Genomic DNA, 116,389 nt, shown 5'->3' with positions numbered 1-116,389 from the left:
CCTACTTGCGTGTATGGGTGTGTGTGTGTGTGTGTGTGTGTGTACTTTTTAGACAGGGTGTTGGGTACCCAAGGCTGACCTGGAATTCACTGTGGAGCCCAGGCTGCCTTGGCACTCACATCCACCCTACCTCAGCCTCCCAGGTCTGACCGCAGGGCTGGGTCACCACACCACCTCCTCACGTTTAAGGGTTCCCTTGCATTAGCACATGAAAAGAAAGCACGTCCTTCAGCAGCAGTAAAGACAGGGAAAGCCGAAAGCCCCCCGCTGAGAATTTAGTTCTTAATAGCCTGGTTTTTCCTTTTGTATAACTCTATGTGACTAAGGTCCATGATGGCTTTGGTTGTGGGTCTTTGCTTGTGTCTGTGTTTGTGCACGTGTGTACCTGGGCTCACAGAGGCCTTAGAGGGCACTGACTGTGCTTTAGCTGGAGTTACAGACTGTCGGGAGCTGTTCTGTGGGTGCTGAAGACTGAACTCTGGTCCTCTGGAAGAGCAGCCAATGCTCTTAGCCACTGAGCCGTCTCTACCCTCTGCCTCTGTCTCTTGAGTGTTGAGATTCAAAGAGACTTTTTGTGTAACAGTTTTATTCAACATTTAGTGATCAGTCTTTCTTTCAGTATTAGTGATGGAATCCAGGGCCTCGTGTGCCAGCTCACACTCTTAGCCAAAAGAAAGGATCCAAATTGAGCATGGGGACATGCCTGTAATCCTAGAATTTGGGCCGCTGAGCGCGGAAGCTCTTGAGTTTGAAGCCGGCTTGGGTTACATACTGAGTAATTATTCACATACTCCTATGTGAATAATTCTTCCTCTGCTCCTCTTCCCCCTCCTCCTCCACTTCCTTCTTCTTCCTCTTCCCTCTTTCATCCTTTCTTCCTTCTCCTCCTCCTTGCCCTAGCCGACTTGGAACTCACTATATATACTAGGCTGGTCTTGAACTCACAGAGCTCTGTCCGCCTCTACCTCTTGAATGCTGTGATTAAAGTTAGTTGCCACTATTCTCAGTCTTTAAAAAAATCTCACGTTGCCCACAGCTATACTGTAACCATGTAGTTGAGGATACACCTGACCATGGCCTCTTTCGCAGGTGGCTGTGTTATATAGACCCGGTCATGTGCACGTGGTGTGTGTAGGTACACAGGTATGTGGGGACCCAAGGTCAACCTCAAGTGACATTCCTTAGGTGTCATTCTCATTTTTTTGAGAAAAGTTCTCTGACAGAGGCTCCCAGGTTAGGCTAGGCTGAATGGCCAACGGCGCCAGGGACTAGCCTGTCTTCCTCTGAGAGCTGAGATTACAAACCAGGCTGGGCAGGTAAGTCAGTGTGAATTTGAGGCCAGCCTAGTCTACATGAGTTCCAGAGCAGCCAGAGCTACGTAGAGAGTCCCTATCTCAAAACAAAACCCCCATAAGCCAGGCCTTTCTAAGCTTTCCTAGTAAGAGCTCTTTTACCAACTGAGCCACTCCCCCACCCTACCCCACCCCTAAATAAACATCTGTTTCACTATGTATGTCACTGGTTAGGTTGACACTTGTGATTTCTTCTGTCCTATATGTAATTTTCTGAGGGCACAGAGACATCCACTAAGGAAACACTGGGACACTGCAGGCCACCCTGTTCCCAGCCTCTGGCCCTTTCTGGTCTCCATTTATCATGGACTGGCTGCTGTTTTGTTTTTAAGTCCCAGTCTTGAAGGGCAACAGGGTATCACATGCCTGTAATTTCAGCACTACAGTGGCGGAGGTCAGAAAGGGGGACTTTGAGGCCAATCTGGTCTACATAGCCTGACAAACTAGCAAAAGTCCCAATCTGCAAAGGACAGGATTTCAGTGCCACAGCAAATGGCCTTTGTTATTAAAGACTGTTTTGTGGCGCCACCTGCGGTCAATAATGCACATGACAAGTCCTTAAAAGCTCGAGTGACCTCCACACCATTCTATTACAGAGTAGCTCTTGAGGTATTGAGGACACAGTAAACTTTATTTACTTACTAACTTATTTGTTTTTTGATTGATTGATTGTCAGGGGATTGAGTCTTGATAGTCAAACTGTCCACAAGCTACACGCCTGGCGCTACTTTTTTTTTTTTTTTTTTTTGGTTTTTTGAGACAGGGTTTCTCTGTAGCTTTGGAGCCTGTCCTGGAACTAGCTCTTGTAGACCAGGCTGGCCTCGAACTCCCAGAGATCCGCCTGCCTCTGCCTCCTGAGTGCTGGGATTAAAGGCGTGCGCCACCACTGCCCGGCTGCTAAATACTTTTAAAATTAATGTCAGGGCCTAGAGAGATGGCTCAGAGGCTAAGAGCACTTATAACTTTTCCAGAGGACCTAGTCTTCACATGACTGCTCATAACCTTCTATAACTCCAGGTCCAGCGGGCGGACACCCTCTTCTGACCTCAGCAGGTACCAGGAATACACATGGTGCACAGACATATTGATGAACCAGCCTGCCTCCATGTTAGGCTCAAAAGCTATCTTATTGTAAAGACAAACTAAAGTTTATTCCTGTTTATGATTAAACCTCTGTTTCTAAGGGATTGGTCTATGCCTACCTGTAACCTTAACTACAAATGGTTCTGAACTGCCTATCCCAGGAAACAGCAACCATGTCTTTGTTTCAAAAAGTTGTTATGACTACCTGTTGTTATGATGACCTGGTAGCCACCTTGCAATCGAGCCTTTGTTTCAGGAGGTCATTAGGACTAATGTGTAAACTTATCTTCTGCTCCTGTAACCCTTCCTATTTGGCTGCCCTTACCCCTTACCCTTGTCTTCCTGGTGTCCAGTGCTGACCTCTCGAATTCCAACTCCGCCTTAGGGGTTCATGAATAAAAAGGTTTACTTTCATTAATTGCTTGCCTTCATTTGGCCACAATGGTTTTGATCGGTGCTCTTTCTTACATCTTTGGGATTAACAATATATCTGGCAAAACACTCATATACATTTTCTTCTTTGATTTTTCTTTTCTTTCTTTTGTTTTTCAAGACAGGGTTTTTCTGTAGCTTTGGAGCCTGCCCTGGAATTGGCTCTGTAGAATGCCAGGCTAGCCTCGAACTCACAGAGATCCTCCTGTCTCTGCCTCCTGTAGCGATATTTTGTTTGTGTTTTAACAAATGAAGCTTGCCTGAAGATCAGAGAGGCTAGGCAGTGGTGGCACACACCTTTAATCCCAGGAATTGGGAAACAGAGGCAGATGGAACTCTGTTAGTCCAAGATACCCTGGGCTACATAAGACTGAATCTGTCTAAAAGAAAAACAGAGCTCACCCAAAGGTGGTCTCAGCATTTGGGATCCCATGCCTTTAATTCCAGCACTAGGGAGGTGGAGACAGGAGTGATATGGCTGGGTGGAGAGAGGAATATAAGGTGAGAGGAGACAGCTCTGAGCTGTCTGAGGTTTAGTGGAGACAATTACAGTCTGAGGATGGGATTGTCCCTTTGGTCTGAGCACTGGTAGAGATAAAAGGTCTCTCTAGTGGCTGGTTGCTCTGCTTCTCTGATTGTTCTGCTATCACCAGATATCTGACTCTAGGTTGTAGTGATAAGAGCGGGCGGGCTACCCAGCCACCCGCACGGCTAGCTTTATACCTAAAATAATTACACAGAAACTGTATTCTTTTAAACACTGCCTGGCCCATTAGTTCCAGCCTCTTATTGGCTAGCTCTTACATATTGATCTAACCCATTTCTAATAATCTGTGTAGCCCATGAGATGGTTTACCAGGGAAGATCTTAACCTGCAGCTGTGTCAGGTGGGAGAATCATGGCGACTGCCTGACTCGGCTTCTTTCTCCCAGCATTCTGTTCTGTTTACTCCGCCTACCTAATTTTCTGTCCTATCAGGTCAAGCAATTTTCTTTATTAGTTAACCAATGAAAGCAACAGATAAGATACAAGACCCACCTCCATCACTAGGTTGTATTTATTAAGAAAAATTACTACATTCTCCCAAGTGCCTTTTTTAGTTTTTTGTTTTGTTTTGTTTTAGTTTTTTGAGACAGGGTTTCTCGTGTAGCCCTGGCTGTCCTAGAACTCACTTTGTAGACCAGGCTGGCCTCAAACTCACAGACATCTGCCTGCCTCTGACTCCCCAGTGCTGAGGTTAAAGCTGTGTGCCACCACTGGCCTGGATAGTCTTGTCTTTTCTTTTCTTGTTTTCTTTTCTTTTCCTTTCTTTTCTTTTCTTTTCCTTTCTTTCTTTCTTTCTTTCTTTCTTTTTTGAGCAGCTTTAAAGTATGTGATTCAGGCTCTAGTGTCCAACTCTGTCAGACCTTCCTGTCCATCAGCCCCAGGCTCCTTTCATGGTGCCTTCCCACACAGCTAGCATGAGCAGGAACACAGCTACAAAGTGCCCTGGGCAGGAAAGGAGGAGACTACTTTTGTTTCCTTTTTAAGTCTTCAGTGTTGAGGGGCAGAACCCAGAGCCTCCTAAGTGGAAGGAACGCACCCTTCAACTAAACTACACTCTTGCACCCTTGGCTCCTAGCCTTAGGGTTTTTACCTTGCCGTTGAGGGGTTTCTCATGTTTAGACTGAGGGGTCAGACAGCAAATGGCAGGAGCTGCAGGGAGGAAACCTCCTGCACAGGAAGCGAAAGAGAGGGAGATGAGCCAAATCCTACAACCACCACCATCCCCCCCCACCCACTCCCTGCCGAAGGCACACCCCCAGGTGACCCAAGGATCTCCCATTAGAATCTACCTCCTAAGGTTCCACCCAAGCTCACAGTCGGATTTTTCTAACAAGGGTCTTTGTGTGCCATTCAACATCCAAACTGCATCAGGGCAGGAGAAGCCTTCCTGTCTTATGACCACGTTTCAGGCACATCTTTAGTTTAAAGGTGGTTCGGGGCCTCAGGGCCATGCTACAAACCTGCATGTCGTCCTTCCTCCGACTCCAGTGTTTGTAGAGTGATTAGCTAGCAAAGCTTCTGAAGGCACTCTAGCAGGCCCGAACATGGCAGACATGGCCCTGGCAGGCCTTGCCCTTCCTGGATTCCCTCTGCCTTGCTAAAAACCGCTAGATTTCATTCCTAAAGCCAGCCATCAGGTCTGTTCCCTTATTCGACCATCCATTTCCTCCTGAGGCTGACTACCAAGGTCCAGCTGTCAAAATGTTAAAGTCCAGCAATCAAAAGCCCTGATTAACCTGTCCAATCAAAATTAAACACCTCATCCTAACACTGGGTTCCCCTTTTACTTTTATAAGCTGTCATTTGCCTATGGCCCACATCTGTCTCCTCTCTACCCAGAGGCAGCCCCTTGTCCCTCCAGGACAAATACCCCTTGTCCTCTATCTCCTGTCTTTGTCTCATATTCCCTGCCCTTTGTCATCTCCTTTGTGCGGAGAACTTGGTCTTGGGTGTCTTGTATTGATACCAGTCCCTTCAGCTTGGGAGCAGGAAGACAGGGGAGGAAGGATGGTTTGAGGAGGAAACGAGGGTTACAGGCAAAGAAAGTCGGAAATTTGGTGATTTTAACATTGAGGGTTGGCTAGATGGCTCAGCAGGTAAGGGTATTGCCACCAAGCCTAACAACCCGAGTTGGATTCCTAGATCCAGTGCCCAAAAGTTGTCCTCTGACTGTCACACGCACAAAAGAAAGAAAATGTCGCCAGGCAGTGGTGGCGCACGTCTTTAATCCCAGCATTTGGGAGGCAGAGGCAGGAGGATCTCTAAGAGTTCGAGGACAGCCTGGGCTACAAGAGCTAGTTCCAGGACCAACTGCAAAGCTACAGAGAAACCTTGTAAAATAAATAAATAGATAAATAAATAAATAAATTTTTAAAGGGGCTGGAGAGATGGCTCAGTGGTTAAGAGCATTGCCTGCTCTTCCAAAGGTCCTGAGTTCAATTCCCGGCAACCACATGGTGGCTCACAACCATCTGTAATGAAGTCTGGTGCCCTCTTCTGGCCTGCAGACATACACGCAGACAGAATATTGTACACATAATAAATAAATATTAAAAATAAATAAATAAATAAATTTTTAAAATGTCAAGAAAAATTTAAACAGTTAAATGTTGTTTGATTTTGTTTTTGGTCTGATCTCCATTATCCTTAGCCAGGTATATAGGTATTACTAGATTGTCCCAGTTACTTCTTCTGTTGCAGTAATAAGGCAACACCCTAATAAAAGCATTTTAGGGGGAAAGGACTTATTTTGGCTCATGGTTTGTGGCTACAGTCTGCCATGGTGGGGCATGTGGAGGCAGAAACCTGAGCAGCTGTTCACACTGCATCCACAGACACTAGCAATCAGCTCCCCAGTTAGGGGTGTCCTCCCATCTGGGTTAGCCTAGTCTATAGTCCCTCGTAGGCATGCCTAGCGGCTAACCTACTCTAGATTGTGCCTTGCTGGCAGGGCTAGGAGCTCTTCTCTTTGGTGACTCTAGTAAATACTACAAAGAGATTCATAAAACTGATAGAAATAATTTTTGAAAAGTTATACAAGTCCACTCCTACCTCCTTCTCCTTCTACTTAACCACTTCTGAGCTTCTATCTTGTCGATACCTGAAGCATGGTTAATAAAAGCTCAGGGTCAGAAATTACGGTTCAACCTGAAGATCCGAAAAGCAAAACAGTCACTGGCTCTTACCTTGACCTCAGTCAGAAATGGTCATCCCGCCTCCCCGAATCTCAGAAGGAAACTGCGAGTCTGAGAGCTGTTTCCTCCCGTTTTATTTATAATTTTACTTATAATCCCCTCTAGGGCTGGGATTAAAGGCATGCATGCCCAGTTTCTATGGCAACTAGTGTGGCTACTGGGATTAAAGGTACCATAGTCTGCTCTGTAAGGCTAACAGTGGGACCATTTTACTCTCAGATCTTCAGGCAGTCTTTCTTTATTAAAATACAGCTGAAATGTCACTAGATACCTTCTCAGTGTTTGTGCAAAACTGGAAATGTGGGGGCTGGAGAAATGGCTCAGTGGTTAAGAGCACATGCTGCTCTTCCAGAGGACCTGGGTTCAATTCCCAGCACCCACATGGCAGCTCACAACTGTCTGTAACTCCAGGATCTGACACCCTCTCACAAATATACATGCAGGAAAAACACCAATGCATATGAAATAAATAAACATGAAAAGTTAAAAAAAAAATCTCGTGCCTGTTGGGACCAGTTTACAATTTAAAAAAAATGTAAATGTGTCTGTAGCTTCCCAGCCTGCGCTGTGGCTTGCGTGTCCCTGAGCATATTTCCGCCATCAGCAGATAGAGCCCTGCTAGGCAGATATGCTAGCTCGTATCTGTATTTCCAGCATTGGGCAGACTCGGGCAAGAGCTCATGAATGAATTCACTGCTTAGACCATAAAGGGAGATCCTGCCTTGAAATAAACAATAATAATTTTTTAAAAAAAGATAGTTGTTCCTACACCGTTAGGCTCCATACTGATCTAGTGAGGGAGTTGCTGCTGCACACTTTCCAGTTTGGTTTTTTCCTTCCCTTTTTATTCAGTTTATTTATGTATTTATTCACTGTGGTTGTCTGAGACTGTCCTCTGAAGATGTAACGCAAGATGACCGTGAATTACTGCCCTCCCCTCCCCACTCAGGTGCTGAGAGACGAATCACAGATTGGGCAGCGCTCAGGATCAGTCCAGGGCTTTGGGTATGCTAGGTGAGTTACTCTTTTTAAAGATAGAAGGGAGGGGGAGGCCGTTCCCTCGAGGGGCGGGTGACCCGAGGACTTGGCCAGTCACCTTGGCGGGTGGGAGACCCTGGGCGGGTGACAGGCAGACAGAGAGATAAATCATGCAGAGAGAGTTTGGGTATAGAATTTATTTAGTGGGTTATGGAGGGAAAAGGAAAGGGGGAAAGGGAAAGAAGAGAGAGGGGGAGAGAGATGGGAGGGGAGAGAGTAGAAGTTACCTCTTCAGGAGAGACGTGGGAAGAGAGGCGGAGATCTGCTTGCCTCAGCGGAAGAGGTGGGCTGGGAGTGGGCGGGGCTTGTCTATTAAAGGGACAGGGTACCCAGGTGACAGCCCAGGCGTGCAGATCCTCACAGCGAGCCCTCTGCCAACTGAGCTACATCCCTGCGCCTCCCTTGTATTTTCTAAATTTTCTAACGGATGCAGAGAAATCATACATATCTATGGATACAGAGTCCCCAGGGCTAACATCCATCTCTTCAGACATTCGTCATTTCTTGTGAACAGACTGTCAGTTTGTATGTTAACAACGTTCTGTGCCGTGGACACCCACGCCCTCACTCAATAACCTTCAACTTCACCTCGTTTTTTATTCTCTTCCAAGATAGGGTTTCACTATATAACAGCTCTGGATGTCCTGAAACTCGCTTTATAGACCAGGTTGGCCTCAAACTCACAGAGATCTGCCTGCCTCTGTCTCCCGAGTGCGCCACCACCCTCGGCTACACCTCGCTCTTGATATCTCCTTCAATCCCGAATTCTGTCCTAGCTATGACAGTCACTCTTTGGATATCTGCCTTTATAGACAGTCTATGGATGTGCTGCTAACCAGGACAGCCACTAGCGCATATGTGATTATTATTTTTATTTATTTATTTTGTTTTTTCAAGACAGGGTTTCTCTGTAGCTTTGGAGCCTGTCCTGGAACTAGCTCTTGTAGACCAGGCTGGCCTTGAACTCACAGAGATCTGCCTGCCTCCAACTCTCGAGTGCTGGGATTAAAGGTGTGCACCATGAGGTGTCGCTTGTCCAGTGTCCTCTAGGCTGTCAGTACTTGAGAGGCAGGGAAGATCGCTTTCCTCTGGGTATCTGTAGTTCTTAGCTACCACGGGGCTGAGGGCATCATTTGTGTTCAGAGCCTGGTATCAGAAGGCAGAGGCAGGAGGATTAGCAATCCAAAGCCAGTCTTATATGAGGGGTCACCCTTAATCACTTGGGGAGCAGAGTGGGCCTGACACAGGTTAAACACTGTCTGGAGGAGTGCAGGAGTCAGGAGGTGGTTGGGGAGAAGGCTCAGTGGTTACGGTTGCTTGCTGATCAATTATGAGGACGAGAGTTCAAGTGAACACCCAACTACTATGCTGGATGGTTTACAAATTCCTATAACGCCAGTTCTTGAGATTCGATGCCCTGTTCTGGCCTCTGAGGGCATGACCCTGCTCCACACATATGGACAAAGACTCATGCACAGTAACATAAGGTAAATCTTTAGAAACAAAACCAGGGCTGGTGAAATGGCTCAGTGGATACAGGTTTCCTGCCGTAAGGACACGGAGCCAGACAGTATGAGTTCCATCCCTAAGGCACAGTTGGTGGAAGGAGAGTAATGATTCCTGGACGTTGTATTCTGGATTCCGTGTATACAGTAATAATAAAAAAAAACCCTATAATAAAAAAAAAACTTTTAAAAGTATGTATATGAGGGTTTGGCTGCATGTATACCTGTGTACCGTGTGCCTGCAGTGCCCAAGACGGCCAGAAGAGGGCATCTGGAACTCATGGAACTGGGGTTACAGGGTTGTAAGCCACCATGCTAGGAACTCGGCAACAAGTGCGGCTAAGTGCTGAGCCATCTTTCCAGCTGCAGGTTGTTTCTCTTTTCTGAATTCTACAGCCCAGGCAATTCATTATACAATCAAAACTGACCTCAAACTCGTGGCAACCCATCTGCTTGGGCCCTGGAATACCGAGGTTACGGGAGAGAGTCACTACAGGCGCCTACTCACTTCTACTTCTATAAAGATAGAGTTTTTACCTCCGGGGCTGGAGTCTTGGCTCAGCGGCTAAGAGCACTGACTGTTCGGACCAGGGTTCAATTTCCTGCACCTACATGGCAGCTCACAACTGTCCCTAACTACAATTCTAGAGGACCTGACTGATACCCTTGCATAGGTGAAACACCAATCTTCATAAAAAAATGAATAAATAATTTTTTTTCAAAAAATTTTACCTCCAAACACTGTCCGGTTGTGAAGTATGGGAGGTTAGCTCTTCAACACACAGGAAAGGGATACAATTTAACCATTAGGACCCGCTGTTCCCAAGGTAGTTTGCCCAGAGTTTTTTAATTTTATTTATTTTCAGTGCTAGGGATGGTATCTACATTCTTGAGCAAGGTAGGCATACCCAAGCCCACAGATCTATATCCCCTCTGCCTAATGTGCCCCCGCCACACACATACGTGTGTGTGTGTGTGTGTGTGTGTGTGTGTGTGTGTGGTGATGGAACCCAGGGCTTTGAGTGTGCTAGGCAAGTACTCTATCACCAAGATAAACCTCCAGCTTGTCTTTGAGGAAGAGATAAAGAGATAATAAAATTAACGGAGGGAGTCACACAGTAGTGGTACACTCTTTTAATCCCAGTACTTGGGACCAGGGAGAAGAGGCAGGCAGATCTCCATGAATTTGAGGCCAGCCTGTTCTACGAGAGCTAGTTCCAGGACAGTCAGAGCTGTTACACAGAGAAACCCTGTCTCAAAAAACGAACAAACAGACCAACCACCATTACCCCTGAGCCATCTTGCCAGCCCTTGTTTTTGAGAAACTGAGGCACAGGGAAAACTTTCCAGACTCATGTTGTGACTTAGCGACAGCGGAAGTGCAGACTTCAGGTAGTAACGACACCTGTGAAAAGCCTGGGGCTTTCAGATGTTGGTGGTTCCCAAAGATCCAGTCATTGAACTCTTTTAACTACAAATAACTTCTTTTCCAGTGTGTGTGTGTGAGAGAGAGAGAGAGAGAGAGACAGAGAGACATAGAGAGACAGAGAATCTAGAGGCATCAGAGCTCCCAGGAGCTGTAGTTATAGGTAACTGGGAACTGCCTGTCTGCTGAGCCACGTAAAGAAATCTTAGGGGCTGAAAAGGTGGTTCAGTAAGTGTGATGCTGGTCTTGGTTGTCAACTTGATTACAACTAAATTAACTAAATTCTCCAAATGGGCCTCTTCTGTGAGGGATTTTTGCTTAATTTGAATTGGGAGGATCCACTTTTTTTCCTCCTTGAGCTCACTCCACAGACCAGACCAGGCTAACCTTGAACTCACAGAGGTCAGCCTTCTTCCGGAACACTGGGATTAAAGGTGTGTGCCACCTCCGCCCTGGCAGGAAGACCCTCTTCTAATCTGAATCTTTTTTTGTTTGTTTGAGAAAGGGTGTCTCTGTGTAGCTCTGGCTGCCTGGAACTAGCTCTGTAGGCAAGCTAGGCTGGCCTCAAACTCACAGAGATCCAACTGCCTCTGCCTCCCAAGTACACTGTCCAGCTTTAACCTGAATCTTTGAGAAAGGAAGAAGCCCCTCTAATCTGGGCCACGCCTTCTGCTGGAAGCCTTTATAAGAATCTAAGAAGGAAGTTCTTGTTCTCTGCTTGCTTCTGTTTCCCTAGCAAGTCCATTCCTTCACTGGCAGAAGATACTACTTCTTTGGGGTTCTGATGTATCCCAAAGACCAGCAGAGACATTCCGCGTTGCAGACTGAACAACATCGGGTTAGCTGAAGCACAGCCGGTAAGTCATTTTAACAAATCTCTCCCTTCTCTCCCTCCCTCCCTCTCTCTCTCTCTCTCTCTCTCTCTCTCTCTCTCTCTCTCTCTCATGTGTGTGTATTTATTTCCAGAAGTAAGTCCTTAAAAAACAAAACAACAACAACGACCCAAACCTTCTGGAGTCAACCTGTGTACCCGTACCCTACTATGAGAATCCGGCCTGGTTGGCAGTGATGGCACACACCTTTAATCCCAGCACTCAGGAAGCAGAGGCAGGGATCTCTGAGTTTGATGCCAGCTTGGTCTATAGAGTGTGTTCTAGGATAGACAGGCTGTTACAAGAGAAACCTTGTCTCAAAATATCCAAGGGATGGGGGTGGGGGGGGCAGAGTGAGAATCTGCCCTTTCCATACAGTAAATCATGGATATCTGGTTTATTTAAAATATCACAGTGTAGGGACTGAAGTGTAGTTTAGTGTTGGAGCATATGTGAGATCCTGGGTTTGAGCCTCAGTACCAAACAAAGAAACAAACAAAACACTAAAGAAACTACTACGAATCTTAAACATTGCTGTTACTAGGAGCTGACCGATTCTATCACATACATGTGAGTGAATGTGTTCAATAAAGGATCCTTATAAATATTTTGATTTTGACCCAAGTAGGTTAAAGAAACAAAGTTTATTACAGGAATCGAAATAATACCAAGCAGCATATGGTAGCACTAATTAATATGGCTTTAAAGTTTGCCATGGGCCTCATCAACACAAACACCCTCCCCACATCAAAACCAGCTTTGACCACAAACCACCTTGCTTTCGGCCTCCACCCACTTGCTGGACCGGAGCGGACTGGAGCTCCAGTAAATGAGGGAGGTCATGGGCCACGTGATGTAATTGGAGGGGCTCAGGGAAGGAAGGGAGCAGCCTGAACCCACCTGGGCTGGGCAGACGACCGGCCTCTGTCAAGCCCCCACTGGGGGGATGGGAAGATGACTCCGTAGTTATCTGGTACTCCTGTAGAGGACCTGGAGTTGGGCTCCTGGCACCCACATCAGACAGCTCCCAGCACGTCACTTGTAATTCCAGCTCCAGGAAAATAAAAAGAGTCATTGCCAGCCACCAGCCCCTCAGAATGGTGCCCTTGGTTAGTTTTCTTCAGCAGAAAGTGTTCTGAGATGGTCCTGATGTGCTAAGAAAGTGGAATTCCCGAAGACCTAGAACACTCTAGAAGCCTGTTAGGTTACGAACCAGGAAGTGAGAAGACACACTTTCCAGCTTGGCTGGAAATGGTTTTGAAGAGAAGCAGGGAAGCAGTGTGATCTCCAAGCATCCTTCACTGTCTGTGAAGGATGTTCGGTCTGTATCCCGCATTGCCCTGGCCAGAGCCCCCTCCCATATGATCCTATTTCCCTGTAGTTCAAATTATTTATTACATTTTATTTTTGAGACAGTTTTGCAGTATAGTCTAGGCTGGGCTTGAACGCTTGATCTTCCTGCTTTAACCTACTCAGGCCCTTACCACCAGGTCACCATGCCACAGCTGGCCAGAGCTCTTTCTTCGTGATGTGGTCAGCTGTCCAGCTGTGACAGCTTCTCTTTCAGCTTAAAGGACAGAGCACACTTGAATTTACCTTTATTTTTTGATCCTGAGATTCTCTGTTTAGTCTCAGGGTGACTGCCCGTGTTTAGGGCAGAACGGGAGTCTCCACATGACAATCAAGACTGTTATCAGAGGGTCTAATGATAGCACCAAGAAAGTCACACCTAGGTCTAAGTGGCCTTTGTGATGGCCAGCCACATCTTCAGCGCAGCCTGTATGTGCCCCACAGTCGGGCACTCACTCCCCTTACACTTTTGTCCATGCTAGTCTTAAGCTGCATCCTCCCTCGAGCTAGGATTTCAGGTGGGCACCACCAAACCCCACTACTTCCGCTCTTAATTTCTCACATCAAGCCTTTCTGGAAAACCACTTGGCAAACTCCCGTGTCCTTCAAGAATTAGATGGAGGTCACCCCACAGACCCCCGTAGCAAAAGACCTGTACTGTAATTCCAGCTATTCCCGTGGCTGAGGCAGGAGAATTGACCAGTTGAAGGTCAGCCTGAGTAACTCCATAGACCAGTCTCGAAAACCAGAACGAATTAAGGTGGGGATGGGGGTGGGCACAGCGCGGTGGCAGAGCATTTGCCCAGCATACACAGAACCCTGAGCAAACGTCACACTGAGAAATGTCACCCTGTGCCTTGAATTTCATTGTTTCCATTCTTGAATTCGTGTTGGACGTTGCATTATTGAATTACTGCCTTGCTCCGACAGTGAACTTCTTGAGGGCAGGGGCCTCTTTCTGCACTTAGTTTGGTGCCAGAGTCAACAGCCACTCCACAAAGGATTGTTGAGCTGAGAGGTAGGACAGTTTGTACTTCACGTTCACAGATACACTGCCTTGTGCTGAGGCCCTTTTCATGTGAATGGGAATGACCAAGCTTTGATATGACTCATTAGTTAATAAGCATACCAGAATTTATATATCCAAATGAGGACTGCTTCCTTCAAAGTCTTCACTTTGTAAGGCTGGATGCTACTTAGTCCCGTGATGCCAGCATTTCCGCAGACTCTTTAGATCACCTCTCTTGGGTACACTCCATCCAACATTTCTCCTGCTACTCACCCTTCATTTAGCAGACACTTCTCGTCTTCTGTTGTTAGTACTGGGCAAAAGATAAGATAAATCCGGCCATTTACTGCCTTCAAGAGTTTGTTTGGCCAAGGAGAGCAGACTGGGAGAACCACAGCACTGAAAACTAAGTGATAATGCTCCAGAGATAGCTTGATTCTTGGAAATAAGCAAGTCTTTTCTTTGGTTTTAAGTTTCCCGAAGCAACAAGGTGGGTGCTGGAGCTATGTAGTAACTGTAATTGGTTTAAGCCAAATTGGTTACGCTGCCCGAGCCCACGTGTTTCTCCTAAGTTGATCTGGCACGTTTCTACAACACCCAGACTTGGCGACACAGTCCTGTATCTAGGGTCCCCAGCCAAGTTCCAGATCTCTGTGAACCCCTGCCGGGACCCTATATCCTTATTATTCTCTGTAGCATCCGGTGGACTAATTCACAGGATAAAAAGTCACAAGAGTTACAACCGAGCCCATGATGGGTCTCCCTTTTCTTTCCTGCTTTCTAAGGTGACAGTTCTGCAGATCCCAAGGGACACTGAGAGAACTGAAAGGGCCAATACTGGGGAGGGCTGGAGAGGGAAAGCGGTGGCGGATCTGGGAGCAGCGCCGGGAGTTCCTGCTTCCTGCTCCCGGAGCGAGAGTCCTCGGTAGCAGCCTGGGGGAAGGAACAGCCCTTCCTGCTCGCGTCCGCGTCCTTCCAGGAGCGCAGCGAGGCGCGCCCCACCCCGGCGGAGGGGACGGTTTTCAGCTGGAAGTGGTGGAGAGTGGAAGACAGCTAGGACTCAACGCCACCCGGGAGTGTGTGGAGCTGGATGAGAGCGGGAAATTGGCAGACCAGAGTCTAGGCGGGTGGACGCGACGGGAGGCGCCGAAGGATCCGCGTGGGGTCCCGGGGTGTCTCGGCCGTGCCCGGTCCCGTGGCCGCCCGCAGTCCCCCGGGCTCCGCCCCGCCGCGCTGCCCGGCCCCTCTTCGGCCAGGTCTCCTCCCCGATGTGCGGGTGGCAGCGCCACTCCCTCCGCTCCCTTCCCAGCCGCGCGCGTCTCATTCCAGCGCCCATTCCGTGCATTCCTGCCGGGCTCCTCTGCAAACTCCAGCCCCGGAGGTGGGGACCGCCGCAGCTCCGCGCTCCGGCCCCTGCAGCCGTCGCTGCTGCTGGAAGACTTGGCGCCCCGTGCGGACCTGCTGCAACCAGCCGAGCGCTCCTACCCTGCCTCCCGCACCCTGGGACCGGTAAGACTGCCAGCTTCGGACGATTTCGGCGTCCCCGAGTGGTCCCGGGAAGCACTAGAGGACCAGCGGGGCACGTGCGGGCGGCAGAGCCCAGGGGCTGGGCAGAGCAGGGTAGCCTGGCTGAAGTATCAGAATATCAGAAACAGAACCCTTTTCTACTTTTTGGCCTGGAGAAGCAAGCCCCGGAGGGAAGTGTGTTGCTTGGACCTTTTGCAGAGGTCCCCCAGGGTTTGAGACACTGTCTCCCCATGCTGAGGATTGATGAACGTGAGCTCCCCAAAATCCAAGGCACTGTACCCTAGCAGGCAGCCCAGGGGGGCGCCGCGGTGCACATGTCAGGGGGCTCCAGGCACACCCACACTCTGATTCTGTGAGTGAGTTCAAGCGAGATCTCTCTGTGCCAGCATCCCTAAATTTTGGGTGTACCCGAGGGAGGGAGATCTGTACGCTATGACTCACTTTGTTTCCAGTAGGTGTATTTGTGCTGAACGTGACAGTGTGTACATTGTACTATAGTCCACCTTGAAGAGGGTGCTGTCTGAAATCCTGAGTGTCCGAGTGGGTATGTGATGATGCCTCCTCTCCAAGACTGTCCTCACTCTGAGGATGTTCTGGCTCTGGATTTCTTCCTGCAGAACCGGCGCAGGAGACAGCGTCTCCAAGTTCTTTGTGTGCAGGGAGAAATTGACAGTAGTCGTTGGAGGTTTCTGCCCACCCCCACTCCCCACTCCATCCTGGCTGGGTTGGGCAGAACTGGCAGGAAGCTGCCTACACCTGCCCCCCTTCCAGGCAGCTGTCTTTCTGAGGGAGAGTGGATCCTGTTCTGCCGGAACAGTTTAGAGAGCTGCTGGAAGGCGAGCGAAGCTGACCGATCTTTGCCTTTAGGGGATAGGGTGGGTTTTGGGGAAAGGGAGAGACCTTTTTAGATTGTTTTCTTTTGGGACAGAAGCCTAGTCTAGCATGGCCTGGTACTTCTACCCTAGTTGCTACCCTAGCATAAACTGACTTTCTTTTTTTTTTTTTTTTTTTTTTTTTTAAATATTTATTTATTATGTATACAATATTCTGTTTGTGTGTATGTCTGCAGGCCAGAAGAGGGCACCAGACCTCATTACAGATGGTTGTGAGCCACCATGTGGTTGCCGGGAATTGAACTCAGGACCTTTGGAAGGGGAGGCAATGCTCTTAACCACTGAGCCATCTCTCCAGCCCCCATAAACTGACTTTCATCCTTCAGCCTCAAAACAAACAAACAACCCCCTCAAAAAACCCAAGGGGGGGGGCAACAACAAAAAAAAACTTTTTTTTTGAGACAGACTTAAAAGACCAATCTGGCCTTGAGCTGGGATTACAGGCCTGAGTCACCAGGCTTAGTTGACCGCGTTGGGCACTGGGATGTTGGTAGTGTTTCTAAGTTGGCCTCAAGGACAAAAGAGTGTCCATGTTTACCGCCCGAACTACATATCAGGGTTCGCTTCTCCTTGGGGTCTCGAAGGGAAAATCTCTTATTCATTAATAGACTATTAGGCTTGCTTATTCCTTAATAATCAGTGCCTTGGTCTGTAACCATGCTGGATTCAAACTGCCTCAGTTTCCAGAGTTGGATTGCTCCCTCTTTCTTCACAGCTTGCTAGACTACCTTGTTCCTGTGGGGCTGCGGGAATGCTTTGGTGACAGTTCGGAAGGTGAGGGCTGCCTGGGGTTTGCTGGCTGCCTCCAGGATATTGACAGGAGCATGGTGTGAGTGTCACAGACTTGGCACCAGAGGTCTCCCTCATTAACACAACAGAGAGATGGCAGCTAGGGTTTCTTGGAAGGAAGGAACAGAAGTCTGTGTCAGGAGTGGGGGCTCTTGTATTTATCCTTCCTTCTATCACGCTAATGTAGATTAGATCGTCTGCTGGGAAATACCTCATACTCCTAACAGCTCAGGCCATGTGTACTGCTGATTTACAAAAGCAGCTCTTGTCAGGTAAAAAATGGACAGGCTTGGGGTTAGACAGACCAGGCATGTATCCTGAGGCTCACTATGTATAATAAGGCTTTTGGGCTCAGTTTCCTGATGAGTAACATGTGGGGGGGAGTGAGGAGGGAATGGGGGGTGAGGAGGGGTGGCAGGATGAGGGGGAGTGGAGGTGCGGAGAGGTGGCGGGGTGGTGGTACATCCCAAACACCTGGTAGTACATCCCAAGGCCCTCGGAAATGGAGTATTTTTTCCCCCAGCTTGCTTTGGCAAGAACCCCTCTTCCCTTTGCCATGTTGAGGGATGGATCCAGGGTCCGATAACACATGAAGCTAGAGGATTTTGAGCAACCGTTTCTCTGAGCCCCCCTTGGGAAACCTCATCACTGTTCACCGTGTTTGTTTTGCCAACATGAACTGAGTGTTTGCTGTGGGTCCCGTGCCATGGAGAGGCCATCCTTTGCCAGCGGGTAGCATCATTCTCCAGCTAAAGGTCTGAGTATTGTTCTGCCAGGTGTGCTGTGTGTGTGTGTAGTATGTGTGCTTGTATTGTGTCTGTATATATGTATGCGTGTGTATGTGTGTATGTATGTATGTGTATGTATATGTATGTATGCATGTGTGTATTGTGTATATGTGTATGTATTGTGCATGCATGTATGTATTGTGTATGTGTATATGTATGCGTGTGCATGTATGTATGTGTATGTATGTGTGCATGTACGTGTGTATGCATGTATTGTGTATGTATATATGTATGTGTGTACGTATGCATGTATGGGTATGTATGTGTGTATGTGTGTGTACGTATGTGTGTATGTGTGTGGAGTATTATGTGTGTGTATGTATGTATGTATGTGTGTGTGTATGTATATATCCATCCGTCTATCCATCTGTCTGATTATCTATGCATCCATCCACTCTGTCATTTGAGTTTTGGTCCTAAGGATGGACCCAGGGCCTGGGCTTTGCTAAGCACACTGTTCTGCCACTAAGCTTCTACCCCCACTCTATCTTTCCAGATCCAAGGATGCAAATGTCACAGCCTCCTTTGGCCTGTATTCTGCAGTCTTGTGCCTGTGACTGTCACAAAGCAATAACTATTGCCAAACTTGTGTCTCCTCTTTCTCAGGGGAAGTAGAAGGCATTGCCCCTGACTTCTTGTAGTTGAGGCTGGTCTGGTGGAAGTTGGGAATTCGGGGCTCCTGAGAGCGGCTTTCCCTCTTTGCCTCCTTGACCCTTGGTTGGCAGAAGTGGGAACAAGGGCTTTGTTTAAAGCTCTGAAATTGGAGCTGAACAGCTGCTTCCCAGAACCCTGAGGGCGGGGGTGTCGCCAGGACCAGGGGCCCAGGTGGAGGCTGGGGTAGGGCAGGCTGCCTCACTGGGGGTTGGGAGCCCACATCTCCAGTGTTGCTTTGACCTCTTGTGGAATGGTAGCTTTCTCCGTGTCATTTTTTTAAAGCTGTGTTTTGGGGAGAGTCTAGTCACACCTGTGTGGTTGTTCCTGGAGCCCTCAGCTGGTGGGACAGGATCTGTGGGAAATTTCCCGCCAGAACTTCCGGCCAAGATCTGTGCCCATCTGTTTGCTTGCAACGCAGGCCAGCTTCCAGAAAGGTTGGAAGATGGGCCTGTTGCTCCGTGGTTTGGGCCAGCTTCTAGGCTAGGGTGGGCAGGCAGGCCCCCATGGGTGGGGTCCCAGCTTCCTTTGACCCAAACTCAATGGGAACAATAGACCTCAGAGGAGTCACCAGGGGCAGGAAATGGGAGCTGTGCTAAGGCCAGGGTGACCCTCCTGGGGGATGGGATTGCATATCCGGTTGAGTGTTAGGGCCAGTGCAGAGGGCACTGGGGAGGGGCTGATGACACATAGTAGGGTGGGCCCTGGGGTGGGGCTCTCTGCCTAAGGGGGCTGTTGACTCAGAGCGAAACCTGAGCAGAAGGACCCATTATCTGGCTGAGTGCTCTGTTCTGTGTCCCACTAGCAAAGATCTCGTGTCTGGCAGCCTTCTGCCAGGTTCCTGCCAGGCTCACGGGGCCAGAATCGTGCCTACCCCTTCCCCTAGAGCCCCCAGGATGGCTTCGTGAGTTGCCTTGGCCAGGATGAAAGACTAGTGTTGTTTCTTCCTGGCTGCCGTCCAACCTGGCTGCCCTCCGCCTTGGCACTGAACCCCAAGTAATAGTTGATGGGAGGGTGACAGTGGGCAGAGCTTTGGGTAAAGAGAGAGGAGCCTTGGGTCACTTAGACAACCGTGCAGAGATTTCTTCAGTCACAGAGCAAGACAGGCAGGGGGAGATTCCTGCCTGAGGCAGGTGGCGGAATGTTCTGGGAGGCTGGACATTTATCTTGCCATCATCTATGGAAGGGTGGGACTGAGTCTGGCTGTGAAGCCAAGGGGCCCCGTGGCTTTAGAAGGGAGAGTCAGTCAGCCCATGGAATTTTTTTCTTTGTGTGAAGTCAGGTTGCCAGATCCTCACAGGTCATGGTTTGGGGTTGAGAGCAGCCTCAGGAGTGGCCCTAGGACCACTGCCAGGACCCATCCAAGAGGGGTGTGGTGGAGAGAACATATGCTAGCCTGGTTATTTCTCCAAGGAACAAGACAAGGGTTCTGGAAATGGCAGAGTGCCGGGTTCCTTGTTCATCCCTTGCCCAGTTCTAGATCAAGGTCTATTCTATTTATTAATTAGTTGATTTGTTTTGCTTGCTATACTGAAACTAGATCCCGGGACCTCATGCGTGCCAGGCAAGTGCGTCAGAGTTTTACACAAAATCTCTGTGGAGAAATGGAGTTTGAGGTGACTAGCTTGGATGCACCCTGTGTAATCTTTGGATGAAGAAATATTCATTTTCTTTCCTTTTTTGTTTGTGATGCTGGGTCTAGAACTCAGGGCCTTGTGCATGTTGGGGCAAGCACTGAACAACACTCCAACTCTTTAGGAAGGGTTTTCAGCTTTGTGGATTTCCTGGGAGCAGGGGAAGTGGCTGGTGTGGGGTGTGTCTGGGTGAAGGACTGTCCTGGGAGCTTTGTACAGCGCTCACCCTCCACCTCCCGTGAGGCACAGGAGCTTCCTAAGGGGAGAGCCCACAGCTCTCCCTAGCTTTGTTCTCCGTCAGCCCTGTGGGTGCTGAGGATAGTGAGCAAGCCCTGGATGGCAGAACCAGGCCTCTATCATCTCAACTGATAGAATGTTCTAGGAGGTTGGAGGCTAAGCAAAAAGAAAATGTGATTTATATTTGCCTAGAAAACAGTTTCCTCTAGTTCTAGGGGTTGAACTCTGGGATGTGGACAGGCTGGGCAAACGAGCACTTTCCCCTGAGCCACATCCCCTGCCCTTTCATTTTTGGTTTTTCGGGACATTTCTCTGTAGCTTTGAAGCCTGTCCTGGAACTAGCTCTTTTAGACCAGGCTGGACATGAATTCAGAAATTCGCATGCCTCTGCCTCCCCTTGGGATTAAGGGCGTGTGTCATCACTGACCAGCCTCCCCAGCCTTTTCAAGTTTTGTCGTATTGTTTTATTGTTCTCTGAGGTGTGTACCTCAAGCTGGCTTCAAGTTTATTTTGTCCCTGACAAGGACCTTGAACCGCTGGCCCCTGCAGGCCTCTACCTCCCTTGTGTTTGTTACAGCCATGTGCTGCTACACCTGGCTAGGTGGCACTGCAGGTAGAACCCAGGGCTTTGAGCGTGGCAGGCAAGCATTCTGGCAAGTAAGCTACATCCCCAACTCTTATTGGATGGAGACCGAGGCTCAGGTAGCCCAGGCTGACCTCACTCAGCCTTCATATATGTCTCTGGGTGAACTTACATTCCTTATCTCCCTGCCGCTGCCTCCCAAGTATTTTAGAACTGTGTTGAGCACTCCAGTGTCCAGCTCTTCTGTTGTTTTCAGACAGGGTCACACACTGGAGCCCATGTGGTCTTGAACTCAGGGCAGTTCTCCTGCCTCAGCCTCCTGACTATTGAGATTAGAAGGTGTGAGCCACCACAACTGGCTTTAATTTTGTTGTTGTTGTTTTTTACTTGTGAAAATTAATATAGACTCATAGTAGAAAACCTGGAAGAAAATTGAGAGGGGAAAAAAACCCAAAATCGTCAGTAATATCACAACTTAGGGATGAGGCAGTGGAGTTATGAGGTCTTGACTCAGTTCTATGACACTCTGGCCACATCAAGAGCCATATCTGGCATTTAAAGGTGGAGACTATCTATTCTATGAGAACTGTGTTTGCCAGGTGTAGCCCAGTGGAAGAGCGTTTGCCTAGCTAGCACGATACGGCACTGGGGGACCACTGAAAGAAAAAAGTGCAAAATTAAATTTGCCATTTTTGTCTCTCTGTCTGTCTCTCTGTCTCTGTCTCTCTCTCTCTCTCTCTGTGTGTGTGTGTGTGTGTGTGTGTGTGTGCATTTTTTGTGGGTTTATTTAAGCACAAATAAAGTGTCTATTTATTTTATGTCGATTCTGACCACTGTGTGATTTGGTGCTGGCATTGGTGACTGATGGCTAGTTCTGCTGCTCTTTCCCTGACAGCTTTGAGGATCTTGGAGAACACATTGTGAACGATTCTTTTAGACCAGGCTGGAAATCCTACCTGTCTCAGCACAGTAGGATTGAGGTACATTGGGAATACTTCCCCTCCGTGGCTTTGTGGTCCAGGAAGCTCCTGAAGCTGCTGGGCAGACAGTGTGGGCTTGTCAACGCTGGGCATCAGGATCTGGCCCTCAGTTCTTCTCTGCACTACGTTGGTTGTTTACACCTTTTGATTCCTACCAGTTATACTTAGTTTACTGGCTCGTGCCAGGTGAACAGCTTAGTTCCTTTCTGTGTGTATTAGAGGTCAAAGGGCAAGATAAGTTAGCCAGAAAGGCGGGGCTTTTGTGTTTCTCTTAAGTTTTTAAAAATTTTTTTGTATGTGTGGTTTGCCTGCATGTGTGTCTGTTCACCATGTGTGTGTAATGCTCGCAAAGGCCAAAAGAGGCTGTTGGATCCCCTGGGACTAGAGCTATATAAATGGTTGTGAGCCACCTGATGTGGGTGCTGGGAATCGAACCCGGGTCTCAGCATCTTTGGAAGAGCAGTCAGTGCTCTTAGCCGCTGAGCTGTCGTCACTCCAGGCTCTGGCTCTTCTGAGTCAAAGTCTCATGGAGGCAGGCCCTGAACTCATTATTGGTGGCCTGGAACTTTGGATCCCCACTTCTCTGCCTCTGAAGTGCTGGATGGAATTCTAGGTATTTGCCACCATGCAAGCCAACCCAGTGTTTGAATGTCTTCACTGAGGCTGATGGGGAATTGGAAGCTGTGGTCCTGAAGACAAGCCACTCCTCTCTGTGGCCAGCAGAGGTGGCCCATCAGGTGTGTAACTTCCTAATGGAAGTTACAACCCTTGGAGCCCCACCTTAGACTCTGTAGGTGTTGTGGAGAGGTCTCTAGACTCTCTTCCTGTGTGAGAATTTGGATGGCTGACCTGCGTACCTCTGTTCAGCCCTTCTGCGGTACCCTGAGAGGCCCCACTAGTGATTTTGAGATACTCTCCCACCAGACATCCCTATTAGGGGGAGGGAGAGCTGCTTCCCAAAATGGAGGTGAGATTGGGAGAGGGGAGTGTTCAGGCTGGGGGGGGGGGCACGTGCATGAGAGCAGGAGGGTGTGGCATCTTTGTGTTGGAATTAAGCTACATCTTGTGGGGTAGGTGACCCCAGAATGGAGTACTAGTCCAGATGCCAGAGGGGAACTATCCGACAGAAATAATATCTAAGTAAGAAGACTGTGGAACGGCTCAATGGTAGAACATTCGGTTATTGTGCTCGAGGCTCTGGTTCCCTCTTGAGGCTGAGGCAGGAGGACTTGAAGTATGAGGACAGCTTAGGCTATACAGTAAGGTTCCGTATCAAAAAAGCCAAGGGCCAGGGTAGTGAGTCAGTGACAGAATGCTTGCCTAGCATGAGAAAACCTTGGAGTTTGGCCAGGTACGATGGCTGCACAGGTAAAGGTGCTTGTTGTTACCTGAGCTAAGTCCTTGGGTACCACATAGGAAAAGGAGAGAACCCACTCCCCCAAATTGTTCTTGACTTCCACACTCCTGCAAGTGGCATGTGTGCAGCCTCCCCCCCCCCCCAGCAAACATAGAAAATAAAATGAAATGTTCTGTTGTGGTGTTGTACATCTTTAGTCCCAGTGCTCAGGGCAGAGGCAGGGAGGTCTCTGTGAAGCCAATGTGTCTCTATATGGAGTTCCAGGCCTCCCAAGGGCTTTATAGTGAGACTTTGTCTCAGAGTGAACAAACATGGGGCTGGAGAGATGGCGTAGCTGTTCTCGCAAAGGATCCAGGCTCAGTTCCCAGATCCCATGTCAGTTGGGAAGCCCACACTCTATCTAACTCCAGTTCCAGGGGATCCAGCATCCTCTGCTGACCTCTGCAGGCACCAAGCACACCTGTATAACTACACAGACATATACACAGGCAAGACATTTGTAAAAAACAAAAAGCTCTGTGCTACATTTTTAGTATCCCCTAACATTTTGTAATATGTTTTGACTTACTGTAATATTACATTTAACCTGTATTGGATAGGGAGAGGTCAGCCAGTGATAGAGAACTTGCCTTGCATATGAAAGGCCCTGAGTTCAGTCCCTAGTACTGGGAGAAAAAGTAAAAGGATGAAAGACCTAGTTGGCATTATTCGTAGAGTATTGAAAAGTCACATGTAATGGGGCATCTCAATTCAGATTAGCCACATCTCATCTGATTGCTACCTGCTGCCTGGGGCTAGCATAGCTTTCCAGACAGCCTGCTTGAGTCTGATCCTATGTCCTGTCCACCCAGGAAGCTAGCTCTCTGTCTCTCTCTCTCTCTGTCTCTCTTCTCTCTGTCTCTCTCTCTCTCTCTCTGAGACAGGGCCTCTCTATATAGCCCTGACTGTCCTCCCACTAGTTCTGTAGACCAGGCTGGCCAAGGACTCATAGAGATCCACCTGCCGGGTTCTGGGATTAAAGGTATAAAGGCATGCACCACTACCACCTGGACAGAAAGGTTTCTCTAGGGCAGGTTATTTAACTGTATGGTGTGCCTCAGTTTCCCCTATGCAGAATGAAGGCAAAAGTGTTAATAGAGACCCATATTCAGTAGCACAAACCTGTAATTCCAGCATTCTGGATTGAGGCTGAGGCAGGAGAATCTCAGAGTTCAAGGCGGCCACAGTTAATGAGACTGTCTCAGCCAAAGAAAGAAGAAAGTCGGCAGCGATTTCACAGTGTTGGTGTGAAGATTAAATGACAACATTTAAAGGCTTTGGTCCTTGCCCAGCTCCTCCAAGCACTGTGTAAGTGTTTGTCAAATAACTGACTTACAGATGGTCCTTAAAAACTAGACTAGTTGGAATTTTTAAGGAGAGGCTGGCGATATGTTTAGAAAATCCGATTGTGGAGTGGCCTGAGGAGTCCTGGTGGGCCGGGCCTGTGCCCCTGTGGGTCTGCTTTGTGAAACTGACTTCAGATGAGGGACACCATCGCCTGTGGCTGCAAATGAGAAATGACAGTTCTGCGTCTCCAGTCCCCCAGCAGGTGGATCTCAAGGGTCTGCCTGCCAGGCCTGGGAACTCTGCGGGCTGGTAGGCAGGAAATGAGCAGAGATCCTCAGAAATGTCCCTCAGTAAACTTGTGACCTTGTGTGGTGACAGAGGGTGGAGTGTGAGCAGGTGAGGGGCTGACTCCAGACACTGGGTAGCTTCCTGTGTCCCTAGAAAACACTGCAGGCTCCCCTCTTCAGACTGCAGCCCTTAACCGACCCACAGCACCCACAAAACACCTACTGTGTGCTTAGTTTGGGGCAACTGTGAATGGAAGGCCTGGTAGCTGGCTGATACTCTGCCCGCAGTGATGGTCTTCAAGATGAAGGAAGAGTTAAGGCCCAAATGACTTGTTCTGATGGGGTTAGGAGGAGCCATGGAAGGCTTCTTGGAGTGGATGAGGGAGAAGCTTTAAGAATAGGTAGGGCTGTGACAGTGTGTGCTGGAGAGGGGGACACAGGAGGAGGAAGCATCTGTGTAGGCTGACCTGTCATTGTATGAGGGTTGTTATCACGGGGTTGTAAAAGAGGTAGATTTGAGCAGCACACACCAGGCAGAATGTAGGCGCGTGTGTGTGCACGTGTGTGTGTGTGTTGCTGGGGATTGACCTCTGCACAGCTAGGCAGGCAGGTTACCACTGAGCTCTGTCCACACTTCACATTATATTTATATCAACAAAACATGCTCTTTATGGCGTATGGGTTATGGTTTTTGTCAAATGCATGGAGTTGTATGTTCACACCACGATTAAGGCACAGGAAGGTTTAGGCTCCCCACATTTCTTCATTTACTGTCATTTCCCCTCCCCTATGCTCATCTCTTGGCAACGCTGATCTGTTCTCTGGTCCTGTGACTTTTGCCATTTCTAGAAAGTCATGTAAACCAAATCATACAGTGTGTAGCTTTTGGTGTCTGGCTTCTTTAACCCGCCATAATACCTTTGATAGCTATCCAAGCTGCTATGTCTGCTTCCCTTCAATTTGCTCCATGTTAGTACTAAGTAATGTTCCATTACTGTAAATGGATGGATCACAGCGTGTTTGCTCATCTTGGGTTTTCCAGCTAGTTGTGAATAAAATGCATTTTCTGTTTCTGTGTGAACATGGGCTTTCCATTTTTCTTGCATTAACACTTAGGAATGGGATGGCGGGGTCCTTTGTAACAGATAGATCCGCTGAATGTCGTGAGACGCTGCCATATGAGTCTGGTGAGATGGCTCCGTGGTTGAGAGTACTGGCTGCTTTTCCCAGAGGACCTGGATTCAGTTCCCAGCACCCCTATGGTGGCTCACAAGCATCTGTAGCTCCAGATCCTGGGATCTGGTGCCCTCTTCTGGCTTCCATGGTGACCAGGCATGTATGTAGTATTCATATATAAATGCAGGCAAGCCCTAATACACTCTATCTAAATCTGCCGTACTCTTTCTAGTATGCACCATTTTGCATTGCCACATAGGAGCATATGAGTGTATTTCATGTTCATTCTCATGGCTTGGTGGGTCAGGGTGGTGCTGGAATTCATTCTACGTGTGTGTGTGTGTGTGTGTGTGTGTGTGTGTGTGTGTGTGATTGAGTTTATGTCTGTACCACTTGTGTGTCTGCTGCCCACGGGGGCAAAAAGTTGCAGAAGATCCTCTGGAACTGGAATTACAGGTGGTTGTGAGCCACCTTGTGGTGCAAGAGCAGCTGGTTCTTTTACCTGCTGAGCGTCTCTGCAGCCCTGGTTTGCATTTCCCGTGGTTACTGATGTTGAATAGCCCGTTCCCTTGTAACTCTGGTGAGGATCTACCCAGTGTCTCCCCGTCTTTTCTCTTGTTTTGAGCATTCTTTAATTGTCTACTATCAGGCCTTTTGCCAGGTATATTCTTTTGTTGTTGATGGGTTTTGTTTTTTATTTTTGTTTTTATTGTTTTGTTTTGAGACAGAGTCTTTCTGTGTAGCCTAGCTCTGGCTGTCTTGGAACTCTCTACATAGACCTGGCTGACCTTGAATTCACAGATCCGTCTGCCTCTGCTTCTCAAGTGCTGGGATTAAAGGTGTGCAATAATGTATCTGGCTTTCCAGGTATATTCTTCATTCGTTTTCGGGAAGTTTTTATGACTTTCTGGAGGATGTGTGCATGTGGAGGCCAGTGAACAACTTGTGGGAGCTGGTTCTCTTCTTCCACTATGTGGTCCTGGGTACTGAAGTCAGGTCGTGAGGCTTAGTGGCAAGTGCCGTGTGTGTGTGTGTGTGTGTGTGTGTGTGTGTGTGTGTGTGTGTGGGCAGTTCTTGAGTTAGGGTCTCACCCTGTAGCTCAGGCTGCTCTAGAACTAAGAGGTTCTCCTTGTCCAGTTTCCCAAGTGCTGGGATTGCACGTGTGAGCCTCCATGTAAAGAAAAAGATCCCCGGAGGAAGGTGAGTGGTGGAAGTGAGATGATCATGGCCTCTCTTCAAGGGCCAAGGTGGGACCCAGGCTGAGGAATGGGGAACCCAGAGAGTGGTCTGTGGAGAAGAGGGAGAACAGTGTGTGCCGTGCCGCCCCGCCGCAAGGTTTGCTCCTGGCTTAGCACCTGCTGTAGAACCCACCTCAGAGTAAGAGGCTCAGGCGCGCATTCTCTCTGGCTGGTCCTCCTTTGCGCATGGTGGGTCAGGTTAAGCTGTCTCCACCCAGGAAAAACAAAAACAAGAGCTATTTCCCCAGCCTGCACCTCAGCCATTTACATGGCCTTGTTTCCAAACTGGATGACCATGTGTTCTGGAATTGGAGGTGGGGTGACTGGCAGGCCTTCAGGGGTGGTGGGTGTGTGGCTGAGCCAGAGGGACTCCGGAATGAGTTTTCTGGGTCAGGGAGGTTCCTCCGCTTAGGTGACCTCAGTCTAGTGTGTCATCCTCATCCCTATCTCTATAGAGACATTCCTATGGGAAATGATTGAGGCTAAGTGGATGCTGCCTCCCACCTCTTCCCAGAGCTGGGTCTGTACCTTGCCTTCCGGTGTACTGGGAGCATGACTTTGTCCACACGGTAGAATATTCCTTCTCCAGGGAGGATGAAGACCTTGAACTTAGTGAAGAGCGGAACGCCAGTTACCGGATTGGGTTAACCTCGGGTTTTGGATGGACAAGGGTAGCCCTGTATCCCTGGGAGAGTACTTGAGGGCCAGCCCAGCCCTAAGGGGAAATAAACCCTGGGTTGTGCTCTATCTGCTCCAGGGGACCACCACCTGATGGGATTACCACGGTCAGCCCCAGGGCCTCTCTGGCAAAGACTCCATAGGGAGCTCCCCTGTATTGAGCTGAAGTTTTCGGGGACAGGTCCACTTTAGATAAAGTCTGTTTTTCTGTCTCAGGACTGGCAACACTTGCTTCAGTGTGGAAGCCTGAAGAAAGGTTCCTAGGAGAGAACGCAAGATTAAGTCTTCCTTGTTCCAAAAAACATCTTTTAAAATTACATGTTTATGTATTTGTGTGCGTGTGTGATGGAAGGAGAAAGTGGGAGAGAGGATGCCACAGCACACATGTGGAGGGAAAGGAGCGGGCTGTTTTCAGGGTCTGTTCTCTCCTTCCATTCTCTGAACCCTGGAGAGCAAACTCACATTGTTAGGATTGGCAGCAGGTGCCTTTACCCACTGAACCAGTTAGATTTTTTTTTTTTCCTTCTTCACTATGTAGCTGTGGTTGGCCTGGACCTTACTATGTAAACCAGGCTGGCCTTAAACTAACGGAGATCCCCCTGCCTCTGTCTCCCGAGTGCTGGGAATAAAGGCCTGTGCCACCACGCTCAGTAAGTAGACTTACAAAGAGCAGTTTGGGGACTGGAGAGATGACTCAGTGCACGTTGCTTTTGCAGAGGACTTGAGTTCATTTCCAGGTACTCCTGCCATGTAGCTCACAATCTTCTTCACTGCAGCCCCAGGGGCTCTGACACCCTCTGAGGCCACCGGCACTCAGGTGCACTTATTCACACCCAGACAAATAAACACACAAATGAAATCTTAAATACGTATCGGTTTGGAGTTTATAGAAGAATCGAGGAAGAAGTATAGAGTTCCTTGAGGTAGTCCTCTCCCTCCGTTTCTTTGATTAGTAATATCTCAGGTTAGTTTAGTGCCTGTGTTATAATGAGTGGTGTTAGCAGTCTGTCAGCCTGAGCTCACCGAAGGGCTCACGCCGGGCTCTGATACCCGCAGAGTGGTAGGTACTCACCGTGGCAGGATCGCTCCCTAAAATATCCTCATCTTCTCTTCCAACCACAGATAACCTCTGACCTCTCTGTTAACGCAGGGAGTTTTTTCTTTCTCTCTTCCTCGCTCTTTCTAAGGAGTGGGTACCAGAAACAAGGATGCCGTGTCCTGCTCTGTGATGTTGAACTTTATTCCCTTGAGACGGGGTCTTTCTGAACCTGGTGATAGGCTAGCAAGCCGGAGAGACCTGCCTGCCTTCACCTCCCTCTGTCCCCAGGAGGTGCAGGTGTGTGGCTATCCACAGGTGTTGGGATCCAAACTCAAGATCTGTGTTTGCACAGCAGGTGTTGTCACCCACAGAACTGCCTCCAGTCCCCGAGTTTTGTCCTTTCTGGAAAGATAATTGAGATCACAGAGATTCACCTCAGACTCTTCCTTCACTTGGCGCTATGAACACCTTTCCACGGCTTGATAGCAAATGCCTTTTTCATCGCTGAATAATATTCCACCCCCCCCCTTTTTTTTGCACATGGGACCCCTGAAATTTAAAGAGGCCAAGTGTCTGCTTCTAGAGGTTCCATCTGCAACAAACCTGAACTTGAGCCTAATGCTTTTTTCTTCCACTATCTGTTCCCAGGGGTGGAAAACCGTGTTTCATCATTGCTTCATTACTAACTGTGGGGCCCCAGAGAGAGGGTGGAGGGGTGTGGAAGCCAGTTGCTGTGACCCACTTCCTGGAGGTGTTAGGGACAGGTCTGCAGACACCCACGGCTCAGCTGTTTGGAAAGGCTAGCTGGGGTCAGGCTCCCCAACTTCCAAAGAGCAGGGGATGGATGCTGACCTGAGCGGCCTGTCCTCACTTACCCAGCCTCAGGTTGAGCCTGGAGCCCCATTGTCTCCAGGACCCTTATCTCCCTCCATTTCTCTGGGCCTGGGAGCTTCCCTTCCCACCTCTCCCCCGTGAGACTCCTCCTTGACTTCCTTCCCAGAGCGCCTCCCCACCCACTGGCTTATCTCCCTTTCGTTCCTCCTGATTCACGCACAGCCTCCCCCTCCTTGGTCCCTCCCTGCCTAACCTCGAAGGCCACAGCCCTCCTTGTGCTTGGCTACCAGGTTCTGAGGTATTTGAATTTGTTTACTTACTGGTTTGTTTTAGAGACTTGGGCGGCCCCGTGCCTCTTGAGTAGCTGGAACTACCAGCAGGCCAGTACACACGGCAAGTGTGTCAATCAAATCCTCATCAGTTGCATCCCAGTTATATTTTGGATGTACATGAAGTTCAGAGAGGGATGGACCTCTGCCCCATGGCTCCTCTGCCCTCTCAGGGTCTTTTGTTCCAATGTATCGATCTTCCCTCCAAAGCTTATGGGTGCTCACTGCTGCCTCCTAAGGTTCCCATCCTGCCAAGAGCAAGCGTGGTCATTGTCCAGGATAGCAGCAAGGCAGTGTCTGTCTCTGCACCCGGTGCTGGAAAAGGATGTGGACAGCCAGGCAAACCCTCTACTGCTGAGCTATAGCTTGGCTGTACACATCTGTTTCTTTTTAGATATAATTCTACATTGTACCTCAGACTGACCCTGAACTCAGTGTGTAGCCTGGGTTGGTTTTGAACTGGGGGCGCTCCTCCTGCCTCAGTGCCCAGAATGCTGGGATTACAGGAATAAGTCACCACACCTGGCTACAATTTTTGGTGCTAAGGTTCAAACTCAGTGTCTGGCACACACTAGGCAAGTAGGCATTCGAGGAGCTGAGCAGCCACGTAGCTGGTAAGAGATAGTTTTAAACTCTGGAGGTTTCTTTAAGTATACCAACTTCTAATCAAAGCCAGCATGAAAGCCAAGCATTCCAGTGGTAATTTTAGGCACAGGGACACCTAGGTGTGGTTTGATCATATCTCTGCAATGCTGAGATGGGCTTCAGGAAAGGCAGGTGCTGATCTACTGAGCCCCAGCCCAAGTGTTTTTTTTTTTTTTTTTTTTTTTTTTGGTTTTTTCGAGACAGGGTTTCTCTGTGGCTTTGGAGCCTGTCCTGGAACTAGCTCTGTAGACCAGGCTGGTCTCGAACTCACAGGGATCCACCTGCCTCTGCCTCCCGAGTGCTGGGATTAAAGGCGTGCGCCACCATCGCCCGGCCCCAGCCCAAGTCTTGATGTAGATATATGTGAACACACATATTCTAGAAGGGCCGCTCCTCCCCTCCAGCCTGATCTTTTGAAAACCACACTGGGGTCACAAGTTTTTTCTGACTGAGTAGCTGACCTAGCCCAGGATAGTCCATTTGCTGGATTGTCTTCTTTCCCCCACTCCTTCCTCTGTTCTCCAGGAACCCATCTACCCAAGGCTTGCAGGAAACTTTCTTGTTTGGTCAGTCTTCGTGTCCAGGTACAAACAGGTTACTTTGTGTCTGTACTTTGGACCAGGTCCCCTGCAGTGCCTTCTTCTTGGCCATCTTTTTTTTTCCTCCGGCTCTTTCTTCTTCCTCTTCTTCTTCTTCTTCTTCTTCTTCTTCTTCTTCTTCTTCTTCTTCTTCTTCTTTCTTCCTCCTCCTCTTCCTCCTCCTCCTCCTCCTTCTTCTCCTTCTCCTCCCCCTCCCCCTCCTCCCCCCCTCCCCTCCCTCCTCCTCCTTCCCCTCTTCCTTCCCCTCCTCCGGGTCTCACTCCGTAGCTCTGGTTGCTTTGAATTTTCTATGGAGACCAGGCTGACCTTGAACTCAGAAGTATCTTACCTCTGCCTTCTGGGATTAAAAGTGTGTGCCACCTTGCTTGGCTTTTAAGTTACTTTTAAATGCCCAGGGATAGAGACATGATACATGTCTGTGATGCCAACACTGGAGTGTGAAGGCTGAGGCAAAAACACCATAGTTTTGAGACCATCTTGAAGTACATATAGCAAGACTGTGACTCAAGCAAACAGTCCTTACGGTGAAATATAACAGGCCAGGCCTGGTGGGTGCAAACCTGTAATCCCAGCTACTCCAGAGACTGAGGTAGGAGGATCACAGGTTCAGTGCCAGAAAGAGCCTGCTTCAAAAAAAAAAAAAAATTGGGGAGACATGTGTGAAGCTCTGGGTTCAATCCCAGTACCTCAATTAGTCAGTCAAATATATTCAAAATATACAATTACCTTCATAGGTAAGATTTGTTACCACTCCCCCCAACTCATCTCTTTCCTTATTTGGAGACTGTATAATCCAAGATGGCCACTAGAACTTGCAACGTGCCTCAGGCTAGCCAAGAACTCTTAGGGATTTTGCTGCCTCTGCCTCTTTTCCAGGGGTGGTTTGAGAGAAGGTCTCACTGTGTGGACAAGGGTGCTTCGAGCTCACGGACTGAGATCTGCTACCCGAGTCCTGGGGCTAAAGGTGTGTGTCACCACGCCCAGTCTTCCGCTTAAGTGCTGGGGTCACATGTGTGCCCTACTGCTTGACCCTACATGGGGGTAGCTCTGACTGACCTGCAACTTGCAATTCTCCTGTGTCAGTTCCCCAAACACTGGGATTGCCGGCATGTGCTATCTTGCCCAGCTTTTCATCATAAATCCTTAAACTATTTATTTAGTGTGTGTTTGCCTACATGTATGTCTGTGCACCATGTGTGTGCAGTGCCTCCCGGAGCAGAGGATGTCAGGTCCCCTGGAACTGGAGTCACAGATATGGTTGTGAGCCTCCATGTGGGTGCTGGGAGCCAAACCTGGGACCTTTGCGACAGCAACAGCGGCTCCATGACTGAGCCACCTCTCCAGCCCCTCTTCCTAAGTTCTTTTCAGTCTGCAGTTTCATGTCCTTAAGTGTGGTCACAGTTTGTGTGACTGTCACCGCCATCCGTCTCCATCACTTTTCCTTCTTCTCAACAGGATCCCTTTATCAAATAATAACCACTGCTTCCCCTCCTCCCGGCTTGGTAATGACTCTTGACTATCTGTCTCTGAATTTGACTGTTTGAAGTACTTTTTGCAAGTGGCCAAACAAAGAAACAGAAACTGTTTGCTTGTGTCTGGATTATTCCACTTGGTAGAATCTGTCCAAGGTTCGTCCCTGTAGGGGCATGTATCAACTCTGTTTCGTTTTTCCTGACTGGATACTATTCCATCCTGTGCACGTACTGCATTTTGTTTATTTATCTGTTGATGACCACCTTTGGACTATTCTGGAGTCTTCGTGCAGGAAGCTCACCTGGCACACTGGCTGTGGTACTCTCAGGGCCTTGAGCTCAGCGGTACCCTCCCGACAATAGCTGTTTACCTATGCCCATGTTATTCTTGCCAGGTCCAGCCAAACCTTCTGTTGTGTTTGGTCTTAGGCAAGGTGTCACGACTTGGTCCAGGCCGGTCGTAAACTTGGTATCTCTTGGCTTCACGAGTACTGGGATTGCAGCCTCTTTCTGCCACACCCAGCTGGGCCACTGGTGTTTTTTTACGGTAATTAATGTCCTATAAAGCCACTGAATTAACAAACACTGAACTATTAGTCACAGGAGAAACACTGGGTTGCATTCATTCAAGCCTCTGGTCACAAGATTTTTGTCAGCCAATTAATTTATAGGCTTGTTTTGTGGGTGCCCTGTCCCAAGACACCTTGCTTAATATACATTGCTGATTCATTAACCCGGGGCCCACAGCAGCACCAGAACTCACGCCTGCAGGAAGCTCATCTAGCACACGAGTTTTCTCCCGCAGGCACATTCCAGCCTCCTGCGCTTGGGAACGGACAGTTCTTTGCTTGAGGCTGTTCAGTTTGCTATTAGTCGGGATCATTTATGGAGTATCAAGCGGAGGGTTAATTAGTGTGATGCTGAGGGTAGTAGCTCAGCCATGAAAAGTGAGAAAGAAATAGAAACAGTGAAGCAAACCGAGCCTAGAAGATAGTGTTGCATGCACAACACACATGTGCATATGCATACCTACACACAATTGTTTCCCGTTTGTGTTTTCTCATTGATTTAGATAAAGACTAGACCTCATCATATCCCCGGCCAGCTTGAACTTGGCTATGTAAACTAGGCTGGACTCAGAATTGTGGTGGTCCTTCTGCCTTTGGCCTCTGTTCCCAAGTGCCAGAGCTCCCGGTTGTTTTGTTTTTCGAGACAGGGTTTCTCTGTGGTTTTGGAGCCTGTCCTGGAACTAGCTCATGTAGACCAGGCTGGTCTCGAACTCACAGAGATCCACCTGCCTCTGCCTCCCGAGTGCTGGGATTAAAGGCGTGTGCCACCATCGCCCGGCTAATAATGATTTTTTTTACAAATAATTTGCCTGTTTTCTGGCAATTAAATATTAATACAGTTTGATTTTTTTTTTGCCATTCAACTCAGCTAGTTCACTGAAATAATCAGTTAAATAACTAAGTGCGTGTGTGTCCTATGGACGTCTGAGGACAACGTAACAGGAGTAGGTTCTTTCCCAGGGATTGAACTCGGGTCCTTATGCTTGGTGCCAAGCACTTTTACCTGCTGAGCTGGCCTGCTGACCAAGGGTCCACTCTGAATAGTTGGTGGCTAATGCCTATAATGCTGGCGTAAAGGAGGCTGAGGCAGGGATAGTGCAAATTCAAGGCTACAGAGTGAGATGATTTAATATATATGGGAGGATATGTACATGTTATAGAAATTCGCTGCCATTCTACACAAGGCCCTCGAGCTTCAGAAAATTTGGCCTCCTCCTAGAGGTACCAGAATCTACAGATGCTCTGAGATCACGGGTATTCTCGAGAAGATGACCACACATACAAACCTGAAGACTGGTTATGAGGACTGAGTGCACTTGATCTTTCTAGATGACTCTGGCCGCTCACCTTGCACACACCAGACAGAAGGGCCTTGCAGGCAGGATCATGTGTTGCTTGGGTTTGTTGCCAGTGCCTGCCATGTAGTGTATGTATGCTCCTACCACTTGTTTCTGTTTCTACGTAGCCAAGGATGACCTTGAGTTCCTTCTCCTGCCTCCTCTCCAGGCCTTTCCTCACAGAATTCTGAATAAGTCATAGGAAGGCAATGGACTGGAACACAGACCCGAGGAGGCCTGCAACTAGGAAGAGGGAGATTTCCCTGGCTTTCCCTGGCTGGGACCTGCTCTTCTCCCTCCTGGGAGTACATCCCCTCTAGTCGCTGAGCCGGATCCAGGCTGTGCTAACTGCAAGGCGGAAAGCCCAGGGCTCAGATTCCAGTCCAGCCTCAATCAGTTCTGTGGTCATTTGATGGTCACTTCCCTTCTTAGGGTTTCAATGTCCTCACCTGATTCTTGACAACTCCAGGTCCCCTCTGCAGGTCTGTTTCTTCTCACACAAAGCTTGGCGACCAGCATCTCCCTACTAGGGCTTCTTCAGAGGCTGAGGGAGCAGCAGAGCCCTTTCCCATGTCAACTAAAAACCACAGCTCTCATCTTAAAGGGAATAAGAGAGAGCTTAGTGACCATGGCTCAGGAACACAGATATAAGTTACCCCGAATTCTGTGTTCCGACGTGGAAGCAATTTCACATGTTTTCTATAATTACAGAACAAAGAAAATCACAAGTCAGGGCGTGTTTGAAGCGCATTGGTGGGTGCATCACAGAGGTGGGTACAATGAAATAGGGTTGGGGGAGCTGCTCTGTGATGGTGCTCTTAGCTTGTGGATTGGCAGACGCTAGTCTTCTGCTAAGTTAATGCTTCTAGAAGGTTTCTCTTTATTATCACAAATTGTTAGTTCAGATACGGGGGGGGGGGGGAGGGGGCGGGCAAGGCATGACTGCTCCAGAAGGCTAGAATGAGACCAAAATAATTAGTCTCTGAACCTACAAAATTCCGATCGCTCCACTAATGAATTTCCAATCAGCCCATCAGTCTCTGCAGACACAGAAACTCCTTCCAGGAGTGGTTTTTGTTCACAGCCAGACACAGCGTCTTTTTTACACTGAAAAAGACCAGGACAAGCCCACTGTGCAGAGAGAGACTTGTCTAGCCGCTTTAGTGGGCCACCCTTCTCACACCTGATTTACTTCCCTGCTGCCATGGTCAGACCTCATCCCCTTCCACTTGGTGACTTTCTGTGAGGAAGAGCCTCTGAGCCTGCAGCCTAGGCAGCCACTCACTGTCTGTGAGACCTGAGCACAGCACTGCACCATAAAGTGTCTCGGTTTCTCCAGCTGCGCGAGGGGCTGGGCCTTACTAGCTCAGAGGGGGTAAAGGGGTGAGGGAAGATGTAATCAAGTACGTAGTCCAGTCTTGGCAGCGAGTGGGTCTGGGAAATGGTTCCCTGTGGTGTCAATTTTAAGGTCATTCACTCTCAGGGCAGAGTGTGGCCCTCAGTGTCCTAGGCACCTTCTGCAGACACCAGTTCTTCAGGTTCCTCTGCCATGTGTACGGGGGACAGAGTCATGCCGGGAGACTGGGTAGTCACTCTCTAACCTGGCGCTGATCTACTCTCACCCAGACCGCCTCCTCTCTGGCCTAGAGTTATTGCTGAGCTTGAGGACCAAAGGCGGCAGGCAGAGGCCTCACCTGCCAAAGCCAAGGGTGGTGTGTTAGTTAGTGTGTGCTACAAGATGGAGTCAGGGTCGAGGACCTGAGCCTGTGTGTCACACTGGAACTCCTACCGCCTCCACCTTAGCCTGGCTTCCCTTCAGAATAGGATGAGGTGTGTTGATTGACTTCTGGTGGGAGTTTAATTAGGACAGGCCTGCTCTGAGCAGGGAATGAAGCTGGGATTCAGTAGGGGAGGAGGGGGAAGGGAAGGAAAAGGGAGGAGAAGGAGGAGGAGGAGGAGGAGGAGGAGAAGGAGGAGGAGGAGGAGGAGACCTGGGCTGTGGAGGTGGGTCTCAAACAAGCCTGAGACTTTCTCTTCTGTCTCATTTCCTCCCTCCCTTCTGAAAGTGGCGGATTGATCCCAGTGCCTTGTGTATGCTAGGTGCCAGGTAAGCATGGCATCAGCCTATTTTGGGAGAGGGGGTAGGATGGTGGTGGTGGTAGATTGGGTCTTAAAATGTAGCCTAGCCTGCCCTTGAACCTGTGACAGTCCTCCTGCCTCAGCTTTCTGAGTGCAGGTGTTACCAACCTGTATCGCTATTATGGGTAATTTTTCTTTTCCTCCACCCATCACCCCAGACAATGCTTGTCTGTGTTCTCTGGCTATCCTGGAACTCCCTTTGTAGACCAGGCTGGCCTCAAACTCACAGAGATCTGCCTACCTCTATCTCCCAAGTGTTGGGGTTAAAGGCGTGTGCCACTGACAACTGACCAATTTTTTAATTTTTATTTTTGAGACAAGGTTTCACTCTGTATCTGTGGGTGGCCTGGAACTCACTGATAGCCCCAGGCTGGCTTTGAACTTGTGATCTTCCTGCTTCTGCCTCCTTAGTGCTAGAAATTATAGGTGTGAGTCACCATGCTTTGTCTAATTTTCTTTCTTTTTGAGATGAGGTCAGAGTAGCGAAGGCTTCAAGCCTCTTCCCTATCCTCCTCCTTGAATGTATCCAGGACTATCTTGTTTTTATAAGGCCTCTGGATGAGCGGACTGTGGGCTCAGTGTATGTAGAGCCCAGTCTGATAGGAATAGCCAGGGCTAGGTCATAGCCAGGAGCCATCGGACTAGGTGGGGCCAGGCCTGTCCCAAATAGTGTCTCTCTGGCCGCAGCTGGATTAGATCAAGGCAGAGTATCTGGGGTTCAGTTTGTTATTTCTTGTCTGGGTCATCAAAGCATGCTGGGAGTTCTGCCCGCCTGGAGGAGGATTTCTGTCCTGAAGGGGATTCCCAGCTTGCCCCCACTGTGAATTACTGCAGCCACTCTGTCGCCTCGTGTGTCCTTAGGTTAGGGTGGATCTCCCGGAAGGAAGTCTTAGGTTTTCTTTTCCTTCCTAATTTCAGTCATAGGTCAGTCACTGCAAAGCAGGGGCTGTACTAGCGATTGATATCAGAGCCCACAGGCAACGAGGGTCGTGATGTGGCTGGACCTTTGACCTACACCTCCAAAGCCCATAGAGTCAGTGGCTGGAAAGGAGGCCAGAGGGAACCATTTCTGTCTCTGTGCTCTGAGTGGCCAGAGTCTCTCCTCATTTCTGTGTAACACCAGGCACGTCTTGCAAACATTATGAGTTTCAATTTCTATCACGTCCTGTTTGGCTGGGACCATGGGAGCTGGTTAGAGATTACATATTGACATCAGCCCCCAGTGTACAAAGGTCGGCATGTGATTTTTCTGCTTTGTGATGGTGTGGAAGCGAGGCACATTCAGTAGAAGCTGTTCTTTGGAACTTGAGTATTGCCGTCTTCCTGGCTAATGATAAACGCTATGTATTTGTCATGTGGGGCAGCAGCAGCGAGCCGCAGTGTCTGGCCAGCCACTTGGTCGTGGTGTGGTCAGCACGGCTTAGATTTCATGGGATATACAAAGTGATAGTGTCAAAGTATGTAGGCAGGAAGCAGAGGTGCAAGCCTTGCATGCCAGCGCTTGGGCACCAGAGGCAGGATGATCACTATGAGATGGAGGGGTCTAGGCTAGCCAGGGCTACACAGTGAAACCCTAATGTTAGTACTCTTAAGAAAAGCAAAAACAAGCATGTCCCACTGAGGGACTGGAGAGATGGCTCAGCAGTTAAGAGCGCTGGCTGCTCTTGCAGAGGACCTGGTTCAGTTCCTGACACCCACAGGGCAGCTCACAACCATCTGTTACTCTGGTTCTGGAGACCCAGCGTCCTCTTCGGACCTTCGCAGGCACCAGGCTCACATGTTGTGCGATACCATACATCTAGGATAGCACTTATAGACATAAAATAAAACATGAAAAAATGTTTAATGTCAATAACTATCAGGGAAATATAAATTAAAATCGCTTTGAGAATTCATCTCACTCCAATCAGAATGGCAATCATCAAAAAATCAGATGGCTAGCCGGGTGGTGGCGGCACAGGCCTTTAATCCCAGCACTCAGGAGACAGAGGCAGGTGGATCTCTGTGAGTTGGAGATCAGCCTGGTCTACAAGAGCTAGTTCCAGGACAGGCTCCAAAGCTACAGAGAAACCCTGTCCTGAAAAACCAAAATAAATAAAATAATCGTATGGCTGCAGATGCTGGTGAGGTTCTGGACAAGGGACCCGCTCTTCTCTGTTGGTAGAAGCAGAGATTAAGGTTTCTCAAAGCCCTGAAACTCACGGCCCTTCTGCCTTAGCTCCAGAATCTAACCTACAGGCATGCATCAGTCACCGTTCCCTTCTTCACTCGGGTGTTATTAGCTGCCTAATAAGTTTTCCAGAATGTATCCCATTGTATGTAGAAGAACATCCATGTTGTGAAATAACAGTGTTATTTGTCCTGGCCTAGAGAAAGGGAGCCTTTGGCAGAGTCAACTCATTAAGAGTAATCCCGACTGCCTAAGTTCCTACCACCAAGCCAGGAGCAGGGCAGACACTAATGTCTGGGTGACAACCGTGTTCTCCAGTGTGGGGAACGACAGGCAAGCTCAAGCGAGATCACAGCCCAGGGCTGGCCTGTCACACCAACATGTTGTGCTGTGTTATGTGCTTTGGTGGTTGGGGGAGTGAGGCGGGGCTGAGAGATCTCTGTGGTCATGTGGGAGAGGTCTCAGAGCTACAACCCCAGCTCCCAGCGGCCTGGTTTGGCTGCCTTCTCGGTCAAACTGCCCTCTGCCCACACCGCGCCCCCCCAGCAGCAGCTTCTCCATGCTCCTCTTCCGTCTCTTCTTGCGGATTTTCATTGTCTTGTTCCTAGAAGAGCACAGGGCTCTGAGCCTTAGGAAGATCCTGATACAACCCCAATTCCTGATTCTTCTGGAATTTCTTCCATGGCCAACACCTGTGGGCCTTGGGGTAGCGTGTTCTTTGGGCCTGGTTGTCCTGAGCAGGACATCTGGTGGCTATTTGGGTGGGGCCGAGAGAGCTAGAAGCCTCCAGGCCAGGGTCTGGGAGTCAAGCCCGAGATTATTTTTATTTCTCTGGCTACAGCACATGGTCTGGGCAGCCGTGCCATCTGTTCCGCTCTCTACCTCTCCCCTGGCAGTCCCTGGAGGGTCACTTGGGGGAGGAGCAGGAGGAGTGGAGAACATCTCTGGGCTGGGGTTGACTTACCCCATTCTTCTGGCCACACAGGGCAGGCTTGTGTGGGCAGTTTGCCTAGTAAGGGTGGGAGCGGCCAGCCAGTCACAACAGGGGACCAGGAGGACCACAGCCACACGGGGCCAGGGACAGCTCACTGCAGTAACAAATCCCATGTCCTAGGGCCTTGCGTGACCTGCTGCCCCACTTTCTCTGGGACAGACCCAATCTTGGGAACATGAAGTTCAGGTCCTCAGAAAACCTCTCCCATGGCGCAGTCTGGTACAAATGGTCTCTAGCTCTTCCAGGCCTGTTCTTCTGGGCTGTACTGGGCCCAGGTTCAGAGTGTAGGAAAAGGGCAATGTTGAGGAGGGGCGGGGTCCAGAGACTACCTCCTGGCAGCGGTGGCAGTGGGTGTTGGCGAGCATCACATGAGAAGGTGCAGGGATAGCCCTCCTCTCCATCCTGCCCTCCACCCAACTCAGAGCTGTGCTTGCATCAGGTCAATGGAGAAGATGAAGTCCAACACCAAACCTAGTGGGGCCTTATGCCTTAGAAGGTTAATTAATCACAGTCAGATATTAATCTTCATCATTAGGGCTTAAGCTATGTGTACCTGCCAGGCCTGTTCAAGGGTTCAGATCTTGCTCTCCAGGCTTGGCGCTTAAGAACAATGGTTACTAAACAGGGTACTAAGCACTGACCGGGAGGCAAGCCCTGTAGCAGACTGGAACCACCCCCACTACCCCTCGCAGGGCAGGGGGTGGGGCGAGAAACCCAGAGCCTTGGGCTTGTAAAGTAAGAGCTCTCACCTGAATCAGCTCTCTAGCCCTGGCACCTGCACCTGGGCATTGACCACTGTGGGAACGCTGTCCTCACTGAGTATTTACAGGGTGTTCTTGGAGGCCGCGGAGAAATATGGGGTCCACAGACACTGTCTGCACAGGAAGAACTCAGGTCCCTGGATTGTATGGGTGAGGTCCCGAGCAATAATGTGATTTACACAAAGACATATTGTTTGCTGTAGGAGTGAAGTCACCACACAGCAGGCCACCGTTTACGACATGAAGCCAGAAGAGAAAAACCAAAAAACAGAGCTAACCACCATGTTAGGGAGCTTGAGAGTCATCTCAGGATCTGCTTGTTAAGGTTTTGTGAAAAACCTTGTAGACATTTTTTAAATCACAATTTCACTGAATTTGTGTTTTTCTTGTTATTTTTCCCACAAATTAAACATCTTTTTAACTCCGTGTGTAGCGTTGGCTGTCCTGGAACTCTCTGTGTAGCTCAGGCTGGCCTCAAACTTAGAGATCACCTGCCTCTGCCCCGCCCTCACTGGTTTGAAGTCCTCAAAGTGGTGAGTGTCCTTGTTCTTATCTTTAACTTATTGTTCCGGTTGTTTGAGCCAGAGTCCTCTTTGTGTAAGTTTTCAAAAGATGTCTTTGCTCAGACTGAAGAAATCAGTTCCCTTTCATCTCTATCACTTTTGACTATTTATTTATTAAATAGTTATTCTTGTAGAAAGGTCTTAGGTTTTATTGTTTTTGTTTTTCAAGATAGGGTTTTTTGTATAGCCCTGCTGTCCTGGAACTCTCTCTATAGACCAGCCTGGTTTTGAACTCAGAGATCTGCCTGCCTCTGCCTACTGAGTGCTGGAATCAAAGGTGTGTGTCACCAACACCATGGTGAAAGACTTGGGTTTTATCAAGTGCATATACTAAATTTATGTTTCAGAAATGTGGTCTCGCTGTTAAATTAGCTATCCATATCTTCTGTTAGCGCTGGTTGGCATTTAGGGCCTCACATGCTAGGCGGGTTCTTTACCACTGAGCCATTTGTTGGCCTTAGCTTTGGTGTCCTCAGGTTTCTGCCAGACACTTTGCTCAATCTCTGTGTATTATCTTCTCTTCATGTCAGTAACAGTTTTGTATTTTCCCTATACCTCCTTTATCCCTGTCTTGCTGTGATAAAGACCACGGACGGAAGAAACGTGGGGAAGATAGGGTTTGTCTCAGCTTACAGTTTTAGTCCATCATTGAAGGAAGTCGGGGCACGAACTCAAGCAGGAACCTGGAGGCAGAAGGCAGGAACAGAAGCAGGGGCCATGAGGAGGGCTGCTTCTCTGCTTGCTCCACACGGCTTGCTCAGTCTGCTTTCTTATACACCCCAGGGATCCACCTGCCCGGGGGTGGCACCATCCACAGTGGAGTGGGCCTTCCCACATCAATCACTAATCAAGAAAATTCCCCACAGACTTGCCTACAGGCCAGTCTGATGGACTCGTTTTCTCAGCCGGGGTTCCATCTTCTCTGATGTCAACTCGTATTTTGTCAACGCGTATCAAGTTGACAAAAATCTACTATTCAGCACATTTTTTTTAAACGTTTATTTTTTTTAATTATATGTAGTTGTGTGTGTCTATGTAGGTGAGTGTAGATATCCACGTAGGTCAGAGGCACTGGATCTCCAGGAGCTGGAGTTGTAGGTAGGCAGTTGTGAGTACCTGGCGTGGAGTTGCTGGGAACTGAACTGGGTTTCTCTGCGAGAGCAGCCTGCACTTTCGTGTGTATGGGTGTTTTGCCTGCATGTGTGTCTGTGTGCTACCTGGGTACCTAGTGACTGTAGAAGCCAGAGGCAAACATCAAATCCCCTGAAACTGGGTCACACACTGTTGTCAGCTGCCATGTGGGTACTGAGACTTGGAACCAGTGATCTTAACCTGAGCCATGACTCCTTTTAAAAAAAATCGTATTATTTTTTATTTTAGCCATCTCTCCTTTTAAAGATTTATTTACCATTTGTGCACATGTTTGTGTGTGTGTGTGTGTATGTGTGTGCATTTGTGTATTATGTGTGAGTGTAGGCTGAGAGGTGCTGTGGGATACACTTGGAGATCAGACAGCAGCTTTTTCCCTGTCCCTGCCTCCTAAACCATTGTAGGAGTGCTGGGACCACAGGTGTTTACCACAGCCTCCAGCTGTTTTGAGGACCAAACTCAGACCATCTGGCTTATGCAGCAAGTGCCGTTACCCACGTAGCCATCTCTCTGGCTTGAGTCATGTGTCTTGGTCCCAACTGTGTACTTACATCAGGCCACCTGGCTCCCGAGTTTCAAGGATTGTCTTTTTTTTTTTCAAGGATTGTCCTACCTCTTCCTCTTGCTTCCAGTGGGAGCGCTGTGATTATAGGCATGGGCCACTTCCTTTTCAACATAGGTGTCTAGGAATCCAAACCCTGGCCACCAGCACACACAGCAAGTTCTTACCCACTGAACCATCCCCCAACTCTTCTGCTGGGGTTTGAGTTCTGAGATGATGGCTGACCTCTGCAACAGCTTGGAGATAGATTATCTTGAGTCTTTTAGTATTGCCGGGGAGACCCATTATTAGTTTAATATTTCTTTCTGGACTGGGGTCAATACAGCATCTTCTTAGCATGCAAGAGGCCTTGGGTTCCATCTCCACACTGTGGGCTCTTTTGCTGTAGCTGATCTGTCCATTTTCATCCTGGATGCTTTAAAGGTTTGTTTTGGGTATTGTGTTTATTTGAAGTTATGCTACTTAAGATACATATGGTTCCAGAATCTTTCATCAGCTGAGGAAGTTTCCCTGCTTTCTTTAGTTGTTGCTTTGTTTCATTTTCTGGAATTTTATCTGGTGCACCTAGGGCTTGAACCCAGGGCCGTGTCCTTGCTAGGTGGGGGCTCTGTCACTGAGCTACAGCAGCCCACCATCTACCTTTCACCGCGTGTGGGCTCCAGAGAGGCAACATGTTCACATTATTGCACAACAGCCTGACACTCTGTATCTGTTGGACAAGTCCCCATTTCTCCCTCTCCCTGCCCCTGGCAACCTTCATTGTATCTTATTTCTAAGAATGTATTGCCTTCTATGTGTATAACCGTACTGTCTTTTTTCTCTCTATGACTGGCTTGCTTTACTTAACATAATGTTGTCAACCCTCATCCTTGTTGTAGTCTGTGGCAGGGTTACCTTCTTTTTAGTGCTAATAGTACCCACACCAAGTTCTGTGTTCATGTACAGATGAATGCACAATGCCCTTCATTCTTTGCCTGTTGCGAATAGTGCGGCCATGAACATGTCTCTTGGAGCTTCTGCTTTTAATTCTTTAGAGTATATATCAAGAAGCAGGACTAGTAGATCACATTATTATTGTTGTTGATTCAATAATTATTATTTATTAATTTATTGTTTATTATTAATAATTTTAAATTATCATCATCATCATCATCATTATTATTATGGGTAGTGCTGAAGCTAGAACCCTGAAGCACGCTCAACAAACCCTCTATCGTTGGGCTCCACCCCTTGGCCTTCATTTAAATTTTTGAAGATTTTGCATACTGTTCTCATAGTGTTTGCACTGTTTCACCTCCTCCATAATATTTAAGATCCTTTTTGCCTAGTGTTCATTTGGTGTCAGATTAAATCTGTCACTGTGTCTTCGTCCCCCTACTTCCCAGTCCTGGGTGTGTTCTTAGAGGTATAATTAGAGGGGTCTTTTGTGCTTATTGGGCCGTTTGGACGCTTGGTCTGCTGAAGGGAGACAACCAGTTCAAGCCTCCCTGACTCCGGAACTCGTAGACCTTTTAATTTGTTCCCCGAGTAACTGGTTTGGTACTGGCGCACTCTCTGGGCGTCCTGTGTCCTGCAGCCTTTACAGTTCTTCCACCTCTTACCTTTGTCTTGTTTCGGCTCTAACAGGTCCAACGGGCGCTCCTCCAAGCCGAGCCTTGGAGGGCAAGGCCGGCATCATTACCTCCAACGAGTGGAGCTCTCCGGACTCCCCCGAGGGGAGCAGCATCTCTGGGGGCAGCCAGGCACTGGACAAGCCCATCGACAATGATGCAGAGGGTGTGTGGAGTCCCGATATTGAGCAAAGCTTCCAGGAGGCATTGGCCATTTACCCACCCTGCGGCCGCCGCAAAATCATCCTGTCGGACGAAGGCAAGATGTACGGTAAGACGCTTGTCAGAGCTGGGCAGAAGCTGGCTTTGTAGTTCAGCAGAAAGCGTACAGTAACCTTGGGTTCCCTTCAAATGACCTCTTGTGTCTTCTACTAGGTGTGCAGCGCTTCCTTCTGTTCTGAGTTCCAAGCACCTGAGTGAGAGAAGCTTGGGTGGGGGTGGGGGAATCTGCTGAGAAGACTGCATGCTAGTAGAAAAAAATTTTCCTGTTTGTTTGTTTGCCTTGGTTTTTCTGAAACTCTCTGTAGACTGGGCTGATCTAGAAGTCAGAGATCCTTCCACCTCTGCCTCCCAAATACTGGGATTAAAGGTGTGTGCCTCTGCTGCCTGTCTGAAAATTTTATGAAGATAATTGTGGGTAGAATAGACTATCTCCACAGGGCAGGCTAAAAATCCCCTCCCCCTCTTTCCCTTTTCCTCCCTCCCTCTCTCCCTCAGCCCTTTTCCCTCTTCCCTCCCCCTCACGCGCACACACACACACGCACACACATACACACACATCATCATCATGAACAAATGCTTGGTCTCCATGCTCTCATCCTTGGAAATAAAGAGTGACAAGAACAGGGCGCTTCACTTGGGAGTGTCGCTCCATGGTAGAGCGCGCGCCTCACGTTAGGAACCGCCCTGCGTTTAATCCCCAGTACCACAGAAAGAAGGGAATAAAGAAAGGGAAAGGAAGATGAAGGGATTCTTTTGGGATAGGATTCCCCCCTCCTCCCTTGTTCCAACTCCCTCCTTCGTGTGTCCAGTACATGCCAAGCATTGTGGGTGTCAGGGGTGGGTACAGCAGGTGCGGTCCATGTATGCAGACTGGGGACGTGAACGCACACGCACAGCTAACTGTTCTCTAAGGCAGGCTGTGAGGATCCACCTCCTCCAGCTTCTTGAGTGACCTGGGTGTGGAACACCACACTGACCAGTCACGCGAGAGGCCCAGCAGCCTGTGTGAGGCATATTGACTTTTGGAGGAGAGAATTCTGGGAAAGTAAAAGCTGGACCAAAACTGCACAGCTGCTGCAAGGTCTGGGTCTGGCTTCATTCAGGTATCTTCTCCCGCAGGAAACACACAGTATGTTGACGGGTGGATACCCAAAGGTTTGAGAAGGCCTCTTTAACTGGCGTGCATGCCTCAGACATGAAGGTGCTATGTGGACATACCACTTAATTAAAAACCCATTACATTTATTTTTATGTGTATGTGTGTGTACCTGAGTACATATCGGTGCACCACATGCGTGCAGTGCCCATGGAGGTCAGAAGAGACATTTGATCCCCTGGAACTGGAGTTACCAATGGTTGTGAGCTGCCGTGCGGGTGCTGGAAACCAAACCTGGGTCCTCCACAGGAACAGTAAGTGCTCTTAAGCACCGAGCCATCTCTTTAGCCTTCCTCCTGCCTTCTTAAAAAGAAACTAGTCATTGGGTCTAGGGTATGTCTTAGTCCAACATGACCTCAGCTTCACTAATGTACCCACAAAACCCTGTTTCTAAACTAGCTCCTGTGCTGGGCTGTGGTGTGGTTCAGTGGTGGAGTGCTGGTTCAGCATACATAGGCCCTGGTCCCATCTCCAGCATCACACACTACAAAGTGGGCCTGTGCTGAAGTTGCAGGTTGTAGTTCTGGGGGGGGGGGGTCACTCTTCAGTGTTCCTCAGCTGACTAAGCCACGCCCCTGGGAGGCTATAGAGCTTCATAGCTCGTCTTTTTTTTTTTTTTTTTTTGAGACAGGGTTTCTCTGTAGCTTTTGGTTCCTGTCCTGGAACTAGCTCTTGTAGACCAGGTTGGCCTCGAACTCACAGAGATCCGTCTGCCTCTGCCTCCTGAGTGCTGGGATTAAAGGCGTGCGCCACCACCGCCCGGCTATAGCTATAGCTCGTTTTTTTTTAACATATAGTCTTTCCCTCGAGACCAAAGAAAGCCTTTCCTTCCTTTTCCTTTGGAAAAGTAAGAACCTTTCACGTCATATCCACCCCCCTCTCCACTCCTGAGACTGTTAAAACTGCTCCCTCTGTGCCCCTCAGTGCCCAGAGTCTTTCAGATACTGTTAGGATGGCAACCCCTGCCCTGAGCGCTTCCTCAGGGGAGCTTCCTAGAGGAGAAAGCTGACCTATGGAGCACCCATAAGATGCCAGCTGGGGCGGTGTGTTCCGTGGGGCATCCTCCCACAGCTGCCCCAGGACCATGAGCTCTTTGGGTGGAGAGCAAGGTAGACGCGATCATCAGCTAGGGGTGATGGTGGGGAAGGGCAGGAGGTGTGCTGAGGTGGAGGGAGATAGCATGACTGTAGAGTTCCGTCAGCACCCTACTGGGGTAGCACAAATAATAAACACCCAGAGATAGATATTGGGGTTCAATCTGAAGATCAGAAAAGCAAGCAGCCAGCCACTGGCTCTTACCTGCACCTCAGACCGAAATGGTGAGCCTGCCTCCATGAATCCTCAGAATGAGACTGAACTGAGAGCTCTCTCCTCCTGTCTTATATTCCTCTCTAGTGCTGGGATTAAAGGCATGTGCTGCCCGGTTTCTATGGCAACTAGTGTGGCTGCTGGGACTAAAGGTGTATACCACCACTGCCTGGTCTGTATGGCTGACCAGTGTGGCTGTTCTACTCTCTAATCTTCAGGCAAGCTTTATTAATTAAAATACAGATGAAATATCACACATTCAGAGAATATGCAAGGACCCTGAGAAGGAATCACTGTGTAAAGAAGCAGCTGAAGTCCAGGAATCATTCCGCCGAGGGCAGGTGCTGCAGGAACTGAGAAGGCCCTGGGGATAAGCCAGAATGCGCACAATCAGTACACTCAGCCAGGCATGGTGACTGCCATAGGTTTCTGTTGCTGTGATGAAACACCTAGCCAAAAGCAAGTAGGGAAGGGTTAATTCCACTTATATTTTGACATCTCTCACGCAGGGCAAGAACCTAGAGGCAGGAGCAGAGGCCATGGGGGAGTGGCTACTGGCTTGCTCCACAAGGCTTGCTCAGTCGCCTTCTGATAGAATCTAGGACCACCAGGCCAGGGGTGGCCTCACTGACAATGGGCTGGGTCTTTCCCTGTCAATCACTGATTAAGAAAATACCCTACAGGCTTGCCTGCCTACAGCCCTTTCTTAAGGAGGCATTTTCTCAATTGATGCTCCCTTCTCTCAGAGGACTCTAGCTTGTGTCAAGTTAGCATAGCAACTAACTGGCACAGTGGCCCGTGCCTGTACCCAGCACTCCAGAAAAGCAGAAGTCTGAGGCCAGCCTAGGCTACACAAGACCCTGTCTGTAAAAAAGGAGCTGTTTCAGAAGACCCAAGTTCGGTTCCCAGCGCCCACATCAGGTAATTCACAGCTACCTGTAATTCTAGTTCCAGTGGATCTGAAGCCCTCTTCCGCCCTCCGTGGGTACCGGTACACATGGGAGACACACACACACACACACACACACACACACACACACACACGTTTCTTATTTTAAAACAATGGCCAAGGAGATGGCTCAGCAAGTGAAAAGCATTTGCTGCCACCAGCCTGGTGACCCCTCTTTGATCCCTGAAACTCATCTAAAAAGTCAGAGAAGGCTGGAGAGATAGCTCAGCTGTTGAGAGCATTGCTGCTCATGTAGAAGACCCAGGATCAGGTCCCAACATTCACATAAACTCTAGCTCCAGGAGACCCCGCACCTCTGCTGACCCCAGTAGTATCAGGCATGCATGCAGTACACATGTAGATCACACACTCATATACATAAAGTAGAAATAGAACAAATCTTTTAAAAATACATTTATATTTATTTATTTTACACCCCAGCTGCAGGTAGCCTTCCTTCCCTCCTCCTAGTCCCTCCCCCATACACCCCCCGCCCATCCATTCCTCTTCCATTTCTGTTCAGAAGAGGACAGGCCTTGCTTGGATATCAACAGAACATGGCATATCAAGTTGCAGTAAGACTAAGCACCTCCCCTTTCATTAAAGCTTGGCAAGGTGACTCAGTATGAGGAATAGGGGCCCAGAAACCAGCAAAAAGAGTCAGAGACAACACTTGTCCCCACTGTTAGGAGTCCCACAAGAAGACCAATCTACATAACTGTCACATATATGCAGAATGCCTGGGTCAGTTCCATGCAGGCTCCCTGGTTGTCTGTTCAGTCTCTGTGAATTCTCGTGAGCTTTTTTTTTTGTTTGTTTTTTTGTGGTTTTTCGAGACAGGTTTCTCTGTGGTTTTGGAGCCTGTCCTGGAACTAGCTCTTGTAGACCAGGCTGGTCTCTGCCTCCTGAGTGCTGGGATTAAAGGCGTGCGCCACCACCACCCGGCTCCCGTGAGCTTTTGTTAGCTGATTCTGTAAGTTTTCTTGTGTCTGTGACCCCTCTGGCTTCTATAATCCTTTCTCCCCATTTTCTACAGGATTCCCCAAACTCTGCCTAATGTTTGCCTGTGGGTTTGCATTTGCAAAACAAATCTTTAAAAATAATTAGATGAAAGCCAGGCTGTGGTGGCACATGCCTTTAATCCCAGCACTCGGGAGACAGGCAAGTGGATCTCTGTGAGTTCGAGGCCAATCTGGTCTACAGAGCTAGTTCCAGGATAGCCAGAGCAGTTACACAAAGAAACCCTGTGTTGAAAAACAAAACAAATGGTCAGATGAACTGGTCTACATCTGTAATTGCTCGCCTATGGCAAGATGGGGGCAGCCATTCAAAAGCAGAAACAAGAGAGACCCCCCTCCCTCAAAATAGTACCAGTTCCCCAAAACTGCTCTGACTTCTACCTGCACACCAAGGCATGTATGTGCCCACCCTTAAGTCACCCCAGGTCTACATGTATCTGTCACCACAACCCAGGCATGCCCATGTATGTGTGTGCATGTATACACACATGGGCTCTCTCTCTCTCTCTCACACACACACACACATACACACACACACATGAACAAAAACACACTAAAAATGAATTTAATTGGCTCTGTGGCCCAGGGTCTTCGGCTGGTGTAGGTTTAGTGACATTGTATAATTCACACTGTTGCTGAGGTCGCCACACTCTTAACTGCAGAAACCATCATCCCAGAGTGGAGCTCAGTACCCCTTAAACAGTAGTTCCTTATTCTCTTCCTCCTTCCTCCTTTCTCCCTCCCTCCTCCTCCTCCTCCCACTTCTCACCCTACTTTCTTGTTGTATGTGTCAGAATTTCCATCCATTGCACATAGGTATCATACCTCATCACTTAGCTGATACTTAGATTTCTCTAGTGATTGTGGGTAGCCAATTCTTTCCCTCCTTTACATGTAAAGATGTGGGGGTTAGGAAAGTCTCTCAGGTAGTGAGCAGAGCGAGCCTAGCCGCCTCCACCTCTTGCCCTCACTCTGAACTCTGCCTGGCCTTGGGTCAGGTGGGTCAGCCTCTGGACAAGGGGACAGGAGCATCCTGCTCCATCTGATGACTCACCTGGCCTGCATGAAGGGAGGTCTCTCTGTGCGCCAGACCCTGGCTTACCCTGGTCTCTTTTTACCAGCTTGGGGGCGGCCAGCACAGCTGGGAGGTATAGATAGCTCTGAGCTCACGGCAGTGTGTGGGGCAGGCACCCAGGGAGGCTGACTCAGATCTCCTCTGCTCCTCTCATCTTCCCTGGGGGACCTGTGGTGCACTATCTTCACCCCTAGCCAGCTGCCAGCAGGCCCAAGAGCCCTGTCTTTACACTTCCTGCTTGGGGAGATCATCTCCCAAGTGGACCAGCCAGTGGGACTCGTCGTCAGCTGACAGCAGATCCTAGAGCTGGGGCAGTGGCCTCAGTGTTTTGAGGACAGGGATTAGGCCTGTTAACCAGCTCAGGCCACCGTACACCCGAGCAGAAGCCACCGACCAGAGCCAGGCAGACATGCAGATGACACGCAGAACCGCAACACGGATTAGCACCTGTTATTTCTGAGCCGAGGCACTGATACTTGTTGGCTTTGGCCCCCCGACTTGAACCCTTCTCATCTCTCCTGGACCAGCTCCCATGCCTGGGGTGCTCACCTCCTGCTTACTGCTCCCGGCCTTCACTTTTGCCCTGTCACTGTGTGACCCTCACTCTGTTACTGCCCATCCTACTCCTTCTGATCTCCTTTGGCCAGCTCGGCCGCTGGGCACTGGGAACAGAGGTAGGGAGGAAAGAGTGACATTTCTACTCCCGCCCGCCTCTGCCCCTTCCCTTCTTCCTCTTCTTAGCAGCTTTACCAAGCGGTCATCGTTCTTCTTCGCTGAGGCTAGCGGGTTCTTTAATTGTTTGCATCTGTTTTTTCTAATCCCAGCCTTCACCCACCTGGTGGGGGCTCTGTACAACTGAAGTTTTCTGCCCCCGCTTTCATTCCCTGTCTCTTTTGGTTTCTGTGCTGTATCCTTGGCATGTTAGTCTTATGAAGCATCCATCTTTAACCTAGCTGGAGTGGGGGTTGGGGGGGTTTCTGTCCTCCATGACTCCATGTTAATGAGATAGTCAAGAGAAATACTGTTTGTAAGTGACCCAGACAGGCATATAGGGTGTAGCCAAGAAACCAGAAAAGGCTGGGTTGTCTTGGACATTTCTGGAAGGAAGTGGAGCCTGATCTGGGGGTGGGGGTGGCAAACGTGCTGTAGGCAAAGGAACTGGGGTGCTGCACCAGCTCACAGGTAGGATTTGGCATGGTGGCTTCGAGAGACCAAAGTGGAACAGCTAAACAGAACCCTATCAGGAAGATCCTCTCATTTAGAGATGAGTGCTACACCTGTTACAAGGCTAGACCTTGGTAGCCTAGGGCTGGACTCTTGTCAAGACTCTATTTACTGAGGGATGGGGCAGAGACTGGGAGCTCAGCCTGGAAGACTGGGCATCCTACTCTGCCAATGCCATGACATGGTTCCTGGTGTCTTAGTTTGCCGTCCATTGCTGCAGCTAAGCAATTTAGGAAAGGGCTAAGTGGACTTAGAAGTTACGGTCTGTCATCAAGAGAAGCCACTGAAGCAGATACCATGGAGGGATGCTGCTTACTGGCTTGCTCCTCATGGTTTGCTCAGCCTTTTTTTTTTTTCATACAACGGAGGACCAGCAGCCCATGAGTATAGGCCGGTCTTATGGGGGCATTTTTTTTTTTTCAGTCGCGGTTCCATTTTCCCAGACAACTCTAGCTGTGTCAAGTTGATGAAAAACTAACGAGAACCTGGGCTTTTGCCCTTTTCATTGTTATTTTTTGTGTTTCTAGCTCCTCCAATGGTCCTCTGAGGCCACCGCCTTTCTCTGGCTTCTAGAGGCCTATGGAAGAAGATTCTTCTACTTATACCACCCCGATGGCAGGCGTGATCTGGAGCAAGACTTAACCTTGCTAAACATTGTGTTTCTCTTCTGTAGAATGTGTTGGTGATATGGGCAGCTCTGACAGGAGTGTTCTGAATTCCTTTATTTCATGGCAGGAATATGGCTGTTAAGCTGTTTGTATGGACAATGGTCAACACTGTTAAAAATATTCACAGCTTTTTATTATATTTAAAAGTTTGGGGGGCTGGCTCAGTGGGTAAGAGTACTTCCTGTGCAAGGATGAGGATCTGAGTTCAAATTTTAAGCGTCTGTGTAAAATGTCACACGTGGCCACAGTGCCCGGTGGGTAGAGACAGGAGGGTCAACAGCTTCCCAGCCTGTCTTCATATCCATTGAGAGACCCTGTCTCCAGGGAGGGAGGTGGGGAGTGACGGAGTAGGACATCAGCCATTCTTGTCTCACCTCTGCGTTTGGATATACACACCCGCATTACATAACACATTATTATTTTAAATTACACTTCATTGATTTATTTTGTGTGCTTGTGTGTGTCTATGTGTGCTCATGTGCCATGGCATGCGTGCAGAGGTCTGAAGATAGCTTTCGGCAGTCGATGTTGTATCCATCAAACTATAACTGCTCATTATTTTGGGCCCTGGCAGCCTCTATAACAACATCTTTCTTTCTTTTTTTTTTTGTCTTTTGAGACAGGGTTTCCCTGTGATCCACCTGCCTCTGCCTCCTGAGTGCTGGGATAAAAGGCATGTTTTATCTATCTTACTTTTTAATCTTTGTGGATTGGCCTCAGAGTGGTAGAATCAACATTTGCTTCAGTGTTTGTGAAGATTTTGTTTTGGTTTTGTGTCGAGGGTAGAAGACAGGACTTTGTCTTTACGAAACACATGACCTATCTCTGAGCCACAGCCCTAGCCCAAATGTCTGGCTTGCTAGCCCATCATCGACCAAGGGACTGCTGTGTTTGTGTCTGTTAGGACACTGCCAGTGAGCATTAGTGTGGCGGTGCCTGAGCCCTGCTCTGCAACTCCTTTGGGAATCCAGCAGATGGAGGAAGGAACTGTTGACTGCTATGGTGATTTTGTGTTTAACTCTTAAAAACAATGTTTAGCTGGGTGTGGTGGCACACGCCTTTAGTCCTAGCACTCAGGGGGCAGAGGCAGGAAAATCTCTCTTAGTTTGAGGTATGCCTGGTATCCATATGGATTTCCAGGACAAACAAGGCTACATAATGAAGCCGTGTCTCAAAACAAGCTTGCAAGCAAACAAAAATGTTTACTATTATTTTCTTTTGCTGTGATGAAAAATAGTCTCACAGAAGCACTTAAAGGAGAAAGTGTATTTGGGCTAAAAGTTCAAAGTCACAGTCCACTGTGGAGGGAAGCCATGAGAGCAGGCGCTTGGGGCAGCTGGTGACACTGCATCCACAAAGTAAGAAGTAGAGAATGGTTAACTTTTAAATAAAAAAATTAAGTTTTTATTCTATGTATACGGGTACTTTCTGTGTACCACACACATGCCTGTTGCCTATGAAAGCCAGAAGGAGGACATTGGGTCTCCTGGGACTGGAGTTCCAGGTGGTCCTGAGCAAGCACGTGGATGCTGGGAATTGACACTTCATCCTCTGGAAGAACAGAAGTGCTCTTAACTTCTAAGCCATCTCTCCAGGATTATGTGTGTGTGGGGGGGGGGGGGGCGGCAAGGGGTACAGTGAGAGTATAGTCAGAATTTTCTGTCTTGCCAGCCAGCTCCCAAATAACCACACACAGACATATTATGAATGCTTGGTCGATATCTTAGGCTTGTTACTAACTAGTTTTTACAATTTAAATCAACCCATATTTCTTATCTGTGTTTTATCATGAGGCTCCTGGTATCTTCCCTCAGTATGGCATGTTTATCTTGCTTCTGGTGACTCCTCCCTTTATCCCAGTACCACCTCCCTGTCCACAAGCCCTGCCTAACCTCTTCTTGTCTAGCTACTGGGTACTGGGCATTTAGCTCTTTGTTAAACCAATGAGAACAACACATCTTCAAGTGTACAAAAAGGTCACCCCACACAGGGTGACATTCATGTCATGGAACTCTCGTGAAGTTCAGAGGACCGCCTGCAGCTGCCACAGATGGCTGGTTCTCTTCCTCTACCATGTGTGTCCCAGGAACTAAGCTCAGGGTGTCAGTCTTGGCAGCACTACCCTTACCTACTGTCTCACCAGCTCCAAGAGCGACGAATTCTTGTGCTCGGCTTTCCTTCTTTCCGTCCATCCAACTTGAAGAATGGTGCTGCCCTTTTAGGGTTGTTCTGTCGAACTCAGTATAATCAAGATAATGCCTTGCAGGCAAGTAATCTAAGTAATCCCTCATGGGTGTGCCTAGAGATTCTAGATCAAGTTGACAGTAGTAACCCATTTCCCATAGTGAATGTGCCACTTTATACCATCCCCACCCCAGCGAGGCAGAAGGTTCCAGTTTTTCCACATGCTTGCCAACCTGGTTATTTTTCCCTTTCTGTTGGTAGCCATGTGAGTAGGTGTGAGGTGGTGTCTTGTAACAGGGATGCTCAGCGATGCTGAGTACCTTTTCACATGGATGCTGTCTCCCGGGCAACTGTGATGATGAGCCCCCCTCCCCCACAGTTAGGAGACTTACTGTGCAGAGAAGATGTAGACCTGAGAGTCCTTTCTCTCCACCAGCTCCATGTTTAATGGGGACTGTGGCACAGAGCTCAACCAAGGAACATGAAGCCCCCAACTGTCACCTGGGGAGTGGAAGTAGGGACAGGCAAGCTCTTGGGGATGCCAGCCAACAAGGATTTCACCACAAGTCTTGGAGCCCATTCAGGGATGATGGTCGTAGTAGCTCAGGGTTAAGTCCCATTGCTATGTTCACCTCGACAAATAAGCTCCTTCCCCAGCCCTCTGGTGTCAATGGATCTTAGAGAGAGAGGCTCCCATACCGTCCAGATTAGGGCATAGCTTCTCCTTCCTGGGCCCCGGCCTACGAGAGGGGACGATGATACAGGACTCAGAGAAAGGGCTGACTATCTGGAGAGACCTCAGTGGATGCTTTAGATTCTTAGCCCATTTTGATTTTTAAAACTTACTGCATTCATTACAATAGAGCAATGTATAGCAGGATAATATGATAGGGTAATTAACAGCAGGACCAACCAGAGTGGGACCTGACAGTCTGGGGAAAGATGGCTGCCTACGCTGGCCTCCCGCTAAGCAGCTGGGTCTTTACTTCTTTTTTTCAAATTTATTTATTTATTAAAAATTTTCACCTCCTCCCCTCTTCCCATTTCTCTCCCACTCCCCCCACTCCCTCTCCCCCTCCCTCTCCAGTCCTAAGAGCAGTCAGGATTTCCTGCCGCTCTTTACTTCTTTGACGCTGTTTTTATGTTTTTACGGCTGGTGTGGAGAGAAGAGACTGCCCTGCCCTGGGAAATGGGACGTAGAAGTGACTGTTCCAGGAAAACAGCAGATCTGGTGGAAGTGTGTCTAGGTCCAGGCCCAGGGTGGCTGGTAGGGTTTGTGGGAAGTAGAGAGGTCATGAGAAGACCGTGCTAATTCCTCATCAGAGGTCCCCACCCTCAAGGCTGTGGTCAGGCCAAGACATTCCACTCTTCTTGGGCCATCCTTCCTTCCCATGGCGGGCCATGGATCTGAGGCTGCGTGTGCTAGCTCTTGGACACATGTTCTCTGACAGATGGACCCACCATCTGTCTGGTGGGGATGTCCTTCCCAGCCTCTCCCAGGTCCTCTCTGGGGTGGGCCAAGACCACCTGCCACATTGCAATGTCCAGCTGCTCAGGGTCCCCTCCGAAGGCCAGGAGGAGCTTCTACGTCACTGGCTTATGAACTCAACTGCGGAGGTTATACAACTGGTGGCAGGGCTGGGACAGGGACGTGTGTCTCTTCCTCTCTCTCCCTCTGAATCCTCTGAACTCTCTATCCTGTCCTTGCTCTTTTTCCTCCACATCCCCTCCCCGCTTTTTTTCTCTTTAGGTGGGAGGTGTTTTTGAGACCTGCCACTGTATAGCTCAGGCTAACCTTAAATTCACTCTGTAGTATAGTCAGGCTTTCAACTAAAAATCCTCCTGCCTCAGTGCTGAAATTACAGGTGTGCTCCACCATTCCTGGTGTTCCTGCAGGTTTCTTCTGGTCAAGATTCCTTTTACTAGCTTGACATACTTTGGGAGTTCTCTCTCTAGGAGCGTTTTCCTGCCTCCCACACCCATCACCCCAGACGTTCTTCATCCTGCATAGCCATCCCTTTTCCCCTAAATAAATACATAATAAGTAACTCTTGAAAATAAACAAGAAATGAGAAATAAAAGCAAGAGGGTCTGAGGCCCGTCCGTGTAAATTTGAATCTCAAGTCACTTGAGCTTGAATAACTCACCAACCCTGCCCATCTGTAGCATGGAGGGGACGACACTAACTGCATAAAACTGTGTGGGGATGTCACGCGGGGATGCAAACGCAACTGGGGCTTCCATATTTGTGTCTGTGTGAATACTTCTGCAGATACGACAGTGTCTGGGTACTGTTGATAGCACTACAGGAGTCAAAGGGAAGAAAGAGCTAATGGTTGCTCTGTATGTATCGGTGTGAATTGGATAATAACTGGTGTGAACTGGATAATAACCATTCTGGATGCAGCGTGTGGCTGCAGTGACCTTTCCCGTGAGACAAGAGGGAGACTGTTTCTCTTGGCTCCAACACCCTCCAAAACTCCACTTCCATGCTAGGGCGCTCACCTCTGCCTGCATCTCTTCCGGCGAGGGCCTTGATGGAGTGATGGCCTGAGGTGAACAGCGCGAAGACAGGAGAGGGAATCCAAGGTTGTGGACAGCGTACTGAGCAAACACAGGACAGACACTGTGTAACCAACCCTTAGGCATGGAATTAAAAATGGCCCTTCCCAGGAGAGAAGGGAGAATTTGTGCTTTTGGAGGCTAGGGAATGTGGAGATGATAGTTAGAGGTTCGGAGACCCCACTGGGCAGGAGGGAGTTCTCCACAGCAAGGTGTCTACTTCAAAATTATTGAGAGCTCTTTTTTGTTTTTAATTGTTGAATTGGGTCCTGTTTTATAGCCTTGACTGACCTGGAAATTTATTGGGTAGTCTAGTCTGGTCTTTAAACTTGAAGTGATCCTCCTGCCTCTCTCTCCTGAATTACATACCTGGCTAATTTTTTTAAGGAATCAGAGGTGGTAACACACTGGTCATACCAGCACTTGGGAGACTGAGGTAATGTTGGCTTTTTGCACTGAGTGTTTCCCTGGGCTTGGCAGAAGGTCTCAGGCAGCCTTTGGTGACCTAGCCTGTAAGAGACATTTCCCAGCATCCCCTTGGGACTTGCCTGGTGCCACAAGCAAGTGGCTTGGGCAGTAGTCACCCCTACATCTGTTAATGGATGATTTGAGTGACATTTTTTTCAGCTAATTTTTTCATTTAGAAAGTAGGTGGTGTGACCCATAGTTGTAAGGAGAGGTGGGCTTCCTCTGAATGCAGGAGCTGACATCACAGGAGTCCCCCTGCTTGCTTGTGCATCTACCACACCCCTAAACCCAATTCCTTATTATTCAGGCTAACTTTGCTGAAGATGACCCTGAACTTTTTTTTTCCAGACAAGGTTTCTTTGTGTAGCCTCACTGTCCTGAAGCTTCTCTGTAGACCACCCACCTCTGCCTCCCAAGTGTTGGGATTAAAGGCATCCACCATCATTGCTGAGCAGACTCCAAACTTCTTTTTTAAAGGAAGTTTGAACTTCAATTTAAAAAATATATATCCAATTTATTTTTTAAATTTAAATTACATTTATTTATTTGTGTGGATGTTTGTGGGTGGATGTGGGCATGCCACAGTGTGCGTGATGAGGCCAGAGGATAACTCCTCTCCCTCCAAGTGGGTCCTGGGACTTGAATTCAGGTCTTCAGTCTTCACAGCTAGCTCCTCGACCTGCTGAGCCACTTTTGTGATCTGTTTATTTGATTGGTTCGTTGGTTGATGTGTATGTGTAGGTACACACATGCTATAGCATGTATGCGGAAGTCAGAGGACAAGTGGTTTTCTCTTTCCACCTTTACAACTCCGGTTGTTAGGCTGTGAGAAAAATGCTCCTACCTATGTAGCCATCTGGAGATCCTGATGACTTTGAACTTCTGATCCTCCTGCCTCTACCTCCACAGTGTTAGAACTGTAGGCATGAACCACCGCACCTGGTTTATGTAGTGCTGGGGGGCAGGACTGAACATTGGGCTCCCTGCATGATGGTTGAGTATTCTATTAACTGAGCTATATTGTCTCCCCATGATGTTTGTTGTTTTGAGAAGGGTCTCACTATGTAGCTCTGGCTGATAGCCTTGAACTCTGCCTCTGTCTCTTGACTGCTGAGATTAAAAATAGATACAACTCCTGGCTCTAAGATTTATTTGAACTTATTTATTTGAATCTGTGTATGCCTTCATGAGAGTCTGCATTCTGTAGAGCACAGAAGAAGGTCTAGGCTTCCCATGGAACTAGAGTTATGAGATGTTGGTGCTGGGAACTGAACAGGGCTCTTTTGCAAGAATGGTGGATGCTCTTAGGGCATTGCGCCACCTCTTCAGCCCCCACCCCCTTTAACACAGATTGCGGGTGTGAGCCGCCACACCCAGATTTTTTAAATGTATGTGTGGTGTGCATGTATGTTTGTCTCCCTGCGTGTTGATATTGACTTTTAAAGTTTGTTTCTGTTATTGTTTTAAATTTTTGATGAGTAGGTTTATTTAGGAAAATTAAGTAGAGAACTCCCAAGATTGAGAGGAGTGCCAAGGGAAAAATACCTTTAGTTGAAGAATAATGTGTGTGTGTGTGTGTGTGTGTATGTGTGTGTGTATGTGTGTGTGTATGTGTGTATGTGTGTGTATGTGTGTATGTGTGTGTGTATGTGTGTGTGTATGTGTGTATGTGTGTGTATGTGTGTGTGTATGAGTGTATGTGTGTATGTGTGTGTGTATGTGTGTCTGTATGTGTGTGTATTGTGTATGTGTGTGTGTATGAGTGTGTGTGTGTCTGTAGCACACATGTGGAAGTACGAGAACAATTTCTGAGTGTCATTTCTCTTCTCCCACCATGGGTCTGGGAATCAGACTCAGGTCGTCAGGCATGGCACCTCCTTGGCCCCTAAACTTAATCTTCAAGGCATCTTATTGAAGTGTCAATGACATGTGCTTAGGGCCTACGTGGTGATAAGTTTGGGCAGATGTGGGGACCTGTGAAGATATTGCCACCATCAAAATAGTAAGCATCCATCACTGTCCAAGAGGTTGGCTTTTTTCCCCCTCAGTGTTAATGACAAGACCTAGGACCCTGTGCGTGCTAGGCAAGTGCTCTTCCGCTAAGACACACACGCTCCTAGCCAATCATTTTCAAACCTAATTTTGTGTTTGGAGTTTTCACCTCATTTTTCTTGCCAAAGAGAGTCTCCTGTGTTTTAAATGCCTTTGGCTCCATAGAGTTTCCATTGCTTATGTATAACAAAAGCTCCATTGAGAGTAAGATAAAGTGTGCCTTGGGAATGAGGAATAACCTAAACGCACTGCTTGACTTCATTTAGCTCCCGTTTGTCTCGGGCGAAACCCTTGTTCCGGATAGTTGATCTCCTTACCATTCAATTCTCTCCTTTTTTGTTGTTTTTGTTTTTTCAAGGCAGGGTTTCTCTGTGTAGTCCTGGCTGTCCTGGCACTCACTTTGCAGACCAGGCTGGCCTTGAAGTAGGAGATCTGCCTGCATCTCCCTCCCAAGTGCTGGGATTAAAGGCCAATATTGACCAACTACCATTGGGTTCTTTTTTTTTTTCTTAAAGAGATATTTATTGAGAGCTTACAATATGCAGGCAGTTTTTTTTAATATTTATTTATTTATTATGCATACAATATTCTGTCTGTGTGTACGTCTGCAGGCCAGAAGAGGGCACCAGACCTCATTACAGATGGTTGTGAGCCACCATGTGGTTGCTGGGAATTGAACTCAGGACCTCTGGAAGAGCAGACACTGCTCTTAACCACTGAGCCATCTCTCCAGCCCCTGCAGGCAGTTTTTTAAATGTATGTATGGTGTGCATGTATGTTTGTCTCCCTGCGTGCTGATATTGACAGTCTTCATTGATCACTCTGTCTTGTTTACTCTCACATTGTCCCCAGAGTTTGCTGACATGAACTAGTTGAGACATCCAGGTTGCTTCAGGGTCTGGGTTGCTTCGGGGGACCCTGTGTCCACCTTCCAAGCTACCAAGCTAGCCTGGAAATGACCTGGGTTCATCTGAACTCCAATCCACTCACTTATACAACTGTTTTATCCACGGAGTCATCTCCCCAACCTTCCAGGGAGTTCCCTAGGTGTCTGATATAGGCAAATAGCTAGCACCCGAGTGCATTCTCAGGGTGCCCAGAATATCAGTAGATCACATGGCACATGGAGGGAAATGAGGACGGCAGGAAGCACAGGCTGAGGTGTGCTGATGGGCGGGGCATCCTTGCCCTCTTATCATGGTCAGGGAAGATGTCACAAGACCATGTCATCCATCTCCACCCAGGCTATGAGACCAATCTAGACACTGTCAGGAACGTGAAGAAGGTGAAAGTCTCTGTGGAAGGATGGCAAGCACAAAGCCTAGTGGGCAAGCGGGCCCAGCGTGTCCTAGGAAGCAGCTCAGAGTGGCAGATGGGTGACATCAGAGAGGTGGCTGAGCTGGTATGAGGGTGGATAGATCCTTCGGGTACATCCTGGCCTTTGGAGGGACTTGAACTGTGTGTGTATGTGTGTGTCTGTCTGTGTGCCTGTATGTGTGTCTGTGTAGAGTGTGTGTCTCTCTGTGTGTATATGTGTGTCTGTGCGTGTGCATCTGTGTGTATGTGTGTATGCGTGTGCATCTGTGTATGTTTGTGTGCCTGTGTGTGTCTGTATGTGTGTGTCTGTGTGCCTGTATGTGTGTCTGTGTCTGTATAGAGTGTGTGTGTCTCTGTGTGTATATGTGTGTATGTGTGTGCATCTGTGTGTCTGTATGTGTATATGTGTGTCTGTGTAGAGTGTGTCTGTATGTGTGTGTGCACGCACCTGTGTCTGTGTAGAGTGTGTGGCGTGTATGTGTGTCTGTGTGTGTTCTATATGTGTGTCTGTGTAGAGTATGTGTTTGTCTGTGTGTGTGTATGTGTGTGTATGTGTGTCTGTGTGCCTGTATGTGTGTATGTGTGTGTGCATCTGTGTGTCTTTATATGTGTGTGTCAGTGTGCCTGTATGTGTGCATCTCTGTGTGTCTGTATGTGTGTGTCTGTCTTTTGTAGGTTCCTTGTTGTACACTGGGTAAGAGCTCTGCCACTGTCCCCAGCTTTCTTCACCGCTTGTTCTTTCCCCCTCAAGAAACTCTGTCTGATGTGGCTTAAGCTGGTGTTCCTGGCAGAAGCAATCCTCCCTGCCTCTCAGCCTCCCAAGTAGCTGAGTCTCCAACCCTGCCACCACACCTGGCAGAACTGGGACTCTTCCTCTGAGGAGGCTGGGAAGCCAGGGCAGCACTTTTTGGATTTTAGTAGACATGTCAGCTGCTGAGCCGAGAATAGCCTGAAACAGGAAGCCAGGTGGAGGGGATTAATAATCCAGGCCAGCGCGCATGATGGTTTGGACCCCAGGACTGAGGAGGAGAAAAGAGGCCTAGTCCTATCACAGTAGAATAGCAATGGATTCGGTCATTCCTGCATTGACTTCATTCATCTGGTGCCAAACACTGGCGACGTTAACATGTTTGTTGTATGAACCATGGTCTCATTGTGTAGCCCAGGCTGACCTGTAATTCCTGATCCTCCTGCTTCAGCTTCTTAAGTGCTGGGTTGCAGGCCTGTGCCCCCCATTCCCATCTTTGGAGGTGCAGGCTGGAGTGGGAACAGCTGAAGCTTGAGTGTATTCTTTCCCTCTGGGGTGCTGAGAATAACGGGCACAGATAACTGATGAGCAGCCAAGGCATGAGAGAGAGGATCAGTCCAGGAACTATTTCCCAGATGCTCCCCGAGGTTCCTAACATCTCCTGCCGTGCTGGCTAGCTCTCTGTCAACTTGACACATGCTAGTCACCAGTCAGGAAGGATTCTCAATGGAGAAAATGTCTCCTTAAGATGAACTACAGGCAAGCCTGGAGACATTTTCTTCATTAGTGATTGATGTGAGGCCCAGCCCATTATGGGCGGTGCCACCCCTAGTCTGGTGGTCCTGGGTTCTATAAGAAAGCAGGCTAAGAGAAACCCTGTCTTGAAAAACAAAAAACAAAACAAAAAAAAAAACCCAACCAAACAAATAAAAAACCAAGAAAGCAGGCTAAGCAAATTATGAGGAACAAGCCGGTAAGCAGCACTCCTCCATGGCTTCGACATCAGCTCCTACCTCCAGCTTCCTGCCCTGTTTGAGTTCCTGTCCTGACTTCCTTTGATAAGTTGTGATGTGGAAGTATAAGTCAAATAAACCCTTTTCTCTCCATGTGGCTTTGGTCCTGGTGTTCCAATGCAGCATAGTTACCCTGCCTAAAACACCTACCTTCCCTGTCACTCTGCTGTCCCACCACCAACTCGGAGGCTCACCTCCATGTCTCCAGGCTTGGATTGGCCTGTGGCTTTCAGGAACCTCTTCTCTGTCACCCCAGCTTATCTCTGGCCTTCGTCTCTGAACTCTGGTCACTTCTTTAGGCTGAGAATGTGTTCTCCCTCCTGAGGAAGAGACTGAGCTACGGTAGACTTGTCCTCCTGCCCCTTATCCTGCCTTAAACAAACAAACAAATAAAAGGCTGGGTCTTCTCTGTAGCCCAGGTTGGACTCAAACTTGAGACAATCTTCCCACACTGGGCTCTTAAGTGCTGGGATGATAGATATGGCCCCCATGCTTGGTCAGAGTCCTTTTTCAGCTGGTATTAAGCTCAGCATCCTAAGGCAGTAGAAATTTGTGTGGTCAAATATAGAAGAAAGACTTTAAACTAGACTGAGCTAGACTAGAAGGCGACTGGGCGGAGGTCCATGGAGGGAAGTGACTTGTTGTGGTCTCACAGCCCCTTTGTGGAGTTGCAAGTTCAAACCTGGCTCCCTAAACCACAGGTTTGTGGTTCTTTTTCTGTAACCAACTGTGGGTGGCTTAGGCCTCTTGTTTCATAGCTGCAACACAATCACCTTGAGTTAGACACAGAGTAGAACTGGCTGTTCGTTGGAATCTGTTTCTCTCAAGGCTTTGAGAAGAGACATCTTTCAGGACTCAGATTTATAGGTGTAGACTAGCTCAGAGTGCCTGGGAGCCTGATTCTGTACTCCTTCCTTCCTTCCTTGGACACAGACAAGTCAGAGTTCTCAGGCCAGCACATCTTCCTGGCAGTTGTGGACTCTTAATTTGGACTTGGCCATGGGAAAAGGTCAGCTTGGGGGCCAGTCTGGCTTTGGCCAAGTTCTCTAGTTACAGCCCAGGTGGCAGGCAGCCTGTTCGCCTCACCTGCCCCTGCAGCAGCAGCTTCCTCACATGGCCACTCCAGCCTCAGCTGACAGGGCAGGCCTCCGCTATGCCCTCTGGCTTAGATGTAGAGCAAAAAGGTAATAGGTTTCTTTACTTCAGTTTTCCCTTTCCCTCATCCGATGCTCTCCCTTCCTCCCTTCCTCCCTCCCTTCTTCCCTTCCTCCCTTCCTCCCTCCCTTTCTCCCTTTCTCCTTTTTTCAGACAGGGTTTCTCTGTACAGCCCTGGCTGTCCTGGAACTAGCTCTATAGACCAAGCTGTCCTTGAACTCACAGAGGTCCACCTGCCTCAGCCTCCCAAGTGCTGGGATTAAAGGTGTGCACCACCACCACCCAGCCATCTGATGTTCTCTGTTCTTTCCTTTTATCCTACCCAGTGGCCACGGTTCCACTGAGGTTCACATGCTCCCCAGGCCTGAACTCAACCCTCATCCTCAAACACAACTGTTTCCAGCATACACTGCTCCATTATGTGGACATATGTCCCCTAACCTAGGTGCTGAGTTCTGATAAGAGGACGGAGGCAGGAGAATCAAGGATGGACAGTTCCTATCCAGCCAGGGCTAGATAGCAATGCCTTTCCCCCAAAAAGCAAACAAATACACACATAAAGGAAAATAACAACTATAAAACGAGGCTGAGGATGTAGCTTAGGTGGCAGAGGGCTTCCCCAGCATACACAATGCTCTAGGCTTGGTTTCCAAGTCGCCTGGGTTTGTTTTTGTTTTTGTGAGGCCAGATTGGAACAAAGTCCTTGTACCTGCTACGCAAACCTCAGCACTAAACTACTTCTCCTGGGAGCTCTTTCTGTATGAAGAGGCAGGACTCCTCCCTGGCAGCTCTGAGAGTCTCAGTACGACACCTCCCATGGCCCTGGTTGCCCACTGGTGCTGGAAAATTGTCTGTATTCTGTCGCTCATGTTTCAAATAAACGCTGATTGGCCAGGCAGGAAGTGTAGGTTTGAAAACCAGACAGGAAATAGAAATGATGTAATGAGAACAGGAGATTCTGGGAAGGAGGAAGTTGATTCCTCCCACTCCTGCCCAGACCACCGAAGCAGCAGGATGTGATCTGCCCCACTGAAAAGAGGTACTGAGCCACATGGCTAACATAGATCAGAAAAATGGGTTAATCAAGATGTGAGTTAGCCAGTGAGAGGCTAGAGCTAATGGGCCAATCAGCTTATAATTTATGGAGACCTATGTGTGATTTTCTTTGGGGCTAAACAGTTGTGGGGTACTTGGCAGGATAAAAACCCCAACAACAAGTAGGCCCCATTCATGTTACAGCCCACCAACCATCTTTAAGGTCCTCCTTATTCCCAGAGGCAGCATAAACTTAATAGTCTCCTGGGCCAGGTACTCCTCACACAGAAAGCCCGGGAGGGGCCACAATGTTTAAGCAGCCACTGTGGGATGAGGAGGTTGGACAGAGTGGCAGTGGCCCGTGTGTCCTGAGTCTATTCTTGTCAAATCACCCATTTGTTCAGTAAGACTGATGTCTCCTCTCACTCCTGGGATGTCCCTGTGCTCAAAGAGGGCGGGAGAGAATGAACTGCAGAGCCTTCTTTCCAAGTCCCACCCAAGGTGGGCAGAGCGAGGAGCCCACTCTCAAATGCTCCTAACTGAGAGGTTGTGGGTGTCTCTGCAGGTCGGAATGAGCTGATTGCACGCTACATCAAGCTCCGCACAGGGAAGACCCGCACCAGGAAGCAGGTGAGGCCGGAAAGATCACCCCACCCACCACACCTACGCCCATGGGGGTAGAAGTGGCACCCTCTCATCTGGGTTCCTGGGTCCATCCCTTTTCTAGAGAGTCAAACTCCCTCTCCAGGGTAATAGGGGGAGAAGCACATTATGCCACCCCTGGGCAGCACTGCCGGGCTCACAGTGAACTGGGCCAGGCAGGAGTGAGCTCCCCACAAGGACTGAGGGTTGGGGAAGCATAAGCAGCCTGGAGGTAAGGACAGGAATTCTCTCTTTCTACAATAGGTCTCCAGCCACATCCAGGTGCTTGCCCGCCGAAAAGCCCGGGAGATCCAGGCCAAACTCAAGGTAAGGAAAACAGTGTCAGTAGAGAGGGAACCCTGGGACTTGGGGGCAGTGGGGCTTTCCAGAAGCTGGGACTCTTTTTCCAGTTGGGAAAGTCAACCCTGTGGGCTCAGGGGTTTCCGCTGTGCTGAGCCTATGTGCTTTTTGCCATTAAGGACAGTCAGGCCTAGCCTGTGGCCTCTCTGTAGATCTGTGTATATGTATATACAGGTGGTGGCCTCCTGCTGGGCCTGACCTGGGAATGAGTGTAGAAGGTCCACACTTAGCATCTCTGCTCCCTCTGTGTTCTCTGAGATGATACTTCCATCCCCTCCCCAGACCCCCTTCAGTGTAAGGTCAGTTGCATGTGGGTCCTCTTAGGAAGACAGTCCTCTGGACTCTGGGCCCAGGGCCTTCTGGGGAGCACTAGGAGGGAGTGAATGCTCCATCAGGGAGTTAGTTCTTAATCACTTGGCCTGCCTGGCCACTTGGGAGGAAGGCCTAACGCTTGGATTAGACCAGCAAATACATTGTTGTTGAAGCAATGAGACACTTCGTTTTAATTTTCTCAAACAAAATCTCAGTTCAATATGCCTTCCAGTGGGTCATTCTGGTTGTAGCCAGTTTGGCAAAGAGTAGGCCATAACTCCCCCAGTTAGCACCTCAACTCCTGAGCAGTCTCTCATACCTAAGGAAGAACTCTGTACTGCCTTAGAGCCCAGTTTAAAAGCTACAGGGCTGGATCACCTCACACTGTCCTGTACATCACCTCTTCTTTTGGAGGTGGGTGGTAGTGGTGGTTTTAAGACAGGGTTTCTCTGTGTAGCCCTGGCTGTCCTAGAACTCACTCTGTAGCCCATGCTAGCCTCAGACTCAGACATCCACCTGCCTCTGCCTCTTGAGTGCTGGGATTAAAGGTGTGTACCACCACCATCAGACCTGTCTATTACCTCTTACATGGTGTGGCCCAGAGGTAGAACCACAGACCTTTGCCTCCTAAGAAGCCACACCCACTGTTCTTCCTGCCCTCAGCCCAGCTGCCCTCCACACCCTGAAGCTGTGGCTCAGCACCCCATCCTTTGTTCCCAGGACAGCTGGCCTGCCTGCAGCTGTGGTTCCCCCCGGAACACCCCCAACCCTAAAGACCCACTGACTTTTCATGTCCCCTCTCTGGTCTGCCTCTGACTCACTGAGATCCCAGAGGTGACAGCAAGGACCGAATAGCCATGTTATGTCTAGGGAACTGTTCTATTCCTTGGGATGTCTCTACCGTCCATATTTGCTTCATGGAATCACATGTCTGTTTGTAACTTGAGACTTGAGGACAAGTGAGCCTCCAGTCAGGCATCAAGAGAAGCCACGAACTTCTTAAAGTTCTTAAAGTCATGTATTTCCATCTCAGAAGCTGGTCTGAGGACTCTGTCCTGCTTTTGAGGCTTCTGGGATGGATGGTAGGGTGGGCAGAAATCTTTGGGCTTGTTGTACCCCATCTCTGTTTCATGGTCATGTCCTGCACCCTTCGTGAGCCCCGTTCTGTATTCTCATCTACAAAATGACAGGGTGTTGTGGTAAGGTCCCCTTCAACTGGAAAACACCCAACTCCTGACCCTGCTGTCTGGCCATTTGATGTCATCCTTACAATGTCCTTTCCCCTTTCTCCCGGCTCACATATTGAGGATGTGGTTTCCTGAGCCCTGTCATTTGTTTAGATTAAGGATACAGGAAGGGACACATGTTGTTGGCATGGAACGGATGGAGCTCTCTGGATGCGGTTGTTAATCTCAGCAGCCGTGAGGATGTGGTCTGCCTGAGAGGGCTGGCCTGGAATGTCTTTTCCTCCTGAAAGTACATGACTTCAGAGTTGGCCTTTGAGAACAAGGCCCTTGTTTAACCGCAGAAGGACAGGGGGTGAGGGTGCCAGTGACAAGTTTCACCCACTCCCTGCTGATGGGGACCATAATATGGCTTCCATGTCCTGCATTGTTGAGTACTGGCTGTTGGCACATCCTAACGCTTTCACACTGCCCGTTTGGCTGGCATGACCCTCTCTGTACCAGCCTGCTGTGTCTTAGTCATTTTTACTGTGATGATGGAAAAATTCCTCAGACTGAGTAGTTATTTATAAAAAAAAAAAACTAGTCATGATTGTATGTGCCTGTGGTCTCATCTGGAGGCTGAGGCAGGAAGATCACTCATCCCATGTGTCTGAGAACAGCCTATATGGCAACCTCTGTCTTTAAAAAGAGGGGAGCTGGGCACGATGGCACCTGTGTACAATCTCAGTTACTTGGGAGGATCCAAGATCAAGGCCAGCCTGAGCATTCCAGTGAGACCCTATCTCAAAATTTTAAACAAAAAGAGGTTGGTGCTATAGTTCAGGGGTAGGGTTCTGTAGTGTGTGTAAGGTCCCGAGTTCAAGCCTCAGTACCCTGAAGACAAGAGCTAGGGGCTGTGAAGAGAGCTACTGCTGTGGTAGAGTGGGTGCCTAGCATGTGCAAAGGTCCTAGGCCCAGACTCTGTACAGAAAGAAAAATAAAAGAGAGAAGTTTAACGAATAGATGCTGATGGGACTGGAGAGATGGACCAGTGGTTAATTGCTGTGATTACCATAGTAAGTAGCTCATAACCATCTGTAACTCTTCTTGCTTCTGTAGGCACCAGGCATGTGCATACTGCAATACATACATCATACATGCAGGCAAAACACTTACACACATGAAACAAATAATGAATTAATAGAAAAAATAATAAATGCTTCTGCAGCCCACAGTCTGAAGACACGGCTGTAGCATCTATCCAGTATCTGTGAGGGCCTTCTTGGGGAATTAAAACATGGGGAAGGGTACCACCACCCAGAGAAGAAGCTAGCACAAGTCAGTCTTCCTTTTCTTGTAGACCACGAACACCATCATGGGGGCTCATGCTTGTGACTTACTTACCTTCCACAGGTTTCATCTCCAAATAGCCATCAACCTGTGAGCTTAGGGGAACACTTCTGAGCCACAGCATGGACCACTGCCTTAAGGCCAAATTCTCTGAGCCCCAGATCTTCACCTTCTAAGAGGGATCCTCCTGAGCCTCTGCCCTCCTAGGGGTCAAAGTGCACTAGCATTTCTCAGGATCCCCTGTGCGATGTCTCAGACCACACCTATTTCCAGACTGCTCCTGAGTGGCTTCTGGTTAGACACACCTCTCAAGCCTCAGGACCACACTGCATCCTGCCTCAGAGTTGCTGTGTGGACTTAGGGAGATTGCCCTGTAGACTTTTAAGCTACCGAGGTAGCTGCCAGTCTTAATTTTTGTCTTACCCAAGGCTGACTTGGTTCTACCACATTCTCGTTTACTGTGAAATACTGACTCACTAGTCTTCATTTTATAACGATTGTAACTGGGCTGTGGGTTCAATGGTAGAGCACATGCTTGAAGCTTGGGGTTCCATCCCCAGCCCTAAAAAAAGGCAGGAGAGAGAGGGAGGGAGAAAGGGAGGGAGGGAGAGAGGGCAGCCAGACAGTCAGTCTGGCATAGTTTCTAGTCAGTTTTAGGCTTCCACAACAGATGAGGAAACTTAAGAGAGAAGCTGAGCCCCCTGCTCAGTCACCAGCACGTTAGTACATCACAAACTCAAATCTGGTCCCCAGCTCTGGCTACCTGCACTGGACAGCTTTTCTGACCCCAAGGCCAGATCACTCTCCCTTGAGCCTGCCTGGCGGCCCTGCTAAGGTCCTCCCTTCCCATGTCTTCCCAGGACCAGGCAGCTAAGAACAAGGCCCTGCAGAGCATGGCTGCCATGTCGTCCGCACAGATCGTCTCCGCCACAGCCTTCCACAATAAAATGGCTCTTGCCCGGGGCCCTGGCTACCCAGCAATCTCAGGGGTAAGTGGGGCAACCCAGAGCAAGAGGCCATCAAAGCTCTCCTCACACTGTCTCTTCTTCAGAGCTGGGCACAGTGGCCAGTCTCAGTCCCTCTCTTCTGGGCCCTCCCAGAGCTCATTCTAAACCAGGGCTGTTGCTGGAACCACTGTTTGAGGTCCATAACAATACAGCAGACTTTAAAGAGATGCAAGAGGCTGCTCTCATTAGCTGGCCAGGTGGCCAGAAGTCCAGCGACTGGAGCCGAATCCTGAGGCTTTGACTAGACTATTCGGTCCTCAAATAGCCACCATTCACCCTTGACCCTGCTCCTCCTGCTCAGCATCCCAGCAAAGCCCACCTTCTGTGTAGAGAGCTGCTGTCTAGGGACAAACCTGTGCTCAGATTTTGATTTTGTCAGCCTGACGAACAGTCTCAACCCTGTCCGCATGGCCACACTTTTGGAATGTTCCAGAAACGGTCCTCCTTCCGAAGTTTGTCATATAACCTCTTTAAGATGCCCGACTTGCACTGTCCTCGCTGGTGGGGAAGGGACATGTCTTGAATTCCACAGCCCTTTCCGCCGTCCTATTTCATAGGGAGTCAGAGGGCACTAGTTGGGATGTTAGTTAGGTTGGACGTAAAATGATAGTGTAGACACTTGGATTGTATCATTTTTGGTATTCAAGGTGGGAGCCATGTACCTTATGCAAGCTAAGCACACGCTCTACCACTAAGCCCCTGGGTAGATTTCTTGACTTTAGGACCTCAGAACCTTACCTGTTGAAGAATCCTGTGAGTCTCGATGGGAGGGAGAAAGTACTGGGTCAGCAAGCTTGGCTTTCCCCAGGGAGCACAGGGGAACACAAAGCCTGGCTTTCTCTGGGGATCACAGGGGAACACTCCTTGGTGTGGCTGGGGCCATTTACCATCAAAACTTGGCTTTCTCCCGGAGCACAGGGAAACACACCTTGTTGTAGCTGCTGCCTGTAGCGTCAGCCAGTTAAACAGAGGCATTGGCTTCCTTCCTTCCTCCTTTTACACCCAGAGGCCTGCACGGTCTCTCTCCCTTACAGGCTCTTCTCACAATCCTCGTGGGCTTCTGTGCACAGCACAGCCAAGCTGAGACTATACCTTTTGCCTCCACAGTTTTGGCAAGGAGCTTTGCCAGGCCAACCTGGAACATCCCACGAGTGAGTATGGTTTGATTTCCTACCCCTCACTCCCGGAACTGAATTCGAACCTAGAATTTTAGGAAACGGAGCCTGGCTTTGGGAGGTGGAACAGCGGGAGGCCGGCTACACTGCCAGATCGGCCTTGACTTTAGGAATAAGGTTTTGCTCCCAGATGTCACTTGCTTAGTCTGCAATGTCCATACTCTGCAATGCCTTTTATTGAAGTGTTCATCTGGACAGGGTAAAGGAAGGGCTCTAAAGCTGATACCCAAAGAGACATCTGCTTGGCCTGGGAGAGGATGTGAGGTGGATTGCCCCAACAGACATGTTGCTTCCATGACTCAAAACCAAAACCTGAGGGAATTGGCAGGGAGGAGGCTGGAAGCCAATGCCTGCTGGGGCCACCAGTGGCCAAACCTACCCTGCAGCTCTTCCCAGTGGCTGATGCCTTCTCTCTCCTTTCTCCCACAGTGTGAAACCTTTCTCTCAAAACGCTTATACTGTCCAGCCTCCGCTGCCTCTGCCAGGTAGGTAGCTGGTAAATGATCTGCTTATGTGTCCCGCTCAGTGGCTCTGAGCACCTGGGTCCTGTGAGATGTCGTGATATCATGTTTCTCTATTTCTTTCCTCTAGTCAGCATGCTGCAGCTCTGCTTCACAGGTGCCATGGCATTCTGGGGCAATGCCAGGTGCCTTCTTGCCAGTTGTGCCCAGGGCTGGCTGGGACACAAAACTGGAAGGGAGTGCCTATGTCCCCAGGCCACTCTTATAGGATGTATATGCTGGCTCTTCAGGCTTCCCCCTTGGAGAGCTGCCTACTGCCTCTTAGCTGGGAGCCGAGGGACACTGCAAGTCTGATCCCTCCCTAGCACAGGAGACCCTGATGGCTGGAAAGTGCTGTTGGGCAGTGTGACAGAAGCAGCTTGCTGGTCTGGGCCCTCCCTCAGGCCTCAGTGGACCAATTCTGACAATCTCTCAAGAGGCTCCCTCAGCAAGGGAGCCTCAGACCCTTCCACACTGCAGCCCAGGTCAAACTTTCAACCTTGCGTGGAGAGTGACCAGCTGTGACGTTCTGGTTGTGGGGTCTCAGGCTCTCCTGCCACACCTGGTGTCTGCTCACTGCTTTCTTCACCCCATTGGGAGCATCACTGAGTTGGGTCCAGTCCTCATGTCCTGTCTTCTTTTCTCTTCTTGTCCCTCTGTCCATGTTGATTCAGTCTGTACTCAGATTCTCCTAGTTGTTGCCTGAAATACCGCAGTTGCTTCTTACCTGGCTCCCTGAGATTCTCAAAGCATCTCCCTCACCATGTTATTTCCAGGCTTGAAATGCTCCCTGGCCTCGTGGTGCCCTCATGATGCGATCTGAGCCCTGCAGCAGATCTGCAGGGCTCCTGAGACTCAGCTCCTGTGTTCCCTGGTCCTGTCCGCTGTGCTCCCTACTCTGCCTCTGGATAGTAGCTAGATTGCTCCTCTTGGGCCATGGTTCCTCCTACCTGGCCCTCCCAGGTTAGGTGCCCTCTGTTTGTCCACCCAGAGCTCAGCAGACCTCTGTCCAGCAGGGATGTTCTTCACTGCTATGTCTGTGTCCCTGCAGCTGGTATCTGCATATCCTTGTGAGTTTCCTTCTCTGTGTATACAGTAGTTCCCAGGTGCACTGGGGCTGCAGTAAGGAAGGGAAGAAAGATTTGGCGGCTGCACTAAGCATGAGCTGGTGTGTTCAGCACGGCTGGCCGCTCTTCTGGACCGTTCTTTCTTTTCTTGTTGCCTGAGTTCACTGCTTCTGCTCAGGGTACTAGTGTCCACCAGGTTTCCAGAAAACATGATTCATGAAGACCTTGCCTCTAATGTGGCCCCCTCTGTCCTACCCTTCTTCCACAATGAAGAAGGAATAAAAAGCTGTCAAACTCAGTGGTAAAGAGCCTGCTTAGAGTACTGTCATCATCAAAACCACAGTTCTCATCTTAAATGGAATAAGAGTTAGTTTATTCTGAGCCAGGCGGTGGTGGCGCACGCCTTTAATCCCAGCACTCGGGAGGCAGAGGCAGGCGGATCTCTGTGAGTCCGAGACCAGCCTGGTCTACAAGAGCTAGTTCCAGGACAGGCTCCAAAGCTGCAGAGAAACCCTGTCTCGAAAATCCATAAATAAATGGGAGAGAGAGAGACAGAGAGAAATAGAGAAAGAGAGAGAGAGAGATTTTGTGTGTGTGTGTGTGTGTGTGTGTGTGTGTGTGTTAGTTTATTCTTGAGCATTGTGAGTGACACTGGCCTGGGAACACAGATTTAGGTTACCTCAAATTCTGTGTTTTTCTGTAGAAATGATTTCACAGGGTTTTCATAGTTTTACTGAACAAAAAGAGTCTTAAATCAAGGCAACATTAAAATAAGCTGGTGGGTGCACCAGAGCAGGCACAGCGAGATGGGAGAGCTCTTCTATAGGTCCAGGATGCTGTGTGATGACATTCCTAGCTCTTGGATTGGCAGATGCTCGTGTTCTGCTGAGCTAATAGCTTCTAAGAGGTTTCTGTTTATTATCCGAGGTGTTAGTTCAGCTACAGAGCGAGTCAAGGCATGGCTGTCCCAGAAGGCTCACTCTAGCCAAGATAAAGTAATTAGCCTCTGAACCTATACATTTCCGGTCTCCACAGTACTGAAATTCCAATCGGTCCATCAGTCTCTGCAGACCCAGAAGTTTCTGTTCATAGCCAGACACAGCTTCTTTTCAGGAATTTTCATTCACATTCCTTGCTCCAGGCAGGGTTCCATCTCCAGTAGTACCAGGAAAAAAAAAAAAAAAAGATTGCAAAGCTGACAGCTTCCCAGTCCCATTTAATTCAACCACTGACTTGCCTTAATTCAGGAATAGAATCCACCCTGTTAGTTTGCCTCGCAGGCTGACTACAGAGCCTCATTTCCAACCACCAGTTCATACCTGCTCATCAGTGAAGTTGAGGCTTTCCAGATTCCCTCAGCTGGTTCCCAGCCCCCTTGTCCCCTGCCCCCACCCCCATCCCCCACTTACCTTTGATGCTTCCCAATTTGGGGTACCCGTTCCCCATCTTCACTAAGAACTTGTCACTTAAACTTTAGTTTTCCTTTAGCCTCACCTTGGTTAGCCTCAGGGGTACCAAGAAGTCTTCTCTGGTGCCAGGGGCACGCTCTTATCTGTGCTGGTCTAGGCCTGTGTTAGAACCCTATTCATAGGTGGTGTACTATGGGTTTAAGGCAACCGTGGGCCCTCCAGGAAGCTTCCTGCTCCCTGAGCCTCGATTATTGTGCTGGTTGGTTCAGCTGGCTCTCTTCCTGCCTGGACTAGAAATTGCCCCAGGGCGATAGTCCTGCAGTGCCTGCTCTGGCAGCTTTCCAAGCAACCTGGGCTGTGCAGAATCCATCTGCCCCAAGCAAGGGCCTGTGCAGAAGCCTGGGATCACTGAGCCAGATCATTCACAGGCTCTGTCCTGCCGCCGGGCACACTTCACTGGTTTTCTCCAGTCCTCACTGAGGACATCCGCAAGGAGGACAAGTAGGGGCAGGTTCCACATGTCTCTCTCCCTTCACACAGGCTTTGAGTCTCCTGCAGGACCCACCCCGTCGCCCTCAGCACTGCCAGCTTCCCCATGGCAAGGCCGCAGTGTGGCCAGTTCCAAGCTCTGGATGTTGGAGTTCTCTGCTTTCCTGGAGCGCCAGCAAGATCCTGACACAGTATGTCTCCCATGTCCAACTGTCTTATTCCAAGAGAGACCATCCCAATCTCAGAGGCTCTGCCACTGCTGTAGGTCCCTTATCTTGAAGGACCAGAATAGGTCCCAATCCCACAGGCCCTGTCCTCAAAGTAGGCCTCAAATCTTGGGAAGCTTGCTGTTCCAAATAAATGGGTTCCCACCCCTGGAAATCCTGCCTCCATAGTAGCTCGTCAGGCTCAGAGGTCTAACCTTCTACCATGCCTCTCCACACCTTATCCTCTCTTGCTTTCTTTCCTTTCTTCCCCTTCTCCCATCAGGGTTTAATAGATTCCTTGTTCTTTCTTCTCCCCTTGCCCGCCTGCCTCCTCCTCCTTTGATCTGTTCTTTTCTTTGCTCTCTGCAGGTCTCCCACCTCAACCCTTCTTGACTTCCTTTCTCCCTCTCAGCTCTCTCAGGCCTCTCCCCTGTCTCTTATCTCTCCTCTTAGTCTAGTGTCCTTTCCCCCCCAACCTGCCCCTCCCCCAGCCCTCGGTGCCTTGGCTCTGAGGGGTGCTCAGGAAGCTGAGGAGTCTGTGGTGTGTAATCCACATCCTCTGGGAAGCAAGCCTAGTGCAGCAGGTTGCCCCTGACCCATCTTGTCTCCCTTTTTCCACTGAGGAAACTGAGGCCTAGAGAGAGGCAAAGCGATTTGCCCCAGGTCCTAAGTGAGGCAGGTGGTCCAGCTGTCTCTCTACCCTACACTTGGCATCACGCTCAGGCCGATTGTTCTTCTGCCTACAGTACAGCAAGCACCTGTTTGTGCACATCAGCCAGTCGAGCCCAAGCTACAGTGACCCCTACCTCGAAGCCGTGGACATCCGCCAGATCTATGACAAATTCCCAGAGAAGAAGGGGGGCCTCAAGGAGCTATTTGAACGGGGGCCCTCGAACGCCTTCTTCCTTGTGAAGTTCTGGGTAAGTCCTGGGCCTCTTCTTCCTTCCCTCAGCGCACTGAGATGGTGGAGAAGCTGGAAGGAAAGGAGGACATCACGCTGTGGAGGAGGTGAGGACACGGGGTGGCAGGGAACACACACCAGAGACCACTGCTGGTGGGAGCCGAGTGCCAGAACGTAGCAGTGAGAGCATAGAGCCATAGAGCAGCGGGGGATGATTGATGGGAGACCTGTGTTTCGTTTATTCCTCCCTCTGTCTACTCTCCTGTCTTCTTTCCCTTTCTCTCTGTGCTGGCGATACACAGCATGGCCTACAGCATGGCCTGCAGCATACTGTGGTAGAACCTTCCTGAATCCCACCTAACCCAAGAGGCTTTTTGTCTGATGGTGACTGTGGCAGCGTCCTGATCAGGAACTGGGGTCTTAAGGAGGTGGTCGTGTTGGGGGGAAACCTGAGGGATGGGAGGAGAGTCCACATGGAGCTGTTGGTTCTGGGTCTGACGCTGGCCCCCATCTGATTTTCCAGCTGTGAATTTGCTTGGGCTCTGCAGAGGTTTGAAAAGAGGAGTGTAACTAAGGATGGCAGCTGCCATAGCCCAGGCCACCCAAAAGGAAACACCCATGTCTGTCTCCAAGGGTCCTGTCTACAGACTTGACCTCTGCCGCCGTCCTCAGTGAATGTTGGGTGCCTAGAGCCAATTCATAAGGCGCTATCCTCTGAGATTAGGAGGTACAGGGCTTCCCTCACAGCTTCTTTCCAGGGCCTAGGACACCCAGAAGGGACATAGGGGAGACCAGGCCGATGGATGATAAGGGTGGAACGTTCTTCATGCATCTGACTGGACTTCAGACATGGTACTTTTTCTATATCTTCTTCCAGGCCTGGGAAGCCAAGGCTGAAGTCTTCCTGCTCCCTCTGGCTTCCGCTAACCCCAGAGGACCACCTGCGTGTTTTTCTTTCATTTATTTAGTTAGCAATGCTGGAGTACCCTCCACTTAGCTGATTGTTTTTTGATTTCGTAGTACTGGGGTTGGAGCCCTAGGACCTCAGCTTTGTTTTGTTTTGTTTTTCGAGACAGGGTTTCTCTGTGGCTTTGGAGCCTGTCCTGGAACTAGCTCTGTAGACCAGGCTGGTCTCGAACTCACAGAGATCGCTTGCCTCTGCCTCCCGAATGCTGGGATTAAAGGTGTGAGCCACCATCTCCCGGCTAAGACCTCAGCTTTGGCTGATGAATGTTCTACCATCGAGCCGCACCCCAGTCCCACAGTGCCTCTCTTTCTATCTTCACCAAGATTGTCTCAGCCTATTTTGCTCCCAAGCCTCTTGGTAATCTGGAAGCTTCTTGTTCTGGAAAGAGAATGTTGACAGTAAACGTGTACACAGTATTCCAGCTGGCTTACAGGCCCTACCTAGGAATGCCTACCCAGCCCTGCTCTCCCTTCCTGAGTTCCTGGCTCTCTGCAGAAGATCCGTTGACTTTAAATAAGTGTGTTCATAGTGATGTTATTAATTTTAATGATTCCTTTTTATTTTTATAGTTTTGTGTTCATTAGTGTTTTGCCTACATGTATGTCAGGTATCAGATTCACTGAAACTGAAATGACAGACAGTTGTGAGCTGCCACGTGGGTGCTGGGAGTTAAACCAGGGTCTTCTGAAAGAGCAGTCAGTGTTCTTAACCTCTGAGCCATCTCTCCAGACTCCAAGAGTCTTTAATAATGAAAAATATCCGATTCTTGTGTTAATGTCTTCCTGAGTCCCAGACTGGTAAATTGTAACTTTCTTTTAGTTTTTTTTAAGATTATTTACTTATTTTTCCAGGTATATTGCATATATGAGCGCTCTATCTGCATATACACCTGCATGCCAGAAAGAGGGCACTGGATTCTATTATAGATGGTCATGAGCCACCATGTTGTTGTGGGGAATTGAACTCAGGACCTCTGGAAGAGCCGCCAGTGTTTTTAACTGCTGAGCCCTCTCTCCAGCTCCTAGGCTTCTTTTAGATTTTATATCCTGTGTTAGTAAACATTTAGGTTGCTGTATCTTAATTGTCATAACTAATGCATTCTAAAATAAAAACCATCCATGTTATATCGCTTTCCCTTCACCTCAGTCTACCCACATGGAATGAGTCAGCCATGTAGTGTTTGAATTTTGTTTGACAATGTAGATTGGTCACCAACGAGACAAAGATTGTATTATGACTACATTTCCTTTATTATGTACCTTTTCTTTTCCCTGTAAGTGGATTTCTGTATATAAATTGAATATTTTTAGATGACGTTATTCTTAAATTTTACATATTGCTCCATAAGACACCACATGAAACACGGAGGAAATGGTCTTTTCGAATACTTCTAGCTGTTATCTGTAGCATGAATTCTACTTGTTCTCAATAAAAACCCGGAGTCAGATATCGGGGGTGAAAGCTGAAAGATCAGAGAAGCAGAGCAGCCAGCCCCTAGAGAGACCTTTTACCTCTACCATTGCTCAGACCAAAGGGGTGAGCCTGTCCTCAGACCGCATCCTCTGACTGACTGCTTCAGACTGCATCTCCAGAGTGCACTGAGCCCCTGTCTCCTCCTGTTCCTCTCTCTGCCCAGCCATATCCCTTCCTGCCTCCCTTTGTGTGAGCTCTGTTTCTCTTTTAGACAGATTCATTCTTGTGTAGCCCAGGGTGGCCTTGAATTCACAGAGTCCTGGGATTAAAGGCGTGTGCCATCAGTCCCTGCCCTGTTTGTCTTAGCTCTGCACTCTGATCTTTAGACAAGTTTTATTTGTTTAGATACAAACAACAGTTATCTTATTAGTCCCTTCTTCCTCTTGGAGATCTTTTTCCTGGGAGCCTCAATTCCCTGCTTCTGAGTGAAACGGTAATTACAGTAGTTGTCAGCCTGAGCTGGGATCCCTTATTGGCGTACCGGACTCATTTGTTTGGAACACATGCTAAAGAAAGATCCAAGAAAAATAACCACAAGGCCTATGTCTTCAGGTTTCTGTTACTTTTATAATCACCATGGCCAAAAGCAATTTGGGAAAGAAGGAGTTTATTTCTTCTTAGGGCTTGTAGTCCTTCATCTGGGGAAGCCTAGGTCAGGAACTCAGCAACTGTTGCAGAGGCCTTGGAGGAGTGCTGTACTGTTCGCCCAGCCTGCCTTCCTATGGCATTTAGGCCTCAAGTCGAGGGATGGTGTTCCCTGCAGTGGGCTGGGCCCTCCACATCAGTCAACAATGCACTACAGGTTTGGCTACAGTCCAGTCTTACGGAATTTTCTCAGCTGAGGTTCTCTCTTACCAAATGACTCTAGCTCGCGGTAAGTGGACACAAAACTGGCCAGCATAGGCTATAAATGCCTCTAACTGTTTGAAGTGTGTATGGGGGGGATAGGGGGAGAGGCGCTTATGTAGATCAAAGACTATTTTCTCTGTTTTTTGCTTGGTGCTAGGTATTGAATGCATGAGTTTTGCATGTTAGAGGAGTACTTTATGGCCAAACACACACATTCATGGAGACAGGGTCTTGGTGTATAGCTCAGACTGATCTAGACCTCAGGGTCTTTCTATCTCAACTTCCTGAGTTCTGGGGTTCCAAGTGTCCACCGCTACACCTGAAGTAAGTACAGCAGTCATCTGTAAATACATTGCACCCCTGTCTTCCGGTGTGTGTTTCTGAGCCATTCTGCTTTATGAATTATATGACCTGCTTTTTTTATTCTCTGGTTTTCATAGTTCCTCGATTTCTGTGTTCTTTCATTTCACCTTGATGATCTCTGGGTAATATTGTCTTACTTCTCTTCTTCAGCTTTGTAATTGGTAGACATAACCATCAGATTAGAATCTTCCTATTTGTGAACATTTCCGTCTGTTATTCCTTTGACCATGTCTTTCACTCTTATTTTCCTGAGTCCCCAATACTACCCTACTCCCTGACTCTGTGCTTTTTGCTTTTTGGGGGTGGGGGTGGGGCAGGGGAGTTGAAACTGAATCTCACTGTATAGCCTAGGCTATCCCGGAAATCATTATATAACTCAGGCTGTCCTCCAACTTGTAGTGGTCCTCCCAGGAGCCTGAGTCATCCATTGCTGGTGTGAGTCATCAGTGTATTTGTGTGTTGCGTGTCTCTTGTTGGCCTGGAGATCACTGATTAGGCTGAAGAGCCCCAGGGATCCACCTGCCTCTCCCTCCCTAGAGCTGGGATGATAATGAAGCCTGGAGCCTGGCTTTTTCTGTGTGGGTTCTGAATTGGGGCTCTCAAGGCAAGCCCCTCCAGTGTCATTTTTATATTTTCCAGTTTATTTGTTTGGTCTCTTTTTCTAGAGACTTCCTTATTTTATCTTCTAGTTTCTGGATTAGTTCAGTGTTATATCTAAGGGCAAATTATCCAAAACCCAAAGCATCAGTGCATAAGTCAAGTTTTTCATTCGTATAGAGGAAGCCTGGGGTAGAGCCTCCAGGGATGGTCTTGACTGCTCTGTAATATCCCCGTAGACTGAGTCCTCTCTCCTCGTCACCCTCAGTGGACGGCATCTGTCCTCAAGGTTATGGCCACTGGAATTCCAGCCATCCTCTCCACATAGCAAGCATTAGGAAAGAACTCTTTGCTTGCTGTGGGGTCCTTTCGAAAGTGCCGTCCGGTGTGTATTTATTGGTGTGGCTGCACCTTGCCCGGATGAACCAGGGAAGTGCGAGCTCAGCGGCTTTGCTGTGGGCTTCAGTCAGCATCGCTGTGGTATACGGGCAGCCTCTAATTTCTGACATGTTTAGGGGGATCCTGGGTTCCCCTCCAGAGTGAGGTGACTAGTGACTCTCTCAGCAGCGGCCCAGCTCCCCTTGGGATGTGACTGGAGTCAGAAGGGAGGCTCAGCTGGCAGTGGTACGGTGTGTTTAACAGCGTACTGCCTCGGAGGACTAGACATCCAGTGCCTTCCTCACTGACTGGTAGTTCCCTTTTATTATTTATTTTTTTAAGTTCTGGGTATAGGGAGCCCAGGGCCCTGCATGTGCAAGGCGATCCCTGTACTACACATGCCGGGTAAGCCTTGTGTGGCTGAGCCACACCCTAGCGCAGTTGGAGGCAATGGTTTTTATTTTACGAGACACATTTCAGGCAGGGTTTATCTTAGAATCTCCATTTCACAAACTGGGGAAATTCGTGTTGCAGACAAGGGCTTGGGTCTGAGGCCTGCCTTTTGGGTGGGCCTCCATCATTCCTATGGTCATGCTTGGTATATTCTGGGAAGACTGAAAGGTCATAGGTCACTCATGTCAACCGGTCACATGGGTTCTCATTTGTGAATCTTACCAAGCCTTCAGTGGTGAATAAAGTTGATAACCTGTCTTCAGAGGAGAAGTTGAGGCATGGTCAGGATAAACAGTTTCACCAAACTTAACCAGACTATAGTCCCAAACTGTGTGGCTCCAGAGTCAGGCCATCCGACCTGATAACAGAATGCCCCCAGGCACAGATATGCTGCTCACCCCCGGCCAGGGGAAAGGTTCTGGATTTCTCTAAAGGCTCTGAGGAATGCCGGTTGATAGCAGAGAAGAAGGCAGACTTAGCTCTGGCTATTTACTCCCAGAGGAGAGTACCTGGGCTCTTTTTCTAGATCTTGACCAGTCTCCCAGGAAATATGATAGTCTTCCTTCCAGGTGGAAGTAAAACTTGAGTCTCCTTCGACCTCCTTACTGGGCCCCTTTACTCCTTTGCCTTCCCTTAGGGAACACTGGTAGGGAACTGGTAGAAGGAAGTGTGGGGACAGCTGGGACACCGGGAGTTGGACTGGGCTGGTCTGCAGACTTGCTTGGTCATGGCTGTGTAAACAGCCCATGTAGTCATTGCCTTAGAACAGCACAGACTCTGGGGAGCTCCACAGTGGGCCTTGGACTCAGGGCCGTGTGGACTTTCCAGGAGCACAGTGGACATTAGGAGAGCCCTCACAGTGTGTCAGGTCAGCTGACTTTGGGGCCCAGCTGTCCCGATGGGATGCAGGCACTCCCCTGGAGAGCTGGATCCTGAGGGAGTCTTGGCTTCTGTGTGCTTCTGTTTTTCCAGCTTAAAGATTAGCAGTTGTTCTTGTGGGCTCCAATCTGGGGGCTCAGGTGCCACCTTGCCCTTCCTCTTCTCACTGCAACCCGAGCACAGTCACCGTAGGGAGGCTGAGCCGAACCCAGAAGAGGGGGCATGGGAGGCCAGGGCAGCTTAGCAGCCATCTTCGTCTGTCCTCATGTGCCAGGGGCTCAATGGCAGAGAAATGTAGTGAGGGACATTTGCTAATAGTGAGAGTGTGCATCAGTCATGGGCAGTCCCCTGTCCCGCTCCCTCCTCCTACCACTGTCTGCTGTGGACTCTTAGGAAGGAAACCTGTCCAGGCAAGAAAGTTGCCTGTCTCACAGCCAGCCTTCCTCCTCCTCCTTTGTTTGCTCAGCCTGCCTCCCGGGTGCTGGGGAGCTGATGAGAACCTGTCTAGAGCAGAGGCCACTTTGTTTTTCTCTGTCCAAGCTGCTGCCTCCCCCATCCCCTGAGAGTTTCTGTTCACACCGAGGGGCTGTGGTGGTGGTCCTGCAGCGTGTCTGGGCTTGTCCCCAGTGCAGATGGCAGCAAGGTGCAGCAGAGGAGGAGGTGGAGCCCTTAAGGCCCAGTTCTGAGAGAATTCCCACTGGAGTAAGGGCTGAAATATGTAAACCCCATCCCCCAGAACCTCGTGAAAACTAACAGAGGCTGCTTGTCCTGGACAGGGGAAGGGACACCAGCCTGCACACTGGGTGGAGCTGGGTAACAGGACAATTCCCTAGGCCTTTCTGCCATCCAGTCCTCCGTTCTCCTCTGGGCCCGACATTCCTCCCAGACACATACCAGCGCACGACAGTCAAGGCTGCTCATTTGTCAGTCACTTGATCCCTCACACCTGTCCCAAGCCCAGCCCACGAGCTGCCCACCCCCATGAACCAGCTATGAATAGGGTGGGTGAGGGGTGGGGTGTTCAGAAGGCTGTGCACTGAGAGGGACAGCTGTCCTGGATTACAGCTGCCTGGGAAGGTGCTGGTGGAGCCGGATTGACCTGGAGCCCAAGGTCTAGCTGAGATACCCTGGGATGGTCCTCTGTGTCGCCTTGGCCACCTCTCCCAGATCTGTGCATCACGGGCCCAGGGCTGATTCTAGGATGACGTTGGATTCCCATCCTTCTCGATAATCTTGCTTTTTCATCAGAGCATACAGATATACAGATATTCCTTAGCTTCTTTCTGTCCTACAGTCCCCAGAAATGCAGGGCTGTGGTTGGATGAATGTTTCTTTGGGTTTTGTTTGTTTGTTTATTTGTTTTGTTTTTCGGGACAGGGTTACTCTGTGTAGCCCTGACTGTTCTGAACTCACAGATCTGCCTGCCTCTGCCTCCTGGGTGCTGGGAGCCGTGGCGTGGGCCACCACTGCCTGGCTATGCGTGGGTGTTTTAAAGGGGTCCTAGGGTAGGAAATAACGGCTGAAGAGCTGGGGTGTATTTGAGATGGAGGGCTCAGGGCGAGGTCCGGAACTCAGGAGTGAGTAACCCTGATGTACCCAGGGATGTGACCCCTCTGTCAGCACCTCCCAGAGCTGAGAAGTGGAGCTGCTACATGCAATCTTTCCTGAAAGGCCAGGTGTGCCAGGCACCTAGTGAGGTTTGCCAAGGACAGGGTTCTTGCACCCCATGGACCTTTGCCTGGGCAAGCCACACAGGCATGGGGTGCAGACACAGGAGGCTGCCTGAGGAGCTCTCTGGTATCGGGTGTTGCCAGTGTGGTGCAGAGAGAGGTCTTGTAAGTGTTATGTCCACTGATATTTATTAGTTCACTTAGCTTATATAAGAGGAGAAAAAAATAGTTTTCATGATTGCATTGCTTAGGGTAAAGTTAAGGAATAAAAGTGAATTGATGTCAAAGATATCACAAAAGCCAGCAGATGTCTCCGTTAGGAAGGGTGCTTGGCATTAACCTGATGACCTGAGCTCAACTCCTGGAACACAATATTGACTCATACAAGTTGTCCTCTGACCTCTGCGTGCACCACCCTCACGCACGTGCACGCACGCACACAAAACAAACAAACATTTTTACAGAGTGTCATGGAAGGATGCACAAGTTAGGTGGATGCTAGTGATCCTGCTGCTTAGGAGGCTGGAGCAGAAGGAATGACGGTGGAGGTCAGCCTGGGCTACATGACAAGATCTCGGCTCAAAGACACCATGAGGGTAGGGAGGGTCTGTGTGGTTAATGGCCACTGTGTTCGTCATCTGAGTATTGTCACCTTATAATGCCCTGGCCTCATCCCCCAGTGCCTCCACCTTTCCAGACAGTTGGGTCTCACGACAATGTTTTCAGACCAGGCTGACGAAGTGGCCCTCTAGGAAGGTCATATGACAGAGAAAGTGGTAGAAAATCTGGGCTCAGGTCCTTGTTCACCTCATTTGTCAGAGGAAGACCTTGGACCATGGCTGACCCACGTCGTCCTCCAGGAGTCACAGGTGCTCCTCTCCCGCCCCGCCCCACTCCCAGCTGCCCTCCTCCGCAGGATCGCGGTGGTAGCGGCAGGGTGGGGAGACAGAAAGCCATCCTGGGTTGAGAAAGGAGAGTGTTTAGAAAGAGGGATTGTTTGTCTCAGAGGTTAAACATTGGCTAGGATGCTGTTGTAATTGTTGCCTTGTTTTTCCTTCCTCCCAAAGAATGGCTCCATTTGAGCCATGCACAGTCAACTAAGACATCCTAAAAAACATTTCTTCATTTCATTCCATAATTGCTTCCTCACTCAGCGTGCTGTGTTCATCCATCGTGGTAAAGGCTGGTCATTCTCAGTAGTGTGTGCCTGGCTCTCAAAGGCACCTACACTACACGTCTTCCCTGCCACATGAATTAGTTACAGGGTAATTAACACTTCCTTGTCAGTTTACACAAAGATTTTGCTGTTGAAAGGAAGAGGCAAAGGAGAGAAAACTAGTGCTAGAGTGCCACCTAGCGGCCACGAATAAGACTGCTTGTCACTTGTGCTTAAATCTGCAGAAGAGTTTGTGGGTATCAGAACCCACATTGTGATTGGCAGCTCACACTGCATCCACAGCCTGTATTCTGGTCCACGTGGCAGTTACCTCTGCATTCTGTGGTCGATGAAGAAGCCCCCTCCATAAGAATCAGACTTCTGGCCAGTCGCAGTAGCACACGCCTTCAGTCCTAGCATTTGGGAGGCAGAGGCAGGCTGGTCTACCGGATGAGTTCCAGGACAGTCAGACCTACATAGTGAGACCTGGTCTCAAAATAAATCAGCCTGCTGTCTGTCATTTGTAGGGAAATGGATAGAGTTAGAGGTCATCACGTCAAGCGAATCAGGCCAGCCCGGCCAGGTAAATACATGTTTATATACACATATATAATAAATAAATTAAAAAATAATTCCTTAAAAACAGAACAATTAAGTTAGGGCCAGCAAGATGACTTGGAAAGTATATGCACCCACATCCGTGCCTGACGACCTGGACCTGAGTTTAGTCTCTAGGATCCATACAGCGGAAGGAGGAAATCGGTACCCAAAAGTTGTCCTTTGGTTCCACATGCTTCCTCTGGCATGGGTGTACTTATACACCTAAAATAAATAAATATAAAACACACCCCAAACAGCAGAACACTAAAAATCAAAGAGCTGAGGGGTATCTTTCTGGCAATGTTTACCAAGTTCAGCCACATAGGCATTCAGAGGACACTGTTGCCATGGTCTCTGGGGATCCAGCTACCCTTTGAGTTAGCAGCAAAACTTGCCATCACCCACTGTTTGCTGGGTTTGCCAGTGTACAAATGCGTGGGTTGCATACAGGGGCATGAAGTTCCAGAACAACCCGTGAGGCCACACAATGTATGGAAGGGTTGGGTTCTCTATAGGCATCCCTGTGCACGCTACACGTGGAGGGGGTCTGAGTTGCAGTAGAGGCCCCAGGACATTGATGATGGTGGCGATGTGCAATGTCTCTGAAGAAAGCTGCAGGTATCCAGCAGAGCCAGCTCACGGGGGAGGCCATAGCTGCAAATGGCAGAGCCATAGGGGTTGGAACGCCCAAGCTCTTGGAGTACAGATGTCACTGTAAGCCCTGGATACCCGATAAGGAGCTACAGAATTTCCTATTTACTTTGTTGAGTTGATTTTAATGTGTATCTCCGTGTATAGGTGAGCACACTTGTACAGATGCCCACGGAGGCCAGAAGAGAACATAAGAGAGCGTGAGCTGCCCAGCGTGGGGGCTGGGGGCTAAGTGCAGGTTCTGTGTAAGAGCGGCCAGTGCTCTTAACGGTTGAGTCCTTGTCTTTCCAGTGCCTGAGTTTCTTGCTGCTCTGCTTTGCTTCCGACATGGGAACGTTTACTCGGTTCCAGGATGAATGGCAAGTAGGCAGTTTTCTTACTGATTTTGCAGGGTTCATAGCTCAGATTGCCTGAGAAGGGACATTGCACTCTGGACACGTCTGACTATATGTGATTGTATTGGAAGATGGACACAACCCTTTCTGGACCAGGGGTATGCTTTGAATCTGCAGTGTCTCCCACAGACTTGCCTTTGGAATGCTTATTTCTAGCTCGTGGCTCTGTTTTGAAGGCTGCAGAGCTTTTAAGAATTGTGGTCTTACTGCTGGAAATAAGACACTAGTGGCAAGTCCTTGAAGGTTATACCCACTCCTGGTTTTGGCTCATGTTCTCTGCTTCCTGTCCCATGCCATGTGAACAGCCACTATCTCGTGGTCTTAGCGTCAGAATGGGATTATTTTGCTGTGTCTTCCCTGCTAGGAGGGAATGGGACAGCCAAGATAAATCTTCCTTAGATTGTTTGTGTGTGGTATTTAGTCACAGTGACTCTAAAGTAATTAATGCCATATCCAACCAAGAACTAATTGCCTGGCTTCCATGTGGACAGCTGTGAACTCGTTTCTCATTGTTTGGGAAACAACCAGAATTACACTGAGCCTGGATGTGGGGGATGGCAGAGGGTTTCCTATGCTTGCTGTGTACCGTGTTCTTTCTTTCTTCTTTTTCTTTCTCTTTGATCCTTCCAGGCCAACAGCCGGCTCTCCCACTGAGCTGTACCCAAGTCCTGTCCCCATTCTTTTCAAGTCCTCTTCTCTTGTCCAAGATGAAGGGATTGGTATCAGCCCAAGATACCTCAAGACCAAGTTCTCAGCACAAAGGAGATTTATTTTCCCCAGGAACACAAAGGGCAGGGAATAAGAGACAAAGACAGGAGATAGAGGAAGTGGGAGAAGGGGAAGGAAACAAGGGAGAGGGGAGGGGGAAGGGATATTTTTTTCCTGGAGAACAGATCCTGCCTCTGGAGAGAGAGGAGGCAGAGGAGACTGCCGCCCATAGGCAAAAGACAGCTGATAAAGGGAAAGGGGGAAACCTAGTGTTAGGATGAGGTGTTAATTAGGACAGGTTAATTAGGGCAGCCATGAGCGGACTTCAGATTGCTGTACTTTAATACTTTGACAGCTGGACCTTGGTCCTCAGCCTCAGGAGAAGGAAGTAGCCAAATAGGGAATAGACCTTGGGGGTAGCCTTCAGGATGTAATCTAATGATTTTTAGCAGGGCAGAGGGAATGGGGGAGAAGGGCAAAGCCTGCGAGAGCCATGTTTGTCACACTGAGGCCAGCTAGAGTCCCTTCACAAGAACCTGTACCGTGACCCCTGAACACTGCCACATCTTCCTGTTTCTCCGGCAGGCAGACCTCAATACTAACATCGACGATGAGGGCAGCGCCTTCTATGGGGTGTCCAGCCAGTACGAGAGCCTGGACAACATGATCATTACTTGTTCTACTAAGGTCTGCTCCTTCGGCAAGCAAGTGGTGGAGAAAGTTGAGGTAGGAGGCCACCCAGTGGGTGAGAGGCGAGGGGGGTGGCCTGCGTGCCCCGTTTCCCTGGAGCTCCCCTGCCCAGGTGCAGGATTGCTGAGGGTGGGGGCCCTATGTACCTCCATTACCTTCAGGAAGTACGCGTTTTGGGTTGGGTGTGAAGCATCTAATAAGTTACTGAGTTGTGTCTAATAAGTTACTGATTTAGTTGTCAATCCTGTGCCTCGGAGCCCTGGCTGGATTTTCTGGTCAGGATCCCTTTCAAGCCTTCCTTACAAGCATCCCACACCTTCTAGAGCAGGACCAATGCACAGGCTAGCCCAAGGATTTCTCCCTAATCCATCTGTGTCTTTGACAGCTGGGCCGGGGAGGGGGATAGGAATGGCCTTCCTCAGTCACACAGCTCTCTAGAGGCAGAGGCAGAATGTTCAGGGTCTGTTCGCTTCATTTTTTACTGCACGAATGTGGAGTTTGTGGGGTCTCCAGGTGTTTGGGTATCTGCTAGGCGAGTTCTCTACCATCGAGCTATACAGCCCTTTGCCTCCACAGCCCCCCATTTTGAGACGGTCTTTAGATTCCCCCTTCCCAGGCAGCCCAGCAGTGCACAGCTTTTTAGTTTTGGAGTGCCTTGGAGACCTTACACTTGGGCAAAATTCTCTGCCTCTCCGCCACTCATCCTGTCAAAGGCAGGCAGTGAGCACAAGCTAAGAGGACCTGGGTTTGATCCCTGTACCTCCCCTGAGCCCCATTTCCTGTTGTATTAACAGTCCCCACTTTTCTCTAAGGAATTACTGGGTTTTCACCACCCTCTGATCCCAATAGCTGTGACAGTCTGGTCTTATCATGTAATGAGAATGACAAAATGACCCTAAAGCCTGCGTGCACCCCAGGGTACCAGTGGCCCTTAAGTGCTAACACTGCATGATGTCAGCCTGGTCACTTCTTGACCCATGTAGGTCTGAACTGATGGTGTCCTCTCTACCTGGGGTTGACAGCCACTCATGCCAGGCAGGACCTGGGAATGGAGCTTTGCTTCCAGGTCCCAACCCTAGCTGTTCCATCCCTGGGAAGCTTTTGATACATGTTAGCTGCCCTGAGTGTAATCCAGCAGTAGCTGTGTGTGTGGTCTCTTGTTCTACTTTGATACTATAGACAGACTCCAGGGCTCACAGTTGCTCTACGTCCGCCCTACCCCCGCAAAGGCATATATATATATTTTGGTTTTTCGAGACAGGGTTTCTCTGTGGCTTTGGAGCCTGTCCTGGAACTAGCTCTGTAGACCAGAGCTGGTCTCGAACTCACAGAGATCCGCCTGCCTCTGCCTCCCGAGTACTGGGATTAAAGGCGTGCGCCACCATTGCCCGGCTCTCAAAGGCATATTTTTACAAAGCTCCTACAGTTTTGACTTTCATTAAGCTCATCAAGGTTTTGAGACGCCCGTGTCTCTATCCAGTCATCATCCAGTGTCCTGCTCATCCAGGTCCTATGCCAATAGCATCCACCACCAAGCATCGTGCGTTTGGCACTTCCACCACACAGGTGCTGGTACCCTCCCTCACCCCAGCCTCATGAGCAACCCCTGCCCCATCTCATTGCCACGACTTCCAGGTCTTTACATTGCCTTCTCCTGGAAGTGTCTGCCTGTTGTCAGTGACAAAGCGGAGAGACCTGGCTTATGTCCAGAAACCTCTGAGGACGGGCTCTGCTCCCAGGCTATCTTCAGTGGCGGTGGTTGGTCTTTTGTACATCCCCTGCTAAAATTGGGCTTGGGTAGGAGCGGAAGGGATTCTAAGCCTCTGTTGTCCCTGGGGTTCTACAGACAGAGTATGCTCGCTATGAGAACGGCCACTATCTGTACCGCATCCACCGGTCCCCGCTCTGTGAGTACATGATCAACTTCATCCACAAGCTGAAGCACTTACCCGAGAAGTACATGATGAATAGTGTGTTGGAGAACTTTACCATCCTGCAGGTATGCCCGGGGCAGGTGCCCAGGGTGTAGTGCATAGGTGGGTGGCACCAATGGCTTCTCCGCCCAGGGCTTTGACCGTCGCCTTTGTCTCACCTACAGGTGGTCACCAATCGAGACACGCAAGAGACCTTGTTATGTATTGCCTATGTCTTCGAAGTGTCGGCCAGCGAACACGGGGCTCAGCACCACATCTACCGGCTCGTGAAAGAATGACAGACTTGCAGAATGATGGTGGGGGGACAAATCCAGGAAACGGGGACCTGGGAGGGAACCTTCAGGGAGAGTCCCCGGAAGTGCCAAGAGAGCTGAGCGAAGGAACCAACTGCCTGATCTTGCAGTGCCCAACCCCCAATAAACCCGAGGTGTCAAGTGTTTTCAGAGGAGCTGGTCTGACTGTGTGAGCCCAGAAGGGCAAGGGAGAAGGGGGCACCAGGAGGCAAGCTGGAAGCAAGCCCAGAGATGCCCCATGGTCCTGGAGCCAGAACCCCAGTGGACTCAGCCAGACACCAAAGCTCAAGACCCAGTGGCCCCTCCTCAGCTGCTGGAACCCTACACTCTGCTGCTGGTCACACTCGTGGCCTAAGGACAGATGGCACGTGGGTCACACACCCAGAGAACGCAATGCGTGACCGCGTGTACTGTCAGCCGCATGGCTGCCCGAGGATAGCTATAGCAGAAGGCCCCACCCCTGCTAACAGGGCTGGGTTTAGGTTTGGCTGGAGACTGGGTAAGATTTACTCAGGTGGCCCCCGCAATGGCCTTGCAGGGGTCAGTGGTTCTAGGCTTAGGCAAGGCTTGGAGGTAGGGAGTCCCGCTTCAGGGCCATCGTTTCCAGCTGCTTGACCCTGTCAGGCTCCTCAGCTTCTCTCTAAGTCCCTTTTCCTCTCTGCTCAGCACTGGTGAGGAGGAGCTGCTGGGTCGGGGTGGCACACGTGGTAGGGGGATCTGAGATTTAGGAAAGCTAGGGCTATGAAAAGAAACCCCGTCTCCAAAACAAAACAACCCCCCCCCAAAAAAAAAAAAAAAACAGAGTAACAGGACACAGTGCCAGTTAAATGATCTGACTCTCAGCCCCTTGCTTCCCTCCCTCTGGAGAGCCTGGGTCTGGCTCTCTGCTGCCCTCTCCTGGCTTTCTGGTGTCCGCTTCCCTAGTTGGAGCCAGTTTCTAGTAACCGGGAGCCTCAGGAAGAAAGATCCAACCTGGACATGTTTGTGTGTGCCCAGAACTCAGGGATGTATCTATGGGGATGCAAAAATGGGCAGGGCAGCATTGAGGGGATGCTACAGCGGTGAGGAGCAAGGGATCTGAAATCAGTCTAGCGTGACCTTGATGTGCAACCCGTGGTGTGTCAATGTCATGGTGCCTCAGTTTCCCCATCTGTAAAATGGGTATAACATTCACCTACCTCGTGTATGATCAGTGCCTCATGAAGTGCTGAGCACATCCACATATGCAATAAATATACATTGGTACTAACCATGGGAGCTGCCGCTCCTGCTGAGGAGCTGGATGGGGGAGCTATACACTGGAGTGGGGTGATCCTACAGCAACTGCCCTTCAGATAGGAGGGAGCCAGGGGTCTCAGGGAAGAGGTAGCCTTTGAGGGAACAAGTTCTGATATTTATTGATGTTATTTCTGTTTAATTTTGGTGCCGGGGCGGAAAACCTCAGGGCTTGGAATGGGTGGAGTGACTGTGCCAGAAATATGCAAATTAAGCATATGGGAGGAGTCTGGCTGCATCTCAGATGAGGAAGACAGACAAGCCACCCAGTCTTTCTGTGGCCCCCAAATTCCCGTTTAACCCATACCTCTCCACCATGGTAGGATGGTGGCTAGATCTAGACCTGCTCCCTGCTGCACTGTGTAGAGATCCTGCTGTCAGAGGGGGGTCAAGGGTCCTGGAAAGACTACTGCATCCCTGGACCTATGATGAGGACTCCCCCCTCACATGCAGGCCTGTGTTTGTACCCCCCCATCTTACCCCCACCCCCACCCCCGTGTATGTTGCCTGGCCAAGCTGCAGCATTCTTGAAAAGTCCCAGACTCAGACATTTCATTGTGGACAGCCTCTAGGGACATGAAGGACACACCATCTTTTCCTCTGGGAAGCAGGTCAGTCCAGATGTTGGGTCCCAGTGTGGATCATGAGTTTTTCCTGTGTGACCTGACCTCAGTGGCCTAATGGAGAGTCACCATAGAAGACAGTAGTCTCGGTTGTCTGTCACTTGAGCCGGGATGGCTTTGACTAGGGCGCCCTCATCCCCGTCGTACCAGTCTCGCTGATGGTTCTGTACTGGTGCCATTGTTTCTTTATTTAGATGAGCTCGCCCTCTCTGGTCTGGGCTACTACCTCCAGTAATCCTCCTGCCTCAGCTTCCTGAGGAGCTGAAGTCCTATTTTAAGGATTAAGAAAGTGAGACCCCGAGAGCTTAAGGAAGTTGCTTGGGTTGTTGGTGTATTTTCTGTTTGCTTTGTGAGTCGTTGTTTAATTTCTGAGATGTGGCAGGCTCTGGGAGTGTGTCCATGAGCAAAACAGCCAGGGTGACTCTGAGCTGATTGTGGACTAAGGAAGGGGTGACTGGACTCAAGTTAAAGAGACTTGTAGGCAATGGGAAATGCTGGGGTTGGGAGGGCACCAAGGTTAGCTTCATAGGAGAGGCTGCCAAGGCCCAGAATCTACACTGACTCTTGAGCCACAGTGGATCCGAAGGAACATTGGAGACAGGGAGGGGATGGGTGTGCCCCAGGGGTATGCCGAGTGACAGAACTGGGATATACCCCAGCCAGCACGCCAGGTAGATGCCAGGTAGGTGGTGTCTCTTGTGTCGCCTGCACTCCGCGTGTGGATGTACACTCTGGAGTTCTCACTGGGTGGGAGCAAGGCCTGGAGGTGTTAAGCAAGGGAGTGCATTCCTTTGATACTATTTTTAGAGAACAGCCCTAGAGTCTTTGGAGTCTACAAAGGAGCAGGTGTGATTGCTGCTCTTGAACCCACCCAGCATGCTTCCCTGGGCATTTGGGGGGTGATCCCATCCAGCAATGCTTCCCTGGGCATTTGGGGGGTGATCCCATCCAGCATGCTTCCCTGGGCATTTGGGGGTGAACCTACCCAGCAATGCTTCCCTGGACATTTTGGGGGTGAACCCACCCAGCATTCTGCCCTGGGCATTTGGGTGAACCCACTCAGCATGCTGCCCTGGGCATTTGGGGGTGATCCCACCCAGCAATGCTTCCCTGGGCATTTTGGAGTGAACCCATCCAGCATGCTTCCCTGGGCATTTTGGGGTGAACCCATCCAGCATGCTTCCCTGGGCATTTGGGGGTGATCCCATCCAGCATGCTTCCCTGGGCATTTGGGGGTGATCCCATCCAACATGCTTCCCTGGGCATTTGGGGCTGGAAACCATTAGTTTTCTAGGTCTGTTCTATTTGGCAGCCGTGTGAGAGAACAGGGAGAGTAGACCAGAGAGGGTCACCCGTGTCACCAGGCCTGCGAGATGAGGAAGGGTCTAGGAGCCAACTACGCTGGGAGTGAAAACCCTCCTGGCGTTACTTACTTAGCAGGAAATGGCAGAAATGGCAGTAGGTGGGAGGTTTTCTGCTTCACAGGGTCTGACACTAACAGCAGATTGTAGCAGCAAAGTGTCAGAGAATGAAAGGAATGTGTCCTGACCAGAAAAACAAACGCAAGCACAAAGACAAAACAAAACCCAAAAAAACTAAAACAAAACAAAAACACCCCCCTCACACACACACATACAAGGAACTAGTATTTGTGTATATGAGTGTGCTCCAAACCCACAGGCGAAGGGCCAAGATCTGGTCTTACATCCTTGGTCTGTGGTGTACCCATTCTTTCCCAGGCTGGGGGTTGAGTGCAGGAGGCCTGAGGGTAGGCGTGCAGGAGGGAGCTTTCTGAGACCTCGGCCAGCCAGGCACAGAAGCGGGAGAGAACTGTGTGTTTCCCTCGGGTTCCACCCAGCGGCTGCCTGTGTGCCACTCCTGCTGAAAACCTCTTCTTAGAGCTACAGTAGTAAGGGGGCATTTTGGATAATTTAGAGGTTAGAAAGAAAATTGCCTTTTCCTTCAAGAGTTGACTCTAGATGGGATGTAGCTAACTAATATGCCCAGTCAGGTGGCCAAGTGCACACCTTTGCTCCCCGCCCCAACATACACTCAGGAAAAGACTGAGGCCAGCATGAACGGTGGAACCCGATCTCTGAAATAAAAGTCCTTTGAGAAGTGTCTGGAACTTGGCTTTTGTATATATATCCATGGGTAAGAAAGGACAGATGGGCACGGGCCTTCCTAGCGAGCCAGAGCCCAAGCGGTGGAAATGGTGGTTTTTTACACTCACAGATGTCTGATATTCGATTTTAAGGCTTTTGTATTTTTTTCTATGTAAACCCCCTTCATCTCTTCAAATCTTCAGTAAAGTCTGTTACAAACCCAGAGGTCTGCGTGCTCATCATTTCTCTGTACAGGACCGTACATGAGCGGTGCACACTGGGACTGGCCCGTGCTGAACCAAACCAGTGGGAGCAGGACCTGAACTCAGAGCTGAAGAGTTCAGATGCTCTTGAATAGGGCATGGTAAGAGGCTGCCCACCTTCCCACAACACTCCCAAGAACTAAATTCTCATCAGTCACTGAGCTAAACTGAACTAGTTTGGGGTTCAGAGAGGGCTGATACAGAAACCCCACCTGTACCTGCTGGACACTTTGCTCCCCATCTTGATTAAGGAGGCAGGAGGCCTTGCCTGGATGGCAGGGCCTGCCTTTCAGTGGGCACCATCCTCCCTGGACCAGACTCGGGAAGGACACCCAGATTCTCACTGGAGTTGGGAGCTGGGTCATTACTGAGAGGTGAGTTGGGGCTAAGAAGAGAAGCTGTGGCAGCCCTGTGCTGAGACACGGTGCGTTTACAGACAGAGGAGGAGAAGGAGCAGGAGTGTGATTTGCTCTCAGTAGTAAAGGAGAGGTTTGGGGGCCAGGGGAGGCCAGCTGCTACTCACAGGGAGATGAGGATAGAGAAGTGACCACTTCTGACAGAGTCCCCTGCCTCCTTTTCAAATGACAGGACTAGACCCCTCTGTTTTTATCTAGACGTGTGGTCATTCTTGGTAAAACCGTATTTCCTAGTTTCCATTGCAGTCTGAGGTGGTTAACTGACTTAAGTTTGGCCAGTGGAGGTAAGTAGAAATAAAATTTCCAGGAATAACCTGAAAGGGAGAGGGCATGCACTTTGTTCTGAGGAGTTATTGGGAGCGTGCTGTAATGTAGCACAATTAATAAAAACCCAGAGACAGAAACTGGGGTTCAACCTGAAGGTCAGAAAAGCAAAGCAGTCAGCCTCTGGCTCTTACCTTGACCTGTCCAAAATGGCGAGCCTGCCTCCAGGAATCTCAGAATGAAACTGAGCTGAGAGCTGTCTCCTCCCATCTTATATTCCTCTCTAGTGCTGGGACTAAAGGCATGCACCACTACTGCCCAGCTTCTATGGAAAACTAGTGTGGCTACTGGGATTAAAGGTGTGTGTCATTGCTGCCTGGTCTGTAAGGCTGATCAGTGCAGCTGTTTCACTTTCTGAACTTCAGGCAGCTTTAATTACTTAAATACAAATGAAATATTGCACACTGTAATGGCCAGTTTTTTTGTTTTTTTTTTTTTTTTTTTTTTTTTTGGTTTTTCGAGACAAGGTTTCTCTGTGGTTTTGGAGCCTGTCCTGGAACTAGCTCTTGTAGACCAGGCTGGTCTCGAACTCACAGAGATCCGCCTGCCTCTGCCTTCTGAGTGCTGGGATTAAAGGCGTGTGCCACCACCGCCCGGCTAATGGCCAGGTTTTGTGTAGCTACAGTGGACTCTGAGATGACCTTAGACGGGCACAAGCTAGAGCAGAAACACACAAGAGTGTTACCTACCTCGAGTAGGTTTCACATGAGGAATGAAGTTTTCTGTTTGCCCCTTTCATTGTGTCTAGTTTTTTGAATTAGCAGCCAAACTTAATTCTAACACACAACAGTATTCAGTCTGGGAGCAAAGTTGGAGGCAACAGAGTTAAGGCATAAAGACGACGACCATGATGATGATGGTGGTGATGATGATGGTGACGATACCTACCTACACCTTCTGAGGCAAACCTGTCTCCTTCCTTAGCCCTCCAAACGCTTGCACCACAGGCATGCGCCACTATGCTCAGCTTTTCCTCGCACTTTTCAGTGTATAAAACACTTCTGAAACCTTCTCTTGCTTGATGCCCACGGCTGCACTGTGCTCCTGCAGGCCGTTCTTTTCATGGATGAAGAGGCTTGGGAAATCAGTAACTAACTTCAGCTGCTCTGGTTTGAGTGAAGTGTCCCCACAGGCCTATGTGTTTGAACACTTGATCCCCAGTGGGTAGCACTGTTCTGGAATGTTCCAGAACCTTGCTGGTGCCAGTGCCCTAAAGTCAGCCCTTGAGAGTTCCAGGTCAGCACACTTCCCATGCTCTCTGTGTCCTGATCGGCGCGGAGGTGACCAAGCTACGTCACCAGCTCCACAGCTCCTGGCGTGAGCAGTTCTTGTGACCGCAACAGACTGTACCCCCTCAGACCACACCTCACTTCTTCTCTTTGGTGTCTTATCACAGGGACCGGAAAAGTTACACAACCTGGCAAGTACTCTACAGGCCTTTCCACCTCCGCTTGGGCTGGCTGCTCAGCCCAGCTCTTGTGTCTCACGAATGCAGGTGGGCTGATCACGGGTGGTCAGGGCTTGCCTGAAGCTGGCTGGGACAGGGTGGAAAGCCCGGAGAGGATATAGTTTAGAGGTGGGAGCAGTTCAGCAGTACAACATTTGCCTAGCGTCTGTGGCCCTGGCTTGCATCCAAGGAAACAAAATAAAAAATTAAAGCAAGATGAAGAAAGCAAATTTTTATTTTTCTTGTACAACAATCACCTTGTGGCTAAAGCAAGGGAGTGTGGTTCACAAGAGGCTGTGGAGAAAAAGGGAGCAGATGACCAGCTCCGTGGGAGGGAAATGTGTTTGCCAGTTGGCGGGCTCACAAGCCCATCCTAGACATAATCAGAAGTCCCCGGATGCTTAGCCCGAGTCTGGGGAGTGTCTTATGACCGTGCCTTTTTTTAGGGATTAGGTTTTTTCAGTCCTCCCACCCCCAAGGTCAAGTTGGGAATTAGGAATTTGCCACCATATTCTCATTCTGTCTTTCCCCTTCAGTAACGTTGTTTTGAGACAGGATCTCACATAGCTCAGGTTGACTTCAAACTCACTATTTAGCTGGTTAACTCATGACCCTTTCAAAGATGGGGATCATAGATATGCACCACCACCATTGTCCCCAGTGACATCTTTGCTGATATCTTTCCAGTTCCTTTCTTGAAACGTAGCCCCCAGTCCCGACACTGACATTGGGGATTGCGTATGCCCACTCTTAGGGTGTGCATTGACGGAGGCTTAGAGCTACTCACCCAGGTTCTCCCTGCCCTTGTAGCCAGCCATGTGCCTCCCACTCCCATATACTGTCTTCCTTCGCTCTGAGAAACAAGGAGCCCTAGGAAATCCCGTTCTGTCCAGTCCTCTATGGCTCTATAACCTTGACGTGCTGGAGGGAAGCACATTAAAGCAAGCCTCAGATGCCTGCTCCCAGTTGGCCGGGGCCCCTCCCCACTGTGATCTGCCCACTTGCTCTTTCCCTTCATCTCTCTGGTCTGGGATTCCTGGCTGTGCTCCCTGGCTTTGATATCTGCTGCTGCGCTCTCTGGTTTGGCAACTCACCATGTTCCCCTTGTGATTTTGGGGCCTCTGGATTTTATTGGTCAGCCTGCTGCTGTGTCCCCTCCTCTGGTTTTATGTACCCTACTTGGCCTTTCATGAGGAGCATTCCCTCTGGTTTGGACTCTGCAGAATGCTATGGCTAAGCCAGGATTGGAGGTGGCCTTGCAGTGGCCTGTGGCACCTTAGCTCTGCCCTTGGCCCTAGCTGCCCCTTGAGGAAGACACACATGCAAGGTGCATCCCATAGCCCTTTCTGATTGGGCCTAAGTGTCTGACTCACTCCAGCTGCTAAGGATGTGGCTGCGCCCCACCCACATTCCCTGTGCAGGCCCAAGCCAGTTTTCTTATTAACCAATGGTATTCGCAGCACACAGAGGGGACTCCCACATCACTTCACTCACAAATGGCTGCCATAGCAGCTGTCCCCTAACTAGTTTTATGATCTGTTCCCTGTTAGATGATTGGGCACACACGTCAGCAGAAGAAGTGAGCCAGGAATGACAACAGGCCGAAGCTCTCCTTAGACGAAGGCCCAACTGTTGTACCATGTGGGCTGGTTGAGCTGAGAGCGATTCCAGGCCTTGTTACCTGGCAGGAAAGAGCCTGCATGTACCCAGGCGGCCACTGGTGAAGGGCAGCCACTGCCGGGGCTTTTTGGTGAAGGATGGCCACTCCTTATGGGACTTGTTACTGTATGACCTGGGACTCCCTGGAACTCTAAGGTCTTACTACCCTCCCCTGTTCTTGGAACTTTACACCTTTGGGTGACTCCTAAGCATGTTCAAGTTTGAGAAGTCACTGGGGTGGACTTTTCACCAAATGAGAAAGCTCCACCCTCAGGCTGTAGTGAGGCTCAGTGATTTCTTCTTGTAGATAGAGCAGGGGGCTGTGTTGTTGGTTGGTTTTAACTCTTTTTTTTTTTCTTTTTCTTTTTCGAGACAGGATTTCTCTGTGGTTTTGGAGCCTGTCCTGGAACTAGCTCTTGTAGACCAGGCTGGTCTCAAACTCACAGAGATCTGCCTGCCTCTGCCTCCTGAGTGCTGAGATTAAAGGCGTGCGCCACCACCACCTGGCTCTGGTTTTAACTCTTTAGGGGACCTGCCACCCAGCTCCCAAATAAAACACATGGAGGCTTATTATTCTTATAAATGTCTTAGTTTGACTTTTGATTTGTTTCTATCCAGCTTTTTTTATCTTTTTTGTTTGCTTGGTTTTGTTGTTTTTTGTTTTTCGAGCAAGGTTTCTCTGTAGCTTTGGTTCCTGTTCTGGAACTAGCGCTTGTAGACCAAGCTGGTCTTGAACTCACAGAGATCCTCATACTTCCGCCTCTCTGGGATTAAAGGTGTGCACCACCACTGCCCAGACAGTTTTTCTTATCTTAATTAATCCATCTCCCTTTTGCCTTTGGGTTTTTACCTTTCTCTTACTTCTGCAATCTTACTTTCACTCCTACTCCCTAGCTGGCTGGGTCACTGGGTCACTGGGTGGTTGGCTGGGTGGCTGGGTGGCTGGGTGGCTGGGTGGCTAGGTTGTTGACTCCTAGTGTCCTCCTTTCCTTGTTCTCTTGTTCTTCCTTCTCTCCTCCCAGATTTCTCCTTCTATTTATCCTCTCTGCCTGTTAGCCCCACCTATCCTTTCTCCTGCTTTGCTATGGGCCAGTCAGCTCTTTATCAGGTGTTTTAGACAGGCAAAGAATCACAGTTTCACTGAGTTAAACAAATGTAACATAAAAGAATGCTGGTGTGGGAAGTCCTGTATATGTGTTGCTTTTAGTGGTTAATGAATAAAGAAACTGCCTTGGCTTGTGATAGGGTAGAATAGAGCTAGGTGGGGAAAACTAAACTGAATGCTGGGAGGAAGAAGGCGGAGTCAGTAGATGCCCTCGAGCCAGAGGAGAAAGACACAAGCTGCCAGGAACCTTGCAGGTAGGCCAAGACCCTCGGGGTAAAATATAAAATAATAGAAATGGGTTAATTTAAGAGATAAGAGTGAGCTAGAAACATGCATAAAGCCAAGCAGTGTTGTAATTAATACAGTTTCTGTGTGATTATTTTGTTCTGGGCAACAGGGAACAAACAAGTGGCCTCCTCCTACAACACAATGCAACACATCTTTGCATCATAGTAACAAGTGTTCCACAGCATAAACAAAGGTAGCATATCTTAAAATAATATTCCACAACAGGGTTGGGGTTGGAATACAAGGGGCGTCTGTCCCTGGGAAAGGTCTGTAGTTGAACAGCATATTCATCATGGTAAAATTATTTTTCTCTTTAAAGAAAAAGATACAGGGGCTAGAGAGAGAACTCAATGGCCAACAGCACTTGCTACCCTTGCAGAGAACCTGCATTCAGTTCCCAGCATCTACATGGCAGCCCACAACCACCTGTAACTCCAGCTTCAGGAGATCAAGACACCCTCTACTATCACCTATGGGCACTGCAGGCATGTGGTACACAGGCATGCATGCAGGAACACGCAAATACACATAAGATAAAAATAGTAAGAAAATCTTTGAAAATACAGCAATAAAAATGAATGCAAGAAAATTAAATTTCAAGGAGCCACTATTGTTCCAAGTTTATATTGACACATAATCTTTTCTGTTTGTTTGAAACAAGATCTTGCACTATATTCCACCTGGACTAATTCTCCTGCTTCCAGTGTGCTAGGCAATTAACACCATGCTTTGTCACATGCAATCTTTTCAACTGTGCAAGTTTAAGAAAACAATGTACGTGCAGGTCCTCTGCCTTCACGTATGCCTGTGCACCGCTTGTGTGCAGTGTCTACGAGGTCAGAAGGCATCAGATACCCTGGAATTGGAGTTACAGATAGTTGGGAGCTACCATGTGGGTGCTGGGAATCAAACCCCAGTCATCTGGAGGAGCAGCCAGTGCTCTTAACCACTGAGTCATCTCTCCACTTCCCTTTCCTTTTAAAAAAAGAAAGTCTCACTCCATTGCCCATGCTGGTCTCATTCTCCTGAGTGCTAGAATTACAAACACAAGCCACTAGGCCGGGCTCAGCTGGATTGCTTCATAATCTAAAATCATCAGCAGAATTTTTAATGTCTGAAGAGAAGTTTTATGCATGAAAAAGAAGACTTGAAGATCTCTGTGTATTGACTTATTTCGAACAATTAAAGGACTAGCTTTATTGGGTTTATCTTGTGCATGTGTTACTTTGTGTATCAAGCTAGTGTATTTGTGTTAGGTCTCGTTCACTTGTTCTTTGATTAATGCTCAGTTGCCTCACGAGTCCTATCAGTATTTAACATCGCTTACAAGCTTAATTAGATTAGCTTGGGCTATTTAAAATAATTAAGTATCTCGGCATGGTGGATCTCACCTGCAGTTCCAGCACTTGGGAAGCCAATGAGTTCTGACTACAGGGTGAAATCCTATTGCAAAATTCGAAGAAGAAAAAATACAAAATGTAGCGTTTTAAATGTTTACTATCTAACCTGTCCTAAGATGACTTACAAATCTATCTTAGATCCTCAGCATTTAACACTAAATCAATTTAACACTATCAATTTTTTTGAAATAGTTTTAGGAAAATGCTATTACTAAGTATGCCAACTAATTTTAAAATTTAGAGAAAATGGACAAACTCTTAAAAAATATAACCTACCTATCATGAATAGAGACAAAGGACTATTTATGTAGCCACTGGGGAGTGAATAAGGAGTTACAGTATCTCCCCCAGAAGAAAGCACCAGAAAGTGTTTTTTTTTCTAGCAAGTTCTAGCATATACCCATTGGGAGAATAACTCATTGTTAAGCAAACACCTAGCCTATGTGAGACTCTGAGTTCATTCCTCGGAACACACACACATACACACACTTATATACACACATACACACACTTATATACACACACACATACACACACTTATACACATACACACACACACTTATATACACACATACACACACACACACAAACATACACATACATAAACACATACCCAGTGAGGAAGGGAAGGAAACTCAGACACATGAATTCAAATTGTTATAAATCCTCAAGTAGACAAAAAAGGGAGCAACCCCAGCAGATTTTACCAGGCTGAGAACCTTTGAAACTACAACAGAAAACTAAAAGCTAGGCGTGGGGCACATGATTGTAATCTCAGCATTGTGGAGGCAGAGGCAGAAGGATCTTTAAGTTCAAATTCAGTCTGGGCAATAGAGCAAGATTAAGGCCAGCACAGGGTACATAACAAGCCCCTGTCTCAAACAAAAAGGAGAAAAATAATAAAGTAGGGGAGCACCAGATACCATTGATATGATTTAATAAAATATGCAATAAAGAACAAAATTCCACAATGGTTTAATAAAAGAGAATCATGACCACATTCCAGCTCTTCCTAGGACACAAAACTGATCTCATCTTGTTAAATTAAAAGCAGTAAATGTAGCCAGGCATTGGTGGCACACACCTTTAATCCCAGCTCTCAGGAGGCAGAGGCAGGCGGATCTCTGAGTTCAAGGCCAGCCTGGTCTACAGAGTGAGTTCCAGGACAGCCAGGGAACACACAGAGGAACCCTGTCTCAAACAAACAAACAAACAAAAAGGAAAATGTTACAGTTGTCTCAAAGGACACAGAAAAACTGGGAAAAGGTAAACATCCACTAAAGATTAAAAAACAAAAACAAAGGCCTCTCCAAGTAGGATAATGAGAGAAGTTTGTTCACCCACTAAAACCTACAATGGGTGGAGAACTATCCGGAAGATCCCTTTGAAAATCGGGAATAAGATAGGCGGGATGTACTTTTCATGAAGCTGAACGCCCTTCTAGAAGTGTCAGCCAGCCAGCCAGCCAAGGAAACATAGTCTAGGAACCAGACAGTGAGAAACGTAGTTCGGCAAGACATGAACCATGAAAGCACAAGAAAATTACAGGAAAGGTTTTGTGGGTCTGGAGTTATTCAGAGATTCACCAGTCTGACTCAGGTTTGGGTTTGGTAAATTAGAGGCTTTTTATTAAAAAGAGACTGGTCAGGACCAAACCAGAGAGAGTGCTCCAGATAAGGTCCCTGCTATTGTCAGGCAAAGGATTATATAGGCAAAACCCACAAAATTATAATCTTGGGAAGCCAAATTAACTCATATTGTGTTTGGGTTTTGGCAAGGCTTGATTTTGTAACAGACTCCAGTGGGTTCCTCAGTCATCTAAGCAAGCAGGTGTTTCACACAAAAGCAGAATTTAGCCATCAACCTGTTTAATGTTGTGACCTCATAGAAATAGCTGAGGCACTGAAATATTTTGCAACAATCAGCAATTTTTTAAAGACTAGCCCAACTGTTTCAGAATATTTATTTACACTGTGTGAGGATGTGCAACTATGATTAATTTAATAAAGAGCTAAATGGCCAATAGCTAGGAAAGAGAGACAAGAAGAATTTATAAGGGTAGAGAAGAAGAGGAGAAATCTAGGTGCTTGAATTATGCCAGAGAGATGCCAATAAGACACAGAGGGAGTTGGACATACAGAATGAAAAGAGGTAAAAAAGCCAAATGATAAAACATAGATTAAGGGGCTGGAGAGATGGTTCAGCGGTTAAGAGTACTAACTCTTCTTCTAGAGGTCCTGAGTTCAATTCCCTGCAACCACATGGTGGCTCACAACCATCTATAATGAAATCTACTGGGGTGCAGAATACTGTATATGTAATAAATAATAAATAATCTTTTAAAAAAATCTCAAAAACAACAACAACAAAACCCCAAAAAACAAAACAAAACAAAAAACCCCATAGATTAATAGAAGAAGACTAATTTAAGTATAAGACCTGGCGGAACAAACCTAAGCTTTACTAATTAATAAGTCTCTGAATCATTATTTGGGATTATTTGGGAGCTGTGTGGCTCTTCCAGAACTCAGCCATTGTCCCAATTTTCTCAATATTTTCAGGGTCCCCTAAAGATGTTTGTTGTCACCCCCAGACAATGGGAAACAGTCAAGAGGCGGGGTGGGTGGGTTTTGGTCTTTTGATGGATTATGGATGTTTATCATCATTTAGGGGGTTGACTGCAAGTTGTTGGTCATGGTCAAGGAGGAAGCTAAGCAAAGGAGATTAGATTCAGGGATCTCATTCTGAAGATAAAAATGGGGGATAGAAATGACAGGCTAAAAGGATAGATTATTGAATCTACTTTTAAACTAAAAAAGCAACCATTCATCTCAAATATTTTATATTAGTATGGATTTTTGTATACTGATGCAAATTTAAGGCTATTTTAGTTATATGGTATATATACTTCTACTCTTATTTAAGGCACTGTACCTACCTATGCAGTTTATTTAACAATATAGAATAAATTTCTAGTCCTTGAAAGCTATTGTTATAAACTGTTTAAGATAGTTAAGAAGCACAGGTTGGTAGTTAGTCATCTATAATGAACAAATTTGTAGTCATGTTAGGTATGTTTTCAAGGTCAAACATATATTTTAGAAAGATAGATGGTCTTCAAACACTTCAGAGATATGGCATTTAAGATGTTTTAAAAACATAAGGCATGACAGTGAGACAAGTCTGTTCCTGACAGTACCAATTTACTTAAAAAAAAAAGATAATGAGTAATAAAGAACCTCCATATTAAGTTCACTTTCAATGTGGCAAAGCTAGCCACTGGGCAAGAAACTAGCCTATCTTGACTGCTGGCAGAATGCTGTCCAAATTGGATGAGCAGGAAGCAAAAGAAAGAGACTGCTGAACTTTACCAAGACAAGGTAGGACAGTTCTTCAAAATTCCTGCTTCACAGAAAAGTCTGTCACTATTCTAGGCCTGTGGGCTGAAGATGGATGCCCTACCATTGCCCAGGAACCTTAGGTGCGTCTACAGGCAGCCAGCTGCCTTTGTCAGTTCTATAGTTTTGGATGTTGCTTGCTTTGCACTTCCTATTTACTTAGGTAATATTATATCCTTCTCCAGTCTTTGATAGGGTTGAAGACTAGGTAGTTATAGTTACAGTTTTCCCTGTTCTCAAATTCAGTCAAGAAACTTACATAAGAGATGTAAAGTTTATAAGATTGAGAGACATAAATGCTTAAGTTGTTTATCTAAAAAAAAAAATGCCTTAGGGTCTAAAAAGATCTTTTTAGGATGGTAATACAAGTTATGGTAGAAAATTGTTTAGGTATAAAACTTTGGACTCACAAAGATAAGATAGATAATACAGTACCTTCTCCAAATTTGGCAAATATAAATGGGCTGAACATTGTGAATGTAATTCTTATCTGATAATTGGTCTTATTGTACATAGGTTTTTTTTTCCGATTAATTACGCATGCAGACCTATTGTACATAGTTTTACTATGTAAGAGGTAAAACTTTTCTTTTTTATTTCCATAAAGGAGGAAAACGTCGTAGGATATTTGTACACTGCATGAAGGTGTGTTGCTGTGATTGGTGTAATAAAGATCTGAATGGCCAGTGGCTAGACAGGAGAGGATAGGCAGGGTTTCTGGCAGAAAGAAGTGAAGAACTGAGGGGAATGAGTCTGGGTGCTCGGGAGATGCCAATGGGAAGCGCAACAATCTGACATAGGGGATGGAGGAAAGGTAACTGAGTCATGCGATAGAATGTAGATTAACCGAAACAGATTAATTAAGTTATAAGAGTTAATTAGAAAAAGCCTAAGCTAAGACCAAGCATTCATAATTAATAAGTCTGCATTGTTATTTGAGGGCTGGTGGTCCCAAAGAGGAAGCTTACTACACCCAGTTGCACCAGGAATTGTACCAGCTGAGGGTACATTCAAGGTGGGAGCAACATCTTCGTGGCTTACACAGCTAAAAACACCAGTTTGTATAAGCCTAGCGCAGCAAATTTATCCTCTAAATATACTGTTCATCATCACAGTAATTAGGTTACTCAGCAACGTAAAGATCGATGTGGGGATTTGGACGTTTTTTCCTCTGTGAACAAATCCCTCCGAGGTGTAGTTAGAAAGAAGAGAAATAAGTGTGGTAAGCATAAAATGATACCTGGGGAAATAGCCCAAGAAATTCAAACCTTTTATAGAAAAAAGTACAGTTTTTCCTTCCAGTAAAACATAGGTATAAGTATACTTACACGGTTTGTTAAGTGGTCACATTTCACGGGTAAACAACAAACAATATGGGCCTTGACTCCTTTGCTCATACATTTGTAAAAAAAAAAAATCTCCGTTCTTTTGAAAGTAGATGAAAGTGCGGCTCAAGGGGCCAGAGGTAATCAATAGCTTACGTGTTTGTTGTACAATCATGGTGACTGGCATTCAGATCCCTGCACCCACCAAAAATGCACACATCTCTAACTCCAGCTCTAATCTAATTTTTCCTAGTGTTTCCTAGGGACGAGTTCAGGGCTTGTGTAATTGCTAGGACTGTCACCAAGGCAGTGTGAGTATCTTTTTCTCAATGAATCCTATTGACAGTGCTGAGATTTTATTTACTCTCTTCTGGCAATGTACTGATCCTTGGTGAGTTGGGACCTGCTGTGCAACAGTTTCCTCTGAGATTGAAACATTCCACCCTGAAAGGAAGCTCCTTAAGGGGGAAGGCAAACAACTCAAGAGAGCTCAACAAGTCCCTGAAGCTGACCAGATTCACTAGGGGTTTTCCTGCCATAGTAAGCAATAAAAGCTGAGAGTCCCTCTCAGATAGAAGGGAGCTGAGCAGCAAGGAAGACTCCCAGAAGAGCCGATCTCAGGTCAGCTGCCTGGAAGAAGCAGAAATCAGACAGCCGCTTGGAGGAGGTTTAGACCAACCGAGTCTCTTGGAAAGGACACTCTGTTGAGCTGCCTGGAGGCTGTGCAGTGTTTCCGGTTCCCAGCTTTTGTGATATCTCGTCTCATTCACTTCAAACCGCAGCTTTGCTAGGGCTATCTTGAATTACTTGAAAAGTTTTAGTCAGTTTAAAGTTACGTTTTTTTACTTAATTCGTCAGCTCAGTATTGCATATCCCATCCCCACTGTGGAAGTGGGGATTTCGTGTTTGGGTTGATATTGTCAATTATACAATAATTCATTTTACATGGGATAAACTTGTATTTAACTTTTCTGTTCATTATCTTGCAGTTGTGTTTATGAAATTTTTATTTAATAAAGCTTAAAGTTGTTCAGAACATATTTTGCAAGACCTTGTGCCCCCATTTCTTTTATGGTATAGTAATGAAACCTGTGTTACGAGACCTGGAAAGCCAGTGTCCAGGGAAAGACTCACCAGCTTAAGCCATCTATACACTGTGCACACGAGTGACTATTATTCTGTTCTGGGCCTCTGCAATGAAGTTACAATATTCCAGAGAGAATCTGCTTCCTTATCTTGGGTTGTATTGGAGCTTAGTTGAGCAGAGTCCAGTGTGAGCCCTGTAGAGTTGCAGCGTTGGGCAAACTTAATGTAATAAACATAGGGGCATTTCTCACTGAAGCTACTCTTCATTGTTGTAAATGGAAACTCAGGTCCACTGCTCACCACTCTACCAAAAACTGAGAGACACACATTGGTAAAAAGGAAACTGTGTCTTTATAGGTTTGTCCAGATTTAGGGAAAGTTTCTCAGTTCTCTTCTGATCTACACATTTCTCCTTTTCTATATATCAATCAGCTTGGTTTTTTGTTTGTTTGTTTGTTTTTGTTTTTTGAGACAGATTTTTCTGTGTAACAGCAGTAGCTGTCCTGGAACTAGCTCTTGTAGACCAGACTGGCCTCGAAATCACAGAGCTCCTCCTGCCTCTGCCTCCCAAGGGCTGGGATTAAAGGTGTGTGCATCACTGCCCAGCACAATCAGCTTGTTGATGTATAGAAAAGACAACACAGAGCTGGAGAAATGGCCATCTAAGTGTGAGGATCTACACCAAGGGTCCAATTAGGATAAACCATGATGGGTGACTGAGACATCAGAGCCCTGATCCTTTGTGACAGAATGGATTTCATCTTATCTCTTTCTTCTAGTCTTTCTTTTTTAAATGAGATTAAAAAAAGAAAGGCACATTTCATGACACTTAGAAAATGAAGAGCTTCTAAGGCAGAAACATATATCAAAAATGATTTTAAAAAAGTGATATATTTGATGCTATTCAGGACTTTAAAATTGATGTGTATTGAAACACAAACACTAATGAGGAAACAATATCAGAATTTATAGCAATTGTGATGGTAAAATCTCTGTTGTCAGATGATGATGAAGGCATAAATCACAAACAATCCCACACCAGTTTGGAATTATGATTAATAGGATGGTATTTATTTAAAGGGGGAAAAACTTACAAACAACAGCCCTCTGCGCAATCAGGAAGGAGTATAGTTGCCTGAAGCGGAGCAGGAAGCAAAGAGAGAGAGGAAAGGGAAGTGCTGCTTTTTTTTAAAGGGAGAGAGACCACACCCCAATGGGCTGGTATCTCAGTGGCTATTGGTTGAAGGAGTGGAAGGACCTCCCGCAACAAGATAGTGAAGATAGAGCCCATATAAATCAATAAAATGCCAAGACTTTCCCCTCCCCAAGTAAATTAACAAAAAAAAACACAATTCACAAGTAATAAGCAAATACTCAACAAGCGTGGGAAAATAGAAACACAAACAGAACAAATAGTTCTTAACGTATACACAGGTAAAGGTTCTCAAATAATTAAAAATTCTGTAGGCCTATTTTATTTTCTGTGTATAAGTGTTTTGGCTGCATATATGTATGTGTGCCACATGTATGACGACTATCCTCAGAAGTCAGAAGATGGCATTGGATCCTTTGCAACTGGAAGTATGGGTAGCAGCCACCTGGTCCCCAGGTTCTGAGAACCAAACCAGGGTCCTGTTGCAAGAGCCACAAGTGTCTTAACTGCTGAGCCTGCTCCCTCCAACAACCCCCCGGGGGCCCAGTAAACAATTTTTTTTTTTTTTTAGAGAATATTCTTGAAAATGTTCAGCTAAGGGTTGGGAATACAGCACAGTGGTGGCATGCTTGACTAGCATGCGTGAATCCCTGGGTTTGTATCTCAGCACACATAAGCCAGGCATGGCTGTACATTCTTATAATTCCACCACTGGGGAGGCAGGGGCAGGGGAATAACAAAGTTCAAGGAGCTGGAAAACATGAAGAATATTTGAACAGAAAACATAAACAGCACAACTGTATTCTTGCATCATAAAATAATTTAAATTGAGGAGGTTATTGCTCATAGCCCGTGTTGCTAATGCCATTAAATCTCTATTAGATATCTCGTTTAATATCCTGGGTATACCCCATGCCAAATGGCAGAGAAAGAACATCTGGATTGGTGGACTGAAGGACACTTGTTTATAACACATCTTTGTGAGCCAAAGAACTGTCAGGGTATTCTAATAATCAAGAAACATCTGGAGACTTGCTGACGTCTCTAATTCCAGGATAAGTCCCAGAGAGGCCTCTCCATGAAATCAAAGACTGCAATGTTATTAATAGCAAGGTCTGTGCAAATCAGCACTGAGGTCTGGCAGCTAAAGAGGCCCACGGATGGGCACCTTTGGTGGGGCACAAAGCTGTAGCTTAAAAATGCTCATGGATGAGGCGCTCCGTGGGAACGTGGAGAAAATGGCCAAATTCAGTGAGAAGACTAAGTTTCCAAGCGGTTGCATTGCAGATGGCCCTGTTCCTTCACATCACACCGCTTCGTGTTCACTTGGTGTCTCGGGGTGTGACATAGCTTGCCTACAGTAAAGGTGGGTCTTGCCTACAGAGTGGGTCTGCTAGTGTAGCCGTGAGATTACAGCCATGACTCAGATGGTCCGGGAGGCTTGGCAGGAGCCTCACAGTGAAACCCCTCTGCAGTGGAATCAGTTCAGCATCATGGATTTCATAAGGCCAACAGTGACCTGGACAGTGATCATTACTAGGTCTGAAAAACCAGCAGAATACTGGCCGCCATCAGTGGCTGAAGCGCTCGCCATGCAAGCGTGAAGGCTTGAGCTTGGGATCCTTAGCGTTGATGTGAGCAGCCAGGTGTGTGGCAGCAAGGCCTGTGATCCCAGGACTGGAAGGCAGAGAGAGGAGGGTCTTGGGAACTCGGGGGTCAGCCAACCTAGCCAATCAGTGAGCTCCAGGCTCAAGAGAGACCTTGTCTCAAAAAATAAGGTGGAGTCCTTAATCCTAGTACTCAGAAGGCAGGAGCAGGCAGATCTCTGTAAGTTCCAGGCCAAATTGGTCTATATAGTGAGTTTCAGGCCAGCTAGGGCAACACAGAGAGTCCTTGTATCAGTCTCAGGGGGGAAAAATCAGTGTGTGTGTGTGTGTGTGTGTGTGTGTGTGCGCGCGCGCGCGTGTGCGTGTGTCAGCAGTGTCTTAGAACTGCAGAGGAAGGTTAATGATTCTATTGATCTCATGGTGAGCCAGGAATCTTATACCAAGTATCATTAAGAGGCATATTATGTTTAAACACTAAAATATAATGGGAAGAGTGTTAAAGGAAGAGGCCTGACACTGACCTCTTTACACATGCATGCATGGGTGTGTGCACTTGCACACACACACACATACATACAAACACACAAAGATAGGCTCTAGTACTTTGTGCACTGTGAAGTATGCTAAAGCAAACACAAAATGGTGTTTGATGCACTCTTTCCTCGCCTGTCTGTGATCAAGACACAGCAGGAAATCCTACGTTGTACAAATTGAATGCAAGTATGCCTTGAAAATATAAAGCAAATCATGACAGGGGTTGGAGAGATGGCTCAGATGTTGCAGAGGGTCAAATTTCAGTTCCTAGCACCCACATGGCAGCTCACTATTGTCTTTAACTCCAGTTGCAGAGGATCCAACGCCGCCTCTGCAGGCATTTGCCAGGACCTGCATGCATACAGCATTCAAACATACTCAGGCCCACACACATGAAACAGAATCAAATCTTTAAAAACAAAGAGCAAGGTGAAAATGGAAAAGGGGGAATGATTTATGTTGTCTTATAAAAGAGCTGGTTTTAAAGCAGGACACGGTGGCCTCTGCCTCTAATCCCAGCACTTGGGAGACAAAGACAGAAGGAGCAGATGTTTAAGATCATCCGCTACACACTGAGTTTGAGTCTATAGGAGGCCCTGTCTCAAAAACAAAACAAAAATAGGACTGGAGAGATGGCCTAGCCCAGGAACAGCACAGGCTGTTCGTCCAGAGGATCCAGGTCAATTCCAGCGCCCACATGGCAGCTCCCAACTGTAACTCCAGTGGCAGAGGATCTGATAGCCGCTTCTGGACTCCACGTGCACAAGCACAAACATAGGAAAAACACTCTTAAACATTAGAAATACATGATAAATATATCTTTAAAAAATGAAACAGGGCATGAAAGACGGCTCAGCAGTACTCACTCTTAACTGCATGTTTTGGTGCCGTTTAGCTGCATTTAATTAAAATGTTCTGCTGCAGGTAACTATTACCTTGCAAAGAGGAACAAATTTTCACAAAACATGACTCTACAAATGACTATATATTATCTACCTTGTACTGGGAGAAAGAACGTGGCTAAAGTACGGTGTCTCCCTGAAGACGCAAATCTGCTTTAAATAAAGGAAAGCGAATACAGTCTTGTGAATAGAGAGCGTTTCTCTGCAGAGCTCCACTGAGCACGCACACTCTCAAGGTGTTGTGGGGAGAAACTGAGCTCTGCAGCCAACACCGCGTACACAAACATGCCTTAAATGCTTTGTTTACTGTAGCCCACACCCTAGGAAGCTGGAGGAGGATCCTGTCAAAATCATTACGTGACAGGTTTCCTTGAGATTTGTCCTGGTTTAAAATCTGCCTCTTTTGAAAAATGCTTCTTCCACTCAGCATCAAAGTCATAATTGAGTTGGAAGTTCACATGTGCTGACACTCAGGCAGCAGGGGCCTGAGACAGACACACGCGGAGCACTAGGGATGCGTTTTCAGGCCCTACAAAGAGAAAAGAATCTGAGCACTCAGCTTAGCCTCAGTAAGAGTTTATGCCTCTATCGGACATGTGGAACAGCACTGCTGTAGGCTCTTCGAAATCAAAATGTCACACTGACATAATGGGATGGAGAGGTGCTGGGAAAGACAAGGGGCCCGAGGCTGATGTAGTTGGCATATTATAATTCGACCACTCAGACCTGCAAGGCTGACTGAGACGGCTGCTTATCGTTTTCTGCTTTATTCAGACTGCATGTGTATAGCCTTTGTCTTGAACAATTTGCTGTTCCTATCATACACTTGACAGCAGGACATCCCAACTCGTTCCTGGATTTTTCCTCCTTTCCTCACTCCAACTCACAAAAATCCCCGCTCTCCCCCCTCCCACTCCCCCTTTCTCCCCCTCTCCCCGCCTGCCACTATCCCTGATTAAAGTTTTCCTATAAGGTGATCTACCCCAAACTCCAAGATGCAATTCATTTGAGAACCTTGATCCACCCCTGGAGTGGGCGCTTTTGTCCTGTAACCAGTTTCCTCTCAATTCCTTACTTTGTGTCATCTCTGAATTCTTTCTTTGATGGAGACAGGGCATATGGGCAGAAGTTTCTATCTCTGGTCTGTATCTTTGAGGTCTTCCCAGCCCCCCCCCCCCCCCCCCCCCCCGCCCAGCCTACCATTTATGGCAATTCCTTGAAAGTACAGGAGCTAAGAGGAAACACAGTGAAAATGGCAAATTACCAAGGATGCACACAGGCTGTTTTGCTCTGAAATGTGTATCATTAGTAATAGATTAGTGGTAAACAGAGGACTTTCCTTATATCAAAGCTGTGTTGGTCCATAAGTGATTTTCCTTAGGCAAATGGAGCTGAAACAGACTTCAGCAAGAAAGGGAAATCTCGGGGCTGGAGAGATGGCTGAGCGGTTAAGAGCATTGCCTGCTCTTCCAAAGGTCCTGAGTTCAATTCCCGGCAACCACATGGTGGCTCACAACCATCTGTAATGAGGTCTGGTGCCCTCTTCGGACCTACAGGCATACATGCAGACAGAATATTGTATACATAATAAATAAGTAAATATTTAAAAAAAAAAAAAAGAAAGGGAAATCTCCTAGCTTGGTTGCTGTGCCAACAGGCATCCATACTTTCATCCCTACCTAAGGAAATAAAGCAGTGCTTAGCTACTTCCAGGGATACTTTTATTCAGAGAGTACCCCTGTGCCTTCAGGGCTCCCCACTCAGTTTGTACCTGAGACACTCAGAGCACACCATTTTCTCAGTCTTAAGGTCGTAAGCAGGCCCTGCTTGTAAGCAATGATTCTTGTCTGAATTCCCTATCTGGTGGGGCAGCCAGCAGGACAGACTCTTGGGCTATCCAAGCAATCTCCCGAGGACCACTTATTTTTTGTTAGTATTCTGGTTACAAAGTTATATATCCTGATAAGCGGGCTGCTGCCAGTTCTAAACTTTCTAATTCCTGCATTTTATTCAGCTTGATGGTTCTTGGCTGATAGAAAAAAACACCCCAATTATAACACTAGAGACTTTTCAAACCAGTTTTTCGGTGTGTTTGTTTTGGGACACAGCCTACCTATATATCCCTGGCTGGCTTGAAACTTGCTAGGTAGTCAGGATTAGCTTTGAACTTGCTGTGATCCTCCTGCCTCTGCTTCCAGGGTGCTAACATTACAGGACTACAGCATTACGCTGCTTTAAAAAAAAAAGACTTGTTGTTAAACTAATTTGGTGGTTTCGAGCCACCTTTTTTTCTCCCAGTAAAATGGGAAACAAATTTAAAACAATAACAATACCTTCCACAAAGAAAAGGCAAGTGGCCAGGTGGTGGTGCAAGATTTTGATCCCAGCACTTAGGAGGCAGAGGCCAGCAGAGCTCTGTGAGTTCAAGGCCAGTCTGGTCTATAGAGCGAGTTCCAGGACAGCCAGAGCTACACACAGAAACTTGTCCTGGAAAAGAAAGGAAAGAAGGAAGGAAGGAAGGAAGGAAGGAAAGAAGGAAGGAAGGAAGGCAAGTGCTACGTGATGACATGAAATGTGTCTGTTTTGTTTTTCTGAGACAAGGCCTCTACAACTCTAGCTAGCCTGGAACTTGCTATGTGACCTCGAATTCACAAACATCTATTTGCCTGATTCTCCTCCTGAGTGCTGGGACTAAAGGTACAAGCCATTAGACCTAGCATAAAACATTCTGATTTTTATTTGGATGATAATCCAAATGGTTTATATCAAACTGAAATATATTCCTAAAATAATTAAAACTAAAAGACATCGCTAAGTGGCTTAGACACAAAATCTTAATGTTAGTTACTAGACTATTATGAAAAATGTGCTCAACTATGTTCATAGCAGCTTTGTTTGTCATAGCCAGAACCTGGAAACAGCTCAATGCCCCTCGACCAAAGAATGGATAAGGGAAATGTGGTACATTTACACAATGGAGTACTACACAGCAGAAAAAAATAACGACAGCTTGAATTTTGCAGGAAAATGGATGGAGCAATAAAACATTATTTTGAGTGAGGTAACCCAGACACAGAAAGACAATTATCACATGTACTCACTCATAGGTGGTTTTTAAACATAAAGCAAAGAAAGCCAGCCTACAAACCACAATCTCAGAGACCTTAGACAACAATGTGGACTCTAAAAGAGACTCACAGAGATCTAATCTACATGGGGAGTAGAAAGTATAAAAAGACAAGATCTCCTGAGTAAATTGGGAGCATGGGGACCTTGTGGGAGGGTTGAAGGGGGGAGGGGAGAGACAGGGAGGGGAGCAGAGAAAAATGTAGAGCTCAATAAATTCAATAAAAGAAAAAAAGAAAAAATTTTTAACACAAATGACTACCAGTTTTTTAAATTCAAAATGCTATTGAAGGAAGCAATGCTTTAGTCATATAGTTCTCTGGAATATTTTTTCCTCCATGGTTCCTACCTCCAGATTCCTGCCTTGCAGCCCTGCCCTAACATCCCCCTGTGATGGACTGTGACCTAGATACATATGCTAAACAAACCGTTTCTTCCCGAAGCTGATTTTGGCCAGAGCACCGTCACAGCAGCAGAGAGAAACTAGGATGAGCATGTTTAAGAAGAAGTTAGAACGAGACAAAAGGGAAGTAGGCTATTAAGTTTCTAAGTTCCTTTTCAAATGGAACCAATTTACCTTTTCTTTGAAATAAGTCTTGTGTTTAAATTATTTTATATAGCATATATTTAAACACATTTAATAAACAGTACCAAAGTTCAAAAACAAGTTTGCAAATCCATCTGTTTTCCCTCAGTGCTGGGACTGAATCCAGGATCTTACATATGCAGGGCAAGCACTCTACCAACCCACAAAGCAACAGCCCACCAGGAACAACAAAAAACCCTTTCAATCATACAGTTGAAAAGACAAAAATAAAACACTTATTCTAGTGGACTATAGAGCACATATTTCAAAACAGTACACATTTGTGATCAACTGCTTCCAACTGGTAATTCTCTTTCCTTTTTTAATAACATGATGCTTTGGGAATTTCACATCATGCACCCCAATCCCACTCACCTTCCCATCCCTCCATATTAGCCCCTCATCACTGCAGCTTTCAAAAAGGAACCCCCTCCCAAATTAATTAAAAACAAAACAAAGCAAGCAAGCAAACAAGCAAGCAAGCAAGCAAGCAAACAAAAACCCAATCTCTGTTCCTCCATCCCCCAACACCTCTTCATTCTTGTAGTGATCTTGGGAGTTAAGGTGCATCCTGCATTATACCCTTTGGTCCAATAGCCCCACCTGCGCATCACTTCAATGAGTTACTGGTCTGGCTCAAGGCCTCTGGCACATAATCATCATTGAACCCTCACAGAAACTCCTCTGAGATATCCTGCTGTTGCCCCAAGTCATGGGGATCCTGAGGCTATGGTTTCTTCACATCTCCAGCAGATCATAGATGGGTAGAGGGCTGTGAGGGTGGACAAAACCAGGGCCCAGAATATGGACCTGGCTGGTCTAGTTGGTAATTTTCAAAGTAAAAAATTTGCTCAACTAATTTAACTGTATGATCTGAGCTGTGCTAACCTCACATAGCCAGGGCACAGAGTGTCCCTTACTGGAAGTTCCTGATTGAATCCCGGAGCTCACTCTAACAATTTAGACTATTTAACACCAGTATTTGAAACCTTAAGGATTTTACAACTTACCTATGTAGTTCTTTGGTTTTCGTATCTATTCTTGTCTTGCAATCCTCCAGTAAGAATTAGAATCAGCCAGCACTCAAGAGGCAGAGGCAGGTGGATCTCTGTGTGTTCGAGGTCCCCTGGTCTACAGAGAGAGTTCCAGGACAGACTGCAAAGCTACAGAGAAACCCTGTCTTTAAAAAAAAGAAAAGAAAAGAAAATGGAACCAATCCTGCCAACAAACAGCAGTCACAATCATTACAGTCAACATCTGGATTTATTAGCAGCTATCCAGACACCCTCAAAACAAAGAAAAACAAACCAATGTATTGAGGTGTAATTGACACAGAATAAAATTAACTCCCCAGGGAAAACATCTTTCATTCTACAGTCCAAGCTGATCTTGAACTTGGAATCTTCCCAACTCAGCTTCTCGGTGTGAGGTTTACAGCCCTGTGCCAGCATGCCCAGTTTATTTTCCTTTAAAAATGTATTTTGAAGGGCAGGCATGGTGGCTCATGCCTTCAGTCCCAGGACTCTAGAGGAAGAGGTAGGTGGCTCTCTGAGTTTAAGGCAAGCCTGGTCTATGTAAGGAGATCTAGGACAGCGAGGGTTACATACAGACCTTGTCGCTAAATAAATAAATAAAATATTAGCAAGTAATTTACTTGATGAACCTTGATGAATGTAATTAATATTTAAGTGAGTTATCATTAGTGCCACAGGTACCTAGAAATTGCTTTTGCTGTAAAATATTGACTCATCATTTGGGCTCCCAAGGCAATAAAGACCCAGAATCACTACCTTCATTTGTATCTGTCTCCCTTACTCTCTGGATATGTCATCACATGTATTAGGAGTCAGCCTTAACTATGCTAATTATTAAAGAAGTGCTTGTTTAAAAAACAAGAGTAGCTAACCTATTTCCAACAGTCCAGAGAGAAGAGAAACTGAGGCATCTTGTCATAGCTTTCGTGATGTCCTATTCTGGATCCCAAAAGGATGCCTGAATGTCTCCAAATAATGTTTTAAATCTGTAGTTAGTTTGGATTCCAGGAATAGTAGCACCTCAAAGACAGACTGTCCCCTCAGCAGTGGGAGCTTCTACATGCCATGTAGAAGCAGAGCTCAGATAATGGTCAACCAGACCACAGAGATAAGGACCAAGCAGATAACACGCTGACCAAGCTAAAGTTCATATCAGCGCCACGATGAAGGACTTGTAGTCACTGAACGTCCCAACACAGTCACATTGCTTACCCC

The 116,389-nt window shown here is 48.1% G+C and overlaps 1 protein-coding gene across 2 annotated transcripts; it reads left to right on the top strand.

Moving 5' to 3' along the window:
- Positions 1-14,667: 14,667 nt before the first annotated feature.
- On the top strand, positions 14,668-93,738 carry Tead4 (TEA domain transcription factor 4). 2 transcript variants are annotated; one of them, XM_041641106.1, is made up of 12 exons: positions 14,668-15,316; positions 44,740-44,994; positions 65,444-65,508; positions 65,785-65,847; positions 69,569-69,697; positions 70,823-70,866; positions 71,320-71,375; positions 74,407-74,546; positions 75,308-75,481; positions 87,187-87,327; positions 89,138-89,290; positions 89,390-93,738. In XM_041641106.1, exons 1-12 carry the CDS (start codon positions 15,076-15,078, stop codon positions 89,501-89,503), a joined length of 1,575 nt encoding a protein of 524 aa, XP_041497040.1. In that variant the 5' UTR covers positions 14,668-15,075; the 3' UTR covers positions 89,504-93,738. The 2 variants fall into 2 exon arrangements, with proteins under 2 accessions (XP_041497040.1, XP_041497049.1); XM_041641115.1 differs by lacking the exon at positions 69,569-69,697.
- Positions 93,739-116,389: the final 22,651 nt, after the last annotated feature.

The sequence above is a fragment of the Microtus oregoni genome, unplaced genomic scaffold (assembly GCF_018167655.1).
Source record: "Microtus oregoni isolate MIOR12 unplaced genomic scaffold, Mior012 000002F_ref0000024, whole genome shotgun sequence".
NCBI classification, from domain to species: domain Eukaryota; kingdom Metazoa; phylum Chordata; class Mammalia; order Rodentia; family Cricetidae; genus Microtus; species Microtus oregoni.
This window is presented reverse-complemented; position numbering and strand designations above follow the sequence as displayed.

What these genes read in the sequence shown, in the direction of transcription:
- Tead4 (XM_041641106.1), top strand. Translation starts at nt 15,076, where the DNA reads ATGTGCGGGTGGCAGCGCCACTCCCTCCGCTCCCTTCCCAGCCGCGCG. An exon ending in AGATCCAGGCCAAACTCAAG is followed by an intron (nt 65,848 to 69,568) that starts GTAAGGAAAACA and finishes ATGTCTTCCCAG; the next exon opens with GACCAGGCAGCTAAGAACAA. An exon ending in AAGTGGTGGAGAAAGTTGAG is followed by an intron (nt 87,328 to 89,137) that starts GTAGGAGGCCAC and finishes GGGGTTCTACAG; the next exon opens with ACAGAGTATGCTCGCTATGA.